Source organism: Argiope bruennichi, chromosome 2 (assembly GCF_947563725.1).
Source record: "Argiope bruennichi chromosome 2, qqArgBrue1.1, whole genome shotgun sequence".
In the NCBI taxonomy this organism is placed as follows: Eukaryota; Metazoa; Arthropoda; class Arachnida; order Araneae; family Araneidae; genus Argiope; species Argiope bruennichi.
The window spans coordinates 39626812-39770990 of NC_079152.1; positions in this window are offsets into that span (position 1 = coordinate 39626812).

Here is a 144179-nt window from a genome sequence, read left to right on the forward strand (position 1 = left end):
ACACGATAACTCAGAAAGGCAGGGAATTCGATAATTAGTAAGAAGTCATAGAGCCTGTATTGCAGCACAGCATTAAATTATGCACCCAATAAGAGTAAAAGACTGAACGGTCTACGGCATCCTCTTATTATATTGAAAATTAAAATTAAAAGGCTTTACATCATAATCTTCTGCTTTTGACAAATTTGAGAATAACACTTTTTTTATATATCTATTCAAAGGATAATTTATAAAAAGCTTTCATAAATAATTTCAAAATATAAATAGATTTTGTTGTACAAAAGCTTAAAATTTTTTCGGGACATTCTTACATTGCAGATATTTTTAAAACACCTATTTCATAAAATAATATAGATTAAAAACTAGTATATATTCTTAATATATTTATTATAACGAATTAATTACACAGTTTGAGTAAGAATTTATTTATTTTTTGAGTTTAGTTATTTATGAAAACATTTTTCTATAACAAGAATTCATTTTATTGTGTGTGTTTACTATAATTTCTAAATACAAAAAAAAAAAATTCTTACTCCAACATTAATATTTTAAGAAAACATATTTTTTTTCTCCTAATTGTTTCCCTAAACAGATTTTCTCCTATGACTTATTTACGAACAAGTTATTTACATTTTAAATAACCGATTATCTCTTTTTACAAATAATTAAATAAAAGTACGAACGTTATTATTTTAAATAAAAATCAATTATTACATACAGTGCTATTACTTCATTCAACATTAAAAAAAAAAAACTTTTTCATAACAACTATCATTAGAAATTTTCAAAAAAAAAGTTTATCATTTAGTGCCACTTGTCATTATGCCTATCTGTTATCAAGATATAAGAATTAAAATTTAATGTTTCAATATAATAATAAAAATAATTATTTATAAGAATTTACTCTCAAATTTTTTCTTGGATGATTTAAAAATATAACTGATGTTTTTTATTGCATTTCATTCATTCATTTTTCTTATTGTTCTGATTTCCAGGCTTCAAATCATTAAAATTAGAGTTTTTATTATTATTGTTCAAATAATAATTGAATAGTCACTGAAAATAATTTCACTAAACACTTCTTATTGCAATGTAAGAATATGTTTGTTAATGGAATAAAAAATAAAATGGAGCAAAAATTCTTTGCGTGGAGTAAAAAAATACTTCTCTCCGAACACTACATTTTGAGAAAATACTTTTCACTGCAAAGTCATTTAAGCTTACTTTATTGATCTGTTTCGAACATTGCCTGTACTTCTTGAATTAAATAAAAATTAATATTTCCAAGTAATTAATTTCATCTCGATGGGTTTCTGTAAAATTAAAGCCACGTAAATTTTAAAAAAAGATCATTAAAAATTCTATCAATGATCAGCTTTTATAATTATCGAGAAAACTCTCATTCAGTCTCATCTCTTCAATTCGTTTAGAAATCTTCCAAGTTGATAAATTATATGTTTTAATTAGTCGGTTTAACTAAATTTTAATTATTTTTTCCATAAATTAAGAGATCGAAGGGAAATAATGAGCTAAGCATTTTAAATAAATGATTTTCATTAATAAAAACTTTTAATTATAAATTCTAATTTTAATTCGGTCAAGTTTTCAGAAAATTTCTTGGACTGTTGTTAGCATAGAAATATTCCTACATTGTACTTTTTGCCAACATTTGAAATAATTAAACGAGTTCTATTTAATTTTATTAGAGAATTCATATCTTCTAACTATTTTATAGAAATAATTCAGATAAAATGAACGTTTTGAGTGTAGTGAAGTCGCTTTTTATTATAATAAACCTAATTTAATCAAAATTTCAGACATAAAAATTCGCAAAAATGAGTGCTGCTGATAGAAATACTCTAGTTAAATTAGATTTTTAAACCCATTTACAAAGAATTTTATATTCTGATGAATATTTAGGCCTTTTCTTTCTAAGGATTCTCATCCTTGGTAAATTCTTCTTAGAATAGAATAGATCATCTAAAGAATTTTAGATGTATTTTGGAGTCCAGTTTTTTTATAAGTTATTTATACTTTTAAATGCATAATAAAATTGTATTTATATATTTTTTATTATAATTAATTTTTACTTAAAAATCTCTTATATACCTTATAATCTCTTGTTTTTAAATGTCATAAAATTATGTAATAGATGTTTTCTAAAATTCATTACGAGATAGCACAGTTTATGGAATCTAAAGCTAATTAAGTTAATTTGTTTACTGATATTTAAGTTGAAAATTAGAAAATATTTTGTAATAAATGAAAATAAGAATCTGTACAAAATTTCCGAATTGTAATATACAGGAAAGCGAATATATATCGATTACAGAATTCTGTCTTTGCGAACATAAAATAAACGAGGTAATTACAAGCATTTTAAAGTTATCGTACGCTAAGAGGAAATTAAGATATGTGAATATATATTGGTGTGAATATATCTTTTTCAATGCAAGTGAAATCTTCTGACTAACGACAAAAATGCAGCATTAGGCATTTCCGATAACAGTCAAGTAATGTCATAGTTATGAAAAAACATAGTGATTATATTGAAAGAAATATTATTTCCTTTGTTAGCCAATACAGTGTATTTGTGTGAGAAAAGACAAGGAAGTGCGGAAAATGAAATTACAGGAAACAGAAATATACATTAATTTATAAAAAAAGTTTTGATTAGCTACCAATAGAAAATAACTAACTAACTATTATATTTGAAAATGTAACTATCAAAAACATAGAAAATAAATATAATATGTTGTTAATTTTTGGCTTTAACCAGATTTTTTTTAAAAAATTCTTTGTATTTTAAATTGCTGCTTTATTTGGTTCAGGCTACCTCTATTGTAACAATCAATAACGAAAAAAATTAAGTTAAAAAATTATTCATTATCCAAATTATGTAGTGATAAAGGACAACAGCTATTTTGAATGATTATTTGAATTAATACAAATTCTGCTTTTGTCTGTAAATTTTTCTTTTATTATATTCATCGGATTAATTTATAAATGCCAATCAGTTTTGACTAAACTACAATTAAACCCTTCCAAATTAAAAAAAAATGTTTTTATTCATTCTTGTACAATAAATGTGAAGTGTTCGGTTTAGATAGCAATGCACTCATATTGGAGAAGTTATAGCGAAATCAATACTGTGGTTGAATCGAAAAAAAAAATCAATTATCATTATTTTTCTCGCAGATAATGCACAATTAATAGTGCTCATGAAATTTATTTTTAAAAAGAGAAACGATGGGGAATAGATGACCATTATTGATCTATGTATCTAAGATTTATTAGCTTTTATATGAAATGAAAATTAGGAAAATAATATCAGTAATTGAGTTAAAGGATTAATTCTTTGATTTTTCTTATTTGTTTTAAATATACAGTTTCCATGTCTTAATACATATGATGAATATGCATTTTATAATAAGGAACGGACATTAATTTCTCAGTTGCTTAATGAATCTTAAATACGAAATAATTATGTCTTCACAGTGTCCAATAGTAATTTATGATTAATTTTGAATGATTTGACTTATGTCTTAACGTAATGTTACTCAAAGCTTCCTAAAAGTAATTCATTTTAAGAAAAAATAATTAACACTATAACAAAAGAAATTGAATATATCATTCAAATTAACACATTTTAAATTAGAAATTAATAAGCTGTATCCCAAAAAATAAAACCCTGGTGACGATTTAAATTTATAAGAGTTTGAATAATTTTATAAGATTATAAATTTATAAAATTATTTAATATTTTCTCCTTTAAAATATCTCCTGTGGTTTTTCCTTTCCTGGATTTATTGTTTCTATTTCAAATAATGTATTTACTTTTTAATCATTTAAACTACGTTCATGAAACTATTATGAAATATATTTCTGTTATCTAAATTCCTGGACTGATTTCTATAATTTCTATTTTATATGAAAGTTCATGACCTCTCAATATGTTATCGATAATTATTTTCCCTTTATTGTCCCACCCACTTTTGAGAAAAATATTAAATCACTACTTCCCTGTGCATTCTCTATGAGGGAAAATCCTAATAACTGTATCGATTTCACCAATTTTTGCCAAATTTTTAATTTATTTCAGCTTTTTGACGCAAACTAACATCGCCAATGGTCGCCTAATCTTACTTCTTCCAGATATCACAAAATAAAACCATGATACAATCTGATTCTACAATTGTTGAGTCTGCTACCTCAACAATTGGATCGCTTCTCCAACTGTTTTCACTATTTTGAATCTAAAGCTAATAGTCAAAATTCTCGATGCTTATAGAGCAAATGTAACTTAAAATATCTCAGTAGTTTAATAATTTTAAATGTAATTCATTGAAGTTGGTAAGCATTTCCCAATTAACGCTATTAGCATGACAGACGAAATTTGATGACCGAAAGCATTTAGTTAATTTTAAATCAAATCGACTTTTTATTTGGCGCATTGAAGACTGAATGCGAAATTATTCCTCGTTTGTTTATAAATGAAATTTTTAAATTTGTGCTTTTGGATGCGTCTTTCTAGTTTATAGCTGACTTTGCATGAATTTTTTAATGCAATAAACTAGTTTTAAAAAGCGTAAATGTACTTATATTTACATTTTTTACCAGTAATGAGTTGAATGTAGAGGTAAAATATACATCCTACATAAGCCGCTTAAAAATGCCTAATGCATTCTTAAAATCTAAAACTGTAGAAAGAGTTAATTTTTTTTATTTAGTGCAGGAACTAATAAATATTTTTTATTGTTAGATATTAGCAATACTTTAAAGGTGAAAATTTACAAAAATAAAGCTATTTTGCTAAATAACACTTTTTTTTGTTGGTGTTTTTACCCATTTTTTGATTAAGACTAATTGCACAAGATGAATAACTGAAATCATGCATACAAATTATCAAGTACTTATTTTTAATAACTTCAACATTATTTTATCAAAAGATTAGAATTTTATTTAAAAATTAAAAATATATTTTCAAAATCGGAATTTAAAAAAGGCAATTATATAATTCATTTTCTAGTGGTAAGAATTTTCCTAAGAAAGTAAGTAAATATTCAAAACTTATTGCTTTTACAAACTCTTTCCAGATTGCGTGTTTAATTTTATGAATAGCAAATCTAATAACAAAGTATAAAAATTACTGTATGTTCTAAAATATACAAAGAAAAAAAATGTTTTGGTGAGTTCATTTCTCCCTTAAAAGGCTAGCATAAACATTATTAAAATGATAATTTATAATTATAATATAATTTAAGTTCATGAAATGAGTGCTAACTCCGTTTACAGAAGCTTCGCATATGTTTACAAAAATATATCTGAATATAATTGTCCAATATGACGGGTAATTTACTCATATAAATCATGCCCAGTTCTATGCTACTTTTCGTTTTTGTGTTCTGTTTTCTTTAGCATTCCTAGATAAAGACACCAGATGGAATAGCGTTAGATGAATAAAATATTGCAAGAAATCAATCAAATTATTTCCTTCGAAAAATTTATGTGGAGTAGGGTAGAAGGGTTAAGTACCACTAAACTCGAATTTTCCTTCGTATAATGTATTTATAAGAACGAAAATAGTATATGAATATGAACATTGTTTGGATCGTCAAAATGCCCATTTGCGCCAAAGATTCATAGAATAAAACATAAATCGTTTACCTCTAGTGGAAAAATATACGAGGGGAACTAAGATTTGTCAAGAAAGAACTATTTATAAACTATATACAATACTGTATATCCGGATGAAAATTCTAAATTGTTGTTATCAGATTTTTAAAATAAGTAATATAGTTGAAATAGCAAATGAAAATAAGTTTGAGATAATTAATCAAGGGCCTTATTATTATAAGAAAGGTAAATAATAACTGAAGTAAACATCAAAATGTTTATTTTCAACTATTATATATATATTTTTAATTTTGCATGGATGGATATCATGATTTTCCATATGATGATGTAGGTAACTATATAAATCTCCAAACATCTGTCAGTAAACACTGGAAGAACATAACATATACAAGCAGGTGAGAAAAATAATCTTCTAAATATACATGCTTATTTAAGTACATTTATTGAAATAACAATACTTTATAAGCCAAAATATTTTGTTGTTCTGATAGAAAGTGTAGAATGCTTAACTTTTATACCTCCCTGATTGTTGTGACAATAATATAGGGCTAACTTTCAAATAATTTGCATCTCCTTTTTATACCAAATTTTCAAATAGAATATCCGAAAGTTCGATTAAATTTTGGATTCAAATCGATGTGAATATACTTTTAAATTCAAAAATTAGCACATCGTTTTCCATGTGAAAGATATTAAAATTTTTTAACACATTTTCTGTTTAAGATGAATTTTTAATAAAAAGATTATTTTCAAACTGTTGTTGATGATGATTAAACTAAAAGTACGTAAATAATTAATATAAGAATTTACGTCTCTGACTGTTGAAACAAGATGAATTATTGAAACAGTCTGAAATTTTGTCCAGGATTCATATATCTCTAAAAATTTTAGATTCTTGAATAAGTATAACATACATTGACATTAACATCACTATATAACCGCGAGCTCGAGATTTCATTTAAATGAGGAAAAGGAAGAGCAGACCATGCTCTCTAAGAAAGGGCATGATTTGCCCTTCAAATGTCCTTGCTAACGTTGAAATGTCAGAATAATCGCGCAGAATGGCAAAAGTGTAACACGCAAACGAATTCTTCATTTCACTATTTAATAATTTAAATGTTAATCTGACATAATATATAGCTTTAATTCGAAAACAGAAAATTTATGATAATGACAAAATTCAATTTCAAATTATTAGTAACTGATGCTGCTGATTATTCTGATTCCTGATTAAAGTAAATTTCAAATAATTCGAATTAGTTATATCTATTTATGAAATGAAAGATTTTCAGAATTCAAGATGATTGTTGTCAGAATACGATATTATAAATATTCTTGTTCTTATTCAAGAATTGTTACATATCAGAATAAATATTAAACTTTATTTATGTTGTAATATTAGTGAAATTGATACATAAAAACTATTTAATGGTTTTTAAAATCAAATGTAATACGAAATGTATAAGAGAAGTAGAAAAATTCAAGTTAGTATATTGGCTTAATTTATAGTTTTTCAACAAATGATTATCATGATTGCTTAATCATGAAATCTCGACTTGGGACATTATGAAGACCGGTAATTCGAAATCCGAATCTAGTTAAGATCTCTGCGTAGCGAATTATCTTGGGAAGAAGAATATTAAATAGGGTATTCTCAGTTTTAGCCCACGTTTCAAAACCACAAAGGATATCCCAGAAAAATCCAAGTTGTTTTATAATTGAATACAATAATGATGCAATTATTATCATTTATAACGAATAATGATTTTAAGTAATATTTTTTCTTAGAATTACTCAGTAATTTGAATAGCAAATCAGATTCCTGAATAGAGATTTAAAAATAGTTGAAAATTATTTTTTGAAATCGTTAATTTGAATCAAAATTGTGAAATCTTTCTGTAATTTGATATCAAAACTATAAACTAAGTTATTTATAAAGATTAAAGTAAATTTTGTAACAACATATTAGTCTATATTTTCAGTCAAATATTTCAGATTAAGATGTCATCTATTAATTTTTCATCTTATCCTATAATTAAATAATACTTATGGATTTAGAAAAAATTAGGACATTTAATTTCAGACCGTTAACATTTCATTTATCATTCTTTGAAAAGTAAATGAGATTGATTATTACTCTTTTTTATCTTATTTTAACAAATTTATAAATAAAATTTATCAGGATTTTTTTAAGTCATAATTATCTTGATTAAGAAATATTTCTTTAATCAATATACATAATCAAAACGATTTCCAAAAAAAAGCTGACCAAAACTTTTTATGTAACTTTTTTAAATGTAACAGAAAATTATTTTCTGCCTCCTTCGGAATGCTTCAGAATTTTTGAATAGCCAACAAATTAAGATGAAATTTAATTTCCAGATAACAATGACAATTATAATGATGATATTTTAATCTTAATCTTGGGTCTAAATTCTTCAAACATTATCTCTTTCTAAAATTTATTTTTAAAATTTTTGAAATATAATTTAAGAAGAATTTTTTATATTGTTCAGAAAAGAAAAAACTTTGAGAAAATCCATAAAGTAAACAATCGAGTTTTTAAAAACTATATAAAACCTTTCTAATTTTGTATTTTCTTACAGAAATTTTAAATTATGTGTGTATGTATTATTTTTCCATCAATATATTGCAAAATTTGATATTCTATTATGCGATATTGTTATATAATTTTGAAAATTATGCAATGAAAATAAATAAATATAGGTAATTAGAAATCTAATTAGAAATTTCTAATAATTAATAATGTAAAATTTGGTATTTCCTAGTCTTCTTTTCAAATAATTCACCATTTCCATGGAATGCTCTTTCACATGCATTGTCTTATTTGAATTAGATTTCACAGTTTATAATCATGAGACTGGGGGAGGGGGCATAAGAAATATATTTAAAAAAATCAATTCAATAAAATAAAAATAAATTTGCTTACTATAACATATTAAATATTTGTATGTAGTATGGAAACATAAATTTTCTAAAAATTCCCATTATTTTAGCAAATGCCTTTATTAAAAATTTATTTCTAAGTTACAAATAGAAAAAAGCATAATAGAATGGAAATTTTCTAAAAGTATTTTCGAAAATTATGAAAAAATGATTGTGACAAATTATTTTATTTCAGTAATTAATTTTCTTAAGCTCCTTCATAATAATCATAGAATGATCTTTGATCTGTGTTAAATAAAATTTTCCGGACAAAACTTACAGCAAATCAAAAGTTAATATCATACATCCTCTGATATTAAATGTCTCTGTATTATATTATATGTTTAAATTTTCTGCTTATTATAAATTATTAAGTAGAACAATAAAAATGCTAAATATTAAAAATTTTCTTGTTAAAATGTAAAATCACCAACGACACTTATCTTTTTTTGAGGTTCATTTTTATTTCCAATATGTTCCGATTTCACAGTTCTGGTAGTAGTACATATGTATCTACAATAAGAAGGTCAAATTCAGATGAAAAAAGCAACATTAATTATAATAATTATAATTCATTGCTATTAATAAAATATTATTCAATTTCAATAAGACAAGAAAAGAATGTGAAAATCATCAATTTTTTCTGGTGTTAAAGTTATAGAAAGTCATTTAAAAGAATAAGTGCAATGGTAAATGAATATTATTGACAATTTCCACTGTTTTAAAATGTTCTGATAGCATTCCACTGGCGATTATTTTAAATTTTATTTGTCCATTTCACATATTTATTTTGATAAGAAATAAATAAATGTTATCCTTAATAAGTGTCACAAAAGTGAAATAATCCATTGATTGATTTTCCATTGTTATATGAATTGATTTGAAAAACGGGTATAAAATTATTGTGGACTGAAGTAAAATGCGTTTATGAAAATTTTGAAAACTACAATAATTAAATAAAATGAATATGGAATATTTTATTTCTGAATTATTTAACTGAGAGTATGAGAATATTGCTTAACAATGCATCTATTATTTATAATTAAAAAAATGCGATTTTTTTTTAATAAAAGAAATGCTTGAGACAGTACTTTCTAGCATTTGCCTTTGAAAGAAAAGAAAAGTTTATATGTTTTTAACAAAACTGATATAATTATATAAATTCTGAAATTTTGCATACATTGAAGAAAAATTTCGTATAAAGAAAAATGCATTTTTTTTTAGAAATAACATCGGAAAATATTGTTCACATTTTCAATACAAAATATACATTTCCAAATATTACTCACTTTCAAACTAGGCATCAATTTCAAACCCCAAACTTGGAATTATTAATCCTTTCCAAAGAAGAAAAATAAGACACTCTAACTTAAAACAAACTGCCCTAAAGGTAGACTTTAAATAATTTCATGTTTATGATAGCATTTATGGAACGTAAGGTGAATCCATTATTTCTTTGCCCTGAAACATTCTTTAAATTGTTTTGAACTCTGTTTACCATCAAAGGTAAATTTCATAATAACAGACTCGATTCCACTTTTAAAAGAGTATCGTTTGCAAAAGAATAGCTTGATAAAGAGACAGGTAATGCCATAGGAGTGAAACATTTTTCCATATCGATGCTCAAGTATATATTTTGAAACGCCACACCTCGGTAATTATATTCGTTAGTGGCTATCTTCCCACTCCTCCCTGCAAAAAATGTTCTTCCAAAGAAGATAATTCAAACATCCGTCCCTGCCTTAAGAACAACTCAAGAAGCATATGAAGCAAGAATTAGCTTTCGAATGCTATTTAGACCTTTTAATGAACGAGCAATTTGCATAATGAATAGAAACGGGATATAGGAGTGCGGGAAAATAAAGAATACTTTTCTGAGGAAAAGCGGGGGATAAAATTAAGTTTTAAAATTTTGCTTAGTGGACGCAACAACAGAATATTCGATACTTGGTATTTCAAACAAGTTTTTCTCGTTTATCTATCCACTTCTTTTCAATCATATGAGAATCAACTTTCAATGCTTTAATTAACATCTTGCATTACTTAGAAGATATTTGAGAGCTTAACTACCAAAGTTAAAGGTCTTAGTTATTATTTTTAGAAAATAATCACTGAATAGCGATAACAATTTAGAATAATGGAACTTCATTTAATCAGCAACATTTTAATTGGAACTTGAAAAAAGGTTAAGTATAAAAATTTATTAGCTGAATCATATCGACAACAACAGATAGAGAAGAAATCTTTTGTCTCAGTAATGTTTAAAATTATTTGGCATTTAATTGAAGAAAATATTGCGTTCTTATAAATCTGTTTTACTGATGAGTTTCAATTAATTAATTTACTAATTAATTAATTTGTTGTTGATAAATTTGTATAAAAAATAAATCTTTAATTTGAGATGAATCTTGTTTTCTTAAAGAATTACTTATAATAATTGCAAAGTTTCTTCTTTGTAATTATTTCATTTACCTAATTAGTAAATTATTATGATATAATAACTCCGAAATATTAATTTCAAGAATAGAAAAACTCTTTTAGAAAATTAGTCACAGGATACCGCTTTTATAAATAAAAATAAATATTTCATTATTCTGTACCTATTCGAATTTCCTTTTGGGAATTTACTGTAAAACCGCGACAAAAAAAAAAAAAAAAATTCTAGTCTGTTGCCAACATTGCATATAACACAAAGTTAGGTTACAGACTACTGACGAAGTTTGCATCCAGCATTTTATAGAGTTACCTAAAAGTGGCCAGAAAAGTCTAAAAGGTTAATATTTCACACATTTCCTAGGCAGTCTATAGAATGCCAAATGCCAAACCGACAAAGTATAAAAGGCATCTCCAAGGGCACTATTTTATTTATCTCTCCTTATAACAAAGATGAGTGTGTTCGTGTGCGTGTGTGTGTATCGTGTGTGCATGTTGTTGCGTCTCAGTGTGTGTGGTTTTTGATGGATGTTGTATTGGGCGGGGGGGGGAGTGGACTTTACAGACTAGATGTTTGACCTACAGTTTAAAAATTAGACAAATATAAATTTTGGTAGGTGAGAACGCTTACTTGAGTCTTTTAAAGTTTAAGTTAGAATATTAGTTTAATAAAAATTAAACGGAATTTGAACATATTTTAGCATGAAAACCATTTTTACATCATCGTATGCTTCATACAATTATAGTTTCAATGATGCCTATAGTTTTACGCAATTTTTTTTTTTAAATTTTAGTCAATTTATTTAAAAAAATTTTTATCACATTTTTCGCCAGCAATTCGCACAAAATAAAAATAAAATTTAACAACGTACTTGAATAAAATCTCATACTTTATTAATGTTCTTTTGTCATCACAAATGTTCAAATTAAAAATAAAATTGTTAAAATCTCTATGCTAATTAAACTAAGAAAATTATAGTTTTTATCATATGCCTGTACTGAATAAAGTACATATGAAACCTGATATTTTGTAGAAAAAATAAACGCAGAAAATAAGTTTTCGTGGTTTTTAAAATACCATTATTACTAAACAATGCAGTGTTATTTATGTAAAACTTGATTCTACATTTAAAATATAATCAAGAGCCAACAACTAATGTCTAAACCGTTTGTAAAAGTCATGCGCATTCAATAAGAAAAAAGGAAATAAAAAATACTTTATATAGTTTCAGGCAATAAATATCTTGATGAACTATAGAATATTAAATTTATATATAAACCTTAGATATTGAGATTTATTTAAGAAGAGAGTGTGATATTCCAAAAAATATTATAAAATATTTTTTGGGACACAAATTAAAAGAAGCTTTACTCTGTTGCTGTAAAAATTTATTCGAGTAAAAAAAATTTGTTTATCATTATTTTATATAAAGGCGTAATTTTAGATCACACCATTGATCTCTTCAATTAAAAGTATGTCTATCAGCGCCAGGAGTTTATCTAAGAATGATTGGACAAATTTAATAAAATTGCTGATAATTTTAAAATGAAAAAAAAATTATGTTGCCATATAACTCGATCAAACATTGATAAGACGATTCAGACTTTTTTACTATTTCATTTTTTGCTTTATATGTGGGTGGGGTTTTTAAGAGGAAACATTTCACTGAAATTATGATTCCTTTCTCCTCACATATTAATATCCACAATTCACGGAGCATAAAAAAAGGAATTTGTATTTATGAAGTTTAAAACATAACATTTATGCTCATAAAACTGTAAAGTTATGGAAGCTGGTAAATATAATATTTGAGAATTTAAATACTTGAGCATTATAAGTACAATTTAAAAATGAAAACAATGGTTAATATTCGGTAGTTTGAGATTCCAATCTACAAATCAAAATGAAATATTCTACGCACGTTATTATTCCCGCTGCATTCTGGGAATAGCGGTAAATAAAGAACCAGTACACAAATGTTCACATTTTATTCTCAATAAACTAATTCCCTCCTGAATGTAAGAACGATACTAATTTATGTTATTAAAGTAAGATAAATTCAAACATGTTTTTAGATATCTTAATTAGATGAAAAACTTTATATAATATTTTATAAACAAATTATCCCCTTAGATCAATAATATATTTGAATAGGATAAAAAATTATTGTATCGATACTATTAATGGGTGAGGCGAGTTTGTCTCTAATTCCAAGTCATGAGTCTTTTTATCCAGTAATCAATTTAACATTATAGTATAGAGTAGTGTAAATCCAACGTCATCAATATTTAGGTGAATATGAAAAGAAGAGCTTAATGATAAAGAATGATTAGCTGTAAACAACGATTAGCTGCAGGGTAAAACAATTTAACAGAGACCGTACGACATTGTGTAAAATGTACAAGGTCCAATAAATACTTTTTACTACTAATAAGAACTACTAAGATTTATTTTTATATCCCATTTTTTAAAGTTTCTACAAAATTTTGCTCCTGTTTCAGCCAATCAAACGTTTCAAGGAGAATAGCGAAAAGAAAACGATTTTTAAAATCTATTCATTAATATTTATATACATTATGGGGAAGTCTACTCCACATTTGAATATATTTTTTATTTTGTATTATGATTTTTAATCGTTATATTATTTAATCGGTTGTTCAATATTTTTATATATGATTGATATACATTTTTTAATGAAAACCTTGTTAAGCAATCTATTGCATTGTTAAATGCTGCCACTTAAAAAAATAAAAATGCCTTTAACATTAAATTAAAAAAAAAATTACAAGATGCTATCATAATTTTACAGTTATGCCTCTATCATTTCATAACTATACTTATTTCTTTTTTCCTATTTAAATATAATTATAGATTATTTTCTTACTAAAAATATTTCTAAAGGATTTGATTTGCTTGTGCATATTACTTGAGACCTGCAAAAAAATTCGGTTTTTTATTACGGTTTCGGCAAAATATTTTTTTTCGATTTCATTCTTAACTATTATTTTCTGTAAACATAAATAAGAATCTGCGGATCATGAAGATATTTGGATTTAATATAAGTACCAATGATAACAATTCATTTACAATCAAAGTATGACAAATATAAAACAGAAATGAAAATATATTAAATTAAAATATTGTGTACCAAAGATACATTTCTATGACCATGTGAGATGCATCGAAAATTCAATCGCTGCCAGCTAGGGAAAAGGAATAAATCTTTGTATAATAAATAGTAAACAAAGTTAAAACACGACAAAAAGTAAATTTTTGTTTGTTCGAAACATTTAAATATTTTTGTATGTTGTATAAAAATCCTGACATATTTTATCAAGATCGGAACTGAATGTTTCTTAGATAGTAATAAAGCAAAAGGATAAAATGATTTTTTTTTATACAGCTTACGAGGGACAGTCAAAAATTTAGTTACTCCGCTTAAGAAAATAAAATAGAATCGAAATTTTTCGATAACTTTATTTGTATCCTGAAACTTCATACTACAAAATCTACTTTGTGAAGTAATTTCCTCAGTTGTTTAAGCATTTACCGAGGTGTGACATAAACTTTTCATTTACTTTTGTGAAGAATTCCCATTCAGCGTAATTTATGCGAGTAGCTAACAAAGAATTTATCGCAGTGGATATTCTATCCTCGCGCTCATAGCATTGCCAATATCTGTACATTTTCAGCCAATTGCTCCGCGATGCCTGACGCAACATTGCATTTTCGTCATGCATTACGAGGAATTGCCTTGTACACCAGGCCAAACAGTTCGAGAGGGAACAAAGTTGAATAAAATATCGTCATAACTAAAATATATAAATAAAAATATCGTCATAAACCATGGTGCCAGCTTTGGTGATAACTGAAAAAGAATTTGAAAAATTCCTATGGACCTGAATGACAAACAAAGGATAAAAAGAATAACAAATGCAAACAGAAATTCGATTTGTATAACTTTATGTATTTCGGGAGGATGTTGTAACTGTGGTTTTCATGTGAAATAAATGTTTATTAATATTAGATACATTACTAGTTATTATAATTTATTGATTCATGTATAAAAAGAAAATTATTTGCATTTTAAGCAAATCCATACCCCTAATAGGACATATAATCAAATGAACTCATTATGGGAAGCTCACGAGTTTTCTTGCATTGCACGACCCATCTTTAATTGCTTCATAAATAACAAAGTGATGTTAATTTTATATATTTTTTTCTATGCAGGTTCACAAAAACGTGCTGTCCCAGGCGTATGTCAGACAAATTTCTTTGCGTCCCTTAACGTGTTAAAAGAAGAGTCAAAAGATCTGCCAAGAAAGTTGAAGAATAAAGGAAGATTAATATAAGTACATAATTTACTTTATATATTTATCTGAAGTAAGTACAGAAAATTAAAATTATGTTATATTTTTTGGCACTCTGCACTAATTTGTTATATTTTTTCCTTTTCTTATGAACGCAGTTTTTCATGATTTGCACAGTTCCATCATTTTAGCACTAATCTTGTCCTAAAAAAAATATGCAAATGATTTACTACAGCATTAGCCGCATTTGGCGACCTAGATTATTGATATTTTAAACTGTTGTTAAATATCAATAATTATGGCACTTGCCATAGACAAGCCCGCTAACGCTATCAGCTATTTAAGCCGAGTTTGCGCAGTAGCTTCTGAGGATAAAGGTTACTGAGCACCCGAGGGCAGACGTCTGATTTCTAGCTCCCATTAAGATGACACTCACACACTCTCTTGCACAACTCCTTTTTACAGGGAGAGAGAGCTCTTTCACCCACCTCACAGATAGAACAGAAGGTAAAGAACAGCCATGCCCGAACCAGGACTCGAACCTGGTCGCTGAGATCACAGGGAAGACAAGCTTCCTTTAGGACAGGACGCCTTTTAAACTAATATGTAATGTAAAAAGTTAATATGTGAAAGGTAAATATGTAATGTCTTTTTAAAAATTTCATGTTATTTGACTTTTACAAAGGATTGTGAGTGTAAATAAAAAAGTATACAAAGAAATAAAAGAGAAAGTGGAAAGACGGAATTAATGTAATTTTTTTTTTTTAAGATTTTAATTTAAACAATGGCAGAAACACGTTTGAAATCTGAATATAGATTGAAAAATTAGTTTGAGGTTCGTTTTAACAATAAAAAATTTTACAGATTCATTATTAAATTAAATATTAAAATTTAATTAAAATAATTCTTGAAAATTGTGAAAAGAATGAAATAAGTATAGTTAAAAATGTAATTATTTTAGTTTTCAATGAATGCAAAAACAATTTATGTGAGATCATAATTTTGGAAGATATGGTCATCAATTTCTAAAATTAGATTACAGCGATAGCGAATCTAACCATGTTGAACTTGTTTCCAATCCCTATTAAATTTTCAGTTTGGCACATATTCTTGATTTCTTTTATGACATCATACATTTGACAGAAAGTATTGGAGAATTTGGCTGTCTTATCCAGAGAATTTCTAATAATGTGTTGCTGCCCTATTAATTATCGAAGTATTAAATTAAGCTTTAAAAAACGTTCAACGAAGCAGCTGAGAGTTCGTGCAAATATATGTTTGCATTTGACTGTTTCATTCAGCAATGAATAACTAGAATAATTTCTGTGCTGCTTACGTTATATGTACAGATTTAACTCCTGGAATCCGACCAAAGTTTATTTTTCAGAATATATCCAATAATTAGAAGCATAGCGAAATAACTTATTATCGAAGAAATAAGAGATAAATTGTGAGAAAAATAGCTAAATGCATTATCTTCGCGAAACTATTGATGGAATTGTATTTTTTTAAATTTACAATTAATTAATGAATAATTTTTCAATAAGCCTAAAATATTAAATAAGCATCAACACTACAAATACTACAGGAATTTCAAATGGGATAAAAGTATCAAAAGGTAATATATTTAAATTAATATATATATAAGACTCTGGTTTAAATTTCTTTATTATAAAATAAAATAGTAACTATCAATTGGATTTCTTTCCTACGGTTTAATGTCCGTATGTAAATATTACTAATTGAGAATTAAAAGATGATATCAACTTCATCATATTTCAAAATGCTGCAGAGTATAACAGCCAAATAAATTTGTTGATTCTTTGCCTTAATTTATAATCAAATTACAATCTCCTTGGTTGTATGGGGGGACAAATCTATTACTGTCTAGTCTACCAGAGGAAGTGAGTTTTAGCTTTTCATATATGGATACAAAAAGAGTAAGAAACTCCCTGAAGATTTTCGAAATCACTTCTAGAAAGTTTTAACATGGTTTCAAAACAAAATTAAAAAGCTAAAAGTCATTCAAAGAGCCCCAAGGAAACCATAAGTTCATTTCATACACTTTGGAATATAAATTAACCGAATCAAACTTTTATTCTCTAATGAAAATAATTGAGAAATTGATGGATATCAGGAAGGAAAATAGGAAATCAGGAAATCAGACAGGAAAATATTTATTACATATTTTTTGCATGTTTCATAAGTTTAATAAATATCAGAGTTAAAATATTATAAGAAATATTATTCCTAGACAAATCTGAAGCAAAAATCCTCCGTATTAATAAAAAAGATGCGGTAAAGAACAAACTGAACTATTTAAAAGGCATATCATGATTTTATGATTATCATGCATATCATGAACCTCACTTAAGTACAATAAGTTATTTCTATCATGTGAGAACATGATGTTGTTTTGGTTTGGGGTTTTTGAAGCCTCAAAATGCACGGGCAGAAAACTGGCTATTTATCATTTTTGAGGGATCAATCTTTCTCTTTTAGTGTTATTAGAAATTAATGTTGACATATTTGGTAACTTTTTCGCCAAAAAAGTTACAACTTGAAGCGAATCTCCGCCGTGTACTCGATTCTCCTGTTCGGTCAGAGTAGTAAGAAGTTAATGCTCTGAAGAAAACGTGAATGAACACGAAATAGCGATAGGCAGATAATATTTTAGAAATCGAACGATTTTGGGATGAAAAGAGACCACCGTTTTCTAAATATCAATGCAGGCATAATCTGATAGTCACGTAATTGTTTAAAACCGTTTAAATTCGATTGGTTTTGAGATGGTCAAAAACCATCCATTTTCTAAGTGTTGGTGATTTCATATGAGTCCTGTGAGAACATGGTGTTTTTTTTGTCGGATTTATACCATGTGACTTAAAATAACACAGTTAGTTTAATAACTTGAAATTTGCCTTAGCAGATTTAATTTTTTTAAAAAAATTCTTACATTTTTCCATATTTTAAATTATTCTAATAATATGATGTATAGATCTGTAATCTCAATAGTACTTTTAATATTTTCACTACAGCATTAAATATGGAAAGCAGAAACAAAAGGGATTTCCAAATCCATCACATATTTAGTAAGACTCAACTGGGGAGACAAATCGCATTTCACTTGCAAGATAACTCTACTCTTCTCCATAGTTTCCTAATTGCGTTTTCTGAGACCATAATTTCTTCCCTGTGATTCATGTTCTAACCCATTTCAATCTCATGCATTTAATCATCTAGGATGGCACTGAAACATTTTAGATAAAAGAATTTTCCACGCTACGTTAATTTAACATAGAAAAAGTCGAGAAGAAATGTTTTACTCATACAACAAACCTCCTGTATTCTGTTTTTTAAAAGCATATTTTCTTTCTATCTGTTGGTAACAAGTGTGTTGCTATCTTATCATAGTATTAACAAAGTGTTGTTTTCAGCGGAATGTGTAATTAGTGTTACCATTTAGTTGCGTTGAAAATGTCAAGCCAAAAGTATATTTTTTTATGGTGATAAAACTTTAATTATGATGCTCTTTCGAGAGTGGTTGGAATAGATAATGTCTCATTAGCGGGTATGAGGTTGACGTCTAACGAAACGTGAACTTTTGGATCATATATTCTCAGCTGATTCTGGATAGGAAGGTCCTTACTGTTGCTTACTTCCATATTCTTTTTGTTCCTTGATATGGTAGATTTTATTTAGAAACTTAGAAACAACAGCTTATAATTGGAAATTCCCAAATGAATACTAGTGAAACTAAACAAATTTTCTTTACTATTAGAATATGCTAAAACTTGTATCTTTTTCTTGATTAATTATATACCTAACTCTCATAAACTCTGAAAAGTTTCATTTTTAATTATATTTCCAAATGATTCGTAATGATCTATTTAGCATTCGAAATGCATTTGACTTTTAATCACTGAGAATATTGAAATCTTTATCATCAGGATTGATTTTATATTCATTTGTCTCCTCCTTTTAAATGTTCCCACTTTCAATTCTGTTTATTAAAAATGCGTTTAAATTCCTGCCATTGTTTCAAAGTGGGAATGCGCTTGTTGCTTTGCTCAATATCGCAAGCAAAGAATAGTTTTTAGCAATTTAATAGATCACATGGGATAATTTTATCAATATTTCTATTCTACAGATGCGATAGTTATTCGATGTTAAATTTTCTTTATTTCTTTTCTTATTATCCTGTAAGTTTATCGAAATTCCAGTAGCGAGTAAGAAACTGATTTTAGTAATGTTTAATCATATTTACGAATTATAAAAAATGTAGTTGTTTAAATAACTTATTGCGTTTAATAAATAATCTAAATAAAATCGGTCACTTTATAAGCGTTTATTTAACGAGGTGAAAAGTAGGTTACAAAAATTTGGCAAAATGAATATAAAACAATAAACCGGATGTCCCATAAATTTGCAAATACTTTAAAAATTCATAAAAATTGAAGAAATGAATATATTTTAATGCGATTTGCGAAACTTTTATTCTCATGAAGGGGGATTTTTTTCATACAAAAAAAAATAGTTCAAACATTTGTCGATAGAGGGCGCTAAACACAAGCAAAACATACAATTCTACAAGAAAAATGTTTTTATTTGCATGCAAACAATTGTTTACATGCGTATCACACCAGTACTACAGTACTTGTTCTATGTGTCCGCCATCACCACAAATAACAGTTTGGAAGCGGGAGACAACACTGGTAACTGCATCATATAGCATATACGGATAAATGCATGAGATTTTGTGGCGAATGGCTTCCTTTAGCTGCACTAACGAAGTTGGCCTATGACGGTACACCCGAGACTTAAGCTAACCCCATAGCCAAAAATCAAGGGGTGTTAAATCTGGTGAGCGTGGGGACCATTCATATGTAAAGTGACAGCTGATTATCAGTTCTTCAGTAAAAGTTCTTCTCAAAAATGCCTTCACTTCGGTGTCGATGTGAGGAGGTGCCCCGTCTTGCATGAATGTCACTGTGTCAAGGACATCGTGTTCCAATAAGGACAGTATCACTTCCTTCTATAACATTTCCAAGTAACTTGTTTCATTAACTGAACCTGTCTTCCATCCTGCTTTTTTACAGGGCTTTTCAAAAAAAAAAAAAAAAAAAAAAAAAGGCCTACAATAATGGATGCAGTGAAACCACACCAAACAGTAACCAGTGGTGAATGCAGGGGCTTCTCAGTGTAGGCATGTGGATTCTCATGTGTCCATATTCTACAGTTATGGGTATTAACTGCTCCATGCAAAGCAAAATGAGCCTCAACTGTCCACAATATTTTCAGCAGCCATCGCGGATCATCTTTAATTTTCGCCAAAGCCCAATTTGAGAATTCCAATCTCTTAGCTGTATCATTTGGTAAGAGCTGATGTAGCGATTGCAATTTGTATGGGTATAATTGCAATACACCATGAAGGATACGATACACCGAAGTCTTTGGTATACCAGTTATTTGTGCCACTTCTCGTGCGCTACTGACTGTACTTGTGACTGTTTCCTTAGCGTGTCCATTTGCGAAGAGACATCGGGGGTACGGACTGTTGTTAAACGAGGTGCACCACTGCGTGGCCGATAACACAAAGTTCCAGTTTCTTCGAAACGGCGTACTAGGGAAACAAGTCCAGCAGGAGTGATCGGACCTGAACCTTTCTTCAATCATTTCTGGGTCGTAAACTTTCGTAAGGCTTCAGCCGCCGATTCGTTGCTGACATAAAACAACTTTACCAATAGTGCTTTATCCACCAGTGTCAACATCTTAATACAAACCTTATGCAAACCTTTAGAAATGATGTGTCAATCGCCCACTCAGCCTTTCATAAGACTTTAATTTGCATATTTCCACTGATTTGCTTGTGTGCAGCGCCCTCTATTGACAAATTTTTGACAATATTTTTCTTTCTGTATCAAAAAAAAAAAAAAAATCCCCCTTCATGAGAATAATAGTTTCGCAAACCGCATTCAAATATACCCAGTCCTTAAATTTTTATGAATTTTTAAAGTATTTACAAATTTACGGGATACCCGGTATTTTACTTATGACATCCTTGTAGGTATGATGCATAATCATTAATATTTAGTGCTATGCTTTAACAGAATTTTTTTTCTGCTTTCTAATTTTCCATATTGTAGTAAACTGATATAAGACAGTCTCTAATTTCCATCTCTTAACGTAATGAAAAATATGTACTGCTTATCTAAAATACTGAGGATGAAAATTATTTTTTCATCCTTTACTCCCGTTACTTATTGTTATTTCATCCTTTACTTTACTTTCATTCTTTTATTTATTGCATCCTTGCAGATATTATGTACAATCATTGATATTTAGTGCCATGCTTTAACAAGATTTTTTCTTCTTTTTAATATTTCATATTGCAGTTAATAGATATATGATAATCAAACGTGCAATTTTCATCGCTTAACGCGATGAAAAATATGTAGCGCTTACCTAAGACATTGAGGATAAAAAATGTTATTTCTTACATATGTCATTACAATAAAGATTTAACTCTGCGACTAACTCACTTTAAAATTGTTCAAGGCATTCAAGAAAATACACAAGCTTGTAAAAAATTTCAAGTTGCATTACATTTTTAGATGATATCTGTGGTTTGCTGTACCTGAAAGCATCTCTTTTTTCATAAATATTGCACTTATTTTGCAAATTTGTTGAATTTTTATAGAGAAAAATAAATAAATAAATAAGTTTACATGTAACATTTTAAATCGAAGGTTCACTAGATGATCAGAAATTATTATCTTTGATAGCGAAACAATTTCTGTCTTTTTTTTTTTTCAAAATTTGTCTGGAATATCCTTGTACCAGGAAACCTTCATTACAGTATAATTCACGCCCCTAACAATAATCTAATAGTTCAGTAATTAAAATTTTTCCCTGATAATGTTTTTCCGTTCTTTTTAAATCTTCCTGAAATTTCACTTCTGGATTTCCGCTTAATATTTCAAATAGCCCATTGTTCACTCCGTGGACTCGAAATTATGAGACAGAATATTTAAGATAATTTTTGAGCTTGTTTAGATCACGTGTTTGTTTCAAAAAACATATTTATATTATTTCTCATAGAATTTCTGAAGCAATTTTCTAGAAGGAACCGTATGTGCTTCAGTATTAGCAAATAATTTATTCATAGTTGTGTAAATGAAACATCAAGTGCAAGTTTTCGCATGAAAATTATGCTAATATTTCTTCTTTTAATCAGTCATTAATAGTTTTGGATACTTCAGAGCAAACATATTTTAATATGTCTCCTGATTTTGAAAAATACTTTCATAAGCCTAATTTACCAAAATACTTTCATAAGCCTCCTAATAGTGGAGAATATTCTGACCCAGAAGAAAGCTTTCAATGACAGTTTTACAATGTTTTAGTTTCCACTAGATAAGCAATTTGCGTTTGCAACTTATGGCAGTTTTTAAGCTCGCTGACAGTTAGTTATCTGTCAGTGATTTAAGCTGAGAGAGCATCTCTTGTTTTTTTCAGTAGAGCCAACTTGAGCCAAGAGTACGACTTTGCTACTTCATGCTTCACATTCGCTTTCACAATACTTTTTTACGGTGGGTCACATTCACACACCTTACAGACAGAACACAGAAACAGCAACCATACCCGGACCGGGATCAAGGGGAAGACGCGCTACCCTTATTCCAGGACGCCAGCAAATCAGCTTGTTTTCTGCAAATGGATTGCCATGCTTCATTATCATATATCCAAAGAAAACAAATATAATTTATAAAGCTTGATAGTTGGTTTAATTGTGAAATTTTGTAATTCGCACAAATATTTAAATTGCAATCATCATATTTTCCCTCAGAAAAAAAAACAAAAAAACTTTACTTTCCCTGAAATCCTTTAACTAAAATGAATTGGGGCAGATTTAGTACCATCATGCAAAAATATTATCTTAAGGCTAATTATTTTAAGAATTAATAAAGAAATTCTAATTCTTAAATTTAAAATTGAAGTGGTCTATGAGCCCAGGGATAGTTAATTGCATAGTCAGTGAAAAAATAATAACGGGCACTCATCTTTATTCAAAAAACAATTACCGTGCAATAAAATTATCAATATCTAGAAATCAGAAATATGGTCTTTATAAGTCTTTATGAACAATTTTTCATGTAAATGTATCTTCCTATTTACTTTTATTTAAATTTAGTCTTTACTTTTTTTAAATTTTGTAATTACTTACACTTTACAATTTTGTATTTACTTAATTAATTTTGTAAATAACCACACCCAATTTCACAAATATATCAAAACTCTCTGAATTAAAATAGCTCAAATACATGTAGCATTTTCTAATTTTGAAAAAAAAGCATATTTTGTCATCTTGAATATAAGCGATTAAAAATTTGAATTCCGACAGTATATTGATATTTCTTGCTTTTCAAATATATCTCAAAATATAAGAATATTTTGACAATAATTCTTAATATACGTTAAAATATAAAGTAAATAAAAAAGTATACTTTGAAAAAGCACATTTTTCATTTTTAATTTCGCAAAAAATAACAAATAAATAATAATAATAATGGAAACTCGCAACAGTTTTGATGCCAATAGAAATAGAAAGAGCTAAAGCATCACTATAAATTTTACTAATTTCCGCCAAATAGCTTTCAAGATGTTCTGAAATAGTTAAAAGCTTTCATAATAGTAAAACTTTCACTTTTTTTGGGAGATGGCATTTCATTTTCTCAAAAGGGTTCATTGGCAGGAATGAAATAATTATAAAAATGTATTGGAAGACGAAGAATATCATTCAGCGTTACTTTCAACTGAAATGATATTTCCCCTTTTAAACAAATACTAAGATTAAAGGAAAATATCGATATAAGCAATCAGATTCTAATCCGATTATTTTTCAAGTTATATTTTATTGATTTCCAGCAAGTTTCATTTCGAACAAATGGGATCCAAATATGGTTGTATAAAGAATTTATGAGATTTTCAATTATTGGAAAATACTGCAGGAGTAAAATTTTTATTAAATAAAAAATTTGTATCGTGATATATATAAATAAATGAAACCATATTTAATATAGTACAAAAATAATACCTTATGTACAACACCATTGCATGTATAATGCACCATTAGACTTCTAAAAAAAGCCATTGTAAAAAATAATTAAACGAAAGCTTATACACTTTTCTATAATTATTTTCTTTATATAATAAGCTTTCAATAAAAAAGATATTAAGTACAAAAAAAATCTTAAAGTGAACAGGCAAATCAAAAGCGTTTTTTTATGTGTGACTGTGTGAGTGTGTTTTTATGTGAGAAAGAGCGAATGCTTCAATTATAAAGGAGTGATTAATAAAATAAGTATTTGAAATTTCTTTTTGATCTGCTCCAAACATTTTTAATTAACTGCTAAATTAATCAATTTTTTGTGTGGTTATTTTATGTATTATGCAACAGAAAACAGTTTATATGTTATTTATTTGCAATAAAAATGTAAAGAAAACCCTAGATGTCGAAATCTTATTTAGTGTTGTTCCGTTGTTAATAACTTCATGACTAAAGATAAACATTCATAATTTAGAGCAATGTTATTGGAAAATATTAAAAGAATGACCGTTTTGCTAAGTTTACGTATATTCAGATAGCCCTAAAGCTTGTTTTTTTTCTTGTATATCTCCGTTTATTTTGAATCGTCCGAATTACTCCGATCTGTGTAAACAATTTTATCTGGAGTTCTCTCAATAAGCAAAATCAATTAAAAGACTAAGCATAAAAGTTTCAATTTCAAAATTTGATATATATATATATATATATATATATTGAATTTTGAAGACATAGGCGAGACGTTGTATTTTTAATTTCGTTTTATTCACTCTCGGCAGACATGATTATTTACAAGAAGGCGCATGCGACACAAAAGAAGAAGTAAAGAAGATACGAAAGGGGACGAAACAAATGATCACTAGTCTTATATAACATGGGATTTCCGGCCACGCGCCAATTCAATACACGTGGTGACCTTTGGCAAGGGCACCGAAGGGATCACTTTTATTTGATACGTTGATTGATTGCGCAGCAATTTTTACACAATTTCAATTGAATTAATTAAACAGAAAGTGGAATTGTCTCAAGAAATAAGAGAATGAAATTACTATGGGCTAAATTAAAATAAAGTTTTGGAAAATTAATTTGGATTAAATTAAGAGTTTAAAATATTATTACATATATATAGACCCTTTATGAGAATCAATTTACATATTTTTTCTGAGAATATTCTGCCAAATCAAATGACACTTTTACATTGAATTTTACTTTTATAAATTATGAACAGTAATAAATATCCTGCTATTTTTTTGACAGAATGTGATTTAAGCAAGATTAATTTCTTTTCAAATGAAATAAAATTGATCTCCTGACGTATATATGAAAATAATATCATGGAATTCAATATTTTTAAAGCCTAAATCTTAATTTTTTTTGCAATTTTTCTGCTTTAAAAGCATTACTACATTCTGATTGTCTCTGAAAGCATTTAATCTCTAATAAAACCATTAAACTCAATCTTATTAAAAATTTGAGAACTTTCAATTAATAATACAAAATATAATAAGGCGGAAATATATTAATGGAATATGAACCAAAGAATACTGATGGGATCTAATGGATGTATGAAGAAGTTAATAAAATTTGGAAATTACGAATTAGAGACAAATTCTGTCTGTAATAAAAATAACTTTTTATTTATTCAAGGAATATTTTGTATGCATAACTGCAAAAGCTCGAAGATTATAAACAACGTCTCATTTGCAAGTTAGCAAAATTTTCAAACAAACATAGGCAGTGAGAAATTCCCTCCTAATTACATTTATTACATTTTATTTTTATCAAAATCAATCGCTGCGACACACTTTTAGATTTTTTCGGTATATTCCGTTTCAAGTTTCTATAGAAAATTGCCAAGAAATGTTTGCAGATTCTTTGTTTGCATCATCATTATCATTCAAATTGACATTCACCTCCCAGATATTTGCGACCTCTGAAGATCAGAGATAATGTAAACATATCAATTACTAATAATAACAGCAGGAAATTTGTATTAATTTCTTAAGTACATCTTCCATGAAATTGCTCTTATTAGGGTAGTATGTATTTTCATTAATTATGTATTGAAATAATCTTTGCATATACCACTAATGCGGTGATAGTTTCATGCTTTATGTACGAAGTTATTTTACTCATCAACTTGGAACAGTTTTATGGAAATGTGTAAAAATGTGTTCATTTATTCGATATTTCTCCGTAAATTTCTATTACTTTAAATGTAATTATTTTCATTTATTTTGGAAACAAACAAATGCAGTTTATTTTGATATAGAAACAATTATATCTCAGTAATTTATGATTTTTTAAGCATTATCTACGAAAATATGCATATATATTTTTAAATCTTCCTTTTCAACGCACTGATTTGTAACTATGAATGCATGAAAAATTAAAAATAGAAGGTTTGATATAAAAATAAGATTATGCCATTGAGTTAAGATTTATCAGTAATTATAAATATCTGATAATAGGTGAATTATTATACTTGTGAGCGTATCTTTTTACATAATTAAAAACAGAATATTTTTATAAAACATGAAAAAATATAAAGCCACAAATAATTCAAAAGTATTTTTTTTTTATTTAAGACATTTCCCGATAATGATTATGTCTCCTTTGAGAATGGGGATTTACTGTCATGAAGATATATATATATATATATATATATATATATATATATATATATATATATATATATATATATATATATATATATATATATATATATATATATATATATATATATATATATATATATATATATATATATATATATATATATATATATATATGCGCGTGTGTGTGTTTGTTTAAACTTTTTATTTCAAGTCGGGATAGCCTGGTTGGTAGGGCGTTCGATTCGCATCCCTTAGGTTGTGAGTCCGAACCCGTCCGGCCGAAGACTCTTCGTGTGTGTGGTGGCTGGCGCACGTATAAATGTGTCATGGTCAAAAAAGTTCTCCATATCGAGAGTAATACCACTGGGGGTCCTGGTTTAGAGGTGATGGTTCTCTAAATCAGGTCTAAGGTACGATACGTAGATGAGTTCGATATAATTTCGATATAAGTTCGATATAATTTTATACGTTAAAAATACATTTTTAAATTAGGTATCTAATAGAAAAAATATATTGCATGAAAAGTCGAGAGGCATTATTATACTTATGCATTATGATATATGCTCTGAAAGATGATGAATTATATTATTTTTTTTATTAAATGACAAATCAGAATTTTTTCAAGATGTGTTTGCTAAAAAACACTATTTCACATATTTAGTCCCTAAATTTTATATTTTTATCACATCCATATCGGTTTTGCCATCAGAATGACACTATACTGCTAGTGGATTTTTCTTCAATACTATGCAATCTCTTTTTCAGCTTGAAATATTTGGTAATTTCTTACTAATGCTTTTTACAACATCAACGAGGCTAAATCCTTTATTTCGTAACGTCTGGTTGAAAATAAATTAAGAATTATGACGTTTCTTCCGTTTTGACGTTTCTACATTGGATGTTCTCCAATCACTGGATGTTCCACAATCTTGACGTTTCTACACTGGATGTTCTCCGACGTTTCATTAACGTGTCTACTTCCCTCTTACATTTACAAATGGAAATTCATTAATACGATATGGTTTTGCAAAGAGGCACACTGGATGTTCTCCGACGTTCCGTTAACGTGTCTACTTCCCTCTTACATTTACAAATGGAAATACATTAATACGGTATAGGTTTGCAAAGTGGCACACTGGATGTTCTCCGACTTTTTATTAATGTGTCTACTTCCCTCTTACATTTACAAATGGAAATCCATTTATCAAAAATTTTTCCAGTTTAATATCTACTATAAAAACAATTTCTAGTTAATATGATTTTTATGTCAAATTTTATAAAAATGAGATAAGAATCTTTCCTTTACACAGTTGTTCATTTTCTGTTTTAATTTTCTTTATAACAAATCACAGTTATTTTCAGTAAACCTGTTTCAGATCTCTACTACAGGAATACATTTCTCTGTACCCAGTTCTCCGATTCCTGATGGTTCATGATCATACTGTTAATATCTGACGATTTTTTTTAATTGATTGCGAAACATTTTTCTATAAATAAAATTTAATATGCATACTATGCAATAAATTTTTTTTGTTATAAATACCTTCAAAAATAAAGACGTCTGCTCGTTTAAATGTATGTTCGAATGAAGATCGAGTATCGGCTTGAGATTTAAATCCTGTCAACTCTTATACGAATTATAGAATCTTTTCATTTAGGAAGAATCTCCACGAAATAGTGAAATTCCCAAGAATTAGTGCTTAATAATAAAAGAATTCTTGGTTTCGAAAATTCTTTCAATACTTTCCACTGCGAATGTCACCCTAAGTGAAGAATATTAGTTTGATCTGCAGCCCAAACTACTTCTTATTTTACTGCTCTCTAATTTCGCATATTTGGATCGTTTTCAAAAAGAGTGAAGTTCTTGATTTTTTCCAATTACCCTACTTTGCTTTTGAATTCTTTTTTTTTTTTCGTTGACTTTTACTTTATCAAACAACAAATAAAAATGTTCGCTGTTGAATATCTTAAGGCTTTTTAAATTCTAATTAATTAAATTCTAAAAAGCCCGCTCGCACGCACTCACACGCACCCCCCCCCACACACAGGTTCTTCTAACAATGCCAAAGCTAATGAAGAATTCTGCTTTGTGGAAGTAATGAATATTAATAAGTAATGACATATATATTGGATATTAATGGTAAGAAGATAGATGCCTTTTCAATAATATTTTAGGACTTTTTTTTTCTTCAAGACGGTTTTCAATTTTTTTTCGGATTCTGATTTTTATATTTGGACAGGAATTTCTTCTTTCGCTTGTTCATTATTTTCACACACGCATACATACGCAAGAACGCACACACTTCTTTTTCAAAAATTGAAAAATGATATATATATATATATATATATATATATATATATATATATATATATATATATTTGTTTTGCTGTTAGAAAAGAAATACATTTAAATGCATGAAAATATCAAATATTTCATATTTATTGATGTGAAAACTGCAATAAAATTTTCAAAGTTCGCTTATTTCTTTGATCATGCAATTTTTCTTAGAAAATATTAGTTTATTGAAAATTTGTGGAAGAAAACCTTGTAATTTTTTTTTTATTTCATCCACAAGAAGTATCACACACAAAAAGGTTTTCTGTGCAGAAATAATGGTCGCAATTTTTAGTATCGCAATTTAAAGATGGTTGCAGGATAAAGGAAAAATATTTTCGTAGTGTCTTTTTTTTGTGTGAGGGGATTTCTTAGTAAATCATTCCTTCTCTTTTGAAGTAAAGGCAAGAGAAGAGAAGGTTCTATCAAAAGGATGCAGCATTTTATTTCCAGTTTTCAAGGTTGCAGTTGTCGTACTTCTATATGTAATTTTTTTGTCTTTGGTTTGCTGGCTGTCCTTCCTTTTCTGTTTATTTTAGCAAAAAACAAAACACTTGTCATGTTTTTTGAGTATTTAGCAACATTTCCTGCAACAAAGTTTCTTTCGACTTTGACAAATGTAGTTTGGACTTCCCATGTGTTTATGCAATGCAGCTAAGCGGTTTATTTTGTTAAAATAAAAAATATAAAAACATCAATATAACAATCGACTTGCTCCTTTGACATTTTAACATTCCTTATCCTTTATTATTTTTCTCTTCTGTTTTGTTTCAGTTTATTTCTTTGCATTTATGTTACTCATGCTGTTTCTTAGAAATCCGACAGACCAGACTGTAAATATTACTAGAGTTTATTTTAGTTTGAATTCACTGCTACTTGTTTATTAATTTTACCTCGATGTCAAATATAATAACTGGTAGAAGAAAGTTTTACTTTTCGAACTAAAACTTCTCCTTATTTATGTTTCCTCCTAGGTTCATAAAAATAAATTTGTTTGAGAAAAAATTACGACATTTCTTTAAGGTAGATGACTACGTTGAAAAGTCAATATTTTTTGTGAAATTATGAATTTATTTTTATTTGATATTCTTAATGTTTGAGTAAGTTTCTTTGAACTTTGTTGCAAAGTCTTATTTTTTCAGAAGTTATGCTGATTTTTATATTTGTATTTACATATGTTTTAACGGTACTTTCCATTTTTAGTTGCATTTTCTGAAATCCTGAACTTTGGTAGAAATTTCCCACGAATATATCTTTAAATATGATAGAATTTTCTTACAAATATCTCTTTAAATATAATAAAATTTTCTTACGAATATCGATTTAAATATGATAGAATTTTCTTCATAAATTAAAATCAAATACATATTTTTTGCTCAAATTTGGTATAATCATATGGAAGAAAGCTTGCTTTTCATATAACAAATAATTTTAATATAATATTAGGAAGAAAATATTTACTTATAGAACTGGAATCCCTAGTTACTTATAATTCCTCTTTGGTTCACAAAAATAATTTTGTTTACAAAAAAAAAAATAATAATAATTTAAATTCTTGAAGGTAGGCGACTACGTTGAAAAGGACTTTTTTTTTTCTCAAAATTATAAACACTTTTCATTTAATATTTCTAATGTTTGAGTAGGTTTCTTCCTAAAACCGTTTGAATTTTGTTGCTAATTCTATTTTTCTGGAAGTTACCGTGATTTTTATATTTGCATTTTCATATGTTTTAATGCTATTTTACATATATTTTACACTTAATTAAATTTTTTACAATATGAAAAAAAAATGAAAGATGTTATTTATCAATCGAACCCCGATATAAAAAAATAGACAGAAATGCAACTTATTTTTTAGTTCAGGACCTAGATAATATTTTTCTTAAATTAGTTACAATATTTTAAACAGATCATTTGATAAATCTCTAAACTAGAAAACCCTTTTATACCCCTTTTCCCCAAGAGGCATAAAAACTTTCTTTCCAATTTTAAAATATATTTTGCCATTTAACAGGTGTATTTTTGTTTCATAGATTATTTTTTTTATCTTTTTTATATGAATATTGAAAAATATAAATATTTTCGAACGCTTTTTAAAAAAAATTACCCGGAACTTAGTAACATACTTTAAAAGTCACAACTTTTTATTTGAAAATTTAAAGATATTTTAAAGTTAGAATTGGGCTGAAAATATTGCATTTTACTAATGCATTTCAACAAATAAATGCTAATTTAAGCGTATTTAAAGTAAATACACTTTTTGTTGCTTTAGGAAAATGTTTTCTAAAACGTCAACATTCTTTAAAAGTAAAATTATACTCTTAGAAAGCACTAGAAAAATACAATTTTGAATTTCACTCATAAAACGTTTACGATTTTTATGTCGTATTAACTCCTTTTTCCATTCAAAATTGTTGCCTAAGATTAGTGTTATTGAAAGAAAAATTACAAATAATAAAACTCTGTATCAAATCCTCAAATTTAAATACAAATATCTGTATTAACAAATTAAATGAAAAATACTTCTTCACCTTCCTACAGACTTATTTGAAATGCAGGATTAGATTCAGAGAACATGTGGACCGAAATTTTCTGTTTCTATATTTTAATAATTGTATGGAAATTTTGGAAATCTTATTATCAGAATTGCATAAAATTGTCCCTTTGGAATCTACGAGAAGTTGCAACTTAAAATTTAAATTTGAACAAGTGGTTTAGTTTGGTGGAATCAAATTATTAATATTTTTAGGCATCTATATGAGGATCATTCTTACATTATATTTTTATATTTAAGTATATTTATCTTCTAGCTTTTTCATGACAATATGTTTAGTTGTGCAGTTGAAAAAAATTAAATTCAAAAGTGAGTATTTTGATTATAGTATCAGATAGATGTATGATCAAAAATAGATGAGGAAAATATAATTTTTTTTCCGACTTAATGTGAAAATATTATTAATTGTCATAGAAAAGTGAGTGCTATGACCTTTTATTTTTATATTAATAGGAAATATTAATTTTATGTCAGAACTTTATGCCATCATTTCTCCATATCCAACTTGATAATGGTCACAAAATCCATATCCCATGTGATCACAAAATCTTTGATTATAATAAAGATCATAATTTGGCATTTGGAGTTTCGATGTATTGTAACGTCATTAATATTTTTTTTTAATGAAAATACTTCAGACAGTAAATTTCATTGTAGAACATGAAAACGTAATTTTCAATTTTAGATTTCTCCTAAAAAACGGGATAAGGGACTGGATTACCCTAGGCAACCTTTTCGGTTGTTAAAAATTTTCCTTCAATGTAAAAAAAAAAATTATATTTTTCATGCATTTTGAGATAAATATTAAATCTAAGAAAATGGAAGTGTTCTACCTCAACATGTTCTTTCTTTTATGCCAAATTAATAAAAGATATTTTAAAAAAATCAGTCTTGTGATTTACATACAAAATACTTATCATGAGCTAAAACTAGTTGTTAATAATGGTTTGAAGGATCTCGAGTATAAAAGGAAACAAGAAAACTGACCCCAAGGAGTAAGAAGAAAAGGTAGCGCAGTGGTGAAGAAAGAATTTGAAGATGATAATTCTGATTCTTTTCAAAGAGAAATGAAGGATATGTAGATGAAGAAAATGATATCTCGATTCCACCTTGATAAGACTTTCAACAAATTATTTATTTTTTATCGCTCATGTGTATTTTCATAATTTGTTTCAATATTTCTCTTTAAAATTTGAAGTATACTTCTAAGAAAAGTCACTTATTAATAACATTTATAAAAAAATATTGTTATTAGCTGGGAAATATTTTTCGAAATGTTTGCCAATATTTTTCATAAATTCTATTTAAAATATTCTTTCTAAGTGTATTCTAAAGAATGAACAGTTTCTCAGATTTTCAATTTTACATTACATTAAACTTACAAATATGTGATTACAAATACTTCTAAGTATATTTCCATTTCCTGGAATCATAATTTTTTAATTATTTCCTGAAATCATGAATTTTTTCATTTTTTTTCTTAATTTATTTCTATAAGTAAGTTCTTTATTCGCATGTTTTAGACATTATTTCATTTACTTAGCAAGCCTTCTTAAGGTTAAGTTCTTAGGGTTATGTGAAACTGAAGTCTAGAAACTTTACATCGAAAGTTATTTCTTTTGAAACTGATTATCATTTCTTTTCTTTTAAAATTGAGAAAATTTCTTGGTATAAAAGCATAAGAGCGTGATGACTAAAAATCAGGATGAAGATAATATTAATTGTCTAATATTATCAAAAACATTTTTTTTCTTATAAATGAATCTTTGTGGATTTTGAAAGAAATACACATTTATTGTGGGATCCTTTGATGTATGTAGACTAAAATCGGAATATTTTTAAATTGTATTAAAAATACTAAAACAAAATTAATTCAATTTGTATTTATAAGAATTAGCATAATTTGTAATTGAGATTATTAATTAAGAATAAGTAAATAAGAAAAATATGGATGTTTTAAGAATAAAAAATAACAAGATAGATATAGAAAGTTGTAGTTAACATAAATTCTACAGAAATTCATATTAAAATTATTGTAAATAACTGAAGAAATCAAATGAAACGAACATTATTTAATAAAGTATATTCTGATATTATAAATTACACATATATAAATTACAGCCATATAATGAAATAACGATTCACTATAAAAGAACAAGAAGGGCTCTAAATGCAAGGGAAGATAAGAAAGTCTTACATTTATATAAATTATTAAATCATTTAAGCGTAAAATAATTCTTAAACTGGTGAAAAAAGGTTTTATATCATATTTCCTATTATTATATAAATTACATTTCGTTGAATGCAGCCATTTAATAAGAATAAACTTTCATAAGATTGGAAATAAAATTATTCTAATCAAAATTTAGATCAGAGATTCTTCAAATTTTAATTTGCAGATTCTTCTAACTAAGCATTTCTGCTGGGATTTCATTTCCCTTCAGTGAAGTTGATTATTTGTTGCTGAAACTTAAGTACTAAGCCAATTCTTTTTCAGAGTAAAGGCTTATTCCTTCAAAGAAAAGGGAATTATGTAATCTAAAATCTTTTTTTTTTTAGTAATTCCTTCATTTCTAAATAATTTTAAAATAATCAATCTAATTAGAAATTCTCTTTAAATAGCTTTAAATTGAAACTTAACTATCTGCAGAAACTGACGTGGCAGTTAGGAAATTATGTAAATTAAATTGGCAAAAAAAAGGAATTATTTTAAGTTTTTATTGAAAAATAATAATGAAGCTGAGAAAAAAAAAACAATTAAGAAATACATTGAATACTTAAATTCTATTGCAAGCTTTGTTAAAATTTATTGAGAAGAAAATTATTACAACATTTTATTAGAATTGTTCAACAAAGAATGATCATTTCAAATTATTTTGTGATTATGATGTCATTGTTTCATAGTGCCAAAGACAGATATGGCATGTGGAAAATGCAATGAAATTTTGGCTTTGTCTCAAACAATTCTCATTTGAAATCTTTGTAGTTTACTGGAACTGTATAGGTGGGAGGCGTTTTCTCCTTCCGTTTAGCACAGCTAAAAAATGTTTAAAATGGTTTGAGATGGATGATGAATGAATTTCAAAGAAATTCGATTGCTCAAATGAAAAAAATATCTAAATAGCTACTGCGATAGTGAGGAAAGAACATCGAATCACATTAAGAGATCTATATGAAAGACTGAACATTTCATTTGGTGGTACCCACTTTGCCCATTGAGAAATTTCCCATTGTATGTGTTGTTATAGGAGTTGGGTTCCGAGACCATTCATCATTATCATTCAAAAAGCAACATCGTATTTTCTCCATTCTCCTTACAGTCCTGATTTAACACCATACATTTATTTTCCATTTCTCGAATCAATAGAAACACTGGGGTAATTTTCATATCAGAATCAGTGATAAAAGTGGTAGTGGCACGTTTTAAGGGGTTGCCAAAAAATAGTTTCCAATATTTGGTTGATGATTGGAAAAAAAGACTTGATACGTGCATTACATTCCTATTAGTACAAAATATTGCACTATATATACAATATATTGAACGATGGTGTTCGATAGTCTGAATGCCGGTCAATATTGTAAAAATATACTTTGCATCCTTCTTAGTATTCTGTGCTAATAGGGATGCAAAGGGGATAAATAGAGAATGCTTATCAAATTTCAGAGGATAACTAACAGTAATTAATTTTTATAAATTAATGATCATTTCTTATTTAACAACCTATGTATATTACTTTCATTAATCATTTGAATAATATAATAATTATCATTTCATCAAATACAGGTAAAAATTTATTTTTTATTTCAATATACTTCGATAGTTTGCCCTTGGAAAAATAGGTGTAGTTATCTATTTTATATACACGACAAACCTTACATTTTAAATACCTTTCTCGTTCAATTATATACAGCAGACTTTTTGACGTTTCCCAGATATCATCAAATGGGTTGAAATCCAATGCCAATTATTTTCATTTCCTTTACAGCTACAAACTTCGAATGATGCTAGAATATGCCCCAAAACATGTCTAAAAGTTATAGTTGTCTCAGTAAATAATTTGAATCGCTTTTAAGGAAATTTCGCACATTTTTATATCGTTAAATACAATATCGATTCCCTAAACCAAATAATTTTTAAAACACAATTCAATATGAATTTTCTTCGAGGCAAAGGTGTGCTCGTTTTCTTTTCTTCTGTTCATACAAAAATCTATGGCAATGAGAGTGCCAATTGGCTTGCCAAAGTACGAAAAAGTTAGTAAATTTCATTCCTATAAGTATTCCGAAATCTTATTTAAAGAATGTCTTTAAAGATAAGGCTGTATCTGAATGGAAACCTTATACCATCGATCAGTTCACTAAGGAATTTAGTCCTTCCATAAAGAGACGCTGAAAGGCTAACTACTTGAGTCTAATTTTAACCTTACGGAGTTTCTGACTGGCATGGGAACTTTAAAGTATATTTAAAACGCTTCAATTTTTCGCCGACTGATAGGTGTTCGTGCTACAGTGGTGTAGTCCAGGATGCCAAGCATTTGATATTTGAATGCGCCAAATTTATTCCCTAAAGACGTAAACCCAGTTACTGCCTTCTAAAGATCACTATAGCTTGGACTCCACATTTATCTGCCTTTGTACAGAGTGAATCATCTTTCATTTCCTTTTGTACAAATATTAATAGTACTATACCCCGTATTATTTAGATTTTATTTGTGTAATTGCCTACATATATTTGCATATATACTTTTATGCTTTTGTATTTGTATTTTCAATTTTTTATTTTTATTTCACCAAGCTTCTTCAATTGTATTATATTATTTACTTTATGTTTCTGTTAGTATGTAAGCAATTTTGTTTTATTTTTTGTTTATATTTTCTTGTTTTCCCGTTTTTCTTTGCATTGGTGCTGGCTTCTTATATTTGAAATTTATTCCATTATCAATTGTGTATTGATTTACTTTTGTAAGCCTTGTGATATACTTGTTGGCACACAAGAAGTTGATACATCTATGAAGAAAGGTTAATAAATCATCTATGAACTTATTCAAAGAAACATAATACATGCAATGTCAGCAATTATTTAAGTCGAGGGATTTTTCTAAGGATTTGCATTCTTTCTTAGAGTCAAATTTTAGACTCTATGAAAACTGAATCATTTTGTGGACTTCTACAATTGATTCCAGTGATTCCAATGTAGCAATTGTATTGCCCTGATTCAGCCTATGTGAAAAATACTAACAAAAAGGACAAATGCAGCATTGAACCTCATACCACACCAGCAAAACGCGCAATGTGCTAAATAGTTTTTAGCAGATACTGAGAACTATTATCGATTATCTGAAAAAATATGTATTTGAACAGAGACAGCAATAAATAAAATCATCATTTAAGACAATCTGTTCGACTAAGTAGTTACAAATGGCTATTCCGTTCTGCATAGAAAGCATTTGGAAAAATTCTGTTGAACAAGAACAACACGACAATATTGGCAGAGACTATGGTTGAGCTCTAAGGGCCATCACTGATCAAGGCACAACCCCTCCCATAGGAGGTATGTACCATCATTGGTAGGTGGTAAGCAACCAAACACCATTTCTGTACCTATTAAGGCAGAGAGAACAACTTCTAAGTCGGAACCTTTGGAAAGAACCATCGGAACCGGAAAGAATGTTTCCTGCAAAAATCTAATTGTTAACAATATCGTTAATCCAAAATATAGTGAATAAATGTTACTATCAACGCTTTAAACTCGTTGAATAACTAAACATTCAAGGATTTGATGAAGTTGCTGAAAAATATGAAAATGTCTTCTGCAAGTCCTGAAAAATCGATCAAACGACTCTATTCATATCTAAATACACATTTTTATATATATTACAACCCCATCAAATGAATAATTTGGAAAATGAATGGGTTTCTGCCCAAAATTAAAGAGCTCAAATATTTCGTCCAGGAATAGAACTTTTATATCAAAGGAATGAAAGGAACTCATTTCATCTCATCTCTGTGATGACCAGATAGTATCAAATCCATGATATAAATAGAATAGAGATTCTGTTACTTAATGATGGCTGGATAATAATTCTTATTAAAAGAGGTCTGCATCATCACGGATGATTGCTACATTGCGCATTTTTAAATACTCCTTTGTTCCTATCAAACTTCAAAATGCCACATCATTTGTAGTTGCCATTATATATAAACCGTCACCTGATAATATTTTATATTCCGTTTGTATTTTCAAATGATCAAAAATAAATATCTTGAAGATACTCTTAGGAATGGAAAAGATATATCTTTAACTGTTAAATAAAATCTTGACACGTTTTTATATACGATCAAAATCTTAAATTTATTTTAAATTTTCAACTAATTTCATTTATAAATGTTTTGCAGTTGAAATAGCTGCCATCAATAGCAATGTTGCACAGCTGAAAAAATATTTGTACAATTTAACTTATTCCTATTAGTGAGCTAATTAGTGATTATAATCTTGCATACTTAGATTCTGGCTATTCGGAGTAAAAATAATGAAAGCAACAAGTGAAAAGAGTTTGCGTAATATAATTAAAAAAAACACTTGGCAATAATTTCTGAATCACAAGCATTTCTAAACTAGAATATTTAATGGATTTATTTGTCGAATTCACTTTATTTATTCTTTAGTTTGTTTAGCACAACAAATTTGTAACGAAATCACAAAGAGAGCTATCATACATCAAATATTTTATGTCTGAAAATTAAGATTTTGGTGATTATGTCAAACTACTATTATCGATCCTATAAAATAATTTTTAATAAATTCAAAAATGGAATTAAGGATTAAATGTGTGCTTCTGAAATGTTTAAATAAAGGCAACAACTTTCAGAAAATCTTACAACCAGGAAATATTCTAAGAACTTTTCTATTTGCTGATCTTTAAGAACTAATATTTTCCTTTAAAAAAAAGAAGCTGATATATCTTTACTGAAATTCTCAATTCATCGTTTCAAGAAAAGAATGATCTCTGCAGTAATAATCTTATAAGAAAAGTTGAAGAACAAATCAAAAACTATACAAACGCAGATGTACTTTACCAGAATCGATAAATTTCCACACCAGCAGAATTAGATACAGAAACCAAAAGTTTAAATATATTTAAGCTTTTGGTTGCTATATCTTTACTAATATCTAATTTCTTTTGATTGATTTATATTTTTAGATTACCTTATAAAGTTTTCTTAAAGTATGTATAAAGAAATTTGAAAAAATAGATTTTGTAGGTCTGAATATTTGGTCTAAAAAATTCTTGAAATTTCGATCAAAAAATTATTTCGCAATATTTGTAACAACTATATTTCAGTAAAAAAAATAAAGATTATATTTTTACTGAATTTCTTACTTTATCCTTTCAAGAAAACAATGATCTCTGCAGCGATGAGTTTATAAAAAAAATTAAAGAACAAATCAAAAATTATATAAACTCAGATGTACAATACCAAATTCAATAAATCTTTACAAAAGCAAAATTAACCCAAAGGTTAATATATTTACGATTTTATTTGCTGTATCTTTTCTAATATCTAATATCTTTTGTTTGATTTATCTTTATAGATTCCTTTAAAGATATATAAAATAATTTGAAAAATTAGATTCAGTATCTGAATATTTGATCGAATAATTTCGAATATTTCATTCAAAAGATTATTTCTCAATATTGCAGTAACTATATTTAATAAAAATTTATTATATGCTTAACTCTGTATCTCATCGCTACGAAATGGAGAACTGCTTTATTTATTATGATATCTCAGCTTGGCTAAGATCATAAACTGCCACAAAATTACTAATCGATAAATCTTCTAAATACTATGTTGGAGCTTTCTCAGATACGCTTGTACAAAAGACTACTGGATTATTGTCATCAAAATATTGTTTTATTTCGTGACTAGTTTCGTTTCTAGGAAGATAATTCTAATGGTCGCTAACTCCTAAGAGTTGCAAATATAAATATATTAAGATTGTTTATCGCGTATATATCACCTGAGAACGTTCCATATTGTGAAACAGGCTTTTGATAAATATAATACAAAATAATCTTCGGAAAATCTCGATTAGGATAATATATATATATATAATTTTAGGAATTTAGAACTTTTTTCTTTCCTTATTATAGGACTACTCTGACAAATGGTAATATTGATAAGTATATACTAATAATGTTTCAAAATTTTATAAATACTGTTGAAGAATGGTTAGAATTTGGATAATAGGAAAGAACGCAAATGGAATGAAAATTATTTTATTCAGGATGAGATGAACTGTTTTGATCGAAGATTTTATAGATTGAGTAATTGATGGTAGACATTATTTTTTTATAAATTTAAAATATAAGGTCGAATTTTAGCTTCAAATTAATGTTTCGAAAAAAAATTACGTTTAACTCTGATTAGTCTATATTATTTATTTAAATCAAAATCAAATCGCTCTCATATAAATAAGCAATCCTACCCATTCATATTTACACATCAACTATCTGAAGCTGCCAAACAAGATTACCACAAAAAGTGCAAATAATACAAATAAAATTCTTCACTTTTTTAATAAATGCACCCTAGTACATCAAATTTGACATTATGATTTGAAAATAGAGAAGGCAGAAAATTCCCGAAATCATTTTTGGGGCTTATAAATACCTACCCAAATCCATTAATTCTTGCTCTATTTTTCTTATCCACATCAATGCTAAATAAAATTTCTTTTTCAAAAACTAGAAAAAACTGGCACTTTACTCTCAAAATCCCACTTTCCGTATAAAATCTCTATCACATTGCCAGACGTATTTCTTTTCAGAACCATTAACATATTGGTAAAATCCATATCACTCACAATGATTGCATTTTCTGTACGGTACTTTATCTTTGTTGTTTGACATTAGTTTTTGTTCTTTATTTATCTAATTTTCGATCTTTATTCATCTGATTTTCTATATAATATTTTTAGTACAAATTGAGACTGAACGAAAGTATCTGGCAAAGGTATTCATTTATATAAACCCATTTTCGTTATAGAAACTTTCTTGGCTTTATTAAATAAGTTGAAGATTTAAAAAAAGTTTCTTTAACTATATATGTAGAAAGTACAATCTTTATCACAAAGGCCATTTAAATTTTCATTTGCTTTCTTTGTTAAAAAGAAAGAACATTAAAGCAATAAATATTCAAATTTCTTAATGCATGTAAATTTATTTTCAAATGTGTTTAAAAGAATGTGAAAATAATAATTTTATAAACTTGAGAAGTTTTCTACTATTTGTAATAGTATTTTGAAATAATCATAAAATTATATTTTAATTTTGGCTTTTTTTATTAAAAAAATGCACATTCTATGCCACATACATGAATGATTAGACTTCAATTTTCTACTCATAGTACTTAAAATAAGTTTAAAAATTAAAGTATACTTATAAGAAAACTGTTTACGCAATGGGTAAATTATGTAAAATTTGATTCAACATTTAAAACTTAGGCAACAGATTTCTCAAATTCTTAAAAGAAAACGGTTTAACATATTTTCTTCTCTAATTTTTCTTCAAATGAAAAAAAAATATTTTCATTTCACGTTTTTATCACATATTTCTGATGTCGATTTTTATAAAAATATGGATATTGTTAAATATATACATACATGTATATATGGTTCTGTTTTGAAGTGCTTCATTCTAATTCTTTGTAAAGAAAGAAAAGTATATATATTTTTTTCATCTTAACAAAATTCTGAAATACCAGAGAAGTTATTGAGGGATAATGATTTGGATAATAAAGTCGTATTGCTTAATGTTTCTTGGTATAATAAAAGGCAATTTCATTTCACTTTTTTTAATCTAAAAATAGTTAATAGCTCAAAAGAGAAAAATCATTTCGTCTCATTCCTTTACCATGGTTCGGTAAAACTGTGTAAAATTTTAAAAAAAGGAATAAATTTCCTATTACATGTTAAATTACACTATCTGTAAATTATTTTTCTATGTAAATGTTAATTTACTAAACTATTTCTTATTTCTAATTTTTAGAATAAAATATTTCGTAGAAACTTGAAGCAATAAAAGCACTCAAATCTTAAATAAAAGAAATCATAGTATTTTTTTTATTAGTGAGAAACTGGTTTTCTAAAATTAATAAAAACACATTAAGATTTTAGCTGAAAAAATCGTATATTAGTGAGCAATTTATTTTTAGATTTTCAAAAGTCTGATTAAATAAATTTTCATTTTTAACTTTTGAAAATTCACTCTTTGTTGAAAGCGCATGAAATGAGAATTTGTTTCAATTTGAAATTAAATATTTTTCTTAAGATTAGAAATAAAAACAAAATTTTATTAAATTTCTATTTAAATTCATTTAGACATGAAAAGTTGCCCATCTTTTATTTAAATACAGTCCCCATACTAATTAAAAAAATCTAAATATACAAATCAGATCTAATAAAGATAAAAATTTTATTAATAAATGAGCTCTTTAAATGTAACTACATTTATTCGTTTATAAATTGCGTTTATTTTATTTAAAAAGCACTATAAATTATAGTATAACACTTTTAAAATCATAGCTCTTCATATTTTATTGCAATTTAACTAATCTATCATTCAACCCACCTTAAAATAAATAATAAACAAACAATTAAAACAGATTGAAGAAGAATATTTTATTTCAAGACTGTTTTTTGTACAAAAGTAGATACACATTTTAGAAAAGTTTAACTCATCAACGTAGCATTGTTTAAATGTTTTTTTTTTGTAAAACGTTCCTTCTTTTTCTATTAATTTTCATTCACTTCATGATTTCATATTTTTTTCCATCTGATAAAAATACAAGATTTTTGAAATTTAAAACATTTGATTATCAATTAATAAATTGATTTAATGATATATTGATATAAAAGTGCCATCATATAATAAAGAATTCGGAAAATTTTTTTATATTTGATGGCATTTCTGAACATTAACTAAAAATTACATTAAAGACTGAAATGTAAATAATCATAATAAATAAAATTTAAAATGGCTTTTAATAGTACTGTTATTTATTTTTTTCATTAACAGTTCTATAGCATTGTGTAATTTTAAATGCAAGATATATTCAGATTTCGAAGAGAACCTCCAATTATTCAAATATCTTTTTCATCAGTTCTGAATGGTTTATTTCTTCCATCTGCTTAATGATAACCCTTAATTGGGGAAGTGAAAATTTAGGATTTAACTGGTGTGTTGTGATTTACGAGACCTCGATTTCTTTACACTCAAATTACATTTTCTAATGAAAGTATGAAAATCAATTAATATATTCTGTAGATTTTTTTTTTTTGATATATGTTTTAGAAAATTTTTAAAAGATATTATCATTGAAAAAAGTGATTGCGTTTTATATACATTTTCTAAAACATAGAAAATTTTCTGTGTTTTAGTAAATTTTCAAAACATATCATTGAAAAAAAGTGATTGCGTTTTACATACATTTTCTTCTAAATTACATGTTACAACAATTAATATTCTTGGAAAAACATATTACTTTGTACTTTTTTAATCACATTTATTTTTTTCAGTATGCAAAGGTATATAGAAAACAATATAAGAGAAAATTCAACAATTATATGAAAAAAAAAAACAATGATTAAAAGTTACCTTTTTTTTATCGGCATCATCAGTTTTCGAGGGCATTTCAAACATACAGGTTAAGTACTAGTACTAAAATCAGCCTCTAAATTCTGTAGATTTTTCACTTGGTATATTAATATATTTTAGAAATTTTACAAAATGAATTGTCATTAGAAAAATTAATTATATGTGGACATACATATCAGAATTAATCAAATGCGAACTTCCATTGAAAAATCTTCTGTTCAATTATCCTTTTTCACTATAATGTCTTTTTGCTTCATTTAAAAGTCTCTTGAGTCTGCTTCATAAAGGAGATCAGAAGGTTGGATGATATTTCGAGGACTAAGTTTTAGAGCCATCTGCTAAGCCTTGTATAATATTGGAACACTAAAACGGATTGCGGCCTCACAGACTTCGAGCAAAGAAATATCTGAAATAATAATAATAAAAATAATAATACAAAAAAACGTATCCACTGAAGCCGTTAACCAGGGCACATGTAGTGAAGGTCACGAAAGCTACAGGGGAATTCCATTCGATTGGGCCAAAAATAGAGCAGGGATGACCGAAAGTCCATCCTTAGCAATCTGAGATACCGTACTCCCCAATTGAGGTTTAACATAAGTGAATTGAATGCTAATGCCATCAGAATGATTACTGACCGACTAAATGGATATGAAAACGTCACAATTATGAAGCAACATTGAAATCTCGATGTCACGTACAAATATATTGATTTGTAATCAAGCCTCACTAAATATAGAGTTAGTTATATGGAAAAAACTTTATCGACAAAAGAATCCCTTATGGCCTATTCGATCAGTTAATCGAAAAGATATTTAGATATTGTTATTTGAAAGTATGAGATCGAGTTTGGTAGATTTTATATTAACAGACTTTTAGAGATTACCTGTCATGCTTTACTGTAGAATTAAAAACAACAACAACAAAAAAACTAAATTTTTCTTTAGAAGCCACCACTTCCTGCATATACTAATAAATGCAATTAGAAACCATAAATAACATTGAAACGATATATATATATGATGCACATTAGTGACGTAAAGATTTCGCAGAGATCAAATCAAAGACGGCACTACAAGAGAGAAGAGACAAAACCTTCTATTGGAATTATGATTTCTCATATATTCTAATATAATTCTTAAAATTCTATATTACCTTCTAATTTTTCATAATTTTCAGCTATTTCTATATGTATAAAGATTCACTTACCTATTGTTCAGTGAAAAAAAATTAAAGATAGATTAATTTTAAATCTCTCTAAATTGGGAGAAAGTGTAAATGTAATTGAAGCGTTATATATGTGACATTCTTTAAATTGGAAATTTATTTTTATTGAAAAATTAAAAGAAAACAAAGTTGTACATTGGGAATGTGTGGAAGAATAAACTCTGCACCATTAAGCAGCAATTTCTTATCATTACAGATATCTTCAAATCAATCACCATTCAATATCTCTTCAAATCAATCACCATTCAATATCTCTTCAAATCAATCACCATTCAATATCTCTTCAAATTAATAACCATTCAATATCTCTTCAAATTAATAACCATTCAATATCTCTTCAAATTAATAACCATTCAATATCTCTTCAAATCAATGACCATTCAATATTGTCACGTTTATAGGCTTAAGAAGAGAACACTTTTGAACAATATCACTTTATTTAAAGTAAACCAAAGACCTCGGTTACTACAAATGAAGCTCTTATATATACATGTAGAATGTTCTAGAACATTCCTAGAACTAACTAAGGAGGAAATGACGTACAAGGATTAAGGAAATTATAATTTGAATATTCCAGAAACTTCTGGAAGAACTGAAAGGAAAATAAATTAATAAATAACAAATTTTTTCCCGAGGATCGAACCAGCAATCTCTTTGCCCGCATCCGATGTTTTATCAACGAGCCACGGAGACATGCGGCTAGCTTCGTTGCATTGCTTCCTCCTCAAGAGAACAGCGTCTCGATGTTATAGACGAAGGTCCTTAGAGCGTGATCTTGTCATGGGTCCGGTATAGGGCGGGGTCGTCTTGTGAAAATACACTTCGTCTAGATCAGGATTCCGTATGTCCTGTTCCACGGTCGTGGAATCTGAAAATATATCCTCTTGGGCTTCTGGAGCGTAGTAGGGCTTCATCCTCAGCACATGAACAATGTCCTTTGACTTACGTCTCCTAGAATTTGGATCAAAGTCCTGGACCTCGTAAGTGACCTCCGAAAGTTGACGCAGGACTTCATACGGACCGAAATAATTCTTGAGAAGCTTTTCGGAGCGGCCCACCTTCCTTATAGGAATAAAGATCCACACTAAGTCACCAGGCCGATACAGCACTGCGCGATGTTTTGAATTATAATGACGTCGGTCTTTCTCTTGGGCATCAAAGGTGCGGATTCGAGCCAACTGACGCGATTCTTCTGCGCGGGTTACTAGCCCCGTGACATAGTCTTGTCCTGTATCCTCGATTGGGTGATGGAACATAGTATCGAGTGTAGTTTCGGCTTCCCGCCCAAATGTCAGGAAGAATGGAGTATACCCAGTGGTGCTCTGTTTAGCCGTATTATAAGCAAAAGTGACGAACGGCAGAATTAGGTCCCATGTTTTATGTTCGATATCGACGTACATCGACAGCATATCCGCTAACGTCTTGTTGAAGCGTTCCGTGAGTCCATTCGTCTGCGGGTGATAGGCGGTAGTCATCCTATGCACCACGTTGCATTGATTGTTAATTTCGGCTACGAGCTTTGACTGGAAAACTTGACCTCGGTCCGTGATAATGGTTCTAGGGGCTCCGTGAGTTAGAAGAATCTCTTCCACGAAGAACTTTGCTACTTCTGGTGCTTCTGCAGTGGGAATGGCTTTTGTGACGGCGTATAGTGTAAGATAATCCGTACACACGATTATCCACCTATTTCCTTCTTGCGACTTCGGAAATCGACCAAGCAGGTCCATCCCTACACGCTCGAACGGAACTTCGGTTGGAGGTAGGGGAACCAAGTATCCGGGTGGCTTCAGAGGAACCGTCTTTCGTCTTTGGCACTCCCTGCAATGCCTTACGTAATGGCAGACGCTTCGAAAAAGTCGGGCCAGAAGAACCTCCTCCGAAGACGATCGTACGTCCTTGAAAATCCAAGATGTCCAGCTGTAGGCTCGTCGTGAAAATGACGAAGGATTTCTAACCGCATTTTCTTAGGAATGACTGGAAGCCACTGTTTTCCGGATGGGTCAAAATTTTTCTTGCAGAGTATGTCATTCACTATAGAGAACCCCGAACTTGATAAATCTGGCGACTCCTCGCAAGCCTTGATATGCTGGGCCAGTGATGGATCGCGACGTTGTTCCGACACCAAATCAATCATTGCCGCCAGGGTCTCTGTTTTCAGCAAGTTGTCGTCAGGCACAGGATTTCGGGACAGACTATCAGCGTCGGCATGCTTCTTTCCACTTTTGTGAACAATACAGACGTCATATTCCTGAAGCCTCAAAGCCCATCTTGCTAATCGACCAGAAGGATCTCGTAAATTAGCTAACCAGCATAGCGAGTGATGATCCGTAATTATTTTAAAGGACTCCCCAAAGAGATATGGACGGAATTTTGCTATCGCCCATATAACTGCAAGGCATTCGCGTTCAGTGGTCGAATAGTTTCGCTCTGCTTTGGATAGGGTCCTTGAAGCATATGCAATGACTCTTTCCTTTCCGTCTTGCTGCTGGACTAACACAGCTCCAATACCGTACCCACTGGCGTCGGTATGCAGTTCGGTGGGAGCGTCTTCGTCGAAAAGTGCCAACACAGGTTGCGAAGTCAATGCTGATTTAAGGTCTCTGAACGAGTCTTTTTGAGCTTTATTCCAGCAGAATTTAGCGTCCCCTTTTAAGAGCTCTTGGAGAGGCTTAGCCCGAAAACAGAAGTTTTGGATGAACCGTCTGTAATAAGAGCACAGTCCCATGAAACTTCTTACATCGTGCACAGTCTTCGGTGTAGGAAAGTTGGTGACAGCGGACACTTTATCGGGATCAGGTTTCACGCCTTTTCCGGAAACAAGATGTCCAAGTATTTTGATCTCCTTGGCTCCAAAATGGCACTTTTTCGGATTTAAGGTAAGTCCGGCTTCCTGTATGCAAGAAAGTACGCAATGCAGCCGATGCAAATGTTCAGAAAAGGTCTTCGAAAATACAATTATATCGTCCAAGTAGCAGAGGCACATCTTCCACTTTAAGTGACGTAATAAATTGTCCATAGTTCTTTCAAACGTTGCGGGTGCGTTACACAATCCGAACGGCATTACCTTGAATTCATACAGCCCTTCACTAGTGATGAAGGCCGTCTTCTCCCTATCTGCCTCGTCCACTTCGATTTGCCAATACCCCGAGTGCAGGTCCATCGATGAGAAGTATTGAGCTCCTTTCAAGCAATCCAAAATGTCGTCGATTCTGGGTAAGGGATAGACGTCTTTTTTAGTAACTCTGTTCAGACGACGATAGTCCACGCAGAAACGCCAGCTGCCATCTTTCTTACGAACTATCACCACTGGAGACGACCATGGACTCTCCGATGGTTGAATAATATCTCGCATCAGCATCTTATCGACTTCGTCGTTGATTATGCGTCGCTCCACTGGCGATACCCGATAAGGTCGTTGGCTGATCGCAGGGTGGTTTCCGATTTCATTTCTAGTTACCTTTACTCATTTTACTGAAAATATTTTGCTTCTTTTAAGAAATTTGTGTATTTGTTTTGTTCCTGAAAGAAACTCACCAAAGATTTTCTCACACTCATCATTTTTTTTAGTCTAAGTAAAGGAATGCCACAGCACATTACCAAAATATTTATGTTTAGAATTTAAACTAATCATTGCGTAACCAAACATTGTTCAAAAGATATTAAAAGCAAAATATATGACAAAAATAGAGCAATGAATTGAATTTTTTTATTTTCTAAGACGATTTTTAGCAATTCTTTTTAACAAATGAATTTTTATACAAATATTATCTAAGTTAAAATCATATTTTTAATAGAGAAAGATGTAAAATCAGAAAAAAAAATCCTAATTTTTTTTTCAAAGAATAGATTATTGCTTATACCGTCGAAATATTTTAATCATGTCATACAATCCTTGAATTTAGGACTAGTTTAATGTAATAATTAAAATGTACCAAATATTTATATTTTAACGTGTGAATATTTCAGAATCCTAAAATGTAGATGATCCGGTTTTAAATGCAATTTACTGAGCTGCTAGTAAAGTTTGTCACCAAATGAAATACACTTACTAAAAATTTAATAAAGCTTGCTATGAAATAATTTAAATAAAGCTTGCTATGAAAGAAATCAATTTATTTAAATAGATAAAATAGATGAGGAGCAAATGTGGCACTTTTATTTGCCGGTAATGAATGTTAGTAACTGCATATTTAATTTATATTTACATTTCAAATGACTCCAGAGAAATTTCTCGACACTGAATTAAAATTATACTATATATTGAAAGCGTTTTTATGATTTTTATATCAAATAAATATTTGTTTAATCTAAATAGGAAAATAGATTATTTTTGAATTGTACCTTATAATGAAATTTAAAAACCTTTGCCGTCTTGAAGTTTCTATATACTGAATGAATTTTGATATTGAGAGTATTCTGACTGAATATGAATGTATTGAATGTATTTTGAGCGAATTTAACTTTGAAAAAATTTAATAACTATATTATCTTTATTAAAAAAATGTGCTGTAAATAACCCCGAATCTTAAATCTGTCATATTTTGCCATACCTACTTACTTAATGTATTATTTTTGTTTAGTTCTTGAGATGTAAGGAAAATGTAGTGTTAGAGATTTCTCTATAAATCATTTAAAATCAAAAGTATTAAATATATATGTAAGCTGAAAATTATTAAATTTTTAATAAAAAATTAGATATGCTATAAAATTTAATATTTCAGATATCTGTTATTGTTAAAAACTAAATGAAAAAAATGCCTTAGTGTCAACATAATTAAGGGTCAGTAAACTCATATACGGAGAAGAAATTAAAATACCTAGACCTTTCTACAAACTAAGATTCCCCATTCATAATGGGCTGGCAAGTGAATTTCGGTGCCACACCTTTTTCTTCGCAGAAAAAAAGCCGTAGCATTTATTAATAATGCGATTCTTTGAAGGGTGATTCAACAGTTTTGTTTTTATTTTATACAGAGATGAAAGTTTCCCAAGATTGTTGACTACTTAGACAATCTGACAGTAGAGTAGTTGTACTTAAAAAAAGGAAGCATCGATTCAGATGCAGATTTAAAAATTTTGAAAGAAAATTCTTGAAATAATGATCTCAAAACAAATCGTTGATCAATTTTAGTTTGTATAAAACCGGTACAGCGAAGGGTTGTATTAGTAGCAATTGGTTCAAATGGCTAAATGCTGATATTGGCTCTTGTAGTTTTTATATAGTCTGATATAGTTTTTAACATTTGAGTTTTCAATACTATTTGCTTGTTTTAACTCTTTCTAGGGCCGTGGTAAGTATGCCTGGTTTCTGTCTATCTTTCGCTTTAATAATTTAAAGGATAAATTATGATTAATTATTTTTGTATTTAATGGTTTGCAAGGTTATTGATATAGATGCTTAAGACGAAGGCTTACTTAACCTTTTCAAATATTCAGCATTTCTGTTAAAACAATATTTCTTTATTATTAATTAAAATATATGTTTTATTTTTCTTGTAAATAATGAAACTACAGATATTTGTATGAAATTCTAACTAAAGTTTTAGAATATGTAGTATTTTTCTTTCCACATGTTAGTCTACAGAAATCTATATCAATATTCAAACCTCGATTTATTCGTAAACATACATAATGTAAAGCGCTATATAATACAGATGAGAAAACCGAAAATGCATTTGGATCTCTTCCATTTAACTTATTAGATTTAAATTCTGCTAGAATTTTACAATTTTAAATAGAGGTCTGCATTCGAAATTTAAACATTTTTTTTTAATATTATAATATTTTGAACTATTAAATAAATATTCTAGAATAGAAAGACTGTCAAATATTGATGTACGATTCTAACCATAAAATATATATAAGAATTTCATCAATATTATTATACATTTTTAAATTATCGAGTTTGCATGTAAATAAATAAACAGCTAGGCTGACGACACTTAATAGATTTCGTTAAATTTTTGATGAAAATCTGTAGCTTTGGGCGAAGAGACTGCATGCTACTTTTCATACTTCTAGTTCTGAAACTTTGAATTCGCAAACTGTTAAAATAAACCAGATTCTAAAATTGTATTGCATAGTTTAAGGAGTATGAAACATGTAAAGTTATGGAAATCTTGAAATAGAATTTAAAAATTTCTTTATCTATATTCTGTATGTAAAAAATATAAATAAATAATATATGCTTTTTACTATGTTTTTGCTTTATGTTATTGTTTTTGAATATTTAATGCACCACAATAAAACACGGAATACACACTGATATTGAAAGACTTAAATATATCACAGAGAACAGAAAATCAGATAATAAATAAGTTTCTCCACTAAATTCTAAAAGGAACTCAATTTTACAGGTAAACATTACAGGTCGTACAACACTTCGTAGTTTGCTATCATAAACTTGAAAACAGAAATGAAATAATGAATTTTAGATATAATGCACTGTTTCTTCCGATATAATTCTTTAGAGGGATCATTAATGCTTTATTGACTGCCTTCCAATTCTTATAATACCTTCTTCGGGGAATTAATTATATTTATAATTTATTCATGAAGCATTCAATTAAACTTCCACTGATAGGCATGTCAGCGTCTTGGATTTTAAATTAATGAACACACTGAAAAGAGAAAATTGGAATTCTATTCTCATTAAATATATTCATTAGTCAATAACATTTCATGGTATTGAAATTAAAACAGTAGGGATCTTAAATTAACGATTGACCTTAGGAACATTGAATGGATTGATGAAATGAGAAATAATGTTTGATTACATAAAAATAAAATTATGAATATTTTGTGCTTTGGTGAAACAAAATTTAAGTTTTCCCATTTAATTTATCATTAAGAAAATCTTGCATGAATTGTTTTACAGCTTACAAAAAAGCTCCATAGAAGAGAAAAATTAATTCAACAAAATTCAGTAACTCAGCAAAACAAAAGAAATCCCATTCAAATGTGAGTTATTAAATACGAAATAACAAATAATGATATGATATGTTTTTAAAATGTTGCTTCAGAGACTTCTTGTTTTATAGCCAAGACAGATTTTTTGATATTTTCCTTCTCCTTTTATTTTTTAGATTTTTGAACATTAGACAAGGAATTTTTTGTGCTATTCTAACAATTGCACCAGAGATGAAATATATTATCAGGTTTTGCAATAAATTCATGATAAAAGTTAAAACTTGTGAATCTGTGTTAACGTTAGGCATTGAGAAAAATCGAGAATGCATTATATTCGATCAGGAAAAGTTCTACTCCATTTTCTAAAAAAATAAAAGTCTCAAAACATTAAAGAAATTTTATTGAAAATGCATTCTTCAAAATTAATACATGAACTTGAAATTTTAGAATAAGTATTTTGATATTTATTTTCATTTGAAGCCACAGAAATTTCATTTACAAAAATATAAACAGCCAGAAAGTCTTTAGTAATCTCATCTATAAATTTTTGAAATATAGTTGATGCATTGAATAATACAAAATGATGCATTTTAAATTAATTTGAATGAAGTTTAGATAGCTGTTTGTGTAATGGCATGTGCGTTGTTGTCGAAATAATTCTAAAATATAATAACATCAAATTAATACTTTGTGACGAGTCTAACTTGATGTTTTTCAATAGTAATATCAAAATGAATTCATTTTATTATAAAATATTTTCATGACCTATAAATATTATATTAAATTTTAAGAACATGCATTTCCTTGTAAAGAAGTAAAGGCCTCAAATAAGGATTGTTGGATCCAAGTAGTTTTGTAAAAAATCTTCCTCCTAATTTAAGGTATCCGACTACGTTAAAAACACTGGTTTTCGACCACGTTGGCGAATTCTTCTTTTATTATTATTTCTTGTAGTTCAGGCTTTTCTCTTTCCAAAATAGTATTTTCTAGGAAAAGGAAGGTCTGACCTATCATCCAGGAGAATTTTAAATAATTTTTTAGCTAAAATATTTCTTTAACTTCAATTTTCTCAAACTTTAATTTTCATAAAAATTATCCACCGTTAACATGATATCTCAAAAAACTAATTGAGGTATTTACATAAAAATTTCAGCGTGTGTTTTAAATAATATGGGTAATGAAATGAACCAAAAGTTTTATTGTTGGTGAAATACTTTTTCATTTATAGGTGTTTTTAGAAAAAATAAGTTGTAAATTTATGGAAAAAATGTATAAATGTATACGTTTTTACCCATAATTTCTTTGCATCTTAAACTTTTCTTAGATTTTGGTTCATTTCATTCATCATTATATTCTATAACTTGTGTACAAAGAAAAATAGGATTGCCGCATTACAATTTTGTGTAGAGTGTTAACCGTTTAGGCTAAATTTCATTAAAATTTACTTCAAATTTTCTTCTCAAAATATATTATATTTCCAAATAATTTTTTTGTATATATAGTGTTTATAATTGACAATACATCTAAAAACCATAAATAGTTTTTAAAAAATCCAATTTTTCTAAAATATTGCTTCTAACGTAGTCTGCTACCTTAATTTTCCATTTTGTCAAAATTTTATTTGCTTATTTTATGAAAAGATATAGATAGTTTTGCCATACATATTTCACTCTCTCAGTACTTAAATGCACTAAACGCCTGGATATTATATTCCCTCTCGTTTCGGCTAAGTGTAAGTCTGATTGAATGAAGTCAAACAAGGAAGCCTTTCATTGTTGGATGCAAGGAGTTTTGTAAAACAGCTTAAAAAAACCAAAACAAAAAATGCAATTTTATAACGGTGCTATTAAGTAACGAAAACACAATGCTAAATACTATTAAACGAGCAATTAAATAAATAATATATTTGATTTCTTTTAAGATCTGTTATATAAAATTCATTTACCATCACTTCAATGTTCAAAAATAATTTATGCTTTTACTTTGATTTTATTTTCATGGAAAAATAGCGAAGCTTTTCTATTAATTCCAGTTAGGCAAACTGAGTCACGAAGACAAACATATTTATTTCAATAAAGCCAACTAATTCCCTTGTCGAATGTATTTTTAATTCATTAAAATTGTATTGTTATTCCTTAAGTGAGACGAAGGGATTACATCTTCATAAAGCGAAGCTATTTGTATAAATAAAATATCTTCAATTAACAATGTATATTTGAATAAATTTTATTTGAGATCAGCTTCGTTAAATTTAATGATTGCAAAGAATAAGATTTCATCTTTAGCAATTATTTTAAATGCAACATGCTGATGGGAAATCTTCCGTACATTGTTACCGGTTTCTTGATATATCAATGTTTTGTTCTGATTTGTTTCGCTAATATGTAAGTCTCATACTACCCTAATAAATGTGCGTCATTATGGGAAATACTCAGAATATAAATATAAAATTTAATCTCATGTGCTATAATCCTTTAATTACTAAATTAATGAACTAAATTTTAAATTTAGATTCATTACTTTGATAATTAAATGAAGTCGAGTATATTATTCCATACACCATGGAATTATTCATATAATTAGTTTTCCTAGAAAATATAATTTAATCATCATTTAAAGTTAAAATTTAATTTCCACTTACTCTATTAAAAAATTACAGTTCTAATTTTGAAATGTGGAAGCTAATTTCGATTTGCAAACGATCGAACTTTATATTATGCTATACTAAATGATTTACAAACGCTACTAACAAAAATAAAGCTTGATGCTTTTATTAAATATTTTCTCTACATATTTTTTTTTTTTCAAATGGTAGATTTATACATAATCAAAATGAGCTTTGCTGAACTACATGTAACAAATTCTACTAAAATCATAAAAATGATATCTAGAATCGTGAAGTGGGATTGTTGTATGTAATATATATGGATTGTAATAATTGTAAAGAGACTGCTTACCTCTTACTGAAGTCCCACGTGGGGGAACCACATGATTGTGGATAAGAAACTTCCCTTATGGTGGTTATTTATCACCGCCCCTGTTGGTTCACTAAAAGTTGAGGGTCTGGCTCCTTCTATCGATGACGGAAAATACTTCCTTATGGAAGTGTTATACCGTTACCGGTGATGGTCCTTATGACTCAACTACAGTTACAGCCAGTATTGCTTCATCTATTGCTGCTGTGGCGGTCCGGTTATTCAGAATTTTTCCACGTGCGTTCCGGTGGGTAGTCAGTTTGTAATTGTGATAACCTAGTTCAAAGCTTAAAAATAGCTCCCCAGTATTGGTAACTATTTACTGCTACTTAAAAAGTGCCAATGCAATTAAAAAAAGTTTTAAGTTTAATATTGGAAAATACTTGTACTTGGTACTAGTAATAACTTGTATACTTGGATATGCAACGATTTAATCTCACTCAAACTGTCAGTATCAAACATCTTAGTATCAGTAGATGAAGTTACTTTTTACTTTTGTCTGATTGAATTGCCGTGTTAAAATAATAAATAATGTGGTATTAAGATGGTGTAGAATTGATTCCAAATTCGTGTATATATCATCTAAATTATAAATATTCATATCTGATTAATTTCCTTTAATAAAATTATTGAATTGAAAATCGTAATAAAATGCGTAACATTATATATATATATATATATATATATATATATATATTTAATGTTACGAAATTTCCGGGGTTCGTTTGGATAGTGGAAGTTATATGGTGTGGAGAACACTCAATCAGCAGGCGGCAGTAGAAAAAAAACAACGGCGTTTATTTACACAAAGGCACACAGGACAACAAAAAGACGGCAACTATATACAGCATAGAAGATTATCTTCAGCCGAGACGTGCAGCATACAACAAGACTCCACTGCAGACAGTAGCGCACCGCTTAGTGCAGCACTAGCTTGACTTTCTTAGTTCAGCACGTCGCTGATCTGCTAATCTCTGGAAGACTCCTTTTTCACCGTCGGTTCCGAATACTCTCCACCGTTGATTCCGACCACTCTTCACCGTCGATCCCGACTACTATTCTCTGTCGCTTCCGACTACGACTACTCAATTCACGTCGGCTCCCTGGCAGCTGCAACTCTTTTTATAGGTCTCAGGACGCGGGGCTAGAAGCCTCTCAATCAATCAGGAACGTTCGAGGCGTGTCTCGGTTCCTACTGGACGGGTCGGGAAAATTCTCAATGTTTCGGGTATAACATATTTTGGCGCCAAAGTCGCCAAATTCGTCGCCAAGTCTCCAAAGGGTCGCCAAGTTTGTCGCCAAGCTCCGTGACCTCCGACGCGACGCCCAGACTCCGTCCAATGCAGATGACTGCAAAACATTCTTTCTTATGTTATGGAACAAACTATGCTGGAAAGCCGCATCACAGATTCGTAATAATATATATATATTGTTATCTTATATTTTTGGCTTCTGAAATTTCTAGGTTGTCAAACTTAATTGCTACTAAATTTCTAAAATGCTGATTTCTGTTCATTTTTTTTTTTTTTTTTTTGTAGATTTTAAAGAGGAGACATCCAAAATCATGAACCACTATACTTGCCCAATATAACAGGAAGCCACGGGGGGCAAAAAGTATTTTAGTGATCATTACGTGTATTATTTTAAATCACAACCAGTTTATGTGAATGCGTTTAGCGGTGTCATGGACGTTTTGTTGGTTATCTCTCGTAAGATATGATTTTTTTTTCTTTTCCCCGCAAGTGCGTATCATTAAATAGGAAAAGATAAGATTAAATAGGATAATTCAGTGTATATACCGAAATTAAGTTATCTGGCAATGTGTTTCTTTTTTTCTTCTTTTTGTCTGTAAAGGGCATATTTGCATTTTTAAGCAAAGAAGTACGTAGATACATATAAATTAAGAATAGTATTTCTTACTTTTAAATTCTTGATCGTGGAATTCCTTTTGTATTTTGTTGCTGTTGAATCTGCTTCGATCTGATTTTCTTTACCCAAAATATGTATATGATCATAACATTTTGTATTATTTATTTGTTTTCGGATAATTTCGGTAGGATCTGAATGGCATAAAATGCATGAGAAAAGAAATATGCCACAGAAAAGGTTAAAAACAAGTGATTCATTCTCTTTCAGAGTATCTGATATTTCGTAATATCTGACTCTGGACATAGGAATAATATATACAGAAAGATAATATGAGTATGGATATTCTGAAGAGAGAAAAAAAAAAGAAGAAAAATAAAGAAAAATGTTTTTTATTTATCTTAAAGAAAATTTCCGCTCATAGGAATAATATACAGATTTACACATACCTGCACATAGGGATAATATATACAGAAAGAAAATATGAGTATGAGGAAGAAAAAGAATAAAAAGGAAAGAAAAATAAAGAAATATGTTTCTTATTTATCTTAAAGAAAATTTGAGCTCATCATTTTCAGAAGTCTTAAATAAAAACGATGCCAGTTGGAATTATTTTTAAGAAAGAAAAATATTAAAAATGCATAGGCGTGAGAAGTTGAAAAATAAATAATTGATTGATTTTATTCATTAGTGAAATTAAAATCGACATCAAAATTTCAACGACATTTCTACAATTTGAATAGCATTACTTAATTAGATCTGAGAAGGTGTTCTTGAAAGTCTTTGATACCTCAGAATTCGATGCACTAACTTTAATAAGAATTTAAAATGTAATTAATTATTTTTGCATTATTTAATCCATCTTCATGGAATTATTTCGATTTTTTTTGTGATTTTTTTCAATGTTTTTTCCCATCATAAATTGTATAAACATCAAACGAAAAAAGAGCTTCGTTTCCAGTTTTAATTACTTTGCACTTGTTTTCTGGAGTAAATTTTAATTCCTTCTCTTTTTGAAATTCATTTGTTTCTCGACAAACTACGTCTTCTTGAAATTTAGAATAATTTTTATTTTTCATGATTAAATCCTCTTATAATGAGAGCGATGCAACATGGTAAAGCGATTATTAAGATGATTATTTTTTATGATTATTAATTTTTATTATTTAAAAGGAGAGTTTACATGGATAACTTAAGGAAAAAGGTTCTGTTAAAATTGTATCAAATATCTATGATTCATAAAAAATATATTTTTTTATCAGAAATATTTAGAATTAAACGAAATCATATTTCAAAATGTAACTTTGTAACTTATATTTAGCTTCATTAATGTCTCTTTTCAAAGCAATTCTTGGGCTATTTATGGTAGACTTTGTAATTTTGATCTTCCGTTAGATAATGAGACAATATTTGATCCCGATGGATTTGACATGCGCTTGGCCTGCTTACACGGAATTACGTCTCTGAAATCTAGTATTGTATTTGGAACTCTTAATTCCCGAAGACAGGATATTGACATTAAATCTTATCCCGCATCTAGAAATGAAATATTTGCGCTCTTGTAATTATATTGTGTAATATGTTGGTGTTTGTAGAAACAGAGCAAAATGTGCTGCATAAAATTGGTGAATAATTCTTATTTTCTTAACAATTGTCTTATATGAAAAGTAAATAAAATTAAAATTCACTATGCTTTCCGATTTACCTGATAAAAGATCAATAAATAAATTGATTTAAATTAAATGGTTACCATAATGAATCTTTTTGCAAAAGTTACGAAATTAATAATAAAAGTATAATCTTTGATCTGAACAGTTTTTGATTGATTTGTTGAATTTTATATTAATTATAATATTTTAACTTTAATTGATGCTTACAAAATTTCTGATTTTTATTCAGGATTTCTTTTTCTTCTCTTATTTTCTATTTTGGATCTTGAAATGTTTCTTGTGACTTTAATCGAATGCAAATCGTTCACATTACAAATATCTTGATTCTGATTTAAAAAAAAGAAAAAATGTAAACATTCAATTTCTTTAAAAAATTAAACTTTTATGACATTTCTGAATATGTTTCGAAAAAAAAAGAAAATAATGAATTAAATATTTGATATGATATGTAAATTCTGAATATCTTAACTGGCAAATATGTATTACTAAATATTGCTAAAAATTCGATTAACGACAAAAATGTTTTGATATTATAAAATCAAAGTCTAATAAAGTATTCATAGTAGATAAAGAATGTCGTTTTAAAAGAGAAACCTTTTTTTTGGAACCTCAAACCTTGCAAAAACAAATTTTATAATACAATTTTGTTAAGTATTAAAATGACACCATTTCAAATAATTATCGCGTACACTTTGGATGCAATTTTATTGATGTTAACTTATATCTTAAAAAAATATTTTTATTTAAATACCAAAGGTATTTTTTATCTTCTTTGATGTAATTAACGAAATAATTTAATTTTTAAAAAATAGTTTAAATCTTTTGAGGGTTTTAAGTATTTTAAAACTTTTGATTTTTTGAAATATTTAATGATTTATCTGTTGAAATATCTGTTTGAAATATTTAATGATTAAATCATGTTGAACATTTTAGAAATATTGCACATGTATGTTTTTTAATTAGTTTGGAAGATATAGCAAAAAATTCCTGTTGTGATTTGCGGTCAAATATTTTAAGGTTTCAGATGTTAAAGGTTAAAGCTAATAGAGCTTTAATTCTCAATTTTTTAAAAATCTTAATGTAAGGAGTTGAAATTTTATTTCATATCAGTTTTGTAGGTGAAATACAAAATTGTTTAAATATATTTTTTTTTAGTTTGTTATCGTTATAAACGAATTTGTTATTAACTTTTTTTAGAGTGACAATTTACGAAAACGAATCCAAATATAGAAAGTAAATTAGCGAAAAGACGAAAGGAAAATCGGCTAAATGGAAATCAACATATTAACAAAGAGGATGAATCAACAGTTCTATCTAATATAAAAAGTAAAGTTACAAATTTCAAAGATATAATGCGAACGAAAACAATAAAAACTATTTACAAATAGTTCTGAATCTTATTAATTCTTTGATGTATCAGTTTTTAAAGAGCTTGGATTCTTATTATGATGAGTAAAATGCTTCGTTTAAATTAAAATAACTTTAAGTGCAAGCTATGGGTTTTCATAAGCATTCAAAATATATTGCTACATTTTTTATGATGAAATAACATTTAGGCAGTCTAGGATAGAAAGGTTTAATAAATATTCTCGCTATTGAGAGAAGAACTGTGTTTGATAAGCAAACAAATATTCGGGAATGGAACAAAAGCTCCTTACAACAGTATCTTTTGATATCACAAAATTAACACCAAGATTCTAAAATAATTTTTATAATCAATTCATTTATGAAAAAAGGTAGCTCCATAAATGAATGCTCAATTAAAAATAATTTTTAATTGAAAATTCAGATGTACTGATAAAAGGAAATTTAAAACTCAAGGCTACACCTCTCTTGTTACAGTATTTATCCTAATGGGAGTTTAGAGTAGAACATTTCTCTTGCTATAATTTCTACTGACTGATTTGACATAATGCTTATAAATTTGACAAAAAAGAAATCAGTAATCCAAAAAAAAAAAAAAAAAAATCAGAATCCAGTTATCAGAAATGACTGTTAGAATATTATATTATTTCGCTGAAAGTTCTGTGAAATTTAACTAACATATCATTTTTTAAAAAGTAAAACCTTTCAAGATATTAATTCATGAGAGTTAATCAAACATACTTCTAAATCCTGACACAACAGAAAATAATTTAAGAAATAATAAATTAAGAAATAATCCTTTTATATTAATAAAGATATAGATTTATTAACAAAACGTATCATTCTTGAATTTCACATATGAATTTAGTTGAAATACTAGAGAAGTTTTTTAAAAAAATATCAGATTCGAAATTCTTAAAACAAAATTATAAATATAGTTATGCTAGCTTTTGGTGTTCCATTTTTAATGAACTAAACAATGATATTTCATCATTCTATTTTATAAAAAAAATTATAAATTTTGTTCTGCTGGTAAAATGGAATTGAAGGTGTTAAATGAATTTTAGGACTGTCCTTTGCGTAATGACGCGTTCAGTATTATCATCTACAGGTGATTGTGATTCTTTAGCATTCAAAGATGGTTGTAAAGACAAGTCATGTGGGATAAATACAACCATTAAAAATTGTATGCATTGGCCAAATTTAAAAAAAGCATGGGAAAAGAAAATAAGTAGCTGTTGAAAAGACCATTAGTAAAAAAGAAAAATTAATTGGTGAACTTATAAAAAAAGACAAACTTACTGTATAATATGGTAGTGCTTTTAAGAAGAACAAGAATAAATTTTCAATTAGGATATATATCTTATCCATTTGGATACACTTCAATTAACAAATAGTGATTCTCAACATCACTCTTGCCCTATTCATGGAGCAAAATGCAACAACTCAAAATGAGTGAGCAACAGTTGTTTAAAAATCTGTTCCATCAACGCACCACTTCAGTAAATATATTCTCTTTAAAAGCAGGACTTGGTGCTGTTAGAGAAAATTAAGAATTAAAAATATAAAATAATATTGAAACAAGTAATGTAAAAAATACAATTATTTAAATAGAAAACACTTCTGAGATATTTTAATCATGAACACCAAGAATATAGAAAGTTAAATATAGAAAATATAGAAATATGTTTTGTGGTAAAGTCTTTTTTCTGAAAACTTTAATTGCAGAATTCATGCAAGAAATTTTAAAACAAGGTTCACTACTTAGTTTTGAAATTTGCAAGTATGTGTATATACAGACAATAAAGAAAATCTTCAAAATCAAATCACTATGCCACATGGGTTTTCCTTTCAGCAATTTTCTTGCTTTTATAATTTTTAAGAAAATACACGATAATAATATTTGTACATTTGTAAAAAATAAAATAAATACATCTGGATATTTATCTTGTGTATTGTTCTTAAATATTTTTTACTATGCATGTATAAATTGCTTAGTTTCTTTGAAATGCAGTGGGCTATCGAAATGCATTTTCGACAACATATATAGAAATTGTTTACATTAAAAATCATTTACAATACCGCATCTTCGTGAGCTGACTTTATAATTCATTTTTTCAGAAGTAATATAGGGAAAAAGTATGTAACCATGATAAAAAGAATTTATAAATCATAAATTATTTTGAGAATTGAGAAATTAAATAAAAGTGAGTATTTGTGATGCTAAAATCACAATTTAGTATTATTACAATTTTTGAATTCAAGTTTCGCTATTAGAATATACCCATACATTTTAAAATCATTTAATCATCGAATCAAGCATCAACTACATATCAGCACACAAATCATGTATTTTCACATATAGTCACACAAATAAGCTACTGTTTTTCCGACTATTCCCTCCAGACGCCTTTAAAGCCGTAAAAAAAGCCGTATTGCTGTAAAAACTCATCTTTTTAAAAAGTTATAAAATGCCTTTGGCATCCATCAAGCATGATATAAAATCTCGAGTATTCTGATTTTAATAGTCCAATCTGAACTTCTTTGTAGAAATGTCATAAGTATTTCATCGAGCTCCCGTCAGTAAAGCTTTATTTTATTTTATTTATTTATTTTTCTTTCTTTTTTTTTTGCAAATTAAAAGGATAAATTCTATTACTCAGCATTTGCCACTCAGTACATATTTCTTTCAATTATTTATATATTTTTCATCATTTTCTTCCAATTCTTTTTAATTTTTTTCAATGCTTTTTATTTGAAAAAATGGTCAAATACTTAATGTTCGAAAATACTTCGTATAACTGATTCTTACAAGTGATGTCGACATGAAAAATATGTCATCTCTATCTCTGTATATTATGATAAAAATGTAACCAGACTATTAACACTAGCATCTTTGGTGATTATTGTGTCAGAACACAATATGTGTTCTATTTTCCCAATCCTCGATCATTGTAGAGTTCCTCAGGTAACAGTATCTTAATCCTTCACCGGATATTTTATTTTTGATTCTGATATCATAAACATGTATTTTTTTTTAATTTAATGTGTAACAATGATATATAGTGTTTCCGTTTTCAAATCTCTCGGATTTAAAGTAAAAATGTATCTTCCCAATAAAAACATACATAATATTTTTCTTTTTTTCAAACAATTGCTTTATCTATACAAAAAATTTCAATATCGTTGATTATTATGGAATTTCGTTGTTAGTTCATCAATGATTAATAGAGAATCGAAGCTTATACAGACAGCTATTGCATATTAGAGAATAATCTTTTCCTTTAGGCGACTAATGTATGATATATAACTAATTACACTCATAAATTTTCGAGTTAATGTACATTTTTCTCTGAAATATTATTTAATTCTAAACTTATCTTTGATTTTATGTTTTCCTCAAAAGGCTTCTTGTTAATTATTGTGGAAGTTTCAGTTTGATCGCGAATATCCCCAATAAATGATAATTCTTCTGATGAATTTATATAATAGCAGTATATTCCGAATGATATTCCAAGTACTATATTGAATTTTTGGTCATCTCTATTCATTTTCCTAAACCGAGTTTGTTTTACTTTAATAAATTCTTATTAACTCACTCTAAGCAATTTCTTTGTCTAGGTTGTTTCAAAATCAATAAAAAAATTCAGACTTCTTTAGATTTGTAATTTCCATAGCATTAGCATTAGAAATATCTAATAAATTAAATCTGGAATAAGTTTACTTTCATGCCTGCTTTTTCGTATCTGTCTTACAGCAGTTATTTTGTCAATGCTTTAAAAATAAGAGTACCTTTATAACTGCTTTTATATAATGAGATGCCACTCACTCATTATATATAAATATAAGAATTATTGTTATTAAGCATAAAAATCAACGATATTTACAAACATCTGCTTGTAAAAATTCTTGTTTTCTCAAAAATTATTAAAGAATCTCCTTCTATTTAGCTGACAGTTTCACTTAGAGACAATTCTGTCTTTCGTAAATAATGAAGCAACATCGAAAGTACCTATCGGTTTGGTAGAAGTTTGTTTCTGATAATTTAATGAACTTCATTGCCAATTAAATAGGCATTTCGAAAGCCATTTCTTAAATTAGAAGCCACAATTGCTTTTTTGGGGGACTGGGAAAGCAATTAAAGAAGATTAAAGCAGAAAAGCAGACAGTTGTTGACCTCTTATTTGAAAAAAATGAGATCTCTAATTGCCCATTGCAATAGAAGGGAAAAAAATGGGACATTTGTTTTTTTCTGTTGAAATTAATTCATCCTAAAACAAAGTCAATACTAATATATCTGTAACTAAACATCTGTGTGATTGTTTGAACTTTACACAGTTTCAAACATCTTGATGGATTCTAACGAAATTCAATACACATTGTCCTTAGCCCCAAAAAGAATTAACTACGCTGTTCAAATACTGTCGCTACCTCCTAAAGACTATTGTAACTTCGTAACAGAAAATTTATTTTAAATTATATTTTCCCCAATTTAAATCTGTGAATATTAACTTCTCAGTGGCACCATGCTCATTTTTGGATAAAAAGTTCTTTAACTTTTATAAGTTTTCACATTTAATGTAATTGAAATGAGCAACAATATGTTTTTGATGAAATATTAACTCTATTTCACCATTTAATCACATATTTCATTCGCCCATTATAACCTAAGTTTTATTTTCAGACACATTTGACAACAATGATTTAGCTTAAAATATCTTCTTTTAATTTGCTTCAATTTCTTTCAGTTTTAGCTTGAATTTAGCCTCATATCTTAACAGCTTGAAACTTTTAATATAAGATATCATTACATATGTCAACAGGTGAAATTACGCCCCTTTAATAATTTGTTTTTTTTAGTTTGAGTGCATTGAATAGCTTTTGTTTCATTTGATATACTCAAAAATTTGTAATTCAATTGTTACGTATATTATAACATCATTTTTAAAATCATATTTCTTAAAATTGTATCAGTGAATATTTTTCACTGCTTTTGTGTTTTCTAAGTCTGTTCAAATTTGGATTTTCATTCAAATTCTCAGTCTGTTTTAAATTCGTAGTAACTAGAACTCAGTTTTCTCTGAACCAATGCTATCATATCATCGGGGCTCAAAATTGGATCTGAAAATATGAAAATATGATCAAAAAAATATTAGAATATCATGGATTTTACAACAGTATGAATACCAGACTGGATTAAAAAAGGTGTGTTTAAAATTTTTCCACAAATTAACAAATACAACCAAAACAACACGTCTTCACAAGAAGTTATTATTACAATTATTAAATTGGAGAAATATTAAGATTCTTAAATCAGAAATTTATTTATAACGTCTTAAAATTGTTAATAATAATAACCTTTTAAAGTTTATATTAACAATCTAGAATGATTTCTTTTTCCATGACCGAGTACATATTGTCAAGATCAGAAATGGAGTCTCTAAGATATCATTACATGAACACTATATATGCATCATTACTGCACATTTACACACATCATTACACAAGCCGATCAGATTGATAATTTTGCTATTCCAAAAATCATAGAGAATTAAATTAATTATTATTAATTAGCTTTAGACTCGCTAAAAATATTTAAGGATTGAAAAAATTATTCGAAATTATATTGCATAAAAGTACGAGAATTTTTCGTTTTCTACACTCATGTAGAATAAATAATTCCAGTAAAAAATATTAATATAAAATCAAATTTAGAGAAGAAGATATAAGCTATTATTCAAAGTTTTTGTTTAATTTCTTTAGTTTCCATTTAATGAATAGGTTCTATGACTTAGCAATTGAATTTGACTTAGCTTAGAATTGATTGGTTTCAAATAAGATGTGTCAGTAAAAATTTTTTCGCTTTTACCTTGTGATAATGGATACAAAAATAAAACTGACAGAATTTATTGCAACTATTCTTTTTTTTTATTTACTTTGAAAATATTTGGAAAAGAACACGGAGTTTAACATAGTTATATATATATATTTCAATCCCAAAGAGAATTGTATCAGATTCTCTCGCAGAACGCGATAGAAGTTGCCTTATTTAAGTACAAAAATTTGAATTGCTGCGACAGAAAATTTTTATTTACAAAGAAAAATGCCGAGCTTAGCGATCACTTCATTTGTTTCTCTCAAGATCTATTTCGTTAATTCTGCTATATTCAAATGCTTTCTAAGTGTTGCTCCAAGGTTTTTACCAAAAGTCACAATTAAAAGATATATTGTTATTCTATAGAATATCCATATATTTATAGTAAATGCAATTTTTTCAAATTAAAAATGTAAGTAAATATTTAATGTATGTAAAAATGTATGTATTTTTTTTAATTATGTAAATTGAAGTAGTATTTTTAGAAGAGAAAATAACAATAAACTGGGAGAACATAGTTTCGGACATTATGCCGTCTTATGCATAGCCCCTGAGTATACAACATTTATACACTTCTGAAAGTGGAAACTTATGTAAATACAAGACAACTTGGTCACGTATGAAAAATGAGAAATTATCCATTACACTGGATTCTAATTCAATAGCATATGTAACATCTTGCTTATGAGTCAGTTTTATTTATGAGAAGACATGACTGTAAATATCATTTATTCTGGCTCAGTTAGTCTTTGAGATAGTTAGAGCAACGAAATAACATCTTTCCTTCTGAACCTTCAGGTGTATTAACTATTTGAAAAAAAAAAAAAACATTGTATCAATTCACTGAATTTGACGCTATAAACAACATTATATCAAACTTAACTGAAATTGAAATTAACTTCCTTTTTTTTCTTGTTGCGAATTTAAATGCTATTTTACTAATTTATCTAAAATCTATTCAAATTAGAAACATAAAAATTCTATAATGATTTAATTTTCTTTCTTCTTTAGTAACTTAATTTTGGCAACTTGCTATTTTTGTATTTGAATAGCAGCGTCATATAAAAAGAACCTAAAGTAAAATGAAACGAAATAATTAAAATTTTGAAAATAATATATTTATATAAAGTTACAGAAAGCTATTATTTCACGAAATGCGCACATTAACCGTCAGTAATACGTAAAATTGCTTTCTAAAAAATTACTTATATGAAAAAATAGAAAATTTTGGTATTTTTTAAACCAATAAATGCAATTTTTCTTTCATTTTTAGATAACTCTATGATAGAATTTAGAGTTAATTTAAAATTCATTTAAGATTTATTACAAACGTTTTAATTAAGAAAGGAATGTATAAAGATATTACATAAAATATATGGAAAAAATATTTATAACATTGAAATTTTATAAATCTATGTATTCAATTGATCCCACTCTAGAGGCTATAATATTGTAAGATTTAAGAGAAATTCATGTAAAATCTACATAATGTTCTTGATTAAATATGACAGAAAAACTATAGTTAAACAATTTACCTTTTAAAATTGTCTGAAAGTTATAAATTATATGAAGATTCCTATATTATGCAATAAATCTTCGACTAGATATATCTTCATTTGTATCTAATTAAATGAAATTATTCAAGAATTATTATATTTCCTGTAAAAATTAGGAATAAGAAACTTTGTGTTTGTGAGAAAGTAAAGAGAACTAAGAATTTAATTTATGGGGCCGTTGTCTTATACTTACGCATTTTAATTTAATTTTAACCTCAATTTTTAACTACAATCAGAAACGTAATTAATTAAGTTTAGAGAATTTGTTTAACATATAGTGTTTAAATATTTAATACATCATTTAATTTATATCTAACAGTATATTAGCTTCCTTATGAAAGTAAATGACTTTAAAATTAAATATAATACTTCACATAAACATGCATCTTTATCGAAATGTAATATTTACGCATTTACTGCTCTCTCATTGTTTAAATTTATTATCTTAAAATAAATACACATTTAATTACTTTATTAATTTAATTTCAGAACATTTTTTGATAATATTTAATTTTTCTGTAACTTTGCTTCTCTTTAAATAAAGAAATTTATTTTTAATTTAATAGAGATCTCTACAGGCTTTAAAAATATCTTTTATCTCATATTATAACCTTTATTCTTGAAGTTCGTTTTAAACTTTAAAGAGGATAAACCGTTGTTTTTCAAATTATAATTTTCTATTTCGAATAAAGAACCAGTTTACTTTACTTTTCCTAAAGCAAATACAGTTAAAAACCTTTATTCATTGAAGTTTAATTAAACTGATTTTATTTTAAATTATTCAAGAGCAAATAACAGTAAATTAACTTCGAATGAATTGATTCGGAGTTTTAAAAACCAGTCGCTGAATTTCTTCAATTACAGTTTGAATCATATATTTAGTGGAACCTAAAGTAAAAATAAAAATGGCAAAAGTAATAACAATTAATGTAATTTAATACAGCAGTGATGCTTAATTGTATGGCAGTTTTTCCTATAATAAAATAAATACTAAAAGTTTAGCCTACATTATATAACTATGTGGGAAATATCAACCACTCTTGTTAAGAAGGAAAAAAGTGGAAAGAAATTGTGTAGTGATAATTGTTTGACACACAGCAAAATGAGAATTTTTTCTTTGTTTTTGTGTGAAAAATGTAAAGCATCAGATTAAAAACAAATTGGTAGTTTTCAATACTTGGAAAGAAAACAACTGAAAATTGAAACGCAAATTAAATAATTTCTGTTTCAAATGAACGTTTTTTTTTTTTTTTTTCGCTTCCTACACTCAGGTAAAAAAAATGAATTGCTCTAGAAAAATAATATAAATAAAGATAAAAAAGAGGAGAGAGTGTTTCTTCAGAAAATATTTCTTACTGTTACAATTTTTTTTATTAAATTTGAATTTGTATTGATTTTTTTTGAACATCTTGTTTTTAGTATTTGTTTTCTTTAGAAAGTTAAAAGCGTAACTTACATATTCGTTTTTTTTTTCAAAATTAATATGTAAAAAAAACGTCATAACCTGAATAAATAACATGACATAAGAAAAGACAATGTTTAGAAAATTGATTCTAATTGTGATTTATAGAATTATGTCTCCTTACAACGCTTGTTTTAAGTTTTCCACATCAACTAAATAAGTTTTGAGAACGTTATTTTTATCTTCTACTTCTTAATATGAAAAGTCATATTTTTAACTAGAACATGCTGCAAATTTGATCAGGTAAACGTTTAGCATCTCTCTACTGTTAATAATAGAAAATTCCAGAGCATATTTACAAACCAAGTATACAAAAAAAAATCAAAATTTCTTCTGGAAAAATATATTGAATGGAAACCTAAGATAAAAAAAATGTTTACTTGTCATGAAGTTGAACTCAATTGTTCCAGTTTCTGAGAGTTGGAATTATCATATTTTTGTTCGTTATAAATGTTTTTATTGTGAATATAAATATTTTTTTCCGCGAAAGCAACTCGTTTTACGTTGTCATTAAGATGAGTACTTATAATCTTTGTAGTTACTTTCTCCCAAATATTACATACATTTTTTGAAGGCATCAATATTGATAATCATTATCACTTAGAACATTCATCATCATTATTCTCTAAAAATTCTATTTTGCCTTATTGGCAGAATTAAGGTTTTTCTTGCAAAAAATTCCTTCATGATTATAATGTTGAATTCCGCACAAGCAAAGACAACAGATTTTTTTTTCATCTTTGCATTTTTGCAAAAGGAAAAGAATCTTCAACATGTTCAGCTATAAAAGCATGGACGTCCTTAAATATTTTGTTTTCTGACATTCGCGTTTTCCCTTTCTATCCACGGGAACTTTAATTTAAGGTAATTGAAAGCTTGATTCATTCTTAACGAATACAAAATGTTAAATGCATCATTGCATACAACAATCAGTACATTGCCTTTAATTGCATTATAAACGAAAATACTATTTCTTTTAAATTATTCTTTTTAAATAGATTGTCTCTATAGTGAAGGCTTTCTAGAATGGATATTAAGCAGAGTTCGTGATCTTTGAGACTATTCCATTTAGTGTATTTACTTCTACAACAGCAAATATCACTTATATACTCATCATTTATATAAAACATATATACTCCTCGCCACTGAATCTTTTATTTTTCTATATTTCATAGGATTAAAGTTTTGAATAGTGAATATTTTTTTTCTTTTTTGCAAAAAGAAATTGAAGATTGTATAGAGTAAACTGCATCAAATACTAAACTAAAAAATATTCTTTATGAAAGTGCAAAAAATATAAGAGTTTAAATATGGAAATTGATGAAAGTGTCTCTTGTATTATAAATTGCCGAAAAAGGAATCAGAAGTTGGTGCAAATATCATAAATATTGTAAACTGAACGTCAAAATACGTTACCAAAGTTCTATAATACAAAGGTAAATATTATTAATCTTAAAATGTAAATAAGTTCTAAATTTGTTCTATACAGAGCATTTCTGACTCCTGAAAAAACTGAAGTTTGAGACTTACTATATTTTTCATTTTCTGTCTTTAATTTTAATATCAATATTTTCAATATATTATGTATTAAGCATTCTATGTAGTAAGCTTTGCTTTAAATATAAAACACGTTAAAAATTAGGCAAATCATTCATAATACTTTGAAATAAAAGGCATTTCGTGGTATGAAATGCTCGAGGATAGAACCTGGGACCTTGTGGTTTGCAGTCCAGTAACATAACCATTTTGCAAAAGCAATTGCCCGTGCCGCGTAGTTGTTAACTGGCTTATATGATATTCACCACGGGCATGATACTTCATTCACTGAGAAAACTAAATGTCTTTAAAACTTCTTTAGTATGATAAAAATTGAATTAAAATATATTTGTAAATTTATTATTTATAAATAAAACAAATAAAACTATGGTCAGTTGTGAAGTTATAAAATTTAAATATTATAGATGTTATTGAGCAATGCACAGCAATGATGGCAAATGATATCGGTAAATAATTTCAATATGGAAAGACAGCGAGTATTTATTTATCAAACTGGCCAATATTATAGCAATAAGTATTTGTATATTCTTTAAATTAACGAATTTTGAGAGCAGTCATTGGTCTTCACCCCTCTTTGTTATCAACGAGCATCTTTATAAGATAATATATATTTTGAAGGAAAAAAAAAGAATACCGATTTTTTTACATTTATTTCCTTTTTAAAACGGGCATAAAATGAAACCTGTCTCCAGAATTAAGATTTGTAAGTATATTTTTCAGCTTGTTATTTAGAAATGTTTTATTTTTAGTAATAATCATTGTTTAAGCTGTGTTTATTAATTCTGCACCGCAATTAAAAATTGCTTTGTCTGTTAAATGAACCAATCATATGAACCTTTAGAATGTATACCAATGATTGTAAAAAATGAGATATTAGGCTGCGTCTTTTGATATTTAAAATATGAATTCACCATAAACGTATTCGAATATACTATCTTAAGCCCGTGTATCTGAAAATTTTGATTTAAAAAGTGCTCAGTCATAAGCGAATGCTTTTTATATTTGTAAATATCTTTAATTTTTGAACTACGAGCAAATAAAATAATAACAACATCAATTGTAAACAGAATGATATTCGAAGACAATATAATGTCAATAATAATATAACCAGTGAGAGGGGTTAATAAAGATGTTATTTCAGAGAAAGCCTTGCATGGGATTGGCGTCAAATAGTCACAACATATTTATCCTTGACTTGAATTTAGCACTTTTATTGAATCAATCGCGTTATCTTTGGCAATTATTTCCTGACATGCGATGAATAGTATCCGAAAATAAAATGTGTGAATCAAACTACTTTTCCTAATCATTGAAACCAAAATTGACTACACTTATAATCATAAAATCACATCCCAAATTTGATATATTTAAGGCACTACGTTTACATGTTTCTGAAAATACAGATTCATAGACGGCAAGCTTTTGTTGGATTAGATTCAAAATTTAATTATTGTCTGTATTGTGTTAATTCTGTGTTCTAAATTTTACCCAGCGATCTCTCTTCGTTTTCCAGTTATTGCGTTAACTTACATTTGGACACACGGTCAGACAAATATCCTCTGAACGAATATCAGCAAAAAGTTGATATGAGTCTACAAATTTGGTTTAAAAAGCATATACCAAATTTCATCCGTCCGGCTCAAAGCTTTTTTTAATTATCTTTAGCAAAGGCAGACACAGACGTTTTCCAGAAATATGTTTTTCGGACTAAAGGAGATCTAAAATAGAGATATGCCAAATTCTAGCTTTCAAAATTCCTGATAATCTCAATATTTTCTCTATACTTCGTATATGGAAAAGTAAAAAGTATAGTGCAATACTACAATACATATGTTGAACCATCGGGGAATACAAAGTGCAACACACATTTACACTAATCAAAATAGAGATTTAGTCAAATAGTTTCGTTATTTTTAAATGCAGATAAATATTTTATATTCACTTAGAAAAGTCTTTGTACTATCATAGCTCCACCCTGTGATTTTAACTATTAAAATCTATAGAACTAATCCAACAACAGCAGGCGTATTTTTAAAACACTGAAATTTAGTTTCACTATCTTAGTTTTAATGTTAATTCAACGCATAATACAATCTTTAAACTATTCTCACATTTGACGAAATGTCATTCCTAAAACGGACTTATTTGCAGAATAATGCATTATTTAATTTTTTTTTTTGAATAATATACTGTTAAAATTCTATATCCTAATTTTATCATTGACCTTCATAGGAGAAGTATTAGCTTTTTTAATCATGGAAGTGTAAAAGAATAAGACATTTTTAATCTAAGCTCATACTATGCATAGCGAAATTCCAGACATTATTGAACAAAACCCACTTTCAGTTGAATCAAGACATAAAAAATTAATATATATCAATTCTCTAATTAGCTATAAATGCTTTAAAAATAAAAATGGCTGAAATAATCTTAATGAGGTATTAATCGTCACATCTGCAGGAAAAAACCTATAAAGATTACCTCTGTTTAAAGACTGCATAAACTTCTAAAGCAGCACTTAAAATGAATTATACACTAATAAGTATTTTCTTAGAACGGCCCTTAGGTAAAGAAAATTCGAAGAATAAAATCTGATTAAAGTTCCAGAATAAGACGTAGAAACTTCTTTTTGCTACAATATTCTTACATCTCTAGTTTAATTTAATATTGTTTGTTTCAACAAAATAAAATTTGTTCCATAATTATTTCTTCAAGGATATTTTGAAAAACTTCGCTTGCTTAAAACCATTATGAAACACTCGACTGCAGTTTTATTTGATTTAGATTAGATTGCTTGCTGTTATTCTTAATGTTAACAATAAAAAGATAATTTGGGAATATGACTGTACGTTTCTTGTTAAGTTAAAAGTTCTTAGACGAATTTGAAAGATGAAATATTTATAATATATAAAATCTTTGCACTTAATAGAAGTATCTCAGAAGCTTATTTTTCTTATTCATTATGCATTTGATTCATAAATAATATTCATTAATATATTTGAATTAAATATATATAATCAAATAATATAATTTGAATCAAATATATATAATCAAATAATATAATTTGAATCAAATATATATAATCAAATAATATAATTTGAATCAAATATATATAATTTGAATCAAATATATATAATCAAATAATATAATTTGAATCAAATATATATAATCAAATAATATAATTTGAATCAAATATATATAATCAAATAATATAATTTGAATCAAATATATATAATCAAATAATATAATTTGAATCAAATATATATAATCAAATAATATAATTTGAATCAAATATATATAATCAAATAATATAATTTGAATCAAATATATATAATCAAACAATATTGAATTGAGTTTACATTTAGATGACATAAATTTCAGAAAGTTTTATTTTATCTCCATTTATTTTTTACAAGATGTGTTTACCAATTTTAATTCTGACGTAATCAATCACGCACATTTAATTCAATAATATATACTCCAACTTCAAATGTAAGGAATTATATATATTCAATTTATCTAAATGCTGAAATTGCAAACGTGTTTTCATTAGCCATGTAATTAATAAAATATGTAAATATTCATGTAATATGTAATTCAATAAAATTGTAATGAAAAGTATCATAATATGAAAAATACACAACTGTAATTTTGTTCAATTATGTTGTTGATTTGTTTTTCTGAAACAGACCTCCAAGTTTACACCCGGATCTATTAGTGTACAAGAGAATGGAAATTGAGACTGGCTTATGAATATGTTTTAATAATAATAAAAAAAAATTAGAGAGGAACCGTTTAAAATTAAAAAAAAATGTAAATAGAAACGTTACAATAGTTTAATTAGATTTAAATAGCTTAATTTTTAAAAATGCAAACCTGCAAAATATTTTAAATTTCTTTTTAACTGAATTGAAATTTTAAGTATTTTATTTAAAACATCATTATAAAGAATAAAATAGCTAGTAAAATTTTCAAATCGATATCTGGATTATTTAAAAAAAAATCACTTTTAGCGAGAAAAATAGAGTCGTTGATAAGTGCTTTTCTATCTGTTCGAAATCTTAGATCGGTAAAGTGAAAAAAATACTATTCTAAATATATTGTTTTATAATTTTAAATGATATCCTAAAGGTGGATTTACAAGACAGCGATGAAAATTATGATTGATGTTCCATCAAGTGTTGTTTCGCTTCCATATATGTGGACAAACACAGAACATTTAAGAAATATTCGAGTATGTATGTTATCTGTAAGATTAGGATGTTTTATCTAGGATCCTGTTATGATGCTACGCTTCGGAATTATTTCAATATAGGGAAATTCAAGTCTCTTAGAAAGACACTTATTTGCAGCACACTTTTTTTAATCAATTGTATTCTTGACAAACTTGCTTTACTCAAAAAACCTTTCAGTAAAACCCCGCCATTTGCTGCTGTTCTTTTTGCAAAATGAATTCTTCACAACCTTTCTTTACTCAATAAACTCTTAGAAAGAGACTGTTTTTTGCTGCCGTTATTTATTTATTTTTTTGCCAAAAGAATTCTTGACAACCTTACTTGCTTAATGAATTATTTCATATTTAATTCCTTAAACACAATCTTTGTTCATAAGGAATATTCACAGTCTTTGTTCATGCAATATCATACTTATATATTTATATTTGATTTTCCTATTAACTTGATTTTACTACTTTTGTCTCAATTCATCTGTGTTTTAGAAGTAGCTACATTTGCGCTCTCTAAATACTATGAAGTTTTTCCTGTTCCTTTTTTAATTTTAGTTTGAATAAGAAATAATTTTTAGTTGCGATTCCGAAACTATTTCGTATATATATATATATATATATATATATATATATATATATATATATATATATATATATATATATATATATATATATATATATATATATATATATATATATATATATATATATATATATATATATATATATATATATATATATATATATATATATATATATATATATATATATATATATATATATATATAGTAACCAATCTTAAGTAAGAAAAAGTTTGAAAACGAAACTAAAATGAAAACAAAACAAAAACAGTTTCGAAATCGCAACTAAAATTTATAACCTATTTAAACTAAAACCAAAAAAAGAACTTCATAGTATTTAGAGAGAGCAATTGCAGCTACTTCTAAAACACAGATGAATTGATACAAAAGTATTAGAATCAAGTTAATAGGAAAAACAAAAAATCAAAAAACTAAACCCAAAAAATTATAAAAAATATAAAAAAAGAATCCGGCCTGAAGACTTTTTCAAGGGTCACCCTCAGCCAGGGATTCAAAGAAAGGGATTTTTTCTGTGAGCAAAAACAGTCATTGTCTAAAAATGATTCCTCGTGACCCGAAAATCCCCTGAAATTATGCTCAAGAGATATACCATTTTAACAGAAAGGAAATATAAAACAACAAATAAGAAGAAATTAACCACAACAAAGTAAAAATACAATAACAAAAACAAACAATAGCACTAAAATTAAAAACGAAAAGGCCAGTACATACCATTAACAGTCAAGAAAACTTTAAACTATTGATTGTGATTCCCTGTTTTTAAAAAAACTAGCGGTAAATTATGTAAACAGATGTAGGCACCCAGCGCCATCTATTGAGTAATCCAATATGCAATTAAAGTTCTATTTTTATTTAAGCCAAAGAATTAATCCCAAACCATACCTTGTTTAATTAAAAAATTGACATTACAGTAATTTCTAGGAAATTCATTTTTAATTAAATTTTTAAGGATGTTGTTTGATGCTTCAATATAAGAATTTTTATTATTGCAAACCCTTTTGATCCTGTTAACTTGCGAGAAAATTAGATTTTTGAAAATTTTAGAGTTTAGATTGGAATGGTAGTTACATAGTTTTGTTATTTTAAAGTTGAAATCATCCCTTTTATCGTATATACCAACTATTGTTTTATCATTAGCAATTTCGATTTTTAAATCCAGAAAGGTAGCCTCAAGTTGATTTTTATTTGTATCTTTTAGAATTAAATCTTTTGGATAGCAATTAGTAATAATATTAGTGTTGTCGAAGTTAATCAAAAGTAGGTCATCAATATATCTCCACCCGTTTATTAAATTATATTTAATTATTTTTTTCTCATAGTAATGCAGGTAATCTCATAGTAATAATTTATATATATATATATATATATATATATATATATATATATATATATATATATGTATATATATATATATATATTATATATAAATTCATAATAGAGCAGGAAACTCAATGTAAAGTAAAAATGACCAAAGAGACGAATAAAATATTTTAAGAAAACAAACAGACGCAAAACATTTAGAATCTCAGAGGAAGGATCTGTTATTTCCAAGAATTTTATTTGTCTCAAACAATTTTCTACGAAATGAGTTCATTTTCGAAGGAAAATAAGAGAAAGAGAAGAACGGGAAACGAAAACACAGGTGTTATTTTTCAGTCAAAGATCTGCGCTGTTACACGATCAGTGCGCGATGGAACTCCTATTTTTATCCAACAATTATACGTTCCCCTCCTCATTAAAAAATTTAACAAAACAGCGAGTAAAAATAACAGGCAACAAAAGAATGCTGAAATTTTTTCCAACAGTTAATATTTACTAGCAAATTAAATAAATAAATTAAATTCTTTGAAAAATATTCTTTTACATAACGCGGTATAGTTAAAAATTATAGATTTGCTTTATTTAAACTGTAGTTTGTTATTATGTAACTTTAACTGTAAATGTTATTTAAACTTTATTTAAACTGCATTAACGACAGAAAGCTAAAAGTGAATCCTTAACCTATTTTTTCCCATTTATAACTTAATTTAATGATTTTAGAAACCAGGAAAATCATGTATTCCTTGTAGTGGAGCATTGTGCCACACAGGATAAAATAATTTTTTTTAATGTTATTTCGAGAAAGTTACGAATGTTTTGTGATATGTGAACATATTTTATCCGTTCTTCCTTGTCTTCAACATTATATACAGCTACAACGGTTTTTTTTTTTTTTTTTTTTTGTCGAGAGTTGTCTCTTCTGATCAGTTTTAGATGAATTTAAAAAGAAATGGAAAGTCTCAAGCGGTTATTTTTAAAAGACATTCTGATTTAGAATACATGGCCAGAAATATTGGGAATATATAAATTCAAATTTCTAAGGGCGTAATTGCTTTTATAAATCAGAATTTTTCAATTTTTAACAGCAAAATTGTTGCCGGAGTAGCATTTTCCACCTTTCAATTATTTTAATGGATAACTACATTGTAGGTGGAGAAGAGCTATCATATTCAGCCTTTAAATGAGATTTTGTATAAAAAGTATTAAGTACAAAATAAATAATAAAAGTAAGTGAGGAAAGTAAATAATAAAACACAAAAAATATATAAAAATAGAATTAAATACGATAAAACGTAGGCGTATACAAATGTAAAGCTTTTAAAACTATTTGAAAGTGTTCGTTATTCAAGAATAACATGTCATATAAAGATATGGAATCAAATTTAAAAATAAAATTTAAAAAATGCAGGAAAAAAACAATGTAAATAAAAGGAAAAGTGAACTACTTAAACGTACAATACTTCTATATATGCGATACTTGAGTACAAGCAATATCAAGTCAAAGTTACAAAATGGTTTTTAAAAAAAGCAGAAAATATTGATACTTGAAAGCAATATTATCATCGAAGATATTGCTACTAATACCTCACAGATGTCATTTATCCTATTCATTAAGATGACAGATGACAAAGTGAATGGAAATACATTTGGCAAAAGCTGATTATGGCAAGTTGGCTTAATGCATTGGCTTATTTCATATTCTGATCCAAAAACTGGGAATAGTTTAATCCAAAACCTGTTTCAAGAGCACCTGTTTCAAATCAGCCATATATTTCAACCTTTAGAGATTTTATCTTTAGAAGATTCGAGCAGAAGAAAGGACATTCCTTTTTTTGTCTCAGCTTGTTTCTGACCATGTAGCTGTATCCTGAACTAGTTACTCTTGAGTTACTAGGATATCCTCACATACAAGGATTTTATGCAAAATGTCTACAGCAAACGAAGGACGCATTCTTAGTAAAATGTCCTTTATTCAAAAAATATCAAATATATTTTAATTGAAATGAATTTTACTGCACTTCTTTTTAAAAATTTGAGAATTTTAAATAAGAAGAAATTGACAAAACACTCAAATGAAATAAAATTCTAAAAATTTTATACTATTTGATTTTCAAGTTCCAATGACAAATCTCTCATATCATTAATATACCTCTCCGCCACATATTCTAATATGATATAAAAATATTTTTTACCAAAAATTTCTTTCCTTTTCCGAATAATTTCCAAGTAATTGTATTTTAATAATATTTTAAAACAATATAATTCATTGTCATAATAAAATAAAAGGGAACATGCTATATTTTTTATATATATGAAAACAATTCATTTAGCATCATGTTATTAAATTCTGAAATCGTAGAAAAATTGCATTGATATTCTAGTGGGATTCGTTCTTAAACCCTTAACTGCGGAGGTGCGGTATCTCAAATCCTTAACCTTATTCTATATTTACTTTAATGGAATTGATTTACCCTGTAGCTTTTTCTTCCGTAACCTTCACTACACATGCACTTCTTCAATCGGTTTCAACGGATGCTTTTTTTAAGTATTTCAGCTATCTTTTGGGGCAACTACTGTGAGACCGCACTTCCCTTTTAGTGTTCTACTATTATGCAAAGCTTAATAAATAACTCTAAAATTTGGTCCTTGAAATTTCATCCAACCTATTGATCCTTGTTATGAAGCAGAGTTTCAGATATTTTTAAATGAAGCAGAAAGTGATTTTAGTGATGCGGATAATTGTGAAGAAGACTTTTTGGATGAATTCGCCTGATTCTGATATGCATGCTCAATTATGTATCAGAATAATTCACCTTAATTTTTCTAATAATACTGTACTTTGAAAAAAATTCTAAAATATATTAATATACCAACAAAAATATTTACAGAATTTATATGCTGATTTTTGTACTTAATCTGTATTTTAAAATGCCCTCGAATACCTTGCTAGGAATGTTCACAAGTTTCTGCGTAGAAATGATACTGATGGGGAAGAAATTTCTACCCATTGTCAATTTTCTATTTTTATTTTTCATTTAATTGTTGAATTTTTCCTCATATGGTTTTCTATATACCTCTGTATACTGAGAAAGTAATCATGATTTAAAAAGTAAAAAGAAATATGTATTTCCAAGAATATTATTTGTCGTAACATGCAATTTGAGATGAAAATGTATTTGCAAACATAACTACTCATTTCTAATGAAAAAAATATCTTAAAAAATTTCTAAAACATATTTATATATCAAGAAAAATATCTGCAGAATATGTTGGCTGATTTTCATATTTACTTTTATTAGAAAATTTAATATTAGTGTAAGAAAAATACGATCTCGTACCTCATCAGTTAAGTCCTAAATTTTCACCACCCAGTTAAGCGTTAAAATATTCCTGATATTTGCTGCTAAATATCTAGCTAAGATCCATTGACTCATTAAAAAAAGAATTCCAAAAATAAATAGAAAAATAATCTTCCCCTTGTTTAACGTCATCTCCGAACATGCGAACCAGAAGTTAAAGTTATGTTATAAACTTAACCTCAGAACTCCTAATTAGACATTATCTTTTCCATCCACTCTCCGTGGGGTATCATAATTAAAGCTTTATCCACGAAAAAAAATCCCCTTTTCTTTTGGTTATTTCAGCGCACATAATGCCATCACAAATTACGCAAGCTGCAGAAAACATTTAAATGTTACGATCAGATAACTGCACACTTGTTACCAAAAAAACAAAAGCTGAAATATTTGAAAAAGAATAGAATTTATAAGGCGCTTGTTGTAAGAATAAATTATTTCCCTCCATTTTTTTCACATTAAATTAATGTAGCGCAGAAAATTCGTTTATCTCATAAGTTCCAACGTCGCAAAAGATGATTAAATGCTAAAGATCAAGACAGACGGGAGAATAAGTCACACATAAGCAGTGGCAGGTAAGAAAAAAGCGTTTAGGGAACGCTAGAGAAGAGACGAATTATTTTGGAATTGAAATGGGATTTTTCTCAGTAATAAAATTTCATTTAAAATGTGGTAAACTTGAGAATTTGGTTGAATCTGTAATCTATATTCTTCGCATTTGACAATCAGTTTTCGGGAAAATGTATCACCAAAATAAACCGGATTAGAGGTTTCCAGTTTTCATTTCTTTGGAAATAATTTTATACATAACATGAAAGAAAATCCTTTTCCATCTCCGTTTTGACTTAATCCTTTAAAGTTGTATAACGAAATCAGAAATATCGTCTAAATGAAATTTCCAAAAGGGTATGGTATTACACTATACTTTCTCTGTATATGTATTAAAAATAAATAATATTCGTTTAAAAAAATCTTATTATCATCTATCAGTCTTCGGATTAAAAATTATTTCTAAGATTTAAGAGCATTGAATTTAATTTTAAACGAAATATAAACAAAATAAAAATTAACGTTGAACTATTTCCAAATTATACTATTCATGTGGTTAAATTCTCAGTTACACATAACTATGTAAAATGGAACAACTTCATAATATTATATCTTATTCTAATAAATCATAATAAAAAAAGGCCTTTTCAAAATATTGAATTGATTAAATTGCAATGTGTGAAAGAAAGTTACATTGTTCCTTTGCATCTCAACACTGATTTGCATTTCTGTGGTTCAGAATTAAAGATAAAGGAAATAGTTATCCGATGCCGATGAAATCGTTTTGGCTTTTGTTGATACGTTTACAAATGGCTAAATTTATACTGACACAGAGAAATGTTTTTCTATATCGAAAGAACTATATTTTAAGTTTCAAATACGACATCGATGAGTTCTGTCAATAAGATATGTGAATAAAATATTTTATAGATAATTTATGCCTTATACAATTTAATAATAATATATTTAAAAAAATATATTAAATCATAGATTTTAAATCAGAAATTGGATTTGAAATTCACCTGAATAACACACAGTATGGAATATAAAAAATTTCCTTTTTTTTCGAATAAAGTACCAAATTTTATTTTTAAAATTATAATTTAGTTAAGCATTATCTTGAAGAATTTATGTCTTTAAACAAATAAAGTTGATGAACTCTTTTACAGATAGAAACTTCAAACATATTTTCTTGAAAGAATTTTTCTTTTTACTCGATTCTTTTATAGAGAAATCATGATTTCTTCAATTTATAGTAAGTTCATATGCAATCTTATAAAAGGCATTCAGGACCTTTTTATTGTTCTACATGGATCATTTATTTTATAAATATATAATATTTCTTTTAATAAGTAGTTAATTTTACATTTGTATTTCTTTTGCTAAAGAAAATATACTCATTAACTGGCTCATATTCTTTATATAACAAAAAATGTGGAATTAACAAATTATAGTAATTTATTAGACTTTTGTGAAAGGTTTATTTTTTATTAAGAATTATGAAATCTTCTTATCATTTCCACTGGAATTAATATATGAATATATATGTGAGTGTCCAAATGATTTCCCCTATACTTTTAAATTATCTCAACCATTCAAATTGCTTCAAAAATATTTGACAAAATTATAAATATGAGCAGAAGGAACCAAAAAGTAAGCATATTTTGTACTAAAAATATACACAGAAAAAGTGTATTGAACTGGTAGTGTTTTTTATGTTGATTGCATCTGAACGTGGTCTGCTGGAATCATTGTCATATCATACAAGGATTTCAAACCACAAGTACATCACTATATGAATTCGGATGCATTGACATTTATAGAGTATTGTGAACAGCAGAGGAGCAACTGCTCAAAGGGTGTACAGCTAGAAATGTCTGTTTCTTATCACATTTGTTGGGATAGTTTGGATAACTTTCTTGATTACTAGGATCACTAGATAAGCAAGGTTAGTTTTCTTTTTCGGAGAACATAGTAAGAACAGGATATAAGAAGGTCCCATTACTGTCAGATATATATCTAGAAATCTGTCTAGATAGATATCTGTCAGCGGTGCTAGAAATGAACTTGGCTTGCATAACAATTTTTTTACTTACGTATATCAATCCATGCGCAGAGCCAGTGAATCATATAGTAAGCAAGTAATCATCATATCAATTGTTTAATTTATTTCATATTTATTATGTTTTTAATAAAAAGTTTTAGCTTTTGCAAAATAAAAATGAGCAGAGTAGAGTTTTAAGAAGGCTGCTTTAATATATAAATAAAAACAAGTGGAAGGAGTAAAGAGAAGCCTTGAAAAAGCAACCCTACTATGTCGAAGCATCCATGATAAATTAAATGATTATTAGCATTGTTACGGCAATCTACAGAGGGAGGCAGTTGATTTCTCATAACCATCACCGGTCACACACGTTTGAAGGAAGTATATTCTGTCCGACGTCGTTACTTTTTTTTTTCTGACAGGAAAATGAGAATCGACTACAATACTGGAAGTTTCTTACTCTCCTTCTTCAGGATGAATTGTTGATGGAAGAATTAAAAAAAAAGTTTTTTCTATGATTTTTTTCATCGCAGTTTTCATATCAGTAAAGCATTTACCAATGTGAACAATGAATTTCTGTATATCATTTATGAATACACAATAGGCCCAAAGATTCTAAAATTACAAAGTATTTTATAAAAGAAACTGTCAATAGTTCTGTATTAATATGCATGACTGGTTTGAACAAACTACTCATTGCCTAAAAAAAAACATCTTGCGAGATTGCTAGCATTCCTCTTAATTTAATGTCATTTCTATTCCGGCTCCAATGGCCCATCTATTATATATTTGTTGCCTGTTGTGTCTACATTTGATAAGTGTCAATGCACCATTAGTGAATGACTTGTACGCTTTGTTATACTTAGTATTAGTTTTACTCTATAATATTTCATACTGATCTAGTCAATTGAAATATCTTGTGGAATATATTTCACGATGTACGAGGAGACTGCGAGCCTGTCATTTCAGTGTATCACCCTCATTTGTTAGCCGAAATGCGTGCTACTAAATGAACGCCATATATACTAGGGTATGCTCTAACACTGTTTTGAAGATTGATTTAGCAAGAAAAGGGTATAACAAAGAAAAAAAAAGGATTTTTCCGGTTGTTACCAATTTAGGCGTACAAAAAGAAAAAAAAGTGATAAGGCATTATCCTTACAGTATTCTATTAAAAAAAAAATCTGTACCGTCTGTGAGCAAAGGAAATCCTACATCAAGACAAAAAGAAACCAGATTATAAAACAAAAAATATGCAATAATAAGTAAGATAATAGAGTATTAAAAATCCATATAAGCATGTTTCATCTTGTAAATGTGTAATGGATATATACTGTTCTTGTAAAAACACGTTATAGTTATGAAAATGAAAATTTTAAATAAACTATATATGGGGGGATTGACCCGTCAGTGTGAAAAAAATATTTATCTGCAATGGAAACACGGATTATGAAAAATTGTAACTTTAGATAAAGCAGAAACAAAAAACCTGGTACACCAGACTTAAGATGGTCTAAATCTAAAGGAGAAAATTTTATAAATTAATTCTTATTATAAACGGTAGAAAGTTTAGATAAAGCCAGTTTGTTCGGCTGAGGTGAGTATTAATGTTTAATAGACGCCAATATTCTCTGTGAAGAATTCTACTGGCAGATGAGAATAGAAGTATAAGATATAGATCATCAAATATCGATCACTATGTAACATCGACTGTGCTGGTGCAGTGTCCTTCATGTCATTGGTTTAATAGCAAAATCAGAAACTTCCTTATCTGCAGAAGGAAGACAGATATAAAATCGGAAAGAAAAAGTGACAATAAATGCAGTGACAAAACAGCAGTCAATAGAATACAAAGCAACAGCATTTTTTTTCACGAAAGGAATATTACACTTTATTTACAGAAAGGAATGTATTGAAACAAATTCTTCGAAAAGCGAAGGAGCAGGATTATTCTACCATCAAAGAAGTTGTTTATATTTACATTATTCCTATGCTCCAAAGATAAGACTTACAATTATATTTTTCCATATTGAAGTAATTTCACAAGAAGAACATCTTTGGCTGTGATGATACTAATATTAATACTGAGTGAGAAAATGATGCTACTTGTCATTTCGAAACTTATATTGGATATAAGTTTGGAAAGATATCCATTGCATGCAACTGCAATGGGTATCTTTCTGAAGTCACGTATTTTTTCCTCTTTCGCAATAACATGAGGAAAAAAGTAGTACAAATCTATTTTGTAGGTTATTTGTAGAGAAACTTAGAGTCTGTGTAAAACTATCGATGTGATTTTTTCGATCAATACGCAAAATCCCTTCAACTATTCTTAACATTATAGTATTTGTGAGTTTTTACATTTGAACATTTTATTAAATATATTTTATAATCCTAATTGTTTAATCTATATAATTTATTTCGGATGCATTTTAATTATAAATGTCATGAACCATTAAAATAAATAAAAGTTATTATTTTTCAAAATTTCCCAAAATTTATCAGAATATTGCATTTTTTTGGCAAATATTAAATTATTTGCACAATTTGAAAATATTTATTATACAAATAAATATCTTTTTCTCACACCATTTCATTATAATTCTATATCATTCATATCAAAAAGAATTTGAAAAAATAAAAGCTATACACACCTTAACAAGCAACAGAGAAATAATCAATTTTTTTCGAACATTTAAATGTTTTCCATTATCTTGGAATATTATTATAATTTATTATTTTTTTCTTCTTATTATTAATATTGAAGTAGACATATAGCTTCACTTTTCTACCGATAAACTTAGAAATATAAATTTTAACATTCTCGCACTACCCTAGCACCTTTGTATATATTCATAAATATCGATCCATGCTCAGAAAAAAATTGTATTTTTCTCATTTCCGCATGTCAGAAGCAGATGAATTCTCTAATGTGCTGCGTACTTTCCTTTCGATCTTATTTTTTATATTCATACATACATATTTCTTTTTCCATACGTTTTTTGATATAGAGTCTTTTTTCAGTTTCTAAATACTTTACTCTTCATTCATTGCGAGGTGAGCAGTGGTTCGAGGTTTCTTATGAAGAGAAATCTTATTAAATTAATAAAGGGATGTTGGAACAAGACTACGATTTCTTTAATCAGAAAGATCGAAATTAAAGAATCTACAAACTTCATTTGGAAACTTGATAAGCATACAAGTCTATTTTTATTTATTTATTATTCTTTTTGGATTGGACACTTTAGAATATAAAATAAATATTGTTGAAAGGAAATCCATTCTGTGTTTCATAGAGTTCATAATCATGAAATTTTCTTCCATTCGAAAACTGTTTTAACAATAACAACAAAAAATACTACTTGCCTCTTTTGTTATATTTCTAAATCTTCTAAGCTTTGTACAATGGGAAACTTTTGCTTAATATATTTAGATTACGATGTACTTTAATATATTTCAATTTTCTTAACATTTATTAATGATTTAAAATCATATTTGATTTATTTTTATTATATAACGAGTCTTATTACATTTGGAAAGATACCAAATATTTATTTTTATTTCGCATTAAAATTTGTAAGTCAAACTTTCCAATAAAGGTTTCGATCCAATTGGTTACTTTGAAACAAACAAATCATTGTAATTAATATTATATTTTATGATGACGAATTCAATATTTTAGAATTAGTTTCATTTGAAATGCATTAGATGAATTGTATTTTAAATTTATTGAAAATTTTCTTATGAATAAATATGATGTTAATAAGAATACTTTCTTAGACTATATAGCATTCAAGTTTTGAATATATGGAAAATACTTTGAAATGTTTAAAATATTGAATATGAATCAGTATTCGAAAGCAATCACACAATTTATTTTGCACTATTCCTTCAGTATTTGTTATAATATATCTAGTACTGGAAAAATAAAAGTACAAACATTTATTTAAATATTAGAGAATATTGGTATTTCCTTGTACTAGATACAGATATTTAAACTAATACCATTGATACGATACAATCCTATCAATAGAGGGTTTATATTTGATGCAGAACAATATGAAATGGAAGTGGGTACAATTAAGAATTCAATTAACTGCTATTTGAAATGTGTTATTTATTTTCAAGAGATGAACCAATTATTATAAAGGTTATCAAGCAAAAAAGTGAAGTACTTTACAATCAGAATAAAGTTTCAATTTAGAATCAAATTCACCTAAGATTCAAAAGTTCAAAATAATTTTTCAAACATAGCTACATTATTATTATCTACATTATATCTAAGCTACATTATTTATTTGATTTCTGCAGTGAAATGATGAAATTGGAGTAAATTTGATATGATGTCAAATTTAAATTAATTTAGTAGTTTCAGAAATAGCATTTCCTTTTATTTGAGACAATGTATCCTCTACCCTGCAGGATTTTAATGAGTGTAAACTTATCATTTAATAATTTACCTCATTACAAATACAGTAATCTAGTTTTCAGAAAAGTTCTTTTGTAAAGAATTCAGAAATTATGAGTTAATAATTTCTGACAACAAAATGGCTTTGCGCATCTCTAAGCGATTCATTATTTAGCACAAAGGAATAATTTGTCATTTATTTATTCAATATACGTCGTCATTTATTCTGGAAATATCTCTATAATAAAGAAATACTTTTCTTCTAACAATAATTTAAGCTTATTTTGATTATTTTCTATCAAACCGAAAGGAATGTTGTTATTTCATGAAAGTGACTTTGAGAAATATAATGTAAAGTCTGAACCTAACAGAAGTTCAATAAATTGCACAGTTACATAAATGCCGAAAATATGAATAATCCGCTAAAATTTCATCTAGCGAGTTCTACAATGAAACAAGGTTGTATTAATCAAAAGGTACGACATGAAAGAAGATAAAATTATTTATTATTTATTTATCAAACTAGTTTTTTTTTATTTAAATCTAAGTCAAACTCTATTTAAAGAAATAATGCTAATATTTTTTAACACTAAGTTCATGTTCTAAGTTTCATTTCTATTTAAGAACGCATACATAATGTACAAAACTGAGGATTATCTTTAATTATAATATAGCTTTAATATCTAATTGTCTTAAAAATAAATGTGTGTCTAGCCGAAATTGAAAGATATAAAATAAGTGATGCGTCTTACTTCACCTTTCATGAAAATTTTATTTCTTGATTAAAATTAATGATTGTTTTCATAAAATAATAGATGAAACAATTTTCGAAAATTTTATTCTGTATCCAATTACAAATAAAAAAAATCTTCCTTTTTTCTAAATTTTTCAAAATAAGAAAGCAACTATCAAATATCAGAATTCACAACAAGAAATAATTGATATAATAGATCTGAAAATATAGAGGTTTGTGTTAAATTAAAAAAAAAAAGAAACACAGCGAATTACATAAAATGCCACAATTACTTTTAATAAACGCGACATAAGTGTCTTTCCAGCTATTCATATTTCAATTCAGCTAAAAATGTTATACTTTTGTTTAATATTATATTATAAATATAGAAAAAAAACTCCTAGATAATTTTGCTGTGTATATATATATATATATATATATATATATATATATATATATATATATATATATATATATATATATATATATATATATATATATATATATATATATATATATATATATATACAAAATTTAAATTTTTATACGGACCTCGTACAAAAAAAAAATTCAAAATGAGTAAATTTTGCCGTATCTTCTAATAAGGTCATGTACAAAATTTCGGTATTTATCACAAAAAGTCTCAAAGATATGAAACTACATAAATGCTGACTTAAACTACTTTTCGATGCCTGGATATGAGTTCGCAAAGAGAAAAAGTCAAGTCAGATGTTTGTGTTTTAGGGGCCGTACACAAATTATCAAAAAAAGTAATCATTGAAAAAATAAATAAAAATTTTACTATTTATTGATTCAAAAGTATTAAAAATGCACAGAAATAATAACTTAAAGGAAAGATTGCAAAGCTTAAGGTAAAGAATGCATAGCTTAAAGGAAATATTATGTAAAATAAAGATTACATAAGGATATATTACTTTAATGAAAGAATACATAAGATTTTTTACAAGTTCACCGACTGTGCTATTTTTAAGTTATATTCTGTAATTCACGATATAAAATTTTGAAATATTTTTCAGGAAGCATAGATTTTAAAATTTGTATTTAAAACTAAAGATATGAAGCATATTTAATTTTCTTATGATGCATTCCTGCGTCGCGTCATCTGCACTGAAGATGTAAACATTTGCATTTTAACTTGTGATTGATCCTTCTTCAACTTTGTTTTAACAAATCTTTGAGAATTTTCATGAAAAAATTCTGAAATTTTGTACATGACCTTATTAGAGGATGGGGCACATTTTTCATATTTATAAATCATTTTACAACTTTTTTAATTAGAGAAACAAACATATTCTTCCTCATGACATAAATTTTTAGAAAATTATTGCAACTTGCTACTTATTGCATGGAAGTATATTTTATTCTGAAAATAAAAAAAATACTCAAGCTATGTGTTACAGGTTAGCTTTAAAAACAGCATTCATATATAATAATGAAAGATAAATCAACTTACAATGCGTCTTATAAGCGTAGTTGGAAATGTAAATTTTTCAAATATTAAGAGATACACACTATTACCACACCACGTCTCATCCCAAATCCTATACTTTTGATCAATTTGGGACAGATGTGAGAAAGTGAAAATAAAAGAGTAATCTTTTTTAAAAATATATCTTTCAAGCAGAAAGTGAGATATCATATTAAACTTTTATGAAATAGAATTTAGGAGTTTTAATCTGTTTCCTTTTTTTTCAGATTTCCATAGCAAAATCATTATTGAAGCTACATATCTAGAGGCTTTTATCTGTTAAGGGACTACTAGTTAGTATTTAAAGGAAATTGATCATTGCATTGTTAACTGGAATCATACACATAAAATATTAAGTGCAGCATCGAAGAAAGGAGCAAATAAAAAAAACAACACATAAAAATATAAAATACATTCAATTCACCCTGTGCTACAAATGTTATTTGGATATGTAAACCAAAAAATCAATTTCAAAAAAATTATAAACAAAAAATAAACAAATAAAAACTTGAAAACAAAATAATGTAAATAAAAATTAGAAAAGAGGAATTACTTTCATAAAAAAACCCAATAAAATATACAGGTTAATAGAATAAAAAAGCAATGATTCAAAATAATGAAAACCTATTTTTGAAATTGAGAGATAAAAAAGCAATGCTAGAAACTTAAAAGGGTTCTCTACAAAGATAACAGTGGAATAAATACACACTTACAATTATGTATTCTAGGAATTTTTAGAATAATACAGATAAACATAATATTCAAAAACAAAGTATGAAATAAAAATGAAGTTAAGGAAAATCCCATTAGAATAAAGTATGAAAGAATAAGGTTGAAAATTTGAATATTTCAACATTTGGTGCAAGTATGTATTTGCAGAACGATAACATATTCACCTTGTCTTTTCACTTTTTAACGAAATGTCCCTCTGTCATTAAATTTAAGTGATGATATTTTTAAAAATTTATTTTATAAATGATCAATTTATTTTTATCGAAAATCAAGCAGTGCTTGAACCCATTCTTCTAACAAAAAGGAATTATTGATTTGATTGATTTTCCTTTCTAATATATTCAAATTACTCTGAAAAATTTGTTGTCTCTTCTAGTATATAAAATTGTTTAATGACACATTTTATGTAAATATATCTTGAAAAATTTGGTGAATTTAAGGATTTAGCAATTGTAACTGAAAGACATTATTTATAATGCTCTATGAGGTTGTAATCCTATTTATAAATCATTGCTTCTTTAAGTATCATAACATAACATAACATTAGGTATCATAACATAAAATAAGCATCAACACATAACATAGGTTGGCCATAAGTCGCATATTCTCCAGAACCTGAAAAGCACCCTTGTCGTGACGATAATTCTGAACCGTATTGCATAAAATATTTTTGGTCCAATTTGAAAGAATAAAGTATAAAAGAAATATTATTTAGAATGAAATTAGGTACAAAGTTTCATTGAAAATAAGAAAAACAGGTTCAATAGTCAAAATATTTTACGATATATAAATAATATGTCTTATGTTATATAATATTGTTTCAGAAAATATCCGAAATCACGAGGAATTTGGGGCAAACAATTTCAACAGCATTAATAAAGAATAAAAACAGGAAAAACAAAGTAGTAAAACACAGATGAAGCGAATAAAAGAATTTACAGTAAGCAGTAACACACAAATATTAAATTATTAAACAAACGCAGCAATACCAAGCACAGTACATGCATCCATCCATTGTACAGCCAATACTGTATCTGTAAAACTATCTTCCTCACCAGACAATTACTGTGCATGGAAGCAACTTTATAAATTCCTAGTAGTGTCTTTGTGTTACAATACAATTTCCAATGCAAGGATGTTTCCGGTAATGTTACAATTCCATGCATAGATGTTTCCGGTAATGTTACAATTCCATGCATAGATGTTTCCGGTAATCAAAAGCGTAGGAAATGATCTTCGTTCATCTGCCCACATGATGGATATGTGTCATAATAAACCGCTTTACCTTCTAATCTGTCATTTGTATTAGAGAATTATCGAATATAAAAAGAAGTCGAAGCTGTTCTTATAATTTCGGACCACTAGTTGTTAAGTTAAATGTCTTTTTCAAAACTATATAAACAACTTTCATCTACACATAATGTCGACCTGACATTTTTCCTTAGAACAGATAGTTTCATGAGTCATTTTATCCATTTTAAACCATAATGAGACCTAATAATTGAATAAATTTTGAGTGTTTGTACCACGCAGTTTGGAAATTAGTGTTCGGTTTTATTTTGATAAAAAAAAAAAATTCTTTATCTAATGGATTTTTTGTAAATATTATAGATGTCTTAAAATTATACGTGACGTGTTTAAAAGGAATTTCTTCCTGATGATTCAAATAAAGCCCAACTGACGATCATAAACCATATCGTTAATGCAAAGAATGAAAAAGTCGAAAATCGCCTGAAAATTTTGCAAATATTTTTCGAAAAAAAATTAGAAGAAACTGAATAATAAAAATTCAAAAGTCTGCTTTCAAAATTACTACCGAAAAAAGCTACAGAATCCTAAATAATTGTAAATTATGGCCCTGTGTTGTACTTTCACTGATTCTGGAAACTTTGAAAATTGGTGGTGAGTTTAGTTAATTAATTTGTTTTTATAAGAGTCATCCATTTTTCTGCTCGTGAGACAGTTAAATGAATTGCAATTATTTTTATCATAAATTTGCTTTAAAAATGTACTTTATTTTAATAGTTGGTTTTTTTAATTCATTAAAATATATGAATTTTAGAATTATTTGGATTAATATTTATATTTATAAACATTGCTTTTACACTTAATTTACAAACTTTTAGTTCAAAACCACATGCATGGAATTCTCCGCCTTGCGGGGTAATACGTTGAATTGTACGTTTTTAGAAAAATCATCATTGTGAAAAACGTAAAGTAAAAGAATTGCTACCAGTTCGAATATTGAAAATTGTTTAGTGAAAAATTATAACTGCTCCACTCTCTCCAACAGGCTCCATCAAGTGATTAGAAATATACTTAATGGTTTTTCAAATTCTTTAAAAAACACCATATAACTGTGTCCAAACAGGAGAATCTTTTAATATTGGCAAGATAGTAAATTATTTGCAAAGATATATCTTAATTTTATAACTTCAATGGTTGTTACTTTAACAGTACTTTGTATAAGTGACAGTTTAAATATTCAGAACTATGAAGACACAACACAGGCTTAAGTATAAACTCTTAGTTTCAAAACCATCAGAAATTTCAATTTTGTAAGAGTAGGATTCCATAGAAACCAATATCTCATTCGCTTTCAGGCTAAATTCTTTCTACGTTGCTTTTTTTAGAGATAAAACAAGATGATAAAACAAATTTTAAAGATAAAACAATATTTTTTCTATATTTTAATTTGATGAAACAATGAATGTTTCCTTTCATTTTATTAAATAATAACCAAACTATTTCTTCCGAATAAGCAAAATATTCCTCCCAAATTTTTAATTCAATTCTTATTCACTATCTCGGAGTTTCTTCCCTTGCCTAATAAAGTAATAAAATAAATAGTCATAATTCTAGGATTATATTACTGTCAGACTTTTCAAGTTTATTGTTTGCCAAGTAAACAAAGTAACGTCCAAAATATCTTAAACATGAAAATTCTCCGTATGCCATGAATTATAATAACAAATTAGGTTTGTGTAGAGTATAAGTATGAATTTTCTGAAAATTAATTTTAGAACAAGAGTTGGGGAATTCTAGGAAACGGGAAGTAAGGTTACTAGAGTTGAGTGTGACAAATCTGACATATTATTATAATATCCAGTGGAATTCTAGAATTACATCATACTCCTTAAAATGTAAGAGAAAGGCTTGCAATAACAAGAATACGTAATGCATATAATTAGGCAGATCAAATTTTTTTATGCAGCTCATGATTTAAGTTATTACTCCTATTGACAATTGAAGGAAAGTATGATGATAAATTTTAATTATATTTATTATTCAACAAAAAGTTTTGAGTATTATTAATATCCTAAACATCATGAAATAAAATTATTTATTTAAATGAAGTCTTCTTTGGTGATACGTCAATATGCTCTACCTATTACTTTATATAAATAAAACTGAATTTATCCTTATTATTTTTGTTTAGAATAAATGCCTTATTCAGAAAAAAAGTAATAAATTATAAATATTAGTAGTTTATTGTCATTTCAAATATTATTTTTTTTTTATAATATAGATATCAAAAAAATTTCAAAAATGTTCTCATTTATGAAATTATACATTCAACAATTATATTACTATTATTAATTAGCTATATTCTTTTTTTATTTATAAAAATCAAGATTACGTAAATAAAATACCATGTTCCAATTTGTGTTCCCCATCACACCTTTTTATTGACAATTCATTTTGTTTTCTGTTTTAATAAAAAAAAAAAATGTTTTCTGTTTTAATACTCAATAAAACAACTGAAAAATTTATATGCCTCAGGATTTCATCTTTAATGCTTGTAAGGAAATTTAATGAGGCCATTAAAAATAATTTCAGCATGTTTTTTATAAGAAACTAGTTACTTTTCCACAAATCTCATGTAACCTTGCTACCTGATATATTCATACAATGTGAATAATTTTGCATGACTTTCAAAGAAATGTTATTATTTATTGTTTACATTTTCTTAATCCTTGTTAGATTTTGATTATTTATAAATATTCTACTTTGATATAAATCATAATTATTTCTGATTTGAAAAGATCCTTAATGATAATTTAATTTGAAACATGCATTGTTTTTATATTTTTAGCTAGTAAAAAATATAACTGGTGAATTTGTAAAAAAAAAAGTCAACGGCGATATGACACAGATAACTCTTACGAAGTTACATAATGTGATCATTTATTGAATTTAAAAAAAATCAGTGAAAAAAGATAACATCAACATATTTAAAATTTAACGAAAGAATATGTTTCGAAAAAATGCAAATTTACAAGACTTCTTATTTTTTATGGCCAATTTTAAATGCATTAAAATACTCTAAAAATGTCATAATTGATTATTTCTACCTTTTGGGGTGAAGCAAAGATATTTTTATCCTTCAAATTATATAAGCTGATAAGGAAGATTTTTATTCAATAATACTTTCTGTACGTACTTTCTGACGTGTTTCAACAAAAGGCCAATAAAAGTCAACGAATCTAAAAAATTTAATTGATATGCAAGAATGACTTTTTTTGTAAAGAAGCATAAACGTTTATTTTAGTGAAAGTTAATCGCAAAATCTGAAAAAAGTAGTTGATTAAAGAAATAACAATCCAGAATTTTTAAGAAATAATTGGTAACTCTTTTTACAAAGGAAATAGTTTAAAGCAATGATATGATTTCATATGTTTTCAGAGATGAAAACGCATAATTTTTTTGAAAATAATTAATATTTTTTTCCTAATACAGATAAACAAAAGACGCAAGGTTTTTTTTTTTTTACTTAAACAAAGGTTTTTGACTAAAAAACAAAACTTTGATGCTTTGAAAAAATGAATGCATTCAATTAAAAAAAAATCCTTCTGAGGATTGTAAATTTCAGAAAGCAATAAAATGTTTACTTAGATAAACAAAAAGTTGAAAATTTCTTTAATAAATAATCAAACACTTGATAAAATATTGTATTTTTAATCAATTAAAAATCAATTTTTAAAATTTTATTTCCGCATGTATCATTTTTTATTTTAATTAATTTATAACATAAACAGTAAGTTAAGTAAAATTTAAATATATAGTTACTTGAAGTGCAACTTAAACAATACTTATTTTGATAAGTACTTCACTTATACTTAAACGAAACTCTAAATTTAGTCATTATCTAAATATTTCAAAATCATTTACGATTTTGATTATCAAAATAATTTCTTTAAATGCTTTTATCAGTTCCATTTTTTGCATCAGAATTTCTTATGCTATGTAAGTGGTTTTCTTCGTTAGTTTCATGTTTATGTCTGTTTGAGATTAAAATTGAGTACAAAATGTATACAAATTGGTCTGCATATCGTTGTTTCTTTTACAACTTCTGTGAAACTTTATAGTGAATAGCAAGGATTTTAAAGTGAACAGAAAGAAAAGAAAGTTTCCTATAGTGTCAAACACATCCTATTGGTGTTTACAATCTCAATTTAATAAGCATTAATTCGGAGAAAGTTAAATAAAAAAAAGAAAATAATATTGAATGATGATTGTTGAAATATTAATGGGACAATAGATATATTATTATCAAATTCTGATCTTATTTACCAAAGCAAGAAAAACATTGATAATCCGTCTAAATACACAACATGAAAAACATTTTCCTTTTAAAGTTTAGTTTTAAAAAAAATGAAAAACGCGAAACAGCTGACGATTCTCAGAAGGAAATATAACTCAGAACTACAAACTGGAAAACCAGCAAATTTTAGAAAGAATCTCCTGTCCTTTTTTTCACTTAGAAAAAAGAATAAACCGTTTTATACACACAAAAAAAAACCGATTTGAAAAAGTGTTTTCACATTATAAACATTTCCCTTTTACTTTTGAGACTAAAAGTTTTCATTATTTTTCTGCGTATACGATTCCTTTTATTCTGATTTTTATTTGTGGTAAATATGAAGTTTTAAGTGTGTTTTATATTGCACAGAAATTGGCCAAAATATCTATTTTCAATTTTTTTAAATATATTTTATTGGTCTAACTTTCTAAGAGAAGTTTCATTTTCAGTTTTTATTTTACGTTATCAATATTTATTTCATTATTTAGATAAATTTAGATCATTCAAATTTTTACAATATAGATGAAAAACATAAGGAAAATTTTGGAATGCTTTTTCTCTATCTTAATTTTTTTTGTCATCAGTTTTTAAAATTTTCTCTCTCTCTCTCTTTTTTTCCTTTTTCATAACTTTAAATTTTTTATACTTATTTTTGAGTATGAGGGGTATATAATTGTGCATGGAATCAGTGTCCAGGGATTGAATATTTTATATACACGATATATTTATTAAACTGAACTTTTCCCTGTTTTTAATATCTGTAACTTTAAAATTGTAATATTGTCATTAATATTAGATACGTTTTAAAATACATGCACAAAATTTGAAATTTTAAAAAATGATTCTGAGATGAATTTCTTCTCCGGAAAAGTATTTTTTTACTGACACATATTACATTTGAATAAAAAAATATCTGATGAAAAGTTCTCAGAGCATTTAACAATTTAGAATCAGTGCATATTGTTCCAAAACGTTTGAATGAATTTTCTGGCGTTTTTCTATAATCAGTAACTCCATTTATTACAACTGAAAACCCGTTTTTCATAATTATCTGTTTACATAAAATTTACCTGTTCATGAAAGTTCTTGCCTTTAAGATTTCATTTTTATGACTGTGGATAAAAAAATAGTAAATCGAAACAAAAGAAGAATTTTCTAAAATTTAATATAAAATTAAAAGTAAATAAAATCTTACAGATAAATTCCATGAAGAAGAAATTGAAAGATTATGAAAAAGAAAAAAAAAGTATCAGTTATAAAAATACGAATTACTAATTATCATTATTTAGCGTTAATAATAATAATTGATTGCAGATGTATTCAGAAGTCATTACATAATTAATAAATTCAAATCAACATTAAAAATAAATTTTATTTTATATTTATGTAGTCTAAAAATGATCTTTCTGAATTTAAAATGTTTTTATCGACTATTATTGTAATTAAAATATCATGTAAATTTTATAAAAATGCGTTACGTTACAAGTAAATTTTTCTGTTATATAATATTTGTTTAAAAAGTAAGAAACATAATAACATTTGTTTTTGAAAATATTCATTAATGAAATAATGTATTATAAAATAAAAAAATATATATATAATTCTTTCTTTAATGACGGATATTTAAAAAAATCATGCAGCACTTGCAATGACATTATATAAAATCGAAAATTATAAAAACGAAATTTCGACTTATATGGAAATGTAAGTCGCTGGGAATGCGAACTTATGAAATATGCGAATTTATGAATATAGAAATATGAATACAAACTACATTTCTCTTTTTCTTGCAAAAGATAAATGATGTGTTAGGATAAATGATTTCGAAATACGTGTTATCACGATTGACCAAGAGAGGATTCAGTACATTTGCTGCATTCTTAATAATAAAATATATAAGTGATAAGATTTTAATAAAAATATAGTTTGATGAAAGTTTGCAAAATCCAAACAGAAATGAAAATTTTAAACACTTGTGTTTAGTTACGTAGGCTATTTATTAAAGAACGATCATAAAGTTCTAATAGATAATAATCAATAATTGTCCACTAAATGTTGATGATTTTTCTCAAAATGCTTTCGTCTAAACGCCGTGCTTTTATCCGACATTCTTTTAGTCTTCATATGTATGATAGTAGCTATGCTTTCCATTCTATGAAAGAAAAATCGCATGGTGCTATATCAGGGTTAACACATTTTTAAAGATAATGGTGGGTATTCCAGAAATCAACCGCGAACAAACACTTTCTGTGCTTTTTTTATGTTAAAGACTCATGACTTTCATTCAAACTCATGAATTGTTTTCCCTCTACAGATTTCAAACATCATATAACTATACTTTTTGTAGAGTGGATCTTCTATGAGTGTCTTGTAACATCACATAAATTTCAGTCGACCTTTTTAAACAAAAACCAAATTTCAATTTGTTTTATGGCATATGACATCCACCTTTTGGCATCGATGAAATTGAAGCACTGCGTACTTGGCTGGCTGCCTGCCTAAGACCACTGCAGTGATTAGTGAAACACGAACCAACTTCACTTTATTTATTCCCTTATACGTGTAATATTAATTTAAAAAAATTTCGATTTATTTTAAACAAAACCTTAAAAAATTAAGATCATTCTTTATTGAACAATCCTCGTAGTTTGGATTTCAAGAATCACGATATACGTTTCCCTTATTCTCAACGGCTTTTTTCTGTTCATCGGGTTCTAATCTGGAGTCCAAGATTTTTATTGAAGAATTATCAGCGCAATATATACTCGCAGTTATATGCATAAAAAATCATAGAGGTTTCTGATAAAATTCTAATGATGAACTCTAATTAGCTAAAGCATTATCCATATGATGTTATGACAAGTTTTATTCGATATATCATATGTACTCTAACATTTCTACCATATTTCTTTTCTGTAAAATTTCATACTTGCTTGTGATAATCAGAAAGTGACACCAGTTAGTTTCGTTAATTATTATTATATCGTATGCCAAATAGAATATCTTACTCAGCCGTGAAGTGAGACTTACTTTTTCATACTTCTTTTTAATTAAATATCCGTTGTAGTTTTGAATAAAACTTAAATAGTCTTCTTAAAGAAAAATATGAAAATACAATCAGTGAATGGTAAAACAAAATTAGTAATAAGCCAAAGGTTTCAAATACTGTAATAAATATCAAAGTTAAGAATGCTATTAAATTACTAAAATTTACTTTTTCCCATCAAATTTAATCTTTTAATTTTTTTATCATTTATTTGTGTCATTATATTTTGGCCGTGAAACTGCAATATATCAGAAATAATATAATATATTTAAGTACTTAAGAATCTTAAATATGATTTTCTGTTCATTTAAAGGAATTATTAAAATGCAGTGTACCAACAACATAAAATAATTATTTTTAAAGAATTAACAACAATAATTCTTTTCACACATTCTTACCAATTTGAAGTTTTGATACTTGATACTTTGAAACTACTTGAAAACTGAATATTTCTAATTAATATAGTGATGACTTTAATAATAATTTATAGATATAGAAATAGGAATGAAAATTAGATTTACATGCCATGGATTCAAAACACAAACTCTGCAAATATAGAAATTGTAACAATAATCTGATAAATTTAAGATGAGTTCCTTATTAACAATATCATAGAAATAAGGCGTATTATTCAAAATTCATATTTCTTTTACATTTCGAGATTCATTTTTCTTGCAAAAATTGGTATTTGTTTGAAATGTTAAATTCAATGGAATTAATTTAATATGAGAAAAGTATGTTAGTTAGTACGATACTGGATTCAATATGTTTTCTTCAACCAGCCTTTATATTCACAAAGTAGACGTATACTTTCAGTTGCAAAAAGTTTCAAATGAAGTAAAAATTCATGTTTTATTATTTTGAAAGTAAAAAATTAGTATTAGAACATTTACAAAATCTTTTTTTTACATTATCCTATAGTTCTATTTGTTAGGGTAAGAACAAATTTTCAATAAATATGACAATAGGAAGCAGACAACCATATACAATTTATATTTCATAATCTTAATAAAATTATCTTTTATTTCAAAAATACCAAAACATAATTGTTCACTACATATGTTGTTGTTGTTTCTAATGGCACTTGCCATGGACCAGCTCGCTGACGAAGTCATCGATTTTAAGCCAAGGGAGCGTCTCGTGTTTTAGTAGCGCCAACTAGGGCCAAAAGTACGTCTTAGCTACTCACGCATCACATTCGCCTGCACAACCCCTTTTAACAAGGGGGCACATTCATACATATCACAGATGAAGAACAACCATGCCCGAACCGGGACTCGAACCCAGGACGCCTAGATCACGGGGAAGACGCGCTACCCCTGCGCCAGGACGCCGGCTCACTACATATGTCTAAGGGCGATAGAAAATAAAAGTCCTGTAAAGATAATGCATTGCCCTCAAATGTAATTATTAATTTATATTAATTATTATTATTTAAATCATCATTTAATTTTCTCATGTTAAATCTATATTTTTGCTTCGAGATTTATAACACATATTTCATTCCAAGTATAAAAAAAATGGAAAGGAATTAAGCATAAATTTATTTCTCCATAAAAATGCTTTTTAAGAATACATCTATAAACGCGAAAACCATTGATATAAAACTTTTTGACAAGTCAGAACTCGCCAATCTCTTTCGCTTAGCAATGTGTTCTTGTCGATCAAAAGAATGTTATCTTTTTTGTAGCACGATATATATTTAAATTATAAAATAATCACAAACAGAAACACATACCTGAAGGGTAAAAAAATACGGATTTAGAAATGGCTCAAATTCCAAAGATTTGCTCAATAAACATTTATAGTTCATATAGAAATTATTTTTTCAAGCTGCAGTTAATGGCCCTTCCGAAAAATCTTTTGTTTACAAATCATTCTTCAGACAAGATGAATTTTTGAACACTTATCCTTCTTCCGTTCTTCTATATGTTTTATTGCCAGAATTCTAATAGTAAATTGCGTCCTTGATTATTGGTATTGTATGCAATCTTTGAGAGAGCATTTGGAAATTAAGACTAAAATCTTAAGGTACTAAAGTTATTATCGAGTTAACAACCGTGCATTCTAACTGTGCACATATACTTTTGTGCACAAGTACTTTCAACTTAATTACAAAGCAGTGTGTTTTGTATGCACACAAAATACAGGACGATAGTAATTTTTGGATGAATAAAAATTATATGCAATGGTAAAAGTGCTTCTTTATTTAGTAAAGTATTTCTTATTTATCTTTTAACCTATAATTGTATTTTTTTCTGGTGTTAGCAACTTTTGCACGTTTTATTTTATAGATTTATAACTCGCTAAAAAATAACAGACATTAATTCGCTTTTAGAAAAGATATTTGAATATAAAATAAAATATTCACAAAATATTCAAATAACTATCAGAATGCAGAAATGGGAGAATCGCATTTGAAATTTTCTTTACAGTCGTTTTCTGTCGCCGAGCGTTTCTAACAGTCGTTAATAACTTCTTCATTTAATTAAACATCATGACCTTCTAAAATTGCTCAAAAATTTAAATTACTGTTTCCATTATCTTCTATTTCTAAACACGCTTCTTCAAAACGCTTTTTCAAGCATTCTAAATTAATATATATCTAAACCTTTCATTTCTCAAAAAAGGAAACATTTCATTTTTTTAATCATGAAAATAAAGAATGTTAAAAGGAGTTAACCTTGTTGTAATAGTTTCTTAACAAAATGAATGACTTTCATTAGCATTCTTTTGGGACATCTTTATGATACCTCAAAGTCTTTGTTATTTAATATATTACTACAAACTTCCATTCCAGAAAACAAAAAGAATAAAAATATATAATATGAAGAATAGAACATAAACTGCAAAACCATTACCAAATCCAGCGTTATCTTTATATATAATCCAGAAGTTAACGTTACTTTAAACAAGAACCTCATACTCACTAATGAGACATTATCTTCTCCGTCCAATCTCCAAGGAGCAACATAATTAAACCTTTATCGCCTTGAAAAAATATACTTTTAACCTCGTAGGCTCAACATACATAGATGCTATCACTAATTACGCATTCTGTGGAAAACAACACTCTTCTAATAACCACGATAAGATACCAACACACTTGTTACAAAAAAAGAGAAAACTAAAAATTGTTTAAAAAATAAAACAGAAGGATGCTGTAGGAGTAGAACGTTTCTTCTTAGTTTCTTTCAGATTAATTTAACGTACCATGAAAAATTCGTTTATCTAAAAAGTTCCACCGTCATTCGAGATGATTGAATGCTGGAGACCGTTGTGGGGAGAGCTATAATTCACATGGAAATGGTTATAGTCTAAGAAAGCCCGATTAAAGAACTTTGGAGAAGAGTTGAGTAATTTCTGAGGTGAAGTGAATTTTTCTGCCGAATAAAACATTGCTAAATTATGCTGGGATTATGAATTTCTCTTATATTAACTGATTGCTTCTCTTGTAATTGTTTATAAGGGAAAAACTTTGAAGACCACTGGGATTACGGATGGACACTTCGGGATTTCTTTTTATGCTTATTCAAATACTTATGGGAAAGAATAATAGTTTCTCTGCCATTTTTTATTGAAATGTTATGAAGAGCCCGACATTTTCGAACTTGCCAAATAAGAATCTGGTAAATATATAATACTCTGTCTTTATACGCATTTATAGTAAAAATGCTATTCCTTTGTTTACTTAGAAATTTATTGGAATGAATTAGAAAATGAAATAAATGTGCCTTACCCCTAGTAGAAAATTATGATAGTTTTTCAATAAATTATTATAGTTCTAAGATGGATATAAGTTTGATATTAATATAATATATAAAGAAGCGTGTTCTTACGACGAATTCATTTATAACCCAAGTTTCATTTTTCTACTTTCAGTAGGGATTCTCTACTTTTTTTTCCAATTATAAGTAGTCAACTTTAATTAAGTAATCAACTTTTAATTCCCAAAAGATGTATTTTAAATAGTAGTAAGAGCTCGAAAGTGAGACTAAATAAGTTTTCTTTAGCTGTTTACAGTGTGTAGAATGCTTTCAGAAAGTTGAATTATTAGTGCTCTTGACATATTATATAGCGAAAAAAAATCATTTTGTAGGAAGTTTAATACTATGTAATAAACAGAATTTTATTACCCAAGCTGTAGGTGGTTTATTTAGTATAACGGTGGGAGGTTTAATATTATGTGATAAATTACTATTTAGTATTATTAATTTAATTATTATTAATGTTAGCATTTAGGAAATAAGTTTAATTCAGAAATTGTTATAAAACTCATTATAATGAGCTTCAAATTTATATGATATTAGCTGGTACCTGGCGCGTTACTGCCGCAGAAGAAAAAAATTTTTAAATATTGTTTGAAATTCAAAATAGATGTCTTCTTTGATTTGGAATGATAGAAAGAATGCTATTTATTTTCTTGCGAACAATAAACACTTTCATTGAAATTGAATGATATACATAGGAGAAGTGCAAATAATATTTTTTTTTGTACTTTATTATTCAAGTGCTTTAGAGTAGACAATATATATATATATATATATATATATATATATATATATATATATATATATATATATATATATATATATATATATATATATATATATATATATATATATATATTCCGTCTTCAGCAAAAACAAATAAATTTCTTAGCTGGCCGACTCATGAGCATCCAGCATACAACTGGATCATGTGAAAAACATGGATTTTCTAGATTCAATCTGAGCACTTGAAGTGATTAATCTTGCGCCTTGCTGACGGTCATCGAGAATCAAAATTCATGTTGGTGGGAATAATTGGTGGGAGGGAGCACACCATCTCCAATCGACTTTCCGTTGAGAATAGTTGCCTCGCTTCTTGCCGCATTTTGATCTTTTGATTCTGATCAGCTGATCAGGTAACATATAAACACTGTCTTTCGATTCTTGTTGCATGTTGATCTTGGGATATCGAAGCACATGAATTTGCAATTCATAAACAATCTGCTTTATTGCTTTCGTTCGTTTGAGACGCTCAAATTGTCTTATCTTTACGTGCTGAGCTAGAAGATCTATTAAGTGACGGACATTCGGGGACATAATTTTTGTCGAATCAATCAAAACCATGTACTCTTGTATAACCCAAATAGTGTTTGTCGATTCACTGAATAAATGGAAAAAAATTCTTTTGCGCTGAAAAATTTCTATTATATATAACTTTACTTGATCGGCATCGATAATACTAATTCTATTTTGTATTTGTGAGATAAACTTTGAATAATATTGCAGTTTGGCGCAGACAAAATATTGTGCACGCTGAATGATAACATCCTGTGTAGAGGTTTTTTTCATTAATGATAAGAACAAAAAATAGCATTTGCACTAAATATTTCACATTTCATTTCGCTCACATTGATTGTCATAAATCACAATAATTTTATTTGAGTAAAATATATTCTTCGCACAGGTGCACTAAGTTGACTTAGTTTCATCACAATAGGTTGAACAGTGCATAAGATACGGACAAACAAACATTCATTTTTATATAAAAAAGAAAAAGTATAAAATAATAATTATCTTCTTGATATGAAATGTAATAAGTATTTCAAAAAGTGCAGATCCATAATAGGTAATGTGGATATTGTAATTTGAAAGTTTCTGAGAAAGTAATTCAGTATTGTTTATTTGTACTTTTTGCAATTAAAAGTACATCTGATACGAAACTGAATTTTGAAACATTCCTTTAGTTCTATTAAATTAACGACGTGTAAAATACGAACAAGAAAATATTGAGTCAGTACAAATTTATTTCTTTGTAAATATTGATAAATTTTTATATAGCTTTATTTAATTTTCTAAGTCATTTAAATTCTTATTAAAACTTGAAAATTTACAACTTCAAATTGTATCGAATTTTATTACCTAAGTAAATAAAAAAAACTTAATATTTAGCAGCTAAATTTGTACAAAAATGTGATAGTTTTTTTCTAAATAATCTAGACACTGTAATGACACAAGACTTAGTAAAATGCAGAAAAAATGAGCATTTTTAATTATCTCTTTTGATAACGTAATTTAAATCGAGATATAATTTAAAATATCCTAATTATATTAGAAACTTTTATTCACTCAGGATTACATTAATTAGATAACCTTATGGATAAGATTGTTTCTAAGAATTTTCTGAATTGAAAATATTTATTCAAAAGGTTATTGAATTATTCCTTTGAGCTCAGATTCAGTTAAAAATCTAATGATAATTTCAAGTTGCTATTGCAGTAAATAATTAGTAGCGATGTCTGAAAGAAAGGCGATGTTCTAAAATAGACTCTTTTGAAGAGAGTGTTTAAAACACTAATAAGGCTGAATAAAGGCTCACTAATTTTCTCGTGGTTCAGATCTAACGTGCTAAATTAATAAAGCTAGAGTATTAGTGCTAATAACATTTACTTTGAATCGCTGTCAATGTTCTTGTCGCAGCTGCTTGATACTGATAGCAAATTTATTTAATCACGTTTCATGAAGTATAGATATATTAGATGAAAAAAGGATGTTAAGCCAGTATGTGTTTGCAAAAGAGGCGAGAGTGCGCTTCATTTTCATTTCATTAAATGAAATAGATATTCTGAAAGGAATGAATGGATATTCTGAAAATAAATTAAAAAGTCACATTTTTTTTTTTATTTTATAATCAATTCGAATTCCTCCAACGTTTTTCCTTGCTCCAAAAACAAATTGATATTATCCCATCTTTTGTAATATCCAAAATATGTTTTTAGAAGCAAGAGTGCATGGAACCCATTTGTCATTTATTTGAAAGACTTTCTTTTGGAACAACATGAAACAAAACAATGAAAGAGGAAAGAAAAGAAAAAAAGAAAAGATAAGAAAACTACATCATTCAAAAAGAAAAATAAATAAATATGAAAGCGTTTAATGAATTCATATGTTCCACTATCCAATATCTCCTCCAGAAAACCACTCTTCTGAAAGAGTAAAAACTATGTAAGGAGAAAGATAAACACGTTTTTCTCTTGTGAGAGAAAATTTCAATGCATTGGACTTACAGCACATGACATATGCTCGCAAACATTTTTAAGGCAGACATTTTTGTCAAAAAGGACAAGGAATCAATAGAAAAATATAAATAAAATATAAAAAATCGGATAGACAATATAAAATTAGAATGTTCGATTTTATGCTTATGTGAAAATTATCAGTATAAAGAATATCTGCTCTGAATTTGATTTATCCATTTTTAAATATTTTATTATCTAAATAATAGTTACTAATATTTATAAAATTGATTTCAAGTATTATTTAGACCATTACTGGGTGTATGCATACTAAAAATTCTTTTTAATTTAATGAAAATTATATCTATAAAGTAACGAAATGAATTGAAAAACATATTTCCATAATTAATATTTTTCATTATTGATTGACAAAACTTTTTTTTAAAAAAATCTAGCATTTCAAATGGCAAATATTTCCGAAACGATTGTCAAGATCCTTTATAGTAATTTTTTAATCCAAAAATGTTTGAAACATCAATTACTTCGTATTGGCATCATTTTTATACATTTGTAATAATGACACATTTTGCTTTTAATAACTTCTTATGAATACGTTCAGTCTGCAGATATCAGTGCGACATAAATTTTATAATTCTTAAACTTTTTCTGTTACATGCATTTTTATTAAAAAAACAAACAAACATGAAATCCAAATTTATTTTATTTAAGTTGTAAAAATAAATAACTTAGAAATAAATTTTAAAAAAGTCATTATTACGCTTCACATTGATTATTATACTAATATAAATCAATAATCTTTCTGATAATGCCAACACTGAAAAGCAATACAATGAAGCCAGTTAAATATAATATCCCTATTTAGTTTCTTCAGAGCATAAAGGATTCTTAAAATACTAACACCAAATAGCAAAAAAGTCAATGTAGTTATAATGAGGCCATTTAGTTTTTCAGAGCATAAATCTGAATATAATCATTTTTTAATTTGTCCTTTAAACTTCTCTCTCTGTATTTTAAAAATTGCTTCTATCACGTATATATTACTGTACCAATAGTTCGCGGCTAGGCATTTTCCCTGCTTTAAGAAGGGTATTTTTAATTTCTGTTTTATTAGTTTTGCTCTCCTTTTCTCACCGTTTGCATTTGTGTATTCAAATACTGTCTTCACAAAATCGAATATTATTCCCATATTTCGGGAATCCATTTCCTTAGAATATATTTTGTATCGTAAGAACTTTGAGAAAACATGAATGAACATAAAGCACGCCTAAAGAAATATAAATATCATCTCAAATTTTCTAGAAATATAAAATATTTCTTTCTTCTTTTGTGATTTATTTATATCTTCAAAGTCACTTCCAGACGAATAAAAAATAAGCGAGTCTCCAACACTATACGATGACAATATCTAATGCAATAAAATATAATTTAGAAAGGTTAGTTTAAGAACTGGAAATAAAAAAAAAGAAAAATTAGAATGAAACAAGGGATTAAATTATATTCGCTTTATTTCATTTTCTTAAATGTGAAACGCTTCCCAGCTTGAATTTTTATTTATTATTTTTTTGTTTAAAAAAAATGTAGATACTGTTCATTCTCTTATTCGGAAACCCTCTGCGATTTTGCGCATGCATTAGCAGTGGTGTGTTTCAATAAAACGGATGAAACTAAATATGCCAGGATGATATATTTATATTGAGAAATAGGGTGAAATGATTATTATTCAAAGAATTAAGAGGTGAATCTGAATTTTTTGCGCAATAGAAATAATGAAAATTACTTGTTTCGATATTCTGAAACGGACATTTGTACCTTTCCTTCGTACAACTCTAAAAAAAACCCTTTGAAATTAAAAACTTATCTTAACCTCAAAAGATATGCAATAAAGGGAATGGATTAAAATAATTTACAATATCTACAGAACTAGTCTTAAATATAATTAAAATAAATATTAACATGTGTAAATTAATGAAAGAAAATTTAATTTCGGAAACGAATTGCATTAATCTGTCAGACAGGGAATAAAACGAGGGACGAATGTATCCATATTAGTAAAATATATTGCACGATATTTAAACGTTGTTCGATATTCTGAATGCTCAAAACTATCGAAAATACATTGTAAATATATTACAATGTATTAATTAAAGCCCTACAGATTGCCTCATCGTGGCGGGAGGGTGTCCCTGGGCGGAATGGGTAAAGTACGTCTGGAGCTTACTCCTGGTAGGGTCACCCAAGGCGTGAAGGCCATTCCACTAGGCCCAGCTAAAATCTGCAGGCGAAGGAGCCGAGACAGTCTTCTACCTCCTGGTGCTCCAGTCTTTTGACTCACAGAAGCTGCACTTCCCTCCCCATGAATCGATGAGGGACTTAAGGCCATTTTACACGAAAATAATTATAAGAACCCGCAGCTCAAGGGAACACCTTAACAATTGGACCTGTGTTGGAGATAAAGCAAGTTTGGCTATTCTTCAGAAGTTGAAGTTGATTTCACTCCAACATGATATTCATTTCCAGTAGATCCCATCTCATGTGGATCTACTTGGTAATGAAATAGCAGACAGACTTGCAAAGAAAGGAAGCAGTCTAGCCACTTAATCTCCTGTTGAGCTCACATACTTAGAACTTTTCTCGCAGGCGAAATTCCTAAATAAGAAGAATTGGATGGTCCCACCTACTTATGATTGGTATAGAGCCAGTACGCCGGACCAGTCCTTAATTCTTCCTTGTGATAGAAAAACCAATACTTGCCTGTCGCGCCCTGCCAGTGGCCACCTTAAATGTCTTTTCTTTTCTCAGGGTGAAAAAATTTAACCTCTTTGCCCGAAATGCTGCCAACATTAGGCCTCTGCTAAACATATTCTAGACTGTTTAGGACTTCATTGGGGAGAAATTTATTCTTCTCCTTTTCTCGTTCTTGTTCGACTCTTTCGACTTTCTTCTTGTCAACGGATTTCTGGATTTGATCTGACTATGTCAGACCATGGAGATTAGCAACAACAAAATACATTGTTAAACATTTTGTGTTTGTGAGGGATATCATTCAAAAGAAATGAATCAAATTTTTATTACTTTGTAACATGCGAATTTTATTTTATATTGTCAATGATAGAATGTTTTTGAAATTTCATCAATGATCTACTTAAGTTATTTTCTTTCTAAAAAATAAGCATACCAGATACATTAATGCATATTAATGTATTTGGTAATAAAAACTATATATTTAATTTTTTTTTTATAAATCTGTTATTTTTTTTAAAAAATTACCATCTGCTAAATACGTATGCCTTAAGAGAGTGATTGGATAGAATATTTTAAATTCAAGTTCTTATTTAGTTACTTGTTAAACACTTATACTTAGATGCTGTTTATTTCTAAATGTGACGAAGTGAATATGTTCGAGTCATGTGACTACACGGAAGTCCTTTTTCTGTGCAGTATTTTCTTAAAACTCAGGACAGTGCTTCTTCATAGCACAAGTTAATTTTCTAAGAAAATTTAGATTTTTTTTAATTTGTCCCTTACGAAAATTGTTTTACCAGAAAATAATAAATTTGTTGTTGTGATGATAGATGCCATTGTTCTACCATATAAATTATTTTTCTGGCTGTATTACTTATTTTTTTTCATAAGGTAGACACATTGTTTAGGCTAGAATGTGCCCCTCTGGAAACTAATTGCTTCAAACATTAGGACTATACTGAACCATTTAGATATAATCAGAGGAAAGCACTGATCTTCCTAAATTCATAATTTCTTAAAATACTTTAATATATTTTTTAAGATTTGATTTAATATTATTTATGGGGGGAAACATGTGAACATCTGTTCAAAGAAACGTTGCATTTTATCTTCGTTAGGCTTATGGTAAAAAAGAAAACAATATCTTGCTTTTCAACAACTTTTTCGATTTAATCTCTTTAACCAGACGTCGTCTGAGGGAATAAAAGTAAAATCAAAACATGTAATTGAAAACGCGTCTAGATTTCAAGATAATATTGAATAGAAAAATGAATTGACATTTGCTGTTCAAAGTAGGTTGAAATATCTCCTAGAAAAGGCACTAGTTTTTCAAAAGACAACATTTTTTTTTTACCTTTTTTAAATATATTTTTATTGTATTTAGCACCAATTGCCTTAAACATTAATGAAATTGGCGCAAGAATATGTCAAGACGTTATTTGATATTTAGATGAATTTTAGGGAAACCTAAAAGTAAATGCACCGCATTAAAATTCGGAATGTATTGAATAATTAAATAGCTTTGCTTATTATTATTAATTCTAAATAGTCACTTTCATTCCTTTAGAATCTTCTAGATTTTAAAATTGAAATCTATCCTCTTCACAATCAATATAGATTTCACCTCTGAAAAATGCTACCAATGCTACCAAGAAATTAGTATTTAATTATGAAATACCTTTAGACTTTTTAATATCTGTCAATGTGAGATTTATTTTAAATTAGTTTAATTAGAGTTTGAATTAAAATGTTTAAACGTCTTTTTTTTTTTTACTTTTAAAAATGAAGATCAAAAACAAAATTTTATATACAACTTACTATATAAGTATGGCCGGTTTGAAATAATTTTTAGCCTTACAATTTTATTATTTTTGAAATATACTAATTGAACTTCATTTAAAAGTTCATAGGCAGATCCATTTTACAGAACATTATTATTTAAATCTTCTGAAAAATATTTCAACAACAAAAAAATAATAAATAATTTAAGATGCATCGGTTTTTAAGTTATTTTCTTTTAGAAGAAACCACTGTGATGTTTATATTATATCAGTTATGATATAATAATTTCTAGGTAATTATTCAATTATGACTTTTTTTCAAACAAATTAAATTCTTAAAACCCATTCTTCCACAAAATTCATTCAATAATTGTAAGAAAACTGAAATATACTGACTCGTTATTTTATACTGGAATTTCCTTCAGTTTATTAAACAAATTTAATGGAATTTACATCGGATTCGTGTAATGAATAATTAAAAATTGAATCTGAATTTTAATTTTCACTTATGATAAATTGCCAATTTTGGAGCTTGTATGTTCGGACTCAAAATCTACTAGCGCTGGAGATCCAACGGGGTCAATTCTTTCGCTTCATATGATGCAGAAGCTTAGAAAGACGAAGATCAATTCAGATGCCATCTTAGGAGGGTTTTAAATTATCAAGTTCATTCCAAAATAATTCTAATGCTGTTCTATTATCAGACTTTAAGATATCGAAACTATTTGAATTAAAATGTTCTAAATATGCGCAGTGTGAAATAATTTATATATATTTTTTGGTTTATATTTCACAATATAAAAATAGAAAAAAACATATTATTGAATTGTACATTTGTATTATTTTCTTCAAATATCTTAGACAGAATATATTTTAGAATCTGATAAAACTAATAATTACAAATGAGAATACATTTATGAAGCTTATATGTATTAAACAATTAAAAATCATTCTGAATGTATTATATATTAAATAATATACGGAACTTTTTTTTCCACTCATGTTATTTATGAGTATACTAATAAGTTCCCTAAAAGGATTTGGAATCAAAAACGTTGACCTCAAATTAAAGCAAAGAGTCCGGTCCTTAACTATTACTCTAAAATGACTTGAATGTGGTAGATTTATAAAATCATGTTCAAATGAGGAAAAAATTAATATCAATTGTATTGTAATAATAAATTTGAAGGTACTACATCCGATCATTAAATATTTTTTGTAGAATATATATCTAATCAATATTCATCGCAAGACTATCTAAAATACTACATATAATCGACTTATAAATGTGTCTTCTAAGTAGCTTCGAAAAAATTGAAGCTTTCGAAATTCTTGAAATTTAATGCTAATTTCGAGATGATCGATTTTTCGATTGAAAAAAAAGAGTCAAGTTCCTATCCAAAAGGTAAATGCAGAATAATAATAATGATTATTTCCATTTAAACAATACTCCAACCAAAAACTGAAATAGAAAGTTTTTTTTTTTTTTTTTTTTTTTTTTTAATGAGCTGAATCATGCTTCCTAAAAAGACAAAAGAAAAAATTTCTTCTCTATAGAATATTCATATGATCATAACAGAAACACAAAACGCGAATATTTTATCCAAGAGATTCATATAATCTTTTATCACAAAAATGATTACGGGGAGTAAAAGCGACTAATGCAAAAGGAATCCCCTATCTACCACATTTTTAATAAAGCTTTACTCGAGAGAAAAATCTTATTTCGCCTGCAAGATAACTCTACTCCTAACCAAAAATTCCCTAATCGCGTTTTCTTAGCCCCTAACTAGTTCCGTGTAACTTATGCCTTAGCCTACCTCGATCTCTGCATTTAATCATCTCGGACGATGCTGGAAATGTTTAGATAAAGAAATTTTCCACACTTCGTTAAATATGAAAAAAAGTAGGAAGCAACCAACGTTAAACTTCTACATTACTTACTCGTTTGCCATTTTATAAATTGCTATTTAATATTTAGTATTTATTATTTCTTTTTTTTTTTTCTAACAAGTACAGTGCTAAAAACTGTGCTAAATAATTGTTATTTTTACAGAAAGAATACTTAGTTTTTAGGTGAGTTGAAATTGCCAAGTCAAAAGTGAAATTCTTCATGATAAAAAAAGCTTTAATTAAGATGTCTTTTTTTCAGGGGCGGATTATAAAAGTACCATCTCATTAAGGGATGTAAGTTTAATGTTTATGATATTAGTAATATTGGAATCTGATGATGAGATACTGATGCATTTGTACTTTTTTATCTAACTTTTTAACGTTTTTTAAGGAAAAAAATGGCACATCGAAAATCTTCAGGCTCTTTCTTTATTACAATAACAGAAATTTCCTTGATAGTTAAAATAAACCAATTTTTAATAAAAACAATATAAAAAGTCAACCTATTTTAAGACACTGAAAGGAAACTATATAGTAAATAATTGGTCTATAAATAATAATGCAAATAAATTTTATTAAAATGGTAAAAAGATGTAGATTTTCTAAAAAAAGATGTAGATTTTTTTTGGATGCATATTTTGTTTAGATGTATATTTTATGAAAAAAGATGTATATTTTCTTTAGATGTATATTTTATGAAAAAAGATGTATATTTTCAATAGATGTATATTTTTTGAAAAAACAATGTAGATTTTCTAAAAAAAGTTGTAGAATTTTGGATGCATATTTTGTTTAGATGTATATTTAATGAAAAAAGATGTATATTTTCTTTAGATGTATATTTTCTGAAAAACATATATATATATTCTTGATGTATATTTTCTGGAAAAAGATGAATATATATATTTTTTTTCGATTCAATTAAACTTTTCTTGAATAAGCATTATCCACCATCAAACTTTCCAGCTAATACTTTGCTAATCACATTTCAGCTAAATTTATTTTATTTCAGGAAATATCAAATTGAAACTCTAATTACAGGCTTGAACATCCAATCTCAAATAAAATTTGAAATCCGTTTTACTGTCTTTCTCTCTCTTTCAGGTTGCAGAGATTGGAAATTCAATTGCTACACCAACGCTCTTGCCACCTGAAATAATGGCCCGGAAAGAAAATCATTTCATGATTGGTAAAATAATCTCTGTTCATTTTTTTCCACCAGCCAAGGTAAGTAAATATAAAAAAAAATCAGAAAGAGGTGAAAACTCATTCCATTTAGAGGACTGTGCTTTTTGTGAAATCCGGAAGCGAAAAACTATTCTTCGGCTAAATTTATCTTTCACCTTTCAGCTAAATTCATTTTATTTCATGAAATATCGAATTGAAACTCTGATAATAGGTTTGACCATCCAAACTCAAATAAAATTTGAAATCCGTTTTACTGTCCTTTACTCTTTCTGTTTGTAGAGATTGGAAATTCAATTGCTACACCAACTCTCCTTTTCCACCTGAAATAATGGCCCGGAAAGAAAATCATTTGATGATTGGAAAAAATAGTCTCTATTTTTTTTCTCGCCAGCCAAAGGAAGTAAATATAAACGAAATCAGAAAGAGTTGAAAACTATATTAGAAGACTGTGCTGCTTGAGAAATTCTGAAGAGAAAAACCATGTTTTTTTTTTTCCCCTGAGAACCTAGATCAATATGTAAAGTTTCATGGGTAACACGAATGGATAATATGCATTAATAGCATATAAAGAAACATAATATGCAGTTTTACATGTCTCATAATACTAGATTTCCAAAATTATAAAAATTTATCACAGTGGTATAGTATCACTTTTGGAAACCATAAAACTGATAGGCTTAACCCTGGAACATAATGTTACAAATCTATGATGTTGCTTCCCAAATCGGTTAGCTCAATTACCGAAAAGACCATTTTACAATAAGCTCTGTTGGATGCTGATCGGAACCGTGTTAGTGATCTCAGAGCTTGGCGACAAACTTGACAACCATTTGGCGACTTGGTGATGAATTTGGTGATTTTGGTGACAAAATAGATATTACTGGAAACTTCCAATATTTTAGAGATTGAGCCAATAAGAACCGAGATATGCCCGTTTGTTCCAGAACTTTATCTACCCACTTCCGGGAACTATAAAAACTGGCAGTCTAAAGCCACAGAGTGGTGAAACGAATAGTGTACAGACTAGAGTCGGTGGAATAGTTGGATCGCGAATGTTGGAATAGCGAACTGCAAGAATTGTGTGGAGCTCAAGCGTTTGCTGAAATGAGTTGTTTGCCGAGTCCTTTTGTTTAGTATAGAAGCAGCATCGAGTCGTGTGTGGAGTAGGCAGTCGTGTAATAGTGAGTCGGTAGTTGGATAGAGCTAAAGCGAGGAGACAGTGGAGAATTGCAGGCATCTGGAGAGACCGTAAAGTGTGGCTACGAAGATTCCCTCCTCCTGCTGAATTCTGTCTGGCCGCTTTGTTAGTTGTGGTTGTTATTGCTGACGATTACTATTTGTCTGCTACTGTTTGTTCTAGTGTGCTGCTGTGTGTTGCCTATGCTCGTCTCGGCTGTACATTTGCCGTCTGTGTCTTACGTGTTAGATAAACATCGTCGTTGTTTTCTACTGAGGCCTGCTGATTGTATATTTTCATCGACCAACAAATCGGAAAAGAACCCGGAAAAAGTTCCTTCACAATATTTATTGTTTGTTAGGTAAGATGCAGGATATAATTGATAGAATTCTTTTACGTAGAATGATAGTATACTTCAGAATTCTTCAAAAATATAAATTGAGGTAAACGAATTTCGGTACCGGTGATGAAATTTATATAGGGCATTCCTATTTCCTTTGAAATCAAAATAAAAGAGGTATATCTTGAATTTAGTTGAAGTGTTTATCCAGTTACTTTCCAACCTTGTTATCCAATATTTAGGTAAACATTGTCTTCACATGGAAAATAATATATTCTTCAATTCAGAATTGAAATTTTAAGTAAAGTACTTTACTTTTATAAGTGATAAAAATGCGATTAATTTCAGTAATTTTACTGTAAAATATTCATTATTTTGATCATAAATCGAAATCTTTGGCCAATATTTGGATTTTCTAAATTAGCGGCGTAGCTGCAGTTAAAAAAAATTAATAACTTGTGAATGAAAATTTAAGAATGTCCTGAGTGTAGATAATGTCAATAGATAAAGTCAATAAGTGTTTAAATATACTTAGAGCTTTCAAATAATAAGTATAAACTTTAAAGCATAAATATTAGTATTCATTTTATTATCCATATACAAAGCTATTCCAGTATGAAGTTCGCTTATTTGTTGTCGATTTAGAGAATGAAATAGATAAATTTTCGATGATTTGGCGTTTTCTTATATATTTCCTTAAATATTGATAAGATTACAAAATAACAGATTATATCAGAAGAATTAAAATGAAATATAATATTAACTGAAGAAATAATTCTATATCGAGATAATTATTTTCAGAGTAGTTGAAAGGAATAATTAAATAGACTGTTTGCAATTTTTTTTCAAAGTGTTGTAGTTTTCACTAAAAAATATTTATATTAATTGTAAAAAAATGTTTGCATCATTAACATTCTATTGCTCATTTAGCGCAATGGACTACAAAGATGACACTAGAACTTTAGCTTTTTAAATTGTTGTATTATTTTTAGAGATAGTACTATTTTGATATCTAATGCCAGAATTTAATCAATCATAGCTATATTATTTTAATTAATTCATTCATATTTTAACTAAATCCAGTTTTTTCAACTATATTATTCGTACATCATTAAACAAATTTGAAAAAATATTCTTAATAATAACATCTTATAAATCCTGAATTTATACGATTATAAAAATTCTTAATTCTAATAAGTTCACATGCTTTATAATACGCTAAGCTTAAAATAAGTTCATTTTTAGTAAGTCAATTGTCTTAACAAATCAGAGAGTTTCGTCCGAAAGAGTTGGAGCTGATGTATAATTTCATAAATAATTATTTACAAATTGAATAATTATTCATTGATAATTTATAATAAATTAAGATGAATAGCATTTTTCATTCGGATTTTGAATTGATTCGAAAGAGCAAATTAAAATTGGAAGTTTTTATAATTTACAAATATTTTTCTTTAATCTTTCAAACATTAAAAGAAATTCAGTTCATCTTATTTCATTACATTTTTACACGAAAAGGACAATTTATTTTAAGTGATAAACAGATGATACAACTTTTCCCATATGGCGAAGAGTCTCTTTGTAATATAATTAAAATAAACCCTCAAATTTATTCGAAGTTTCTGTCGTCTCGAGTGGCAATTATTTTACAGCTGTGCACATAAATTAATTTAAAATTTTGGAAATGAAAGAAAACGGGAGTCTTACTATCATAAAAGTTGTTCCATTAATTCAAGGTTTCTTCGTTTTAGTGAAACAAGTTAATATTTCTCTTTCAAAACGCAACTGAATTAACTCGGAATCTAATAAATAGAGTTTCATAATATAACTTAGAATAGTAATAATATTTTATATTTACGTCAACCTTTCTTTATTATTTAGTTTTATTTTTGTTTTGGGTTTCAAAATATGTCTCTTTGAAACCAGTGGGATAAAATGGAAAATAGAATTCAAGATAAACAATAATATTTTCTATATGTGACATATATTTTTTTAAAAAGAATTACGTGCAGTTATTCGAAAAAAAACATTTGAAAATACTGGGTTATTTCCCCATAGAGAAACGACCATCATTGATTTAATACTTTTCCCACTTTACAATGATGATTGACGGCTGTTCAAGAGGGAAAAAAGTTAAATGTCCTGTTGTTTTTATTCATACATGATATACTAAACCGAATAAACTCGAACACAGCCCAAAACACATACAAAAAATTGTTTCTAAAAACTTCGAAATATGAATGAATAAAAATTTAGCAACTAACAACAAATTTATAAAAACATTTCCCTTACACTACAAATGACAACCGCAGGGTAAAAAAACTGAAAATGTCAATTATAGTTAAACAAGTGTCACCTCTTGTTATAACTCTGAAAAAAAGGACGATTCCTCCGTATTATCTGGCAAAGGGTTTACCCTTTACCTTCATGCTTGTTGCCATGAATTACTTTCTAATGCGTGTTCAAAAAAAATATGAAAAACTTAAGAAATGCATTATTTAATTATAATATTTCATACAAATACAAATAAAATAAAAATAAATAAAACATACAAATAAAAAATACAAATAACATACAAATAAAATAAAAACATACAAATAAAAAATAAATAAAATAAAATAAAATAAACACCTTGCTTATGAAATCTTATCATTTAGATTCTCTAAAAGAGCAACCGAAATTCATTTCATTGCAATGTTGATATCCTCCTCAATGTATCTTTAAACGATATTCAACTGCAATTTTTATATAAGCTGACTTACACTTTTGTCTTCAAAATTATGGAAGAAAAAGCTGGATAAATTTAGTAAGTTTGTTGTCAAAAATAATTTACTACGAATACTAACATTTCCTTGAATATCTAAATTATTTACTTCAATTTTAATTTTGGATTTTGCTAGAATATTACTAGATATTCTCAAAGTTTCATATAATTTGGTTGAAACAATATAAGCCCAATATATGAACGTGTGGAAGAATTTTGAATTAGTTAAGTTTTTTAAAACAAATGCATTAAATTTTTCAAATTTATGCGCAGTATTTTTACGGAAATATACCCTCGTTGTGCGAGCAGCAAACAGATCTATTGATGAAATTCTCAAATAATCAACAGTTTGAGAACAGGATGAGTCCAAATAATTTTCTTTTTCATCATTTTTATCGGTCCTTTAAATATCTGCATTATTACGTCAAACATGGTTTCATTCCAATTCCTTATCAAGCCTGATTTCAAGAATATTAATTACATGGCTAAGGACCCAACCTTTCTCGACGAATAATAAAAAAATGTAAATTTGGAAGTTCCTTGCTGCATATGACCATAGAGTATAAAAACTAATTGGTTTTACTACTAAACCTTTCGTACAGTAAACTGGAAAGAAATATACGTAATAATATAAAATTTTTCTTTATGGTGATTCTCTAAGTAAAATTTTAAAAAAATATTTCAATACTTATGATTGAATGGAAATATTTGGAGTTTGAAGTAAAAGATTTGCTGTAAAAATATTCGTTTTTATATAAAATAATTGGCACTAATTATAAAATAATTGCCACTTTATTTAATTTTTTTGCTTATGTTTTTGTATCTTTCATTTTAATAGAAAGAAATATTTCAATTAATTAATATCAGCGACACATTTTAAATTCTGAAAAATGTGTCGTTTTAACATATTTAGCAAAATAATTATTTTGCAAAAACAATTTTTTTGTTAATTAACATTTATAATAAATGGTGTTTTCGAAAGCTGATATTTTGATTTCGATTAAATTTGCGAAAAGGCAATTTTTTGTTTCAAAAACAAATGCATTAATCTTAAAACAATTGGAAATTGAAAAATTCTTTACATAAATTTCACTACATTATACAACTCTCAAGTGAGAGATTTTGCTTCCATTTTCAAATATTATACTTTAGAGATCATATAATGAAAAATAAATAAATATTCATTTGTTTTTTATTCCCCTCATACAAAGCGAACAATATTCATAAAAGTAAAAATGGAATTCAATAATAAATAGGAATCACAGAAATTATATGATGGAAATATTATAAATATAAATATTTTAGGGTAAAATTATTGAGCTCTTCACATAAAATGAAATGCTTTTTCATTGTTTGCAGTTTTTACTGTGCTATTTCAAAGATATATGTATATCAAAATATTAAAGTGAAAAGATTAATATTTTAATGATTTCAGTTATTTATTTATTAGCAAGCCCTCTTTTCCCAAGATACAAAATGCTTTTAAAATATAATTGCTCATATTGAAATTTTGAGCCAAAATCTGAAAGCGTGAATATTATTTCACATTTGCAGCCTCAATCTGAACGTCAATGACTAACGTTCGACTCCTAAGGAATTTGCATTATCTAGCTTATTTGTAGATACTCCTGTGGATATTTATAGAGACACAGACTTCTAGTACCAAATCCTAGCCCATAAGCAAAGATATCGTAGTCAAGTTCTCATTTGCATGCAATTAGCCCGAGGGATAACTTAAAATTTCAAAAATTTCTGAATATGTATTCATGTGGATTTTCTTTATAAGGAATTTGAGATATAAAATTTATATTTGTCTTATAAGGTTTTTTTTTTAAACCAGAAGGAGATTTCAACAAATGCTCATGGGATTTTTAGTTGAAGGTTATTAAAATTTTATTACTTATTAAATTAGCTAAATGAGATAATTTTATTTAAAAACTACAAAGTGATACTTAATAATTATGTTAATTGATTTCAATTCAGGAAATGGAATCTTCTGTTCAATAACATTTGTTAAGCTAATTTAATGAAACTTCATATTTGGCAACTGCAAAAAATACATCAGATAATTAATTGTTTCAAAAAAGGAAAAGAAAGGTTTCTTCGAAGTTTCTTACTACGTGAATAAATGCTTGAAAAAACGCAATAATGGGGATTCTGGAAATTCAAAATGGAAACATTGATTCAATTTTTAAGCTCATTGAATTTTAATAAAAAAGTAATTTGCGATTCATTCCCTTTTGCCTCTTATGGAAACTGGAAATAAAAACTTACTAAAGTTGTTTGGAAACGGATTTTCACATACATAAAATGAATATTTTATTAATGACTCACCGCATTTAGCTACTAATTGGTTTGCTGAGATTAATAGTCACCAAAATTTTCAATCAAGCATTTCATGTAACTTGGTCTCTCAATACCGTCTTTAGCAAAATATTTTTCAGTTCGAAATTTTTATATATAATTCATCTTATGCTGATATGAATGCCTTAAGCCGTTTTGTTCATTGTACTATGCATCTATTTCTAATTTTTTGCTTTCTAAGATTTCCACTTTAAATTAAGGTAAAAGCGATCAAACTTTAATTAATGCAGAAACACTTTTTGATGAAATCAAACATGATTTTTTAAATATGAATACAGGAAGCAGAATCATTCGGCATTGAAGTCTTATGTACACTACAAAATAATTTTCACAATTTATGCAATATCCCAAAGAATTATTCAACAAACATTTACCTGATTCATCATAAAATTCAATTTTTATTTTTACTTTCAAAAAGATTTAAAAGATGTAAATAATAAAATTTCATTTTGTTTCTTCTATAAATATACTTCAAAAATTATGAAGTTTAAATTTTATGCAATCTTTATTGCCTTATAGAATCATATTCTGCGAAACATTCTTGATATTCCATTTTTTAAATAAAAATAAAAATAAAACATTTCTGTCTTTAGCGATCAAATATGACCACATAATGAAGTTTTAAATGCTAATATTCTAGAATAATTATCAATGTTCTATTCTTAGGCCAATCAACCTGAAGTTACATTGGTTCCTGGTAGTCTCATCTTTGAGACGGTCGATGAAAAGGTCTAAAATGGCGAGATAGTAAAATTTCAATTTCCATACTCCCTTAGTTTTAATCACAATAGAAGGAATCTTGCTTTCAATATAAAATTATATGTCTTTCCCCATTAGTTGCTCATTAAAGATATCAGTTATACTTAATTTTATGCATTGATAGACATGTCATTAAATCTTCTGCCCAGGATTCCTCCAATTTATCTGATATTAAACGTGTAGCATTTTAATTGTATCTTACTTAGGCTCTATTTTTGGTATATATGAACCTTTTTAAGGGAGATTAGTCCCATAACATCACGGCGTTATAAGAAACATAAACGTTTCGTTTTCTGAGCTATAAATTTCATAGTATCATAAGTTCATTTTTTATCCGTCTCCTAAGCTATAGAACTGCTAAACAAATTCCTTCTTCTTTAATTTTTAACAATATAAAAAATTCATGCAATCGAATGCTTGATGGAGTATTGAAGTCGATTTGAAATTCTGGGCAACAATGCAATCCAATGCTTGATGGAGTATTGAAGTCGATTTGAAATTCTGGGCAACAATGCAATCCGTTGTTAGAAATTTGGTTAAAAAGATATTTAAAAAATATCGAAATTCATCAAAAATATAAAATTGGTATCATTAAAAATATTTATATATATTTTTTTTTAATTTTGAAACTAGGTGAAATGCTTTTATGAGAGATAATATTTTCGGATGTTATAGGGAAAAGACGCCACAATACAGCTTAATTTATAATTAATTAAAATTCTAAATAAAAATTCAAAACTATGCCAACGAGGTACACATTCCCGACTTTAAAGCTATGTATGTGCCAAAAATAATAACGCTAGGTCAAACGGTCTGCTCTGTAGAGCGCCAACACACACATACAAAGATAAACACAAGTATTCATCTTTATTATTAGAACAGATGTATAGAGATATCAGTATCTCAAGAATAATTTGATAATAACGATTTACTGGAAGAGGGTCAAAGTAAAAATTTTAAATTCTTAATTCCTCAGAGCATTTATAGGCAGAATTTACATAAAATATAATTATTTGCTTCATTTAAACCATTTTATAAGCATATGTTTGAATGTCACAAAGGCTGACAGTGATTATATATATATTAAACCAGGAATAATTTAAATAAAATAAATTTATTCAATTAATAATATGGATATTTTAAAAGATCGTAGAACATTTTTCTTGCTTTTATTTTTTTTAGAAAATGCAATATTTCATATTTATTTCACTTCATATAAACACTTACTGAAACTTTCACATTCCTAGGTCTAATTTGGAGTAATATTTAATTTTTTTTTTATATTTCAGCTTTTGTCAATATGATGGCAACATGTGAATAAAAAGCTAATTTTTTTCCGTTCACGCGAATCATGTTTTGCAGATTAAATATTATTTTTATTTTATGCTAAATAAATTGCTGGAAAATTTGGTTAAAATAGTTTTTAATTTGTTAAAAATGCAAACTTGATTTATAGGTTAAACCATTTGTATTATTGAAAAGAAAATTTTTTAAACTTTAAGACATTGTAAAAGCCATTTTTGTGCTATAATATTCGTGGATGCTATCGTGTAAATATGCCAACATTTCGCTTAATGTTTAATTAATGAAAATTTCTAATTCAAATTTCAATAAAATCTCACACTTGAATCTTCAAAATCTTTCAATAAAATGCACATTTCTACCTTTCAAAGTATATCTCTACCAAATTTGGTAGCTTTAAGTCAAATGGTCTGCAGAACATCAAGACACCCACACACAAACATCTATCTTTATTTTAGGTGAAGATAAGTAATATTATGGTTATATAATATTAATATTATTATTAATATTAATATATTAATATTATGGAAGATAAGTAATATAAGTAATATTATGGCTGTTTAGATAAGGATATCCGTTCTACGAAAACAAGAAAGCACAGTAGCAAAAAACAGTAGAAGCATACTGAAGAACAGCACTTGCTGTAAACAGTAGCACACAGGCAGCTGGCAGTAATTAAATTTCTGCATTATTGCAAAGTTTTGAATAAGTTGGAAATTAGCACATAAAAGAGAGGCTTCGTTCAACTGCACAATTGAAATCTGTTACTTTCTCAGTATTTTATACCGACAGAGAACATTGAATTTTCTAGCACAAATTGGAAATCTAATAAAGCGATTACAAAGATTGTCAAATTCGGGATCATTTACTTTCGACGCCAAAAAGCCGAATAGTTTTCAAGGCCGTGGATGATTGACTCGGAATCCATTCAGCAGCCATTATTAAAAAAATATCTTCTTTTTTACTAGAGACATACTGTGCAGGGAAGTAATATCAGATATTCGAGGTAATGTGAAAAAATGTCTATTAAAGGATAAAGTTAAGGTGAAATTCAAATATAGTACATTCAATTACTGCATTCAGTTCCTTCACCAGATGAATTACTTTTAAATATTAGAAAATTTATTAATTAATTGTCCCAAAAAATAAATTTCCACATAATTTTTTTATTGATATTTTCACTGAAGAAAGTTATTTAATCTTTTTGGAAGCAAACATGATGAAACCTGATGATAAATAATATATTTAAAGGAACGAAATAAGAATAGCTAAATACTTCTGCTATTTTTCCATGAGATAAAATGAAATTTCATAAAACTTTTATTTTAGTAAATTAAACATGAAACGCTAAAAAAAGCACGTTTTGTTTATCTATTTAAAATTGATATTTATTCTGAAATATAAAAAAACTTTAAATAAAAACTTCTCTAGTTCCCCTCTCCCGAAACTTTAGACAGTTATTAAAATGAAATTATTATTATCATCAGAAATAAAGGAAAACATTCTTACGCTTTTCCAAATTTCATTCAAACGACAAAAATTTTTATTTTCATTTATTGTTTTGTTGTTGATTGTTACGGATTTCTCTAATACATTTTGTCTGAAATGATATTAGTATGCTAAAAATGCAAGTATTTTTAACTTTCATAAACATTTCAATAATATATTCAGTACCCTATGAATGGAGCATATATATATATACATATATCGATGAAGTTAGATTAAAAACCTAAGAAAAGAGAAGAAATTTATCCACAAAAACCTAGAATTCTTAATTATAAATCAGTACAATTACTAATCACAATAAAATTAGTCTTCCGTAAATTTTTATAGATGAAAATTGAAAAGAATTATTTCATGGATTGAGGAAAATTCTAGTTTATGAAATCTTAAAACTGGGAAATATCAAAGAGATACATACTTTCATTAAGCAATATTTCTCTTATTTGCCGGAAAGCGATGCAGAGATATTGAAGGAAAAAAAATTCTTATGAAGTTCAGTTTTCTACATGTTTTTAATAATTTTGTCCTTATTAAAACCGAACTGTGCATGCATCCGTAATAAACTTAGCAAAAAAAAAAAAAAAAAAAAAAAGATAGAATTTTAATTGGAACCTCAGACCATTTGCCAATTAGTGAGATAAATTTTATCTTAAGGTGCGAATGATAATTGAAATGAAAAATGAAAGAAGCACCAAAATTTCAACATTTCTATATATATCTTTTAATTATCAATATGTTCTTGAATAAGGCGGCAGAAGAGAGATAATTTTGGGATACTAACAAGCATTTTCTCTAAAAAAATAACTTCATTTGTTAACCTTTGGATTATAACAGAAACTTTGCAATTATAAATAAAACGCTAACAATTTTCATGGTAAAGAACCATTTGTTTTTCTTCAGATTGTATTGCAGAAAGTTTCTATTTTGTTTTACATTTGAATAGTTACACAAAATTAATTTGTCATTAATAAGCAAAATAATTAAAATCATCGTCTTAGAAAAGTATTTTTTGTTTATAAAAAGCTCTGAATGATCATATTGCTGGATCTTTTGTGATTTCTTTAGTTAGTTATAAGTATTATCTTTCCATTAATGGATTAAATCTGCATTTTTTTTATTTTGTTTTAGGAACATTAAATTTGCTTCTTGACAATGTTTTCTCAATTCTCTGTAGGGATTTATCAATTTTATATTATATTCATATAAATAAAATAGTATAAAGTATGGAAACGAATCAAAATGCGGATAAGAATTAATTATAAAAAGATTGTAATTTTTGAAATTTATTTTATCTTTGATTTTTTTTTATTATCCAAGATATTAAAAAATAATTATCTTGTAGATGAATTTGAATAATTATTTAATGCTATTGTATATGAGATTAATGAATAGGTTAAAATAGGTAATTTAATAATGATTTTAAAATTTTCATAGAAATCTTTCAGAAAAAATGCCCAATCACTTTTTGGAAAACTCATTAAGCATCCTGTAACGAAAATTAATTTAATGTTGATATAGTTGAATTTAAGTAAATGCTAGCTGTTCATTTCTTTATCTGAAATAAAATATTACATTTTGTTCCATTAAAATAGCAACAGTTTAACCAAAAAAATGATTGCATTGAGTAAGTGAGTAAAGGAGAATTAAAAATATAATGAAAAAAATGAGTAACAGAGTAAGGAAAATGAAATTTAAAGAAAGACTGAGAAATAAAAATGAAATGAAATAATGAATTAACGCACACATAAATCTTTTCTTTTCCGTGAATGAATTATATATATCTATTTTTTTTCAAAAAATATATTGTGCTTGAAGTGAAATTAATAAATTCCTTTAAGAGAAATTGAAATGACATAACAAATTTAAATATTAATACAATTCCTTCAACAATGGAAGAATAAAGAAGTATCATAAAAATTGAAATTGGTTTCCTCATATGATTCTTAAGCGTAATTCTTTATTGGAAAATATTTCTTATTATACTAATATTCGTGTTCTTTCTTCATAATTTTGAATATGAAAATGGAGTCAATTTATTATTTTGATCATTTAAAGAAACATTTTATTCCATATTTTATTAACTTTATTCTAAATGTTTTTTGAATCTGAAATGTGATCTGAAGTCAATATCGTTAAATAACCGAAAATGATTTATAAATTAGTTTCTATGTTCCGATTTCCAACTTCTTGCTGATTCAGTGCAATTAAAATAGTGTACGTTTAAGTTTAGAAAAAAAAATATCTTATGATATCTTATTTTTAAGCAAAAAAAAAAAAAAAAAAACGGCTTTATAAAGAAAGTGGGACAAACACACAAGCAGTTTCTATATATATGTGTAATGTAATAAGCATTTTACAATAATCATGAAGAATTAATTTGTAGCATATTTTCACCTGGATATCTCATAAAAATAAAATTGACTCAAAATGTATAAACTACCAAACTTTATTCAAAGAAATGGGTTAATACTTTTATGTTTTTCTGACAATATTAAAAAACTGAAATGTGTGTCTTTCTGTCCTGAAATTTGTTGAGAATTATTCAGTTTTCATCTTGTTAATCAACGTATTTAATCTATCTATCATGACACAAAGCGTAGTTAATTTTTTTGCACACATAAATATATAATTAGATCATACGTGATAAACTTTTCCAACTGCACTTGGAATATGCGTTTCAATTTTACATAGGCAGACAGTTGTTTTGGAAGAAAACATTTAAGCATTAAATGCATAACTATTTGTTTATTGGTAAAACACAAACATTATTTTCTAATCGTTTTATACAAATACTGCTCGATAAAATGTATCATTCCATTACATGGAAATCTAATTTGTACTGATTGCAATATTTTCACTTTTACTTTGCTACACTTTTCAAACAAGGGACCTGGGATTTTGCATAGTATTATTCAATTTTACTGAGATCCTATGAAGCAAGTTCTAATATGTAATTTTAAGCCAACATTTTCAATGTTTGCATCATTTGAAATTCAATACTTGTTTATACGTCAAAAGTCTATAATTTACATTTATGATATTGTACTTATCAGACTTTATAAAGAATTGTTTGGATTTCGAATCCCTTAAAAATTTGTAAATTTGTCCCAAACGTTTTCCCAGACCTTTTAATACAAAACTGGATGCATCAATGACGAAGTATATTAACTTTGAATTTATTATATGTAAATATTCAAAGTAATCTAGGCTTACGTATTTTGATAAAGCAAACACCATCCTTATTCTATAGCTGCCATAAAAATAATATACTCAATGAATAAAATTAATCTTGCAATTCACAATTTTGGATATAAATTTGACTCAAATATATAGTTGGTGAATTCTTTCCTTTGAAGAAAATTTCTGTAATACTTTAAACTGTCTGAAGTTTCTATTTCTCAAATGTATAGTGCAATTTATTTAATTTTGAGCTAAAATAATTCACCAGAAGTATTACGCTCGAATTCTCATCTGGATTTCAAAACATATGTACACTAACGAATTTAAATTTAAAAAAAAAAATACACAAGTTATTTTTTTCCCTTTTCATCAATATTCCAGGAAGAAAAGAAATAAAAATAAAACATTTTTCTTCCCTCATTTTCGGAGAATAAACATATGAATGTTAAGAAATATATCATCATTAAATAAGTGGACACATCTGTATCTACGATCGTCATATGAATGTTACATACAAACTTTTTTTAAGTGAAGAACGCACGCACACACACGCAGACACACATGCAAGCGAGCGCTCACACACAATGATTCTAAATATGATGATGCTGGATAAATATTCTAAAAATAATAATTCTCTACATTCTTCCTAAGGGCATGATTTAACGGACAAAATTTGACTTTAAATTTTTGAAATTTTAGCATATATATTTTTTTAATCAAAGCCAAATTAAGTTCTAGAACTCATATTAATAAAATTATTTTTTTTTTCAAAAAATTGGAGAATTGAATTGATTTTCTATATTTCTAATAATATTTTTAAAATAAAATATTTTGAAAGTAATGCAAACTGCGCCTTTTGATCAATATGCTTATTTGCACATTAAAAATCACTTTCAGTTCAGTACTCAATTTTATACTTTAAAATTTGTTAATAATTCTGACTTTCTTTACAGAAAGAGGCGTATTATCTATCATTGATTTTTAAAAAAATACGGTCTTGTTAAGCAGTTCTTAAAATCTTATACGGTGTATGAAAAATAAATATAACTCTTCTGTTTCTCTTTAAAATATATTTAACAATACATTCAAGAAAAATAATTCCTTAAGAAAGGAATATGATTTCTTTTAAGAACAGGTTGTTGATATTAAGTATTTTTTAAATTTGGATACACTATTGTCTTTCTGCATTACATTTTCAAATTGAAATAAAATATCATCATGGTATCAGTTTTCTCACGTTCTTCGCTTTCAATTTCTCTCCTGTATATTGTATATTCATTTGAAGTTTTTGTTATCATTTCAATTTCTCTTTGATTCAGAGTAAGAAAGTGCAAAATATTTCCAATGATTTCTCATATTTCGAAATCAATAAATAAATTCCCTCTGATAAGCAGATCAAGTTTTTTTTTTCTTCTGTAATCTGATATCATATTGGAAAAAAAGGATAAATTGTATCAAAATTAATATTTGGAAATTCTCTTTTACTATAGGAAAGACATGGTATATATTGAAGTATATGACACTATTATAGAGTGAAAGTATTTTATTTAAATTTTTCAATATCATCTGAAGGTAACTAATACCTTTGATACTAAGAAAATATTCAAATCATTTTCCATTAAGGGATTGCAATTAAATTTGTTAATTGTAAAAAAAAAAAAAAAAAAAAAAAAAAAAACAGTTTTTAAATGTACAGATTATGAAATATTTTATTTCTAGTTTCAGCCTTCCAGGAAAAGTAACAATTTTTGTAAGTATTTAGTAACTTTGTTAAATAATCGTTAACAGTTTTTCGAGCAAAAATGTATTTGAATTTTAAATAATAACTGAAACCTGTTATTCTTAATTGTTTCACTGTGCTATTATACAGGGTGTTCATTAATTATTGTCGGGGTTACCGTACCTCATAACTTTCGAATAAAAATTATTACGCAAAAACCGATTACGTATTCGTAAATTACAACTCAAAGAATTTTATTAATGATATTAAAGTGTAAAGCTTGCACAGTTTGCACTTTGTCGGCATTCAGGTGAAGGCGATTCTTTGAATTGTACTTTACGAATACATAATTCTTTGACTTGTAATTTACGTAATCATAATTCTTTGAGTTGTAATTTACGAATACATAATTCTTTGAGTTGTAATTTACGAATACATAATCGCCTTCAGCTGAATGCATACAAAGTGCAAATTGTGCAAGCTTTACACTTTAATATCATTAATAAAATTCTTTGAGTTGTAATTTACGAATACGTAATCGGTTTTTGCATAATATTTTTTATTCGAAAGTTATGAGGTACGGAAACGCCGACAATAATTAATGAACACCCTGTATATCAGTCACCTTTGGTGATTTGGTCAAATTATTAGACTTTAATACATTAATTGTTTTACATATATTTTTATTACTGTATGCAAGAACTTTTCTAATAGATAACAGCCCTATGACATCAAAGCGCTATAAAAAACGTAACTGTCCAGTTAATCTCTCTTCTAATTTTCGTGGTTCTACGAATTCACTTTTTATTTGTATTATAAACTACACATATATTAAACAAAATCTATCTGTAGCTTTCGTAAAAGAAAGAAAATTTTATGATTAAAGATTTGATGTAACAATGAAACGGTTTTAATTTCAGGCCAGTAATATTTTCATTGAATGGTAGCTGTGGGTGATTTAGAGTCACAAAAATTCCTAAAAAGTGAATTTCTTGACCGTCTTTCCCATTGGATGATGAATTCACTCACCCTGGCTCACAATATGGCCAAGTTGGAGTAGAATTGGTGAATGAACATTTAGAAGGAATAAAATAGATCTGGAATAATTACATTTATGTTATTGATGTTTTTATATGTTGAATACATATAGTCTTTTGTTCATATTTGTGAAGTTACAATAAAATAGTTAAAGCCAAAATATGACTTTTTATTGATAAATGGGCTGATTATTTGGAATACTTAAGGATTGAAATGTGTATTTATAATACTTGTCAGTCATATTAGACATAGGTATGTATGCTAAATTTGAAATTTTTTAAAGGAGTTAGCTAGGTAATTTTAGTTATTCATTTCAAGTTTCTAAAGTAAATATTTTATATTTGATTTTTTTTTATTTATATTAGCAGATTTTGCTGTAGAATTTTACAAAAGTATTTTTAGTCTTATAGTATTTAAAACCCTCAGGAAATAACTATTTGAAATAAATATAATTTCAAAAAAATGTGTACAATATAGATTATAAAGCGCATTCTTGTTTTCATAATCCCATCCCTAATTTTTTACTATCATTTAAATTATATACTCTTATATTTCACCAAAATGAGAATTTCAGTTTCAAGATATCTTAAGTATGACTGTATTTTCAAGTATTTTAAGCCATTCTGAATGTGAGAATCATAAAAAAAATTAAAAATATGAAACACTAATTTTTTTAAGGAAATTGTGATTCTTTTAAAGTATTAGTTATAAAATATACTGATGTGGGAAATTTAATATTATTCATTTATTACACTATCCTATTTAATAACCAAACTTTGGCAAATACCAGCCGTTCCATCAAATAAAAGTAATAGGAAATAAAATAAAAATTATTTTCGAATCTAGCACTATTTAAAACATACATTCCAGAAATTAAAGTTGCGGAAAACATACACATGATTTTTAATGAGACATTATTTCTTCCATTTATTCTCCAAGAAGTATAATTAAAGCTTTATCATCTTAAAAAATGAAATCTAATTTATTAGTGCACTTCTAAGTACTTTCATTAATAACACAGTCTGAAAAAAATCAGGTTAAGACAAGAGCATTCTTGTCAGAAATAGGTAATAAGAGTTTTGAAAATAAAATTCTGTAGGTAGCTGTTACACAACCATTACCGCAAAGAGATCCTCGTCCTTTTTGCACTTTAATTTACTGTAGGAAAGAAGGAGGATTGTTTGTTTAAATGTTCCTGTGGCATTCGAAAAGATTTAATGTGGGAGATCGAAGAGAGAAGGGATCCAAGTCACACAAAAGCTGAAACGAATTAAAGAAACTTTGAAGGGATCTTTAAAAACGAACTTCTATAATCGTGGTTCTAATGGATTTTTTTTTTTAATATTTTAAAACTTCTTTAAGTAAAATAATCTCAAAAAGAATTATTTTAACTTGATGTACACTTCAAGCTTCAGAAAAATTCTTAATCCAAACATAATCCTACTATTTTTAAAACAATTTTTCAAAAAGAAAAAAATAAATAGAGGAATACATTGACTTCTATTTGTTGAAAATAATCGAAGAAATTATTATGATTTGCTTTATACAATCACATGGACATTTCAGATATTTTATTTGCTACAATTTGATTGAATTTTGAAACGTTTATAATATGATATTATTATAATATGAAATAACATAAAATAATTTCGTTTTTAAAAACAATAAAACTGGACATATAAATATTGAATTCTGTTTTTTAGAATTAGAAAAGGAATGATTGTATGTTTTAAATTTCGATACATATCATCAGTATGTATCATTTATATTTTTAACTTAAAAATTCATTTTAAAATTATTAATAGTATGTACACGTATTTTATTAATTATTATAAGAATTTCAAATCCAAATGCTAAAAGGTTGTTTTTATTGTTAAAATAAGTTTGAATGAGATCTCAAATATCCCCTCAACCAGGCAATGCCGGATAAAGCGCAATATATATTGATGCAGTAATTTTCCTTTTGTGTTTTGTCCTTTTTAGTCAACAATTATCCTGTTAATCGCCCCACTCTGTGAGGTCTGCAAAGCTAATGGCCAAAATGTTGGTTGGAGGGAAGTGTGATGGTTTGCTACTCTCTCTCATTTCAGAACGGCGTATTCTAAATTGTTACGTTCAAGGTCATAATATGCATGTTAATGATAGTCTAAATTTCCCGACAGTTCTATTCCGGTTGCAGAAGTAAATACTATATGTGTTGATATTTTTGAATTATGTAGCAAATAATACATAAAAAATAAGTCATTCGCATTTTCACCAGATCCTCAGTAACAATAATGAAAGAGTTTTATATTCCAAGCCTTAGATTTCTCGTTTTCCAGTAATAATCTCTATTGAATTTTGTTCTATTCTTAATGATTTTTTTATTCTTTATTCGTGAAATTTTAAAATATAGGATGACTGGAAGAAAAATATATAATAATTTAAAACACGCATCCATTATTATTATTATTATTATTATTCTCTTTCAGAATTCAAAATTTTTTACTTTTGGATTCTCTACTGAAAACGGAATATCTAAATGATTCTGAACTGACAAATCAGATCTTTCTGCGTCCAGTAGAGAATTTTCAATTGCGCATTTCAAAGGAATCTATCAAAGTATCGTAGAAACGATAATAGAAGATATTAGAACAAAAATATTTTTTTTTTCGAAATCATCGTCTCTACGTAAAAATTTTGATTTATCCAAAAAATCATAAAATTTAAAGTTGCTAGTTTTTATAATTATATTTATATTACCTCGCATAATGCGGTATCGTCTTTGCTTACAATAAATATTCTTTCTTTTTTCCTCCTTATTTGTAGCAATATTTATGTTTGTTATTTTCAACTTATGCTAATTTGCCTATCTTTCTTGTAAATTGTTTATTTTGAGATCCAGTTTAAATGAATACAAATATAGATAAATTTCCATAATTTTAAAACAATTGGTACAATTTTTTATTAATTTTGCATTATTTTACAATGTTTAACATAATCTGGCAATAAATAAAGGTGCTTTGTAAAACGATGAACATGATTGTATGTGATTATAAAAATATTAAAAGTAATTTGTCTATTGAAATTTCAAGTTTATGAATAATTTTTTGAGAAAATTATTTAGACTAAATTATATTTAAACGGTTTTATTAAAAATTCTTTTAACGAATATTCTCTGCAAGACAACAAATTATCAAATGTAGATAGTCTGATATATAACTGAAAATACTAGGGAAAAATCAAACAAATGTTTTGAATAAATAATTAACGATTAAAGAAATGATGTTTTTGTAATCTTATCATTTTTATTATATATATATAATACTTTAACAAAATATGTTGTTTTACCATCCGTTTATTTCATGTTTATGTAAGATAAATTTTATATTTCATAATAAAATATTATATTTTGGTATTTAACTAGCAAAATTTGAAAATTGAAAAATTCAAAATAAAGCTAATATTAAAAATATAAATATATATGTCGAAATATTATCAAGAAACAATAAGAAGATACGGATTTTTAAGAATCACCATGTAAATCTTAAGGAAATATGAAACCCATTATTTTATAAAAGCTAAATTACTATTATATATTCGATGTTAGCATAAAATAATTACCATGAATATTTCTTGTAAGTTTTCCTGATTATTATAATAAACTTATGCTTCTTAAAAACCTTGATGGATTTTTTTTTCGTATTCTCTTTTTACATCACAACAGTAATGAATACATCCTTTGGAATTAATATGGAAATTTATTCAGCTTCTTTTCAGTAATCATCATATTCCATTGATCCAATCATAAAAACAATTTTGAATTATAATACACTTAAAAGTTTTTAAAAATTATGTTGAAAATAGGTTATTTTTACTTACTTCGAAGACATGAAATAATTATAAATTCAGAATAATTCTCAAATGTTTATCAAACCATGTTATCCTTTACACGATACAATAAGTAGCTATGTCTAGTTAATTAAAATTCAATATAATTTTCCATTGAAGCAGATTTTCATGCAACTGTAATAAGCGATGTAATAAAATTTGTACCTGACCAGAAGAATGAAACTTTATAAATAAATTGCTACAAATGATTCCAATGTCTCAGCTTTTTTGTTGTTGTTGTTGTTGTTGTCTCGAGCGTTATTTCTTTTATCAGTTGAATACATGGATTTATTTACAGATTTGAAAATTATTGTCAAATGAAATATCTCCTTAAATTTGAATCACCATTCCGCGCCCTAAACTGTTTTTGCTAACGCCTTAAAAAAAAAAAAAAAAAAAAAAAAAAGATGGGACAGCTTATGTAAAAGAATTTTTTTTTTTGCCTGCTTCTGGTATGTTTTTTCCTTTTTGCTTTCATAATTGGTTAGGAGAGTTATTATATGGTTATTTTATGTTATTGTAATTTTGCTTATTAGTGGTCTTATTCTTTCAATTTACTATTTGGTTTCTTTTCTGTAAGAATGGTGTATGGCCTTATGCCTTATTTCAGAGGATTTTCGGATCACGACGAGGCAATACTGTTGGACAAATGAGTCAGATTCCTCACAGAACAAATCCCTTATTTTGAATCCTGCCTGATGGTGAACTTTGAGAAAGTCTTCAGGCCGTATTCTTATTTTATTTGGTTTAATTTTGATACTTTTTTTCCTCTTAACTTTTTTTTATTTCTAATTGTCTAGATTCATCTGTGTTTTAGTAGTAGCTGCATTTGCGTTCTCTAAATACAATCGTGCTTTTTCTGTTCTTTTCTTAGTTTTTAGTTTGATTCTGAAATAATTTTTTAGTTTCGATTCCAAAATAATTTTGTTCGTTTCCGAAATCATTTTAATTTTAGATTGTTTTTCAATAATAGGTTTTAATTACATAATGCTTATATTTTTGTTTACTTAACTTTGTATGCGTATAGAAAATGTTACATTTCACAAAATGCTCTTGCATATTATTTTAAAGATAATTTAATGCTAATTTAAATACACAAATACAAAATTCAAATATTTTCAGTATCAAAAAAAGTTATTCTTACTTTAATCTAAATAACAAACACAGCGATGAAATGGATTGTAATTTCTAATTTTCCTGGCAAATCACTGTTCTTGTTCTCAGCTAGAAGAAGCTGATATCATGTTGGAAGAAGTCATTATTGTGCTTTTTTCTAAAGAAAGACTGTTTTTGAAGTAATTAAATTGCAAGTTAGAAGTTTCATTAACATTTCTAATATACAATTGGAATTTTTGTAAATATTCTTAATATTTAGTCAAAAAGCATTGACATGAAATAAAAGTATATACTGGATACCCAGAAAGAGAACTAAGATTATTGTGTTGCATGAATGTGGTCTTTCGTATGCTGAAATTGCAACACAGGTGGGCGGTTCAGTGACTACATCTGGAGTCCGAAAATTTTGTTTATGATATCAGGAGACAAATTTAATAAAAAACAAAACCGCAAACGGCAGAAAAACGTGTACCATATCTATTGATGATAGAAGCATATAAACACTATGTCTCCATGATAGAAGAATGTCATTAGAGATCATCAGAAATCATCAGAAGTATATTGAATGATGCTGTTGTTTCTGTCAGTGCAAGAACAATCAAGAGAAGATTATTAGCAGCAGTGTATAAAAAGATTACAGTGAGCAAAGGAACGCAATAATTGTACAAAAAGATTACAGTGAGCAAAGGAACGCAATAATTGTACAAAAAGATTACAGTGAGCAAAGGAACGCAATAATTGTACAAAAAGATTACAGTGAGCAAAGGAACGCAATAATTGTACAAAAAGATTACAGTGAGCAAAGGAACGCAATAATTGTACAGATTATCAGTGGTCAAAAGTTATACGGAGTGAAGAAATAAGCATATTGTTATTCGGCAGTGATGGCGAAAATAGGTAAAACATAGAATAGGTGAAGAGCTACATCCTGACTATATTCAGGCACCTATGAAGAACTCAGTCCGTGTTATAATTTGGTCATGCATGTCAGCAGACAATATTGTTACCATTCAGAAGTTCCATTCAGACGGGACATTAAATATAAGAAAATACATTGGCACTTTTCTAGAGACAAAACTAACACCTTCCATCTGTCATCTATTTCCCAATAACGCATCATTTATTTTTCAGCAGAATTCAGCTCTTTGCCACACAGCACAAAATATCTAAAGAATCGTTTAGTACAAAGATGACTGAATTGTTATCATGGCTAGGAATAAGTCCTGATCTCAAAATTATGGATAACTTATGGCACCGTTTGAAATCTCTTGTACATATGAAGCGTCCATCAAATAAAAGAGAATTAATTGAGGCTCTTATTTTTTCCTGGCATCATGCAATAACGAAAGAAGACTTTAAAACTCTCACCATCTGAATGAAACATCAGTATGAAGCAGTAATAAAAAATAAAGGCTGCTCAACTAAGTACTGATAACTCACTGCAGTCATCAGTATCTAGTGTATTTCGATAATTATTGCCACTCAACTTTTTTGTATTGCAAATATTTGAATTTTGCTTTTATATTGCAATTAGCATTAAATTATCTTTAAAATGATATGACAGAGTTTGCATTTTGTGAAAAGTTAAATTTTCTATAAGCATACAAGTTTAGAAAACAAAAATTTTCAAAAGTGTCCAAAATTTTGGCCACCATAGTATATATATATATATATATATATATATATATATATATATATATATATATATATATATATATATATATATATATATATATATATATATATATATATATATATATATATAATCATCAAATAAGTTCACTTTAATACATCACGAAGAACGCATGCAATTTTGCACTAGAAGAGCGAAAATATACGCAACTATTTTAAATTTATAATAGAATATTTATAATACTTATTGTATTCAAGATCTGCTATTTTTTCATTAGAATAACTTTTAACTTAAAATTTAATGGCTTATAATTATAATAATTATGCTGAAGAAACGTTTTGAGTTACGATTTTATTTGTGATTAATAAATTGATTTATGCAATATTTTTAAGTAATTCGAATTTCTATTACATAATAAGTCACTACTTTTTTAAAAAAATTCTTCTCAGTTAGTAAGCCTTATTTCTAGCGTGGGTTTCATGCTTATAATTCTTATTAAATACTGATAGTATATCCATCAAGGAATAATGTGCATCTATTATTAATTCTGAAAAATATGAAGTATTTATTATGGAAGTATTTTGTAATTACTGGTCGGAGATGTGTATATATATTTATACACAACTTTACACATGCAAACTTTTGTTAGGATTTGTTTTAATTGTTATGCAAATTGCTCCTTACTTGAAATACATTTGATTCAAGATTTGAAATCCATCTTCAATTAAAGGAATACAAATTTCGTGTTCATTTCAGGAATCAAAGGAATTTGAAATTGCTGTTACTAAATTAATCCACAAACAATTGAAATAATTTGAATTTTTAAAGCAATTTTCATCGAGATACAATAAATATTTTAAGAAAGATATAGTCAGCGAATAAATTCTTCATTAATCTTGAATATAAAGAGAATTGTAAAAAAATTATTGTAATCGGCATTAAATCTCTTTCCTATAAAAAAGTAATTGTGCGTTAATTTTGCTTTTCATACTCAATTCTCAGATTACTTAACGTTTGGAGGTTTATGCTTTCCAATATTTTTAAATTCTGTAAAAGCTTGCTAGAATTGCATTGACTCACAGATTTTATTACAATTTTATAAGTTTATTGAATCAGTGATTTGATTTTTTTATTAATAATAAGTCAATCCTTGTGCACCACAAAGTACAGCACAAGGCTTACAGAGGTAAGTTGAAACAACTACATACATAGAAAAAAAATATGTACATATAAAAATAGAGATAAAAACAACAGGAAAAATAAACAACAAAACTAATTAAAAATTGAAGCAGCAAAGGCAATAAATTTACAGAATGAGAAAAAAGCCATTTTGTTGTCGACCAAAACATGAAGCGCAGGTGGAAACTTAATATTACAGGCATCTAGATCTATAATAAAATCTCTTCTCCCTTCAGTAAGTTTGGAGCAATCAAAAAGCAAGTGTTCGACATTTTGAACTCCACCCACGCTGCAAGAGCACAGATCAGTGTTCGATAATCCAAATTTCTTGAGATAGTAATTGAAATTACCGTGTCCAGTAAGAAATTTTGTTAAGTGAAAATCACTGAAAAAATGCTTGTTATTCAACCTTTGAGAAATTGTGGGGAAAAATAATTTGGTTAACGAGACAGTTGACGAATTTTGGTACAGCTCGTTCCATAAGAGAATGATCTTTTTGTGATTCTCATTACGAATGTGAGATTTGGGAATGCTCATAGGATCAATGATGTTTAGTTTTGTAGCTTGCTTTGCAAGCCAATCGGCTCTTTCATTCCCTAAAATGCCAGAATGACCTCGGACATGAGAAAAACAAACGCTAATTCCTCTTGCTTTAAGCTCGTAAAGAGTGATGTGAAAATTCACTACAATTTTGTTGCAGGAAGAAACATTACTAAGCAAAAATAAGGATGAGAGAGAATCAGTACAAATAAGGAACTTAGATGACAGAGTATAGTGGTTTACGATCCATTTGAGCGAGTTACTGAGGCACAGCAATTCTGCTTGGAACACACTACACTCATCGGGAATTCTAAACATAAAGTGTTCCATTTCAACTGCGTCTTGAAACACAACAAAAGCAAGTCCAACACGGTGGTTGAGTTTACTGCCATCAGTAAAACACACTACAGGAAAATTGCTAAGAACATTGTCCTTATAATCAATAATTTCGATAGGACCACGTTCAGCAGGATGTGGAAGATTGGAAAAAGACACTTTGGAATCTTGTGTAATTTTTATAACGTTATCTTTGAACTCTTTATTTTGAAGGACGAAAATGTCAATTGGGGGAAACCCCGAAATGACAAAGCAGGCTTCGTAGCTTACAGTAGTGATTTGATTTGGTGTATAATTTTTATTAAGTTAGGAAATCTTAATTTCAAATTTTATCAAATTACATCGAAGACACAAAGGACAACTGTTAGTTTTCTAAAATTTAAAACATTGTAAGTGTCATAAAATGTTTGACTGACACGATGAATGCTCAAATTGAACTGAAGCTTCAGAAATTTTACTTTCTGAAATAAAATTCTGTCATATAATCCCTTAGGAAATATTGAAAGCTGATGACTATTTGGTAGCAAATATTTATAAAGTTACATAAATTCTTTTAAATATTTGGACATCATGAGCGCCATGCTCTCCTTATCAAATTTTATAAATAAATTTAAAATTTCAAAAAAAAAAAAATCTTCTAAGACTTTACGAATTTTTTTTTTTAAATTAATCTTAAAGGTGAATAAAATTTTATTTTATTTGTGTTCGTATCATGTTGATAACGAAAACAATGAATTATGAATTGGACTGGTAATTATGAAAAATTGAGGACAAATACGAATATTTTACTGGATGAAGACAGTGAACGAAATTAAACATATATTAATAAAGGAATATGTTAGTAGCATCGATGCTGACATGCTACGTACAGCTGTAATACGCATAATTACCCACTTCACTTTCTTAATACCTTGTCGTGGCAGTCTTATTGAACATCTTTTGGTTTAGAATAAAATGCGCTATGCTAAGTTACTGTACTCTGTTTTCCTAATTTTCATAAACCATCCCAGTATGATGGACATTTTTAAATATTTTTTAATGGGAAAAATTCCAAAGGCTCTTTTAACATATTCTGGCAAACTGCAACTTTTTTCGAGTCATAATACTTTTTAATATGATTTTTTGAAATGTGCATGGATTTATAGCGCACACTGTGCATTGTATTTAGAGCACGCCAATACTGTTACGTCTAACAAACAAATGAGATTAATCAAATTAGAAATAAACATTTACCCAAAGTTTAAATAGCATAAAATGAAAAAAAAATGAAGGAAATGAGGAATCTGGCCTGCATACATTATCAAGGGTAACTTTCAAGAAAGGATTCCAACTTGCCATTTTTTTTCCATTATAAGTCTAATTTTCGTTCGAGAATTGACCACTTGTCATCCGAAAATTCCATGGAATAGAGATTTGAGAAGAAAAGAATTTCTATTTATAATGCAAAGGCATTAAAATCAGATATTTAAAAAGGATTATTAAATTAGCCATAAATTATTCCATAAATTCAAATCTGAATCTAAACATGTAAAGCTAAATATGACTACAACATAAAATTATAAGACAAATACACAAAAGATGAATATACAACCATAAAACAAATAAACTTAAATAAGTTTAAAAACCATGTATAAATGCTAATCTATACTTATAATAAAGCTCAATGTGTGTGTGTGTGTGTGTGTGTGTGTGTGTGTGTGTGTTGGCGCTCTACAGGCCAGACCGTTTGACCTACAGCTACCAAATTTGGTACATGTATACCTTGGAGGTCGGGAATGTGCACCTGGGGTTCCTTTTTTCGAATTTTTAATTAGAATTTTAATTATTAATTAAAAACTAACTTTCCCGCCAAAAAAATCTTCCATTTTCCCCACCGCCAACTTTTCCGCCAAAAATATCTTCCATTTTTTCCACCGCCAAATAAGAAAGGCTTCAGTTTTTTTTCTCCCAACAGTAATGAGGCTAGGGTTAAAATTTTTCGGCGGATTATTTCAATCGATTCTGTTTATTTTCTTAATGTTTGATGCATTTAAAATTAAACATTGTTAATGAATCGATCTTTCAGATTCATTCTAAAGTACTTTTGAATTAAAATAAAACAGAATAAAGGAAATTAAAAATTTCTAATCCGCATAGCGTTGCCCCAACTGGCGTAGAAAAAATCACGTATTTGCGTTACGTAACTGGCGAAGAAAATTCACGCATGCGCATTGTTCTGATTGTTGAAATGACAACCGTTATTAATGGATGATTTAAGTTATTTTTGGGTTAGTTGCATGCTTTTGTAAGTAAATTGTACTTATGTTAGTTATATATTTTTTGTATATGCTTATAGTTTTAAGTACATCGTTTTTTAAGTAGATTTTTTAAAACCTGTTTTCAACCGTTTATTTTAAACGATTCGTTTTATTTTCTTAGTGTTTGATGCATTTAAATTTAAACATTGTTAATGAATCGATCTGCTCATAATGAATCTAAGAAAATTTTGTTGACAAACTCTTGAGATATTACATAAATTAAAAAAGATATTCTTTAGTGCCCATAAAGTTTAATCGCTGTGTGACTCTATTTTCAGTAATCAGATTATAAAAAAAATGTTTTGTTTCAGTAAAAAATATTATTATATTAATTGAAGATTAATTCTTTCCACTTTAATTTAAAGCATAAATTCTACGGGTGCTAACAGAAAATGAGAGAGATTCATATTGTGTTATGACTGAAGGCCTTTATAATATTATGAATGAATTATATGACAATCAAAATTTGAAGTTTTAATATATTTTGATGAAGAAGCTATTAAAGTAGGAATTGCATAAAATATTTAATTATTAAAATTTTAACGAACATTAAGATTGGCGAACCGGCTGGTCGCCAAAGGACGCTAGTTTTAAATAAGTATTGATTTATAAATGCAAGAAAAACAGACCAAATGAAAGTAAATGTCCTCCAAAAGGATTTATACTAAGTTACAAGGAAAAAGACTAAACATACTCCTACTTTCAATTTAGTTAAGGAATTAAGAAACTCATTTATTAGAGAGAATAAGTTTTTTTTTCACTTTAGGGAAATGAATAAAGAAATTAATGATCAATTTATCCAGAAAGAAATCGAAGTAAATGAATATATATGTAGAGAATATAGATAAAAAAGTTTGAGTGATGGTTTAAACTGGGAATTGTTAACTATTTTTTTTTTTTAATTAGAGAATAAATTTAATAAATAATCTATGAAAAAACTTAGTATTTAATTTTTTTGTAATGCTTTTTTCAATTTAAAAATTATTGTTGAGTTTAATGCGTTAGAACAACACAAATATATACAGAATACCTTACAAATACTCCCTATAGGCTTTTACTTACAAACTTTGCCTACATCGAAACTCCATGAAAAATACATCCAGGATGAATAATATATATTTCGATCATATTTTTGTCATAATAAATTATTATTATAAAAATATTTCAATTTTGATAATTATCCTAGAAAAATTCTTCTCTTTGAGCGAGTTGGCTTTTGCATGAAGACATGAATGGAAATTTGATATTCTATGATAAATTATGCCGTTATACTAAGATATTTTTCAAAAGCTTTTTAATAAAATTTAAATTCTACATTTGAATGTAATTGAAATAAAACTGAAATAATGCAAGATACATTTTCCAATGATTAAATCTGAAATTTCCACATTTTATATTTAATTTCAACAATCTTGCTTTATTGCTTCAAAAAGAGCGTTGCCCAGAGCGTTTTTCTTTCTTTTCCCCAGACACAAAGAATTTCCAAAACTAAAGATCTTTCCCCAAAAAAGAGACATATTTATCTTCTGTTTATTATTATTTTTTATGATTTTTTCCTGTAGAATATCAACATGTTGGAAGTCTGCCGTTACTGTCTTGCTCATATTCCTGCGTCTCATAAGCATAGATTTCTGCACCGCATTCGGATCAACGGAACTTTGAGAATGGTATGTTCTTGTCTTTGCCTCTGATTTCATACTTTTTATGACAATAAAAGCATTTGAAATCAATTGACAGCAACTTTGGTGTGCCCATCATAAAGCAAGTTTTTCGTTATAAGGAATACTATGATGTGACTATATCTGCTGTTAGACTATAGTGTCACTGTAAAAGTATTGAAATTTAGTTATAAATATCAAAATATTCTATATTCAATTTTTTAAAAAAATATTTGATCATATGATTCCAAATTATTATATTTTGTTATTTAAAATGGTAAGATGCATTCTTAATAAGAAGAAGCGATCGGAATGATCAGTAGAATTTCATTATTTTTCATAGACGTAGTTAATTTAAAGAATAATTGTATAAATTAATCAGCATGAAATATGAATTCTTTCATATATTCATTTAGCTACAACTTATAAAAATTGAACAAAATATGTATATTTACATAGTTCTTATAAAATAAAAACCGAAAGACTGTTAATTTTCACTTAATATGTAAATATTAGATACTGTTTTGAAATGTAATGAAATATTGAAATCTATATAATATGCATTATAATTAAATAAATAATTTAAAGGCAAGCTTTGTAGACTTTTTTGTAGACTTAAAATTAATTCTGGAACCGATTTTTTCATATGGATGTGACAAATTGTGTCTATCCATTTATACATATAAAAAATAGTAAGTTCAGCTGAAAGACAGAGGAAAAAAACTACAAATTTGGCAAAAACAATTATTGACACCTGATTAGATTCTTCTGCCAACAATCAATTATTCAGTATAGAATTAATGTCTTTCATTTTATACAAAATTATTAACTATAAAAGCGAATTTGAAATTTACTAACATAATTATTAAAAATAATTTTTGGAGTTTAGACATTAATTTAGCCTTTGAGAGATACTTTCTACTCCAAAATTATTTATAGAATAAAATAAGGAAGTCTGAATACCCTGGAATAATTGAATAACCAAAAATTTGATCTTGATTTTAAGCACTTTTAGAGGGGTAATAAGCAATTGTCTAAAAGAAATGTTTACAGTTAATGATTCGTATTTCAAAACATATTCAAACTTCATTCTGTTTTCTTGTTTCCCGAAAAGGTTATACTCAAATTATTTCTTCGAATGTTGAAATTTTTTTTGTCTAAGTTAAAAAAAGATGTTTAGATTTAATGCTTCTCGATTTATAATTTATGACATGAAATCAAATATTTTATTTTATTGACATATTTGAATATTCTTTGTTTTAGTTTGTGATAGTTTAAAATATGAACTATTTTGATTTTATATTGAAAATAAATGTTTAAAATTGCATTTTAATACTATCCTTAACGAAGCAATCATATATTATTGCACGTATATTGAAAATTACTGTACTTAATTCAAAAATTTACTATAAATTTACTTATGAATTATTTGTCTCTTATATAATTAAACATGTATATGATTGCAGAAAATAATAAGCTTTAGAAATAAATGAGAAGAAAATATTTTGACTCTTTAAGCTTGAAACCAACTCAACATCATTTTTTTGTTGGAAGCTTTAATTTTTGTTCATATATATTTTGCAAGAACACTAGTGGCAACAGCAAAATAATAAGTTACTTCTGGCGGAAGTTAAAATGTTTGAAAATGATATGTTATTAATAAGTCACTCGACTATTAAATACGGTTTTCAAAAACATGGTAGATGGAGCTTTTTGTACACCGAGTCACTGTTTTATGACGTACCAATAATTGAATACAAATAAAATATATTTTACTTTTTAGCAATATACAGGACACCATTATATCGAGAAATACTTAACTAATATATTTTTATGAAAAGAAACAAAACGAATATATATATATATTTCAATTTTTGAACTATATTTTCTCTTTAAACTTTCTTGAAAGAATTCCTGAAAATAATACTCCATATCATAAAATTCCGAGTAAAAGTAAAAGTGAATTAAAAAAACGTTTTATTTTCAGCAAAACCGTATTCAAATGATTCTAATAAAAATACAAAACGAAAATCTTTAATCTCAATGCCCTTAAGAATCTTTTTTTCTCCGAAATAATTACGAAGATTATTAAGCAACAGTTACAAAAGAATTTCCTAAAAATCACCAAGTATTTAATCAGACTTTACTCTGGAGAAAAATTACATTTTATCTTCAAGGCAACTCCACTCCTCACCATAATTCCCTAATCAGATTTTCTTAGCCCATAACTAATTCCGTTTGACTTATACCCAACCCATCTCAGTCTTTTGTATTTAATCATCTTCGAACTTACTAGAATTTTTTAGATAAGTGAATTTTCCACGCTACGTTTATGGAAAAAAAATGGAAAAGAAATTATTTGCACCTGCAGTACTCCCTTTAAAATTCTATTTTAAAAATACTTACCTTCTTTTCTTATAAAAATGTTACTATCGTATCTTGATATTAAGAGGGTATTGTTTTCTACAGAATACATAATTAGACATGTTGAAACTTCCAAGCCGAAAGTGTTTTTTATATCACGATAAAGTTTTAATTTTTAAGCCCCAAAGATAGTGTATGGGGGAAATTATCTCTCGTTAGAGAGTGTAATTTTAGTATTTTATTTTTTGTTAACTTTTG